Genomic DNA, 127,536 nt, shown 5'->3' on the forward strand with positions numbered 1-127,536 from the left:
CTGGAACTGGAATGATGATGTGGAAAGTGATTTTACAAATGTCTTCCCAGATGTCTTCAAGTTCTCACTACACTTAAAGAAACAAAAAGTAGATGACATTTTATGTGTGTGGCTTATGCAAGAAAGAGAGCTCAAAAAATGCCAACTAGTGGATCCATATGCAAAGAAAAGACCATGGCCTCACATCTGAGTTTGGGAAATTCTGTATTTCAAGGTAAAATACTTCAGGTATGTACCGTCTTTTATAATTCTCTGCTTTAACCAATTTATTCCACCCAAAATCCAGTCCCAATCTCTCAAATAAGAGGTCTTTTCTGAATTTCATTTCTTCACAATAATCTTGAGAACTGCTTTGAATTATGCCCATATTAGAGAATGGCATAGAGTAATGTATACAACTCGTGCAAAGTCAAATAGGTAGTAGAGGCAGAGCAGAGGTCCGGACTCCAAATCTGTACTTTCCATAGTCATGTTCTAAGCTTATATCCTGATCGCTGATCAGGTAAGGACACCATGTGGAGACACTTCATGTGGAAGTGTCTTCAATGTGGAAACCAAGCATCAGTGTCTTCCCGTCAGTCCTCTCCCATCCTAACGCTTTCTGATTACTCAATATACTGATCTACAGTCCATCTATTAGCCATAGATATTTACACAGATGGATTGGCATAGTTTGTGAAAAGAAAAACTCTTGGTTGCATGGTTAGCATTGCCTACTTCAGTTTTACGAAGAGAACGTCAACTCTCTCCGATACCAGTGACCAGGGTGACAGTCTGGAAAGGACTAGGAGCCCCAGTGGGCGGCGGCCTCTCCCCGCTGCCGACGCGCGGTGGTCTTACCTGGGCGTCACGGTCACGTGCGAGGGGCGGCGGGGCGGCGGTCGTGCGGGTCCCGGGCGCCTCCGAGGGCTGCTGTTCCGGCGTGGCAGCCGGACGGGATGAATTCCTAACATGAAGAAGGGAAATAAGAAGGTGAAGCAGGGTCCGTGCAGGATTACCGGTCAGCACAGAGTTTTGAAAACTGAGAATCATAAGAGGGAAAAAATTGGGATGGTATTGGGCTGGAGGAGGGAATCGCCCTCAAATACCGACAAGGTTGTTCCAGGTGAGCACGGCATCAATTGTGCCCTGCACTTCCCCAAACTGTGAAGTGTTTCCCCCCCCTTCCCCTTGCTGTTCCCCCCGTACTCTTCCCTCCTGCCGAGTCTCACCCACACTTCTTAAAGAAAGGACCGCAATTCTGAGGCTCTTCGCCTCACCAAATGCAGCGGCTCTGTGCCCCGCGCCGCCACTAGATGGCGGCATCACTCAATGGACGGGATCCAGGCTTGCCCTGCCGTAGAGGTAGAGCTTTCTGCCATTACGCTGTTGGAGCGGCATTTAATCTAAAGCTGGGACACTGTGTTCCAGGCCAGACTGCTTCATTGTGACCGACTGGTGCACCAATAGCTAGAGTCGCAACTGCTGACGCCCCTTTCTGCTCAACAAACACCGTAGGTCCTAAAAGGACAGACTTTAACTCTCAACAATTTAAATGATTTACTGGTAAAACAAAACAATTGTTTGGGGTATAGCAGTACTTGGAGAATTTGCAAGCCTCTCTCGTTCCATCATGCCTCCTTTCCTGGACTCTCCAACCACATGCATAGACCTATTTATCAATAATTATTTATTGTCTGGCCCTGTGTTGGGTAGCATGGAGGAAAATTATATTTTCAAAGCCCTAGGAGCAATTGTCATGTTAATAGATAACGTTTATTGACTATTTATATGTGCCAAACATTGGGGTAAGTATTACATAGACTATCTTGTTTGATTCTTACAACAAACCCGAGATAAGTGCTCTTATTATGATCCTCATTTTAAGGATGGGAAACTGAGCCACAGAGAGATGACTTTCCAAAGGTCACACAGATAATTGGTAACAAGGCAGCATTCAGCCACAGGCCGACTAACAACAGAGCTTAGACTCTTAGCCACATGCGCCAGCAGACAAGTTTGGGAAATCCAATTAGGAGAAAGGTGGACAATATAAACCAGAGAAGGACAATAGAGTGGAAGGCTGAAAGAAAAAAGTGGAGGGAAAGAAAACCAATGCTCTTGAGAAAAGAAGAAGAATGAGCCTGAGACCCACCTCCCTTTGGACTGGCCCACAAGGGCGCCACTGGTGACCCCTGGGAGTGCAGTTCCAGCAGGGACAGAAAGGAAGCAAGATGGCAAAGCTAAGGGGCTACGTGGAAAGAGGAAATTGGGCTGTCTTCCTGCAAAAGGAAGGCAATAAATAGACCAGAAGAGACAGCAAGGTCAAGCAAAGGCATTTTGGTCTCGTGTGTTTTTGAAATAGTATAAAGCCTGGGCATGTTCAAAAGCAGTTCCAAGGGAGCCGTGGGTGGTCGCAAGTAGTAAACGGTGGACTAGGAAGAGGAAAAAGTAAGGAAGAGATAAGGGCACAAGGGAAAGGGTCAGCTCTGGACAGGAGGAAGAGAGATGCCCCCCTTTTGTCTGAAACTGGAGACAGCCACAGAGATGGAGATGCAGCAACATGAGAGTGAGCAAGATGAGCAACTTCATGTCTTCCAAATTAGCCTTAATCTGCTCAGTAAAAGCAGAGTTGAGTCATTTGCCAAGAGGGGAATAAGACTGGGGAGGACATATTCTTATACTGAACTAATAATCCAAGTAGTGCTTCAAATGCCCAAAAAGCAGATAAAGTTAAACCTCAACAGAGGCACCGGAGAAGGGAAATGTGCACAGCAAAGTGTAAGGATTCTCTGCCACTCTCACTGGTGAACCAGGACTGAAACTTACCCTCACTGCGTGCACAGAAACACAACAGATACACTACGAGTGACCCCTAATGTCTGAAGTTTCTTTGTATTCAGATTTTAAGACATTTGACGGGAATCGTCTTCTTCATTTGCCAAATGGGAAAACTAAAATACAGACGGGTTTTCCTGTTTGGCTTTAAGCCTCAAAGAAAATTAGGGGCAGCACCAGAATGGGTACCCAGGAACTTTGCTGATCCAACTTCAGCACTATTAAATACTCCCCACAAAGGGCATGCACATAGCTAATGTCCCCAGAGGTTCCCAGACACAGGACAAACCAGGACATAATGCCCAGGAAATCTAAGATTCTCCCCATGCAGCCTTAGGACACCACACATTTCTAGAGGGGAAGTTTCTCTGGTAATTTGATTGCAACATATTGCTATACTGATGACACGATGTCCTTCACACACCATAATTGTTTAATTTTATAGTTTAACAACTCTTCATTCTCAATTGATATTTCCTTATAGTCAGATGTACACTGGGGTTGATGCAACTAGAAAAATCAAAGAGGGTAATTTTTAGTCTGCATTACTGATGAAAAGTCCAACAGACAGAACTAAATCAATCAACAATTCACTTTGGATTTAGACTTGGGAAAGAGGACAAATGATAGAGGATCAAAATGGTTTCTCTTCAGGGTCAGATTTTCAGAAAAACCCTCCCTCTGTGACTGCATTGTCTCCTCAAAGGGATGGGTTTAGTTTCTCCCCCCTCGACTTCTTTCAGGAAATAGCCCCAGGTCAGGGAATTTGATTTTCACTGCCCAAAAGAAACACAATCGGCTGCTTGCTCGGCCACACATGGCAAATACTAACTTCTCATTCATTCATTCTGCACCCTTCCAGTGTTCTTTGCGATCCTACTTTCAAAAAAGCAGAGCACTCACCGGGTGGCAGACACTCAGACCCCCCCCTCCAGGAAACGGACCAGGAGAGGAGGTGAGTGTGCATCCCTAGCTATGGACAAGTGGAACAGGGAGGAGTGGACAAAGAGTGTGGTGTCAAAGGGCAGTCCCTCAGGATATCCTCCACAGCGGAAGGGGCGTCTGCACCTGAGCTTAGCAGGCACGCACAGAGAAGAAGGGCTTTCAGCAAGGCAGGTACAGCACAGGCACGGGGTCCAGCTGGATGACCCCGGATGAGCCAATTAACCTTGTGCTCCCCAGATTCTCCCATGAGCTTCCAGTACCGACGGCAGAGCCCAGAGCTGTGGCAAGAGGACATCCTTTGGGAGACCCTTCTCAAACTTCAACCCCCGTGGCTTCCCACTCTACTACATATTGGGTTTGTTTTAATGTGAAAGCAATGGTCTTTTTGTCTCAAGTCTTTGATTAAAGTTGGTGCTACAAGGAGAAACAGTGGGTTTATCCCTTGGCTTCAAATACCCTCTTGCAAGAAAAAAACTCAAGTTTAAACATCCTTCCTGTCTGAGATATTAATTACTCCCACACCATCCCCCAAAACCCTATTTCCAAAAGAAATCCATAAACTTATATAAACATTTTCCTACCTAACTGGTTAAATTTATAGTAATCCATGAACTGTGTCAAGCTACAATGTTTAATAGACTCCATTGAATCCAGAGAATGTTCTGTGCTGTCTTACCTGAACTAGACAGTGAGGAGCCCATCAAGGCTGGCTTCTGTCTCCCAACTCAATCCGATGAAAGGCAAATGTAACTAATCCCAGGAACATCACTGTCCTTTAAATGAGCTTGGGGCCGCTGTAACTACATTTTGTCCTTGAAGATGAAACATAGAGCAGATTAGAATTTTACCATGAGAGGGAAATACATAATAAGGCCTTTTAAGGCTATCTACCCCTGATAGTTGCTAGAGATACATTTCAGGCCATTGAGTTTTGCAAACTTTGAGGATTCTCATGTCAGTTTCCTATTTCTGCAAGGGCCAGTGAGAAGGCTATGTATGCGTCATTGTTGAAGAGAATTGGATCAACAGACAGTACCAGGAGAGGCCAAGCGAACCCCACAGATGTGACCACCAGTCATTTTGTCCCTGTCTTTAATGGCCCAAAGCATTCTTAGGCTATTTGTCACTTTGTCCTAGGAGGGGGGTCATTTGCAGCATCTCTGGCAAGTAAGAAAACTGAGGGGTAGGCAGGGTCGGTGGCGGGGCCTTGCACAAAGTCTCAAAGGGAGTTGATGGGACGGTGGTCAATGTGTTTGGCTTCCCCTCCTGCTCTGACCAGCCAGAGCTGTTCCATAGATTCGGTTGATCACCTCTGCAGACCATTCTTATTCTCTATGGTCTTCCTTTCTCTTGCTCCTTTTACCTTTCCTCACCTGTTTTTTTCTTCATCCTCTCCTCCACTGTCCTTATCTCCAGTTTTCAAGGACATTGCGTAATATGTTCCATCCTCTTAAACTAACCATAGTCTCAGGATTGCATTTACTTTCCCTTCAATTTTACACTGAGAGTAGAGTCCCATGGAGTCACAAATGTGCAGGCATCGTATGTCAGTAAGAGTGATGTCAGGCACAGTTTGACCAACAGAACAATATACCCATGTCCAAAAGCACTTTACCATGTGTGCGGTTGTCATGAGAGATCCAGTCTGTTACTGGGATGGCTGATTCTTCATTGAGGGGCTGGAGAAGACTATAATAATGGGCATTCTTTTATACAGTCCACAACAGGATGCCGACAATCCCATCTTCCATTCAGTATTACCTCCCAACACAACCCCATCACAGCATCGCTGCACATTTCCAAGTATTCTCCAGAAAAGAACAAAAGAAGATAATTTTATTAGTATATATATATGCTCAGAAATCATCTCTACGGGCTTTAGGTGCTCTGGGCCTAGAGCAGCTTCTTCGTTCTCCTGCTGGTCTCTCTCTGTTCCTTCAAGAAACTATACATTAGGTCATCACCAGAAAGGAAGGGAAAGTAGGTAACAAGCAAACTGTCCTTACCCACTGGGAATTTCTGTTGTAGTTTGTAAGTATTCTGTTCTCACTTCCTCCTATAAGCTCAGGTAAATGAAAGTTGACCACAGCTTAACACAATACAGGAGGTTTTAGATTTAGAATCAAACACTCTATCTGTCAAAACTGATGCCTGTTGGAGGGAAAGTTGACAATGTCTATCAAAAGTCTATATACATAGGCCCCTTTGACTTAGTAGTTCTGTTGATAGTCATTTACCCAGGGCCATGAGACTTTTGTGCAAATTAGAAAAAAATGTTTTATGTCTGCCAGAAAATTACCATAATAAATATTTAAAGTTACAGTGTCTTCAAAGTGACTGGTGCTCAAAAGATGAGGCACTTTGTGCAGTGTACAACCTATGCAACTGTATGCCCTAGCCCCAGTTACCTTGTGATTTAAAGAATGATGTCAAGATATATGTAGAAAGGTATTCATGGATATATTACTTGTAATAGCAATAAATTGTTGCAAATGTCCAACAGCAAGGGACAGTTTAAAGAAATAAGCCCGAGTATCTTTACACAAAGGAACATTAGGAGCATTGAAAAAAATGGAGTAGATCTATATGTGCTGATACGAAGAGATGTTCAAGGTATATTATTAAGAGGAAAAAAAAACAAGGTGCAAAGGAGAATATATTACAATTCAATGTATGTAATTTTTTTTGAAGAAATACATGCTGATGTAACCAATTATTTTTCTGAAAAGACTGTCAAGAAATCAATAACAGGAGTCTCCTAGGAGGAGAGTAACTGAAAGAGAGAAGTAAGCTTTCAGTTCAATTTTTTTAAATCTAAAAAATATTTTTTAATTGCTGGGTACATCCCCCAAAAGAATATATTTTTAAAAACTGCAGGGTTTTTCTTTGTTTTTTATATACCAAAGGGGCCGAGGAGGGAAGGAGGAAGGCTGGTGGCAAAGCAGGGAAGCAGAACCCTCTCTGGACCTCTGCTCCGTTAGGGCATTTTCGCCTCTTGAGTTCTTGCTTCTGAAAACAAACACATCCTCAATTCATTTCTCTATTTGACAATCAGTATATTTAATCATGGAATGAGAGTTTCATTAATCTCACTTTCTTTTGCTAATTCAGTTCTAGTTGAGTTGCCCATCATGTAAAAACCCATGTCGGGACCTGTCGGAAAGCTACTAATCGTGTGCTTCCTTCATTTTCCAGTACTAAGTGGGTGTAGAAGAATGAGATTAGCTGTCTTTCTCTTTGATTTTGATCCCTAGAGAAAAGAGAATTGTAGTTTTCTATTTGTTCCAGAATTTAAACTTGTGTTAGAATAAAAGTAAAGCTGAAGTCATTATCACAAATTTTATGCTAAGAATTCTCTCCTCCAGATGCATATTGACTGAGGCTACACATAACACTAGAAAAGAAGATGAAAAGAAAGGTTTTTCTTTGATGAGCAGAAATGACATTTAATATAATTAAGAAACATAGCAACCCCAGATCTAACAATAGTGTGACATTTAGATCTTAAGAAAAGGAAAAGAACTGTTTGTAATTCTTATAAAGAAAAAAATCCCTTCAGGAACGGATGTAGGAGGAGAGCACTCTGAATGTTATAAATTTTACAGAACATTTTCTACTTTGGAGTTTTGTATTTTGAATCACACATTTGTTTCAGTGTCAAGGGTATCAGACCTTGATTTTGATTACAAGTTATACACATTTTGATTATATATTATACACATTCCATTCTTCTACACATTGGTAGAAGAAAATAGGTTTTAAATACTGAATTTATTCGAGGGTGAGGTCTTCTCTCAACATATTAACGTAACAAATACTCTTTTATACATTGCTAAATTTCCATTTAGAGACTGACTATTTAGAACCCCAGGATTTCTTTGCTTACACATTTGCCTTGGTTGTCCTGATTGTGTCATTAAGCAAATATTTATTCATTTAATAAACATTTATTGGGAGTGTCCTTGGTGCCAGGCCCTAGGGCACAGGGAATATAAAGATAAGCATACAGATAAGAATATATGATCTTTGTCCTCAGAGAGGTCACAAACTGGCAGGCCATGGGCTCTTCTGTCCAATGTGCATTATGATATTCATTCTGTACAGTCAGGGTCAGGACTAAAGTAAAGCAAGAGAGATACTTGGGACAAGATTTCAGGAGACACTCAGGGGTGTACACGAGCAGATAGGCACCTGCACCTGAGGGTCTCAGTAAAGTCTGAGCTCTAGGACTCCCAGCTCTTCTCATCCTCTGAACTGCTCTTTCCACGGCTGCCCTTCTCCCAGCTCACTGACACACCCACTCTCTCATCTCAGCCACTCCTTTCATGTCCCTGAAAACGTCCACACTCAGTGTCTTTTGTTCATGCCTAGGGGTATGCAAGCCTCCCTGTAACCAGCCCTCAGGGAACCACTTCTTCCAGGCCTTGTTCAAACCCCACACTGCAAGTCCTCCCACACCTAACAGCCTGATCCAGTCCTCCCAAGCACTTACACTCTACAAAGGCCTTCATCACGAGCCACTTTGTATTCAAACTTACATAGGAACCCATCTCTCCCACCTGGGTTGTAAGCCTGTGGAAAGCAGGACCTGTGCTCCAGGACGTCTCTCCGAACCGGTGGCACCCAGGATCATGCTCTACATGTGGCTGGGCTCTTAGTCCATTCAGGCTGCTGTCACAACTTACGTAGACCAGGTGGCTTAACAACAAATGTTTATTTCTCACAGTTCTGGAGGCTGCAAAGTCCAAGATCAAGGTGCCAGCAGATTCGGTGTCTGGTGAGGTATGGCTTTCTGGTGGTGGTCATCTCCTCACGCGGTGGGGAGCAGAGATAGGGAGGAAGCAAGCTCCCACGTCTCTCCTTAGCAAGGCCTTAATCCCATTCCTGAGGGCTCTGCCCTCATGACCCAATAGCCTCCCAAGGGCTCCACCTCCAAGCACCATCACACTGGGATTAGGGGGCAACATAGGAATTTTGGGGGATACATACATTCAGTCTATAGAGTGGGCTCTTAGCATGATTCCTCCATTTATCTGAATCTTTACAATCTTCACATTTTTAGTCTTTCCTTTCACTTTAACAAAAGCATACATTGGTCTGAGGCATTCACAACACTCAAATTTGATTCTACAGAAGCAAAATAGGAATTATAATGAGTTAGCTTGCTACAAAAATGCATTTTATCATTTCCCAGCAGCTAATTAAATGCAACTGTGGTTTAAGTAAATAGACATTTTGTTCAGAACTAATTTCAGGTTGTATGTGGAGGGAATGGTAAATTTTTTATGACAATAGGCTCTTTCTTCTTTGTATAAAAAAAGATGGGCACTGGATGAAGGTCTCCACAGCCTCTTCTCGGGATAACGCCACTATTGCATGGCTGGCTTCTAATACAGAATTACACTGATGACCCTCTTCAAATTGGCCAGCTCCTAACAAGAGCCAGATCCCGTCTTTACTGATGTTGATAATGTAGCGTGGGCTAGAATTGGACGCAGAGAATTTTATAAACAGCCTTCTTTCTGTATGACTAAGGCACACCACTTTATCAGTGTAGGAATTGCAACCCCTCCTCCCACACCACACCACAGGGGGTCGTCTAAGTGCCGTTGGGATGCTTCTAATATGTTGTTCAGTGCCTCTGTCTCCTTACTTATTTTCTGTCTGGTTGATCTGTCTTTTGGTGTGAGTGATGTGTTAAAGTCTCCTAAAGTGAATGCATTGCATTCTATTTCCCCCTTTAATTCTGTTAGTATTTGTTACACATATTTAGGTGCTCCTATATTGGGTGCATAGATATTTATAATGGTTATATCCTCTTGTTGGACTGACCTCTTTATCATTATATAATGTCCTTCCTTGTCTCTTGTTACTTTCTTTGTCTTGAAATCTATTTTATCTCACATAAGTACTGCTGCTCCTGCTTCTCTCCATATTATTTGCATGAAATATGTTTTTCCATCCCTTCACTTTTAGTCTGTGTATGTCTTTGGGTTTGAAGTGAGTCTCTTGTAGGCAGCATATAGATGTGTCTTTTTTTTTTATCCTTTATGCAACTCTGTGTCTTTTGATTGGTGCATTCAGCCCACTTACATTTAGGGTGATCATCGATAGTTATGTACTTATTGCCATTGCAGGCTTTAGATTTGTTGTTACCAAAAGTTCAAGGACCGTTTCCTTACTATCTAACAGCATATCTTAAATCACTTATTACTCTATTTTAAACACAATCTAAATGTTCTTTTCTTCTCCTTCCTTTTCTTCTTCTTCCTCCTCCACTCTTTAGATAGTAGGTGTCATATTCTGTACTCTTTGTGTATCCCTTGACTAACTTTGTGAGTAGTTGATTTAATTTTGTGTTTGCTTAATAATTAATTGGTCTACTACCTTTACTGTGGGTTCATTTTCTCTGTTGACAGTTATTTAGCCTTAGCATTTCCATCTAGAACAGTGTCTTTAAGAGATCTTGTAGAAATGGTTTGGTGATGATGAATTCCCTCAACTTTTGCTTATCTGGAAATTGCTTAATCCCTGCTTCAAATTTTAATGATAATCTTTATGGGTAGAGGGTTCTTGGTTGGAGGCCCTTCTGCTTCATTGCATTAAATATATCATGCCACTCCCTTATGGCCTGTAAGGTTTCTTCTGACAAGTCTGCTGATTGCCTGATGGGGTTTCCATTAAAAGTGATCTTTGTATTGCCTCTAGCTGCTTTCAGTACTCTTCTCTTGTCCTTGATCTTTGCAATTTTAATTATTATATGTCTTGGTATTGTCTTCCTAGGGTTCCCTTTTTTTGGGTGATATTTGTGCTTCCATGACCTGAGTGTCTATTTCCTTTCCCAAGTTGGGGAAGTTTTCAACAATTATTTCCTTAAAGAGACTTTCTATCCCTTTTCGTCTCTTCTTCTTCTGGTTCCCCTATAATATGAATGTTGTTCCATTTTGGATTGGTTACATAGCTCTCTTGTTATTCTTCCATTCCTAGAGATCCTTTTTTCTCTCTGTTCCTCAGCTTCTTTGTTTTCCTGTTCTTGAATTTCTATTTCATTTACCATCTCCTCTATCTCATCTAATCTACTTTTCAATCCTTCCATTGTATGTTGCATTTCAAATACTGTATTTTTCAGCTATGGGTGGGTTTTTTGAGGATTTCTATCTCTTTGTTGAAATCCTCCCTGAGATCTTGAATACTTTTCTGTAAATCTGTGAGCATGTTTATGACTTTTATTTTGACATTTTTATCAGGAAGATTGGTGATTTCAGTTTCACTAAGCCCTCTCTCTTCTGTTTTTCCTTGAATTTTTGTTTGGACCAAATTCTTCTGTCTCTTCATTTTTTTTAGTGTTTCTTATGGGATAATAGATTTGTGTAGGAGGCACCCTCTAGTGCCCAGAAGGGAGCCCCACCTGTTGGTGCGCAGTGGGTGTGGTACCTGTCTGCCTTGCTTGTAGTGTTCTGATTTCGGGTGGGCTGTGTGGGCTGTCAGCTGATCACGAGAGTGGAGAGAACACTCTCTGGAGCTGCTGGGGTGGAACTGCCCTCCCTCTGGCCTGCTGTAATGGCGAGGGCCACAGGCAAGTGAGACCAGCTCCTGCCAGGAGGAAGGAGCTCCTGAGGTTGGCTGTTCAACACAGCTCCCTGGCTGGCCCAAAATTGGGCTGAGCAAGCTAGGGGTTCTCCCCCTGCCTATCTGGGAGTAAAGTCTGATTTCACTGCTGGTTGGCAGGTTGTGCACCACTGTGAGCAGTCTCTGGGCTGTGTTGCCAGTGAGGGGAATGGAGCATTTGAAGTTCCTAAGGGCTCCCAACCTGTTGGGCTGAGGGCGGGCTGGGGAGGTATTGTCCACCTGACCTTTCTGCTAAACAGAGAGGACTGTGCAATCCTTGCCCCTCTGGTGCCCCTCTCACTGCTGGGAAGTCTTTCAAATGTCTGGTTGACTTTCTTTCTCATGGGGGCCAGTAGAGTATGCCTGTTCTCCACAGGTGGCTGGGATCTCAGCCTCCCCTAGTATTGGTGGGGCTGGACCCATCTCTGTTGTCCAGCCCCACCAATCACCAGGGCACCATGCAGTATGGATTTGTGTTCCCAGAGCAGATCTCCAGGGCCAGTCATTCACTACTACTCCCTCCCCACCCTTGGTCCCAGATCCAAACATCCCAGGAGTCCAGTGCCTGTCTCAGAGAAACCCAGAGTTCCCAGTCCTCAGTGTGGACAACTCATGAATGGAGCAACACAAAAATATTCTAGATGAAATACAGTCACTGAAACTCCCTTCCCTTAAGGAGTTCTTCAGGAACTGAAAGAGAAATTCTTGGTCATTCCTGTGTGATCTGGAAGATTGATTACATTCCAGACTTTTTTCTAATTAAAAAATCCAGCAACTGGCAAGAAGTTTTTAGGCTGTTAGTTGTCTGGTTTGGGGCACTGCAGCAAAATGGTTAAAAATTTGCCCTTGGAATCAGATCTGGGATCACATCCCAGCTTTGCCACTTAACATCACTTAACTCTTCAAGACTCAGTTTCTCTGTCTATAAAATAAGGGTAATACCACAGCTTACCTCATCAGGCTCTTATGAAGATTGATTAAGCGAACCTATATTAAGCACCGAGCATAGTATCTGGCACACAGGAAACAATAAATGTTAATCGTTGTTGTTACAATTATTAGCAATTGTAAGGAAAGTGTAGGATAAGGCAACTTAAGCTAAGACAAGTGATACCTAATTTATAAGGCTGAGTCCTTACTTCAAAGTAAAAATAAATTGATCATATTTCAATGTATTCTACTTTTTACCTGTCCACATAACAATGTGCTAGAGACACAGATCATAGTATAATGGAAAGAACATGGACTTCTGAGTCAGATTGTGCCCTTCTACTTCCTGAGAGATTTGGACAAATTATTTAACCTATCTGAGCCTCAGTTTATTCATCTGTAAAATAGAATAATAAAAATTAACTGGCAGGGTTGTGCTGAGAATTTAAAAAACTTCTCACCCTCATCCTTCCCAGGCTAGCAGCCCCTCCCATGTGCACAAACAATTTTCTTACTCTATCGGAGCCCTTATCACATTGTACCACTTGAGTGTAAATGTCTTGATAAAAGTGAACATGTTTTATTTGTTTTTCAGTCTCTGGTATTTAGTGCAGTCCTTGGTCACACTGGTGATTAGTAAAAGCTTGCTAGCCAATTGAATGAAAGAATAACCAAAAGTGGCAGAAAAATAGAGTTGGTAGGAAAAATGTAATTCCTTTATTACATATATTCCAGGACCAACTTTAGCTGCTATATCATAAGCTGACTGTATTGTATGTTGAGATTTTCTCACTGTAGTAGATGTAATTTTATTTGTGTCCCATCCAAATCTTCATGATAAGTGGCATTGCAATACATCCCACCATATCCCTATGTCCTCTGGGTTCTCTGTTACCTAACTTTGCTTCTAAACAGTCCTCTTAAATGGAACTCTCTTCTCAAATTATTGTTACACAATAAACACATGGTCATCAAGAAAAATCACAAGTTCAAATAAGCTAAACTAAAAATAAACCTAAAACACTCCAAATTCTACCACCAAATAATTATTGCTAACGTTTTGTATATAGGCTTTTACGTTTTTTTTTTTAACTGACTTATTGAGATAAAATTCACATATTGTATGACTTGGCTAAGGCAATGTTATTAGTCAAGTTTCTCCAGAGAAACAGAACCAAAAAGGTGTGTGTGTGTGTGTGTGAAGAGGGGGATTTATTGATCAATTGTAAGGAATTGACTTACACAGTTGTAGAGGTGCAAGTTCAAAATCTGCAGGGCAGGCAAGCGGGCCGGAGACCCAGGGAAGAGTTGCAGCCCAAAGGCAACCTTCAGACAGAATGCCTTCTTGCTCAGGGGAGGTCAGTCTCTGTTCTAGTAAGGCTTTCCGTTGATTGCATAAGACCCAACCACAATAGGAAGGGTAAACAGCTTTACTCAAAGACAACCAAATTAAATGTTACTCTCATCCAAATCACATCTTCACAGAAATATTTAAAATAATGTTTGACCAAATATCTGGCCATGTGGTCCAGCCAAGATGACACATAAAAGTTATCATTGGCCAGTTGGCCATAACAAACTACCACAGATTGGATGACTTAATAAAAATGTATTTTCTGCCAATTTTTCTGGGTGCAAGTCCAAGATCAAAGTGTTGGCAGGGTTGGTTTCTTCTGAGGCCTCTTTTCTTGGCTTGTGGATGGCCATCTTCTTCCTGTGGTTTCACGTGGTCTTCCCTCTGTGACCTGATCTTGTAAAAGACACCAGTCAGATTGGATTAGGGCCCACACTAATGACCTCATTTCTTTTTCTTTTTATTAAGGTACCATTGATATACAATCTTATGAAGGTTTCACATGAGCAACATTGTGCTTATTACATTCACCCATATTATCAAGTCCCATCCGCTCCTGACACCCCACTGCAGTCACTTTCCATCAGCATAGTAAGATGCTATAGAGTCACTACTTGTCTTCTCCCTGCTGTACTGCCTTTCCCATGCCCCTCCTACATTATACGTGCTAATCATAATGCCCTTAATCCCCTTCTCCATCTCTCCCCACCCACCCTCCCACCCCTTCCTTTTGATAACGGCTAGTCCCTTCTTGGAGTCTGTGAGTCTGCTGCTGTTTTGTTCCTTCAGTTTTGCTTCGTTGTTATACTCCACAAATGAGTGAAATCATTTGGTACTTGTCTTTCTCCACCTGGCTTATTTCACTGAGCATAATACCCTCTAGCTCCACCCATGTTGTTGCAAATGGTAAGATTTGTTTTCTTCTTATGGCTGAATTATATTCCATTGTGTATATGTACCACATCTTCTTTGTCTATTCATCTACTTATGGACACTTAGGTTGCTTCCATATCTTGGCTATTGTAAATAGTGCTGCGATAAACAAAGGGGTGCGTATGTCTTTTTGAATCTGGGATTTTGTCTTCTTTTAGTAAAATCCTAGGAGCGGAATTCCTGGGTCAAATGGTATTTCAATTTTTAGTATTAATGACCTCATTTTAAATAAACTGCCTCTTTAAAGACCCTATCTCCAAATACAGTCACACTCTGGAGTACTGGGGTTAGGATTTCAACATAAGCATTTTGAGGAGCCATATTTCAGCCCATAACATATTCCAAACAGTTCACTCAAAGTGTACAATTTGGTGTTTCTAACATAATTCACAGAGTTGTATAACCATCACCAAAGTCAGATTTAGAACATTCTCTTCACCAGCAAAAGAAATTCCATACCCATTAATAGTCACTCCCCATTCCCTGCTCTCAGCATAGGGAGAGGCTAAAGCTCTATTCATAATTGAGGAAACAGATACAGCAATTAATCCAGGATTAAAATCCAGCTGCAAAAACCACAGAGTTTCCTCCAGAGAGGAATTTGAGATACTGCTAGATAGTCATCTGCTCAGTTACACAAATTTTTTTAAGTGTTAAAATAGGAATTAATATCCTCGAGAATTTTTCCATCTGTCAATAAATCCCACGACTATACCAATGGTGTTTTAGTGCTTCTAGAGATCTGCTTCTCCTACTCAGCATGTTACGGCCTTATACTTGAGCATCCTGTTTATTATACCTCGGTAACAGGTACAAAGCACCCTTCTCAGGGAGTAAAGAGCTATCCAAATGAAAAGTATTAGCTTTTTACAGCTTGCAACATGAATGTCAGCAAAGAATCATGATATTAATTGTTAAGAAATGTTTCTGCAATATCCCCACTTGGCAGAGACAAAGCAATTCATTTTATTTACATTGTTTGAAATGAAAGGACAGTATGAAATGTCAAGGTAAATTATGACATGGGCTATGTGGTTCTTGGGTTGAGAAACAAAACAAAGTACAAGTTGGGGCGATTTCTGGTTACATGGGTCCCTAAGATGCTGATTCCTTTTGACTTTTGCTTACTTTTACTTATTAAAGTGACATCAAACACAGTTTCAAAGGTCTAGCCCCATAAATTTCCAGCATTATCACTGTGCAGTTTGAAGATGCCCATCCAGTATACACTGTTCTATAAAATAAAGAAATAAGCAAAATTATTCTGGGGTGGTGGGGTTTCCTGTAAAAGGGAGTGCTGTGGGAGACACAAGTTACAAGAGATTGAAAACCCTGTTCACAGCTTGGTGAGATGGGTTAGAGGCTGGTAGAATGAAAGCAAGCACCTTCTAAGTAGGGAAACTTATTTTTTGTAGAACCTAGTTTACTTGATTTAAGGGCCTTAAAAATTAGGAAAAATATATCCTGCCTTGTTGTAAGTATAGCTATGTGTTGTTTGTCTTCTATTTAACTATGTCAGAACATTTAAGACATATCAAAGTGTTATGGAATTACATAGTAAATCCAGAATTGCCTGTGGTTTAAAGGCTGAATATAGTCCAATTATTAGGGTCAAATGCCTACCAGTGAGATCATGGATAGAGCCACACTCTGGTTCAGCCTTGTGGTGTGAGGATATTCCAGGCCTAAAATCTGGGAACGAGTCCAACGTTTGGTAAATCAGAAGCCAGAGCATGGTCAAAGTTGTTATCATATTCCTGTTCCAATTTATGCCCCTTCTGGCTTGACAATCTAGTCCACACCCAAACTTCCAGCTCTTCAGGTCCAAGAATAGAACTGGAGACATGAGGCACCCTCATTCTAGAGAAAGAGATGTTAAAAAGGTACCCGCCTCTGCCTAGGTTGTATACCTCTCTGCCAGCCAAAACTAATGTAGACTCTGTCTATTGCTGATACAGGCAGTCAAGAAGGATAATCTAGAATTTATATAGAGAATTTTTTTCTTCTCTGTCTTGCAATTCTCTATTACTAATAAAATAATAAATCAAGAAACTACCATTAAAAGCATTAATTGACTTTCAGAAGAACTCAATGATATACAGAATCCTGGATGTATAGAGTCCTGTCATGGAGAAAGAAGACATACTGGGACCCAAACAGTTTTTTCCTTCAATTTAGGGTAAAGGATTCCTTCTCAACACTCCTCCCTTGTTTAGTGCCATCACCAAATTCTCAATCACTTAAAATTCCAGCACTTGGAGCATCATTGACTCTTCTTCTTTGTGTCCCTTGTCCCATTAGCTATTCCTTTTGAGGCATTATTTCCTTGAAAAGCCTCATATCCTCCTTTCTTGTGTCCTCAGCCAGGGCAGGCCTTAGTAACTACATGCTAATTATTACAACTCTTACTTTCAGGTCCTCTCCATCCCATCTGCTTGGAACATTCTTGACGGATATCCCTGAAATGCCGTCTTCACTGAGTCATTCCTCAGCACAAACACATAGGATGACAGCCCCCTGGCACCTCCAATATCATCTATGATCCGTACCAGGTTTTCAAGGTCCTTCATAACTGAGATTCCCCTACTAGCCTTTCACCTCCTGGAGGGCAAGGCTGGTCTTGCTGATCCTCTGTTGTAAGCTGGCACAGTGTGTCACCCAGAGTAGACAGGGAGTAAATTCCAACCAAGGGAACCAACAAACCTGGAAAGCCTATGGAGCAGGCCATTTGATTATCATCACTAGGGCCAAGTAGTTAGTGAGTGGTATGGAGGTTTTGCCCAGATAAGAAAATACAGAAAGGGCATTTTGACAGGACACTGCCTTGCCTGGTCTTGTAATCTCTTGAGATTCTTCTTGAGTGCAGGACAATGAAACACATGATTACATGAGTGACTATAACTAGCAGACTCAAAGGAATTGGCGTTAAGATTTTCTTAAAGCTTACTATACACAATTTGAAGTTATAATAAATACCCTGTCTGATAGGAGTTCACTGATTTCTTTTTTGATCATGTATGTTTACACACAAATCGGAAGCACTATACATAGGGTCACTTGAAAATATTCCAAATAAAAGGATGGAACCCTGGACAAGTTACTTGATGTTTCTCAGATTCTGTATCTGTAAAAGAAGGAGGTTGCACAAACCAGATAATATTGGTGTTCCCTTCAATGCTGACATTATCTTATTCTGTGTGCAAAAAATCCCACTCTGCTTCTTAAATCAGCAGGTTTATTAGTTTGAACATTTAGTTTTAAGATTTCATGGGTCAGTAAAATTCCCTTATCTCCAGTGTTTTACCTGTGGGATCTCCTTAGGGTTAGAAGCCTTTTATTTTAACAAGGAAAGGGAGTTTTTTTTAAATACCATCATCCTACCAACCATGACCGTCATCATTTTAACAAGCCATTGTAAAGCCAGAAATTTAATCTCTGAATAAAAGATAATCCTTGTTTTTAGTACATTTAGTTTATTTAAAGCTTCACTGCAGCCTCCTCATGTTTCTCATTCCACCACAGATTTGCAAAAACCTTGTCACAGATCAATGTCTGTTGTCATCCTGATATATCACTTATTTTTCTTCTGTGTGACCTAGGATGTAGTAAACCCAGCTTCCCCATCTGCATCATAGATATATGAATAAGTTCACCATTTTATCATTCATAAATATTATGAAATCTAAAATTTCAGTATTGGAAGGTATATTAAATGGAAGCAAGGTTAACTAGGTCCATCTATCCATCAGAAAGATGTTTCTGCTAACCACCACCAGATAGTTATCCAAACAACAGCTGACTACTGGGCAGTTCTGATTCTGAACAGGAACAGCTGGCTATGCTTTAAAATGCCTTTTTTAACCACCAGCTTCCCTTTTACAAATCCCATATTGATGAAATATGCACTCTGAAATGAGACTGAGAAGCAAGAATGTGGTTAAGTGTATACATTTGATGTAATACAGATAACATACCTCATTTCTGCATGTTTAAGTTGTCTCCATTTTTCAAAGCTCAATGCAAATGTCCCCTCCTCCAGGAAGTCTTCCCCTCTTCCCCAGACAGAAGCAATCTGCCCTCTTTTAAACTTCCGCAGTTTTGTTTGACCCTGTCTTATGGCACCCTCCAGTTTCTTCCACCTTTGTTATGGTCGAATAGCTAAAAATCTTAGGTTCCTCTACCAGATTGTAAAGTCCTTGGTGTCAGGAACTAGGAATTGTGTCTTTGAACATGTATAGCTAGACATTTAGCAGGATATCCTGCAAGAAACGCAGTCTCAGTAAAATGAGGAACGAATGAAGCAAAGGAAAAAAGGAAAAAGAATAAAGGCCTTCCTACATGGAAAAGTCCTCTAAGGAAGTATTCAAGAAAAAATGAGGAAGCAGAAGAGAAAAGTGAGCTGGGTTAAAGGTAACCGATTAATGAAAGGGATTATGTCTAAACAAATAAGGTGCAGACAGAGGAGGGAGAGGCCGGGCCTTGCCTTTATCTTTATGGGTGAAACTTCCCTTCATGGCCTGACATTCCTTCTCTCACCTGTTGCTGTTCAAGCCCACTTGCTGGAAGTGTTTACTTGCTGTTGGCAAAGAAGTCACAGCTAGGCATGTGCAATCCATCATAGGCAGGCTCTTAGAAGATAGGTTAATTCCTTCCCTATAATGTAAATGCTGTCTTTCTGAGAGCTATCAGCTGATTGAGTCAGAAACTTTTCTTTACTGCAAATGAGCAGATTGTTCCCTCAACTAAATCACTGGAACATCTTGTTCGGCCAAATTATTTGTTCTTCAAGGAATTCATGCCAGTGTTCACAATGCCCGGCTGTTCCTCCCTAACCTTGGATGCTGTCTCGCAAATCAACTTAGCTTGAGTCAGCTTTGGGCAAACCTTCTGGCTCTGACTGGATGAGAGGTCGTGTCACCCACATACTGCCTGCCAGACCGCCCTTCCCACCTTAGAGCCTAGTTCTATTTGATGCCTGGTTTCAACCATTGAGCCCCCACCAAGCCAGGTCTGGCTCTGCATGATGAGACCATCTTCATAGAGCCAGCACCTCAACACAAGTTGTCCAAAACGGAAAACTTCACCTTTCCACACACCAAGGCTGCTTTTCTTTCTGGTTTCTCAGTTCTTGCTGAACATACCTGTCCCCCAGGTCAGGAAGCTTCACAGAACTTTCTGTGACCCAGCCCCCAATGCTCGCTCATTCCTGGGACAACTAAGGTGCTGGAATCGCCTCCCAATTTGCTGCAAACTCCAAAGGTGAAGCCAGGGTTCCTCCTCCTCACCCTGGGGTTGCCATCAAGGCCAAAATAAATTTTTTTTTAAATCTTAATCATTTTTCCTAGGAAGGATTTTATAGCCACTCCCTTGGCACTGGAAACATTAGTTCACTATTAATAAACAACACACAGTTCATAGAATTCAAAAGATCACAGTCTGAGGGGGTTTCCAGCCTCTGTGTCCAAAGGTAAAACTCCCCAAACTTCACCATTCCCCTTCTTTCAGGCCTGGCCGGCAGCCCCGGCAGCCCCGGCATGTGCCATGGGGCCCTCTATCCAGCAGGGGGTCTGCATTTCTAAGACTGTCCTGTTTCTGGTACTCTGCCTGACCAGGAAGTGATCATTCTCCATTTTCTTACTTTTTTTTTTCTTTTAGTCTTAAAACTTTGGAATAATTCCTTCTTCCTCCTCTCAAAACTACAAGGCTCTACCCTCGATCCCTTCCCTTTCCTTCCCACTCCCACTGTCCTGATTCAGGCCCTCCCAATGGCTTAACTAGTCCAGGCTATGCTCTACTCTCCTAACGGCTCACCTGATTTCTGATATAATTCCAGAATGATACTTCTAAAGCTTAATTTGATCATTTCACTACTGTCACCCTCTTACTCCCCCTAAAAAACTTCCAGGAACTTTCCATTGCTTATAGAACAAAGACAAAAATTACTTAGCACAGTATTCAAGTAATTACTGACACCGTGTTTGATCCCCAGCCCACCAGTCTAGTCTTACATGCTCATACTTCAAACTCAAGCTAATGGAACAAGCTCTAAGATTTCAAACCCACCTCTCAGTCTGGAATGCATTACTACCTATCAAAATCCTAGTAATCATTCACACAAAACCTGCACACACATGTTTATAGTAGCTTTATTCATAATTGCCAGAACTTGGGAGCAACCAAGATGTTCTTCAGTAGGTGAATGGATAAATAAACAGGTACTTCCAGACAATGAAATATCATTCAGTGCTGGCAAAAAAAAAGACTTACTAAGCCATGAAAAGACATAGAAAAAACTTAAGTGCATATTGACTGAGAGAAGCCAATCTGAAAAGGCTACATATTATATGATTCTATGACATTCTGGAAAAGGCAAAACTAAAAAAGGCCTTAAAGAGATCAGTGGTTGCCAGGGGTTGGGGAGAGGAAGGGATGCATAGGCAGAGCACAGGGGATTTTTTAGGGCAGTGAAACTATCCCACACACTACTATAATGGTGAATACATGTCATACACTTGTTCAAACCCATAGAATGTACACACCAACTGTGAACCCTATGTAAACTATGAACTTCAGGTGATTATGATGTGTCAATGTAAGTTGTATAAATGTCTCACTCTGGGGGAGGACGTTGATAACGCATGGGGACAGGGAGTGTATGAGAACTCTCTTACCATCCTCTCAATTTTGCTATAAACCTAAAACTGTTCTAAAAAATAAAGCCTTATAGAGGTTCCTCAAAAACTAAAAATAGAAATACCATTTGACCCAGGAATTCCACTCATAGGAATTTACCCTAAGAATGCAGCAGCCCAGTTTCAAAAAGACATATGCACCCCTATGTTTATCGCAGCACTATTTACAATAGCCAAGAAATGGAAGCAACCTAAGTGTCCATCAGTAGATGAATGGATAAAGAAGATGTGGTACATATAAACAATGGAATATTATTCAGCCATGAGAAGAAAACAAATCCTACCATTTGCAACAACATGGATGGAGCTAGAGGGTATTATGCTCAGTGAAATAAACCAGGCAGAGAAAGACAAGTATCAAATAATTTCACTCATCTGTGGAGTATAAGAACAAAGAAAAACTGAAGGAATGAAACAGCAGCAGACTCACAGAACCAAAGAATGGACTAACAGTTACCACAGGGAAAGGGACTGGGGAGGATGGGTGGGAAGGGAGGGATAAGGGGGAAAGGGGATATTATGATTAGCACACATAATGTAGTGGGGGGTGTGTGCACGGGGAAGGCAGTACAGCACAGAGAAGACAAGTAGTGATTCTATAGCATCTTACTACACTGATGGACAATGACTGTAATGGGGTATGTGGTGGGGACTTGATAATTGGGGGAATCTAGTAACCACAGTGTTGCTCATGTAATTGTATATTAATGATACAAAAAAAAAAGTCTTTTTTTTTTAAATCCAAAACCCTAGTTAGCTTTCAAGGTTTAAATAAAATGGCACCTGCTATCCAAGCCGTCCTTGATTTTCTCCATCCAAAATGCTTCTCCCTACTGTGTGTGCTCACAGCACTCCCCCATACCCCCCTTGGAAGCCTCATCACCTTTTTTTTTGGTGTGGGGAGTTTTAGAGGTTTTTTTTATATCATTAATATACAATCACATGAGCAATATTGTGGTTACTAGATTCCCCCCATTATCAAGTCCCCCCCACATACCCCATTATGGTCACTGTGCATCAGCATAGTAAGATGCTATAGAGTCACTACTTGTCTTCTCTGTGCTGTACTGCCTACCCCATGCCCATCCCCCACATTATGTGTGCTAATCCTAATGACCCTTATTCCCCTTCTCCCTCCCTTCCCACACCCCCTACCCCAGTCCCTTTCCCTTTGGTAAATGTTAGTCCATTCTTGGGTTCTGTGATTCTGCTGCTGTTTCGTTCCTTCCATTTTTGCTTTGTTCTTATGCTCCACATATGAGTGATATCATTTGGTACTTGTCTTTCTCCACCTGGCTTATTTCACTGAGCATAATACTCTCTAGCTCCATCCATGTTGTTGCAAAAGGTAGAATTTGTTTTCTTCTCATGGCTGAATAATATTCCATTGTTTATATGTACCACATCTTCTTTATCCATTCATCTACTGATGGACACTTAGGTTGCTTCCATTTCTTAGCTATTGTAAATAGTGCTGCGATAAACATAGGGGTTCATACGTCTTTTTGAAACTGGGCTGCTGCATTCTTAGGGTAAATTCCTAGGAGTGGGGTACCCAGGTCAAATGGTATTTCTATTTTTAGTTTTTTAAGGAACCTCCATACTGCTTTCCATAGTGGTTGAACTATTTTACATTCCCACCCACAGTGTAGGAGGGTTCTCCTTTCTCTGCATCCTCACCAGCATTTGTTGTTTCTAGTCTTTTCTATGTTGGCCATCCTAACTGCCTCATCACCTTCTAATTCCTATTACAGTAACTTGTGTACACATCCTATTTCCTCTTTTGAACCGCAAGCTCCAAAGGTCAGGGAAAGCATGATTGATTTTTATATCCCTTTCACTGCCTAGCACATTCCCTTACATGACCTTAATAAAAGATTTGTTAAATCCATTAATATGCTTGTGGGGTTAGTCAACAACTTTTGTTTATGCATAACTTCAACTTATAAATTTTTTGGATGGTATACATTTTGCCAGGAAATTATGTTACTTATTTCTCAGGTAATCATACTCAGTCCAGAGGTTAATTTATAAGGGCATGAGCTTCAGTTATACTCCAAGTGAGTTCTATTCCAGGTAACTGTGCACTGCCTGCCTAGCACTTTGCAGAAGAGCCAACTCTTCTGTATTCCCTGTGAGTCAGGGGAGGAAAGGACACCAGAGGGCTAAGGGACATATTCAAGGTTCCCAGCAGATGAGGGCAGAGATTAGATTTTGAACGTTGTGAGGCTGAGGGAAGGGTTGGTGAGTCATCCAGGAAGATGCTGATTAATAAACAGCGAGGCGGGCCAGCCTCTCACCTCTCACAATGAGAATATCGGACTTCAGACTTTTACAGTCTCCCTTATCTTATCTGATCCTTATGGTCCCCTAAGAGTGGTGTGAATATTGGAACAGTCAGCAGGCTCATCCACAGGTGATTAAAACATTTCAGAACCCCCAACAGTAATGTCCTGACTACAGGTTTTGGTGGAGATAGATTCCAGGCTCCCTTCCAGACCACTGGCTCCTGTATGGCTTCTCACTAGTGCTGGCCTCATACTGCACACCCTCAGATTCCAGAAGGATGAAGAATCTAAAATGAGAGAAATAAAATGTTTGCTAGACTTCTTTTTTTTTTCTTTTCTTTTCTTTTTTATTTTGGTATCACTAATATACAATTACATGAGCAACATTGTGGTTACTAGATTCCCCCCATTATCAAGTCCCCACCATATACCCCATTACAGTCACTGTCCATCAGCATAGTAAGATGCTATAGAATCACTACTTGTCTTCTCTGTGCTATACAGCCTTCCCCGTGCACACGCCTCCACTACATTATGTGTGCTAATCATAATGCCCCCTTTTCCCCTTATCCCTCTCTTCCCACTCATCCTCCCCAGTCCCTTTCCCTTTGGTAACTGTTAGTCCATTCTTGGGTTCTATGAGTGTGTTGCTGTTTTTTTCCTTCATTTTTTTTTTTGTTCTTATACTCCACAGATGAGTGAAATCATTTGGTACTTGTCTCTGTCCACCTGGCTTATTTCACTGAGCATAATACCCTCTAGCTCCATCCATGTTGTTGCAAATGGTAGGATTTGTTTTCTTCTCATGGCTGAATAATATTCCACTGTGTATAAGTACCACATCTTCTTTATTCATTCATCTACTGATGGACACTTAGGTTGCTTCCATTTCTTGGCTATTGTAAATAGTGATGTGATAAACATAGGGGTGCATATGTCTTTTTGAAACTGGGCTGCTGCATTCTTAGGGTAAATTCCTATGAGTGGAATTCCTGGGTCAAATGGTATTACTATTTTTTTTTTTCAGGAACCTCCATACTGCTTTCCATGGTCGTTGCACCAATTTGCATTCCCACCAGCAGTGTAGAAGGGTTCCCCTTTATCCACATCGACACCAACATTTGTTGTTGTTTGTCTTTTGGATGGTGGCCATCCTAACTGGTGTGAGGTGATATTTCAGTGTGGTTTTAATTTGCATTTCTCTGATGATTAGCGATGTGGAGCATCTTTTCAAGTGCCTGTTGGCCATCTGAATTTCTTCTTTGGAGAAGTGTCTGTTCAAATCCTCTGCCCATTTTTTAATTGGATTATTGGCTTTTTGTTTGCTGAGGTGCGTAAGTTCTTTGTATATTTTGAAGTTTACAGCTTCTTTCCACTCTGACATGGGGCTTGATAGGACAAAAGTGTTGTTTTTGAAAGATAACATTAAGCAGCCATATATAAGGTGGATGAGCACTGGAAGAGGAGTGAGACAGAAATGTGACCAGTGATGAGGTGTGGCAATTCATGAGGGCTGGGAAGGCCATGTAAGGAGCAGGAATCAGGTCTTGGTGATAAATTCATTATAGGGAATGAAGGAAAAATCATATTCATATCCCATTGTTATCTGTATTTATTATATATATATATATATATATATATATATATATATGTATCCAAATAATCCCTAGTTATACATTTGGGTGCTTTCACATGCCCATGTAATTTAGAACAACCCTGCGGAGACAAGTTTTATAGGATATGTTGAGAGAACTGCCTATGATCCCAGTCCCATTATGGATCTAGAGAAGTAGCATTTACAGAAATGGCACAGTTGGAAAGAATGGCTCATGGAGCAGAAATATGCTGGGTTTGATTTTGGACCCAGGAAACTGAGCTGTGGTGGCTCATCCAGTTGGAGATGTTCTGTACTGACCCGGATCACAGTCTTGCTGCCCATCCTCACTCACACCAAACTCCCAGGGCATTCTCCCCCTGGATCACATTGGATCCTACCATTGCAGGTGGGGGCTCAACCCAGTACCCCACTTTCTGCCTACCACTTCCTAGGCTCCCAGGTTTCCAATTCCCTCATTCCCATTACAAATGCCTTTGACTTTTTGGAAACATGAGCTCCTTGATCTTTTAATTTTCTTCCAGTTTTTTATTACTTCTTCCAGGTTTCTCTACCCCCCCCAAATGGCCTTAGACTCCTTGGTGATGATCAAAATCCTGTTCTTACCATCACCTTTGTTTCCCTTGACCCCGTCCCTTCACAGGCCTCTCACACAAACCCCCAAGCCTTGCTCCATGTTACAATCCACCTTCATACTTACTTAGTTGCCAGAGAAAAATTTCTCAGTCTTGAAGAGAAGACTAGCAAATCCATGATCTCCAGCCTCGGCTGGGCCCTCAGCACCCGCCTCAAACCTTTCCCTGCCCGGGGTTCCTCTCTATTGCCTTCTGCATCATGGAGAAAACCTTGAGATTGTCATGCATCCTCTCTGTCACCCTCCCGTCTATAAATGTATCAACATCCAGCCTCTTCCTTACGCTCTTCCTCCCTCAGCAGAGAATCAGCCATCCCTTCTGCCCAAGGCCAGTCCTTGTCCTGCTCTGCTACCTCGGACTCCGCCCCTTCAGTACTATATGTCATCTCTCTGCTTATGCTGGCTCCTTTCTCTTCCGCTTCTAAACAGGCTCCAGCCTCTCCTCTTTGATCTCTCTTGACCTCACAGTCCTCTTAGCCCTTGACCACCTTCCTTTCCTGCTTATCCAAACTTCTCAAAATAGAATCAGTCTACTTCCTCACCTCACACCTGCTCAACACTGCCTGCTGACTCACTTCCATCTAGCCAAGAAAACTACCTTTCTAAGATCTTAAATGTCCTCCTAATTGATACATGTAACTTTTATCTTCCTGGACCTCTCTGCCCTATTTTTTTAAATTGTGGTAAAATACACATAACATAGAATTTATTGTCTTAACCATTTCTAAATGGAGAGTTCAGTAGGTTAACTATATTCACGTAGTTGTGCAATCATCTTACAAAACTGAAACTCTGTCCCCATTAAACAACTCCCCACTCCCTCAGCCCCCTGCAACCACCACCATTCCACTTCCTGTTTCTGTGAGTTTGATTACTCTAGATGCTTTACTTTATCTAGATTACTCTAGATACTTTATATAAGTGGAATCATACAGTATTTGTCTTTTTATTTAGCCTAATGTCTTCAAGGTTTATCCATGCTGTAGCATGTGTCAGAATTTCCTTCCTTTTTAAGGCTGAATAATATTCCATTGTACGGACAGACCACATTTTGTTTATCCCTTCATCTGCTGATGAACACTTGGATTGCTTCCACCTTTGACTATTTTGTGCTAAGAACATAGGTAGACCAATCTCTCTTTGGGGCGCTGCCTTCAGTTCTTTTGGATATATACCCAGAAGTAGCATTGCTGGACACTGTCTGCTTCATTTTATAAAGACTATCATTTCTTCCTTCCTGAAGTGTCCTGCTGCACTGTTCCCATGAGACACTGTCCTCATTCTCACTTCCAGTGATTTGTTCCCTTCCTTCTTTGTCTCCTTTGAGGCTCATCCTCTGCATGCCCTAGGGGGTCTGCGTCCATCAGTGTCAGTCAGAAAAACAGAAACTGCCTTTCAAAGAGAGGGTGTTGGATGCAGAGAACTGGTTTCATGGACACCAGAAAGCTGAAGGAGTACAAAGGCGATGCCGAGGTAGCCCACCCAGATCAGTAACTGTGGGAAGTTACTCTCACTCTGAGGGCGAGGGAACCAAGAGTCCCCAAGGGGTGACTAGAAGTTTTCAAATAGCTCCTTGCCCACTGCACAACTGTACTTGGACCCTCACGCATGGTGCTCAGCTGGCCAGTGCTGGGAGTGAGTGAAGAAGCTCAAGACTGGTGCTGTGGCCTTCTTCTGTGGCTTGAGTAACAACTATAATGATTAGAAGCAGGAAGAAGTCCATTTGGCTTCTTCATGCCTTTCTGTTTTCCTTTAGTGGCTCTGGTTGGCAGCAGCCAGAAGAAGTCCATCTGGCAAGGGAGACTGGGGTAAACAGTCTGCAAACCCTGGCCAGAGCTTCAAAGAGCAGAGTCTAGAAGGGTGGCCTTGGAGCTGACAGACAACGCACAGATGGCCAGCCTAGGGCTCCATCTTAGGTCCACTATTCTCACTAAACACACTTTCTAGAAGTGGTCTCAGCCCCCTAGGAGTATACTCTTACGGTTCCACCCACTGCCTTGGTGCGGTGGCACCCAAATCCACCCATCTAGTGCAGATCTCTCCACTCAACTTCAGATGCAGCTTTCCCTTCAGTTGCCTGCTAGAAATCTCCAGCCTGGTGGCCCTTGAATTAAACAGGGTGCACACTAGACTTGTCATCTTTCACCCTCAGCCTGCTTCTACTCCTCTGGTCTCTGTCTCTGCTGATGGCCTCACATATGCCAATTGGCTAATCCCTGGCTCCTTTGTTTCCCAAATCTTTCTCCAGACCCGCTCTCCCCTCTGCTCCATAACTATACCACTGTCCCAGTTCAGGCCTTCATTCAGGACCTCTGTACATGCCACAAACTCCTCAATTGGGCTTCCTTCTTGCCCCCCTTAAATTCACACAGCTGCCCAAGAAGTCACTTCAAAATCCAAAAATGACCATGTCGTCCCCTTGTTTAAACAAAATCCTTCAATAGCTATTGTCCTTCATCCTTGCTCTGCCTTCCCTCCAGCATCACCTCCTACCCCTCCTTACCCTGTCCCCTGCTCCAGCAATTCTGAATTGCTTGAGCTATGCTATTTTCCATGTTCTGTTCCCTCTGCCTGGAAAACCTTCCCTCCTCCACACTCCCTCTGAGCTAACCCTACTCATCCTTTGAAACTTAGGTCAGATGCCTCCTGCCAAAATCTTCTCCGACATTCAGGTAACTAAGATATTCAAGTCACAAGGTTGTGACATGTACGAAGTGTGGAGAGCAGTATCTTGTATAGTCTTAGTGCCTGGCTTGATAACTGGCACTAAGTCCTTGTATAACTGGTGCATAGTAGGTTCTTGCTACTGTTTGTAGAATGAATTTCAATTAATGTTTGTTAGAATTAAAATTAAATGGGTTAGCCAAGAATGGACTAACAGTTACCAAAGGGAAAGGGACTGGGGAGGATGGGTGGGAAGGGAGGGATTAGGGTGGGGAAAAAGAAAGGGGACATTACGATTAGCATGTATAGTGTGGGGGGCAGGCACGGGGAGGGCTGTGCAACAGAGAAGACAAGTAGTGATTTTACAGCATCTTACTACTCTGATGGACAGTGACTGTGAAGGGGTATGTGGGGGGTACTTGGTGAAAGGGGGACCCTAGTAAACATAATGTTCTTCATGTAATTGTAGACTAATGATACCAAAATAAAAATAAATAAATAAATAAATAAATAAAACATCTTAGACTACTGCCTAGCAGGTACAACATACAAAAAAAAAAATTTTAATGGGTTAGGTGTCTCTTCTCTATGTCCCTGTTATACATTGTAATATTCGTTTTCATTACTGCACTGACCTTGTTATCTGTAAGTGCATCTGGTCACACCTCTCTTCACTCTTTAGTACTTCACCTGCCCCCTCCATGGCCTGAACACTCCTTAAGGGCAGGGACGGTCACATGTTTGTTTGAAACCAAGTAGGCCCTCAAAAAATGTTTCTTTAATGAATGACGCCTTGGCAGGAAAAAGACAGAATCAAAGGGGAAACTCACAGTGGAAGACCCCAATTTGTGAGTCATCTCAATGGATTGAATCTTGGGAAATCACCCTTAATTTGGGGGCAGGAGGAAGAGGAGATGGCACAGGCAAGGCCAGAGATCCGGAGGAGTATTTTGCCAGAGAAGCCAAAGGAAGTGTGTCAAGAAGGAAGGGGAGGCATGTTGGGTCAAATATTGTTGAAAGAATAAGGAAGTTGGGCACTGAAAAAAAGAAAAGGTTTGAATTCCACCAAAAAAGAGGAAGTTTTGCACAGTCTTAGTAGAATTGTGGAGATGGAAGCCAAATTGCATGAGCTGAAGAAGGGACTGGTTTCATGAGAGAGAGCAGAGCTGCAGGCTGTTTGCTGAAGGGACTTGGCGACATGGAAATGAGTCTAGCTCCCCCATTTGGACAGCGTAAATGAGATCCAGAGTGTCCCTTCTCACATTTTCTTCTCACAACTCCTTTCTGCCCTAATGAGGACACAGTGGGCTGAATTCATGACAGAAAAGTTCAATTTCCCTTTTCTTACTATTGGCATAATGCTTTTTGAATGTTATTCTCACAGCTGGCATGAAATAAAATTCTATTCCTTCCCCAGACTTACACCAGGATTGCTGTTACTTTTCATGCTTATTGAGAGAATGTGAATGAAACATAAAATTACAAAGAAGTCATTTTTCTTCACAAAAGGAGCTAAAGTACATTTTACTACCAAAGAAAAGTTGTATAATGCTTAAAAAATATCTTCATGGTAGGCTTTCATGAACATACTCTAGAGCCATTACTCCAAGAGTCAGAATGTCAGTAATAAGTTAGTTTCTTAACATATCTAACAATATGTGCCTCTGGCACAAGGAGAGACATGAACAAATTTCTCCTAAGAAGGAACAGAAGATGACTAAGAAGTTTCCTAGATATGAACCTTAAAGGCTGGGAAATCTGGCCAATTTTCTACTTGAAAACAACTTCTGCAAAGTTTAATCAGGTAAACCTGTGTTTGTGTCATAACATTGAGTCACAGGGATACAGGATAGCCCTGGTAACAATGTCCCAAGCAAAACCTAGTAAGTTGAAATGGAGTACAATTTACTGAAAGTCACAAAAGACCTGTTGACAGAGAATGTCTCTACATAACCTTGAAATGGAGATCTGACAAAAGAAATTGCTAGAGGAAATTATTTTCCAGGACCTTGTTTGAATTCATAAACTGCTGACAGGTAGAATGAGTTTCTTAAAAGAACTTAGATAAAAACAGATAGCCTACTATAGGGGGTTCTTAATGACAAGCAGACCTTGGGCTGAGAAAAATATATTTATTTTCACTAATCTCTAAGTGGAATTTAGCATTTTCTTCAGTTACCAATGTAGACAACAAACCGCTACGATTAACAGAAACCATGGATATTTCTTGTCTCTGTAGAGTTCCCTTGAACAACATGGGTTTGACCTGCAGGGTCCACTTATTTATAGATTTTTTCAATAAATATATTAGAAAAATTATTGGAAATTTATGACAATTTGAAAAAACAAATTTTTCTCTAGTTTATTGTAAGAATACAGTATATAATACCTATACAAAATTTGTATTAATCAACTGTATATGTTGCTGGTAATGCTTCCAATCAATAATAGGCTATTAGTGGTTAAGTTTTGGGGAGTCGAAAGTTATATGCATCTTTTCACCTGAATGGATATCAGCAGCCTTAAAACCCTTGAGTTGTTCAAGGGCCAACTGTACTTTGAAATATCATTTATACTCATTATTACTAGTTTTTAGACCCACCATTAGATTTTTATTTAATGTATTGTAAAGTAGCTCATATGCTATTTAACAGAAATTTAGGGCTTAAAAATATTTTGATAACTTGGTTTCATTATAATTGGATTCTTTGATGATTCTGTACATTTTGTTTTATGCATAAAAAAAAAAAACTTTCTGAGGAATCTGTAGGCTTCACCAGACTGACAGTGGTGTCCATAGCACAAAAGAGATTAAGAAGCCCTAGTCTGGTATTTTATGAATAAACTTAGGACTCATCATTACTAGTTGCAGGCACAAAATATGAACAACAGATTCTGTTTGTATCATTTGGTGCCCTTAATAAGTTGGAATCGAGATATTTTTGCAAGGTTGTGTTGTTTAGGACTAATCATTTATTCCATATTTTTATGTGCAATATAATTTTGGTTCAAGTATAGGGAAGAAAAGATATTCTACTTCCCTTTGGATGCCTGTTAAAATAGACTATTTCCAATGAATCGCTGGAGTTGGTGAAGACACCAAGATACAGCCAAGTCCATGGAAACCAGTGGAACTGAGTCAAACCTCAGAGGTCCTCATGTTCCCAGACATTCCTGAGGTAACTAATTGCCAGGGAAAGAACATCGGGAAGAATTCCCAGCCCTAGGAGTTAAGCTTGGTGTGAGAGGTGTTTCACCTTGTGACACACTTCAGAATACTAGCAAGTCTAAAATCAAACAGTACAGGGAGGAAAGGCACACTTAGACAATTTCTTCTGTGTTTAGACCCCATCTGGTTGATGAAAGATATGTAATAGTCTACTTAACAATGTCAAAGCTGTTTTTAGGATTCTGATATCCCATGTACCAAAGAACCCACCTTTCATTGCTCATTAAGAAAATATATTAGATAATCAAGCCCAATTATCGATTTAGTTTCCCTTAAATTACTATATGTATTGTAGCTACTCACTTGACCAGAGAAATCTTGAACACTTTACAGAAGAATGTCCCTGTACTGCCCCCAAGAGAGAGAATCTCAGAGGTAGCTTTTCACCCCATGTAGTCTGAGAACAACGCAGCCTGCAGGGCCTACTGAGGACCCATACATAGCGTTATGCTCAAAGTACTAGGAACACCATTTGGACGATCAAGGCAAACATTTCCGGCATTTTTTTTCCCAGACATCAGCCAGAGACTTTGATTCCATCCTATTTGGTACAAACATTCTAACCTGGAACCTAGTCTGTTGAATGAATACACTTTTACTGCTCATGGTTTAAGCATAATAAAATATTCTCAGTGTGGGAAGGAAAGAACTGTGTTTAACTTGGCACAGGAACTTTTTGAAGGTAAAGAAAGTACCATGGGCTTCTTCTTATCCCACATGCAGAAATAAAAATCCATTCACAGCAACACAAGTTCACAGAACTCATATGAGCACATCAGGGTCCTCTGTGCTTCTCAAATGTTGATGTGAATGAAACCATGTGGACATGTTGGATTCTGATGCAGTAAATCTTGGATGGGAATCCAGATTTTGTTTTTCTAACAAGCTCCCCAGTGATGCCAACATTGTTAATCCTTGGGTCCTTTCTTACAGTCTCATAGATACTGATGGAGCCAAGAATGAGATTTAGAATGAGCAACCTATGGCTTAGGAGTTTTTAGGAGTGGCCTTCGCATAACTGAATTACTTTCATAAAAAACAAAGGTTATTCCCACAATGACATGGTGCTAGTAAATTTTTGCCTTATTCTTTCCAGTTACCTAATAAGTCTTAGAGAAAAATCAAGTGTGGTGCCCATTAACACCAAAGTGCTGTTTTTCCTTAAGGAGCAAAAGTTCTTCTATTGTTAATCATCCTATGATATTAATTTCTTTGTTCTTCACAAAAAATTCTAGATCATTCCTTAAAATATCTTGGTAATGAAGACACTGCTTATTATGGTATTAGTTTACACTTTTAGACAGCATGAAAAGTTATGTTTATTCTAATTTTGTAAAGAATTGCTAGCACTTTTTTTGGAGGTAATTACCATCATTAGTACTTCATTATATTTTGGGAATAACAAAAACATTATTGTTTCTTAATGATGGTACTTACCTACACAAAATGCCTTTATGTCTCAGTTCCAGACTAGGTTGATGGGTATTTTGTTCATGCAGCATCTAGCACAAATGCCTTCAGATATACTGTTTACTTTCTCTTGTATTTTTATAGAGTTTACATTTTTAATGATCCTAATTTATTGGAGGATAATTCCCTGTGGCACAGTCAGCATTCATTATTAATGTTTTCTATTCTAAGGCAGATGGAGTTGTGTAAATCTAAACATGTGATTAGTACAATCTGTCTGCTTTTGCTGTAGATAATGTGTCAACCTAAAACCAACAACCCTACTCACATATACCCTCATTACACAGAGAATGACCATCCATAACTCTATGAAACCTCAATAACATGGATTTTCCTAAAGGAAACACACTGAGGTGTTTAGATGAAATAAAGCTGCTCTATTTTCATGGTAATTGATATGAAAGTTTTTCCAGGAATCTTCCTTGGTTTTTGAGAAAGGTTGGTGAATGTGTGCCCATCTTGAGATAATTGCCATACATACCACTTTAACTCTGCCTATTGAAGAGTTTTACAGGGAAGTCACATGGCCAGCAATGCCTGGCATGCCTGGCAGCCTGCCCCCTTAGGCTCCTCCCATTTCACAAGTGAATGAGCCAATAGAGTCAGAGATAGCACCTCGAATCCCAAGAGTGCAGGACTCAAACAAAGCCCCACCCACATCTTCCTCTATTCAGTGACCAAGCCTGATACCTATTCCTCTCAGTTTTGTTGATCTGGGCCTTAGTACCTTGTTTTACTTGATCCCCTGCCCTGTATTCCACCCTTCCAGGAAGGACTTCTGTCTTCCTTCCAGGCTTGGCACTGTTTGTATGCAAACACTGTGCATATGGCCATTTTCAGATCTGCAAGGCCTGGTAAGCTACATTCTGGGCAGCCAAGAATGGTCACTTCTTTTCCTGAGAGAGTCCAGTGGAGGACGCTGGGGAAGAAGCCTGTAAGGAAGGCACTGGATCCACAAGAGTTCATGGGGCATTTATCCCAAAAGAAACAGCAGCGCACAATACAAATGGTCTATTTTATATACTGATTGGGGTGGATATAAAATTCATGCTGGAGGTGTGTAAATTACCTCACTCAAGCTTGCTGGTTTTATATATGTTCACACCTGTATAGGCATCATCCAGACTGAGTTATAGAATGTTCTCTTGTGTCTTTTCAGCCAACCCCTCACCAAAGCTAACCACTTTACTGACTTCTGCCAGCAAATATTTCTCCTTAAAACTTAAGTTCTTATAACTCATCCAGTCATTTCCACGCACCAAATAAAATGTCATAACACTTCTTTTTCATTTACAATAAAATTGGCTAACATTATATTAAGCAGTATTTAATCATCTGCTTATTCTCAGCATAATTGAAATTAAGAACTATACATAGTCTTTCCCTAAGTTCTTGTATCATAAAGATTGTACTTTTGGATCATACAAATGGATGAAGCTCTTGGAGCCAGTTGGACTTCAGAACTTAGAAACTTCTGGATTTGGGAAAACAGTCCAAGGAGTATATCATGTATGCTATACACTACCGTCAGAGGAATCTGGGGCAGTGCCCCAAAAGAACATTCACAATTACTGAAGAACGTGTAATATAATAGTATGCAAAGTAAATACAAATATTTACATTGTGCTGGAGAAATAAAGGCTACAGGTAACTGTGACAAATTCTTATTTGTGACCAATTAAATTCTGGCACCACCAAATTACAAACAAACAAACAAATAAACAAAAAAGCTTTTGGATTTGGAATTATGGATAAGAGTTTGTGGACTTGTAGATAATACATTACTTAAGGAACTTTTCTTCTTAGGTTAAAGCTTGCTGTCATGTCATACCCTCCACAAAGCTTTCTAAATAATGTGAGTTTAAGGAGTGTTTGCTTCTTTTGAACTACTACAATGCTTTGAGCTTATTCTTCACATAGTGCCTTTAAAAATTGTTTATAATGAGATGTTCAATTATACCCAGAAGTAGAGAATATAGTACAATAAACTCCCTTGAAGACATCACCCAGCTTTAACAAATAGTAACGTTTTACCAGTCTTATTTTGGCTATCTGTTTTTTCTAGAGTAATTTAAAGCAAACCCCAAATATCATGATCATGTCACTTCACCTGAAATAAACTGAGTAAAACACAGTTTTTAAATGATATGATTAAATGCTTAGTCTCCATATTATAATGTAGACTCCTTGAAGGCAACTATTATGTCTTTTTCATTCTTGTTCCCCAATTAGCTTTTCTCAGCAGGAAATTTGACACACAAAAATAAATTACATTCTGAAGATTGCTTGATCAATGTGTGGCATCAGACAGTGGTTCTTAAACTTGAGTGTGTATCCAAATCACCTAGAGGGTTTGTCAAAACACAGATTACTAGGCCTCAATTTGACCTAATGGGAGTTATGAGCTATGCCACATAAAGAAGTAGATATTAAGATATTATGACAGGCAACAAGATTTATGTGCATTTAATAGTAACTGTTAGAAATTCTTTTTAGCCCCAAACAACAGAAAACTCTATTTGAGTTGATTTATACCAACAAAGGCTTACTTCACAAAACAAGAAATATGGGGGTAGGAACCAAGGCTGAACATGGCTCAATAATACTATGAGGGACCCAGTTTCTTCTATCTTGCCAGTACCCTTAAATGTAGGATTTTATCTCCTCTTGCTTATAATCTTATAGTCCAATGATGGGTGCCATGCCTCCAAACATTACTGGCAAAAAGTGTGAAGCAGCAAAATAACCAAAGGCACATGTCCTTCCAGAAGCTCTATCCAGCAGTTTTCACATACGTGACTCTAACAGAGTCCTCCTAGACCAGCACTGTCCAAGTGATTTATAAAGCAAGCCATAAATGGGAGCTATATATTATCACTTAAAATTTCCTAGCAGCAAGTTTAAAAAAGTAAAAAGAGAGGAAATTAATTCTAATAATATATTATTAAATATTTAACCTAATATATAATTTAAAATTAATGTAAATAATTATTAAACGATTAACCAAAAAATATCCAAAACATTTTTTCCACATGATCACTATTTTTAAAGTGAATATATTTTACATTCTTTTTATGCAATCCACTTCCCATTAACCAAAATAGTCCCATCCTTGATAGCTCTCTACAACCGTTCAACCTCGGATTACTCTAATGTAGGACAAATTGAGGTAATTTTACCTCTATTAATAAAGCACTTATAATGACACTTGTTAGTTTTTGAAGTTTCCCTCATTCAACTTGCTGCATTTGGACAATTTCTGGCAAGCAGGGTTATTTTAGGTTATGCGTATTTATAGGCCCTCTTTTACTGCGGTGGTTACTGTTGCAGCCATACCCTATCATTTATCATCAAACTAAACAGTGTTTCCAAACATGCCCCACACTTCCATGCTCAGAGTGGCATGGTAGGTCCAGATTTCACATGATTGTCCAAGAGTTTAGAAGGGGACAATTCACTTTTCTCTCCTTCCCCTCAATTTTCTCTCTTACATTTCCATCACTATCAATTTTCGTATTCCTTCAGCCTTGCTTCTTTATCCTTTACATCTTTATTTAAAAATACTCATTACCATACTTTACACAAACTCGATTACAGTAAACAATTTTGGTGATAACATTTTCTGACAAAAGGGTGAAGACATATCCCCCAATATCATAACTGTGGGTGGGTTTAGATGTTTTAAATTATGGTCCCTGATGCTTCCAAGATAACAATTTAACATTCCACTGCCTTTCTGAGAGAGAACGCTTAAGATCTATTTATGGTGACTGTGACCGTAGGGATCATTATTAAATTCCCTGCGGGCCATTAACTGTGCCAACAGCCATGGAGAGTGGCAGAGATTCAGAAGAGTGAGTCCTAGAGATCCAAAAATAGCTCAGAAAACACAAAACGTTCCTCAAGTTCCCCGCCTTTCCTGGGTCCTCCTTCTTCTGCTTCTCCATTCTCCTAATCCAGCTCTAAATTTCTCCTCCATCCTCTCCCAGCCACACTGGATGCACCCAAACTCCCACCCTTCCTCTCGCCTCCTCCGGCTCAGTCGCTGGTACCCGCCGACCTTCCCCGGAGCCGCCCGCGCCTGCGCAGAGGCGCCTCTCGCGCGAACGCACTACCGTCACGGGCTACTACCACGGACTACCACCACGCCAGCGCACGGTATGCGAGGTCGGTGATAAGCCAGCCAGGCTCCTTTCGTGGGACAACGGGCATCTCCCGTGTCCGCGGACTCCTGCTACAGGCCGTCTCACATCCCTCGGCCTCAAAAATCACAACCTCGCGGAACTGGAGAGTGGCGGGCTCTGCTGGTTAGGAACGGGAAAACGGGCGGCAACGCCTCGAGGTGGGCCCCGCCCCCAGCCGACTTCGTGCCTGCGCATTGGCCGATGAGCCCGTCAGTCTCCTCCCGGGCCGCGCCCGCGCCCGCGCCCCTCCGGCTTCCTCTCCCCTCCCCTCCCCTCCCTGCAGCTTTACTGGCGGCCTCCGCCGGGGTTCGCCCGCCCGCGCCTGTCCGAGCCTGAGCTGGCGCCGGCCCCGGGGAGCTCGCGGAAGGGGAGGACTGGACTGTCCCGAGCCGAGCATCGCTCCGGTGGGCGACAGGGCCGCAGCCTCTCCGCCAGCAGCACCACCTGTCGCGGGTGCGACGTCGGGTAAGGCAAGGCTCCGTGCGGCTGCGGCGGCCTGGAGGGGTTGCTCCCGCGGGGGAGCGGGCTCCAGCCCCCTCCCGCCCGCCTGGGGAGCCGGGCGCGGACCCGCCGCGTCCCCTTCTGGCGGATGGCGGGGCGGCGGGCTGAAGGGAAGCGGCTCGCGGAGTTAGCGGGGCCAGCGGTCAGGTCACGGCGACCCCATCCTGACTGCCCGCGGTTCTTACCGCGCCGAAGGTTTGGGGGCGCGACTTTCCGGTTTCTCGACTAGCTGCTTCCAGGGCTCCCTACTTCCGCCCCAGAGTGAGGTCTTGTGGCCTCTAGAAGAACAGCATCTCTCCTCTCTCTTCCGAGATCGATTTTGTGGCTCGAAATCCCTTCATCATCCTTCGGCAGGATGAACTTGTGTGTGTGTGTGATTTTCGGCAGGATGAACGTGTGTGTGTGTATGATCGATCATCGGCAGGATGAACTTGTGTGTGTGTGTGATCTTCGGCAGGATGAACGTGTGTGTGTGTGTGATCGATCTTCGGCAGGATGAACGTGTGTGTGTGTGTGTGTGTGATCTTCGGCAGGATGAACTTGTGTGTGTGTGTGTGTGATCCCCTTCGGCTGGGATGAACGTGTGTGTGTGTGTGATCGATCTTCGGCAGGATGAACGTGTGTGTGTGTGTGATCGATCTTCGGCAGGATGAACGTGTGTGTGTGTGTGTGTGTGTGTGTGTGTGTGTGTGTGTGATCTCCTTCGGCAGGATGAACTTGTGTGTGTGTGTGTGTGAGATCCCCTTCGGCTGGGATGAACTGCGTGTGTGTGTGTGTGTGTGTGAGTGAGTGAAATCTCCTTCGGCAGGGATGAACTTGTGTGTGTGTGTGTGTGTGAGTGTGTGTGTGTGATCTCCTTCGGCAGGGATGAACTGTGTGTGTGTGTGTGAGAGTGTAATCTCCTTCGGCAGGAATGAACTAGTGTGTGTGTGTGTGTGTGTGTGTGTGTGTGTTCGTTTTTCGCTTCGAAGGAAGTTTGTTGGAACTAGAAAGTTGTAAGATTGGAACGGTTCTGTCCTTGAGTGAAATGGCATCTTTGGAAAGTGACTGGCAGGTGTTTGTTTGACGCTGATGATAACCATCTCTGCATTTGACTTCCTTGGTTCCAGAGATACTCCTAAAAAACTTAGGTTGCCTTTTTGAGAAGCCAAGTAAAAACAAAAAATCTCAACATAAGCGCTTCCTCACAAACCGTGTTATATGTTTCCTTTACCTTCCTAATGCTTGTGACAGTTACATATAAACAAAGCAATTAATAGCATTATTTTAGTGTTGCAATTGATTAAAACAGTAGAAGCATGTATTAATTGTTAATTGTGGGTTGAGCACTGTTCTTTACATGAATTATCAAAATAATGCTTTGAGGTTGGTAGTGTTATTAAATCCAGTTTACAAAATGAAGGAACTAAGGCTTAGAAAGATTAAGTAACTTGCCCAAGATCACAGGTTTTAAGCGGCAAAGCCCAGATTCAAATTCAGGCAATTTAATTCATAGCTTCCAGTCCCCTCTTAACGGTGTATGCTCCTTCAGCATTGCTCATGCTGTTAGGCTGATGGCAGTGTTGAACTCATAAGTTTTGATGTTTAGTTACCAAGAATTCTGGAAGAGAAGAAACATTCACACACACCACCCCCATATATATAGTCATATGTGTGTGTATATACACACACATGTGCACATATATATACACACACATGTGCACACACACACTAGTTATAGTAATTATACAAAGGGTATACTATTCTCTATATAATCTAAATGTGAATAATCTATTGTGTAAATACTATAGTTGTGTTACATGTTGCTGTGTTACATGGTTTGCAAAAGTACAGAAGAAACAGTTTAATTCTTCTAGTATTGGTCCTTTAAATAATCAACTTTGAGCACTGATTTGTAATCTCTTTTTAACTCTTTTATGGCAGTTATAAAGATTTAATTACAGGTCATGCATAGAGGCCAGAAATGCTGGTAAAATCTTTATCATACACTAATAGGAAATGTTGGGCTATGCTTTTGTAGAATTTCTTCATTTTCTTGAAAATTAAAACCTACTCTTTCTCAGTAGTTATCCCTGGTAAAGAACTGCTTACAGGCTTCACCCTTAGAATGTATTTATGTATAATGTTTTTGTCTTTTAATGTATTTGTTATGAAATCACATTTAAAAATTCATGAAGGAAAAACTCATTTATCATTTGAGAATTTCTTTGGCATATTAACTCCTATAATGCTGTTCATGCATAACTTGTATTTGATTTCATATAAAAGAAAACTGTTCTGAACTACATTTTATATTAAGTTAAACTAAAATAAATTGTAATTTTTGTTGGTGAATTTCAGACAAACAACAGCCACATTTCAAAACAGAAATAACACTAAAACCTATAGTTGTTTACTAAGGATCAATGTTAGAGGACAAAATTCATATTAAATATAAAAATTACTCTACATTTGATTTTATAGGAAGGTAACTTATTAAAAGTTAACTATTTTATTTAAAAGTCATTTTGATTATATGGCTGAATATTATACCTCTGATCAATATATATAACTTTCAAAAGTAATGAAAAACACATTGATTCTTTAGATATTGTTTAGGATGGCATTTGATGTTGCTTGGATCTGTATGCACCCAAATTCTCATTCTTGTCCTAGACGTTTAATTTGAAATAGTTTAAAGAAGTGCTGCCATGATTATCCTCATAATAGGTCCTGTTTATCATCCCCATTTGAGTGATGAGAGAAGACTGCAGCTCTCACTCAGGATATTGTGACTTACTCTGACTTATTCAAGATCACAGCCCTAGTAATGGCAAACCCAGGGTTTAAATCCAGTGGGTGATTTTAGAGCTTGCCTTTGACCATTCTGCTAGACTGCTTGGATATGTATTTTATTGAATAAACCTTCAGGTCAAGTAGTCAAGTTCTCTACTATGATGAAAGGGGTTAATACTTTATATATATGTGTCACTTTTACCACACACAACTCTGCAAAATAAAGTTTCTGCTCCATATTGAAGGGAGAAGTGACACTTCTAAGTCAGTTGTTCCCAGACTTTTGAACTTGATGAGCAAGTGTAAAAAAAAGTGTGTGGGTTGGAGGGTAGTTGGGACCAGACAAAAGACCACGATCTGTCAAGTTTAAGGACCTCTTTAAAAACTACAGCAATCTCCCATCCCTATCCTTTCATAGAAGAAAGGACATTTTACCACCAAAAAGTTAGGAAGATCATAATGACAACATGAAAACAAAGACAATAAATTTAGTATTATGAAAAACTATATTACATTGTCCTAGTTTTTCTCATTTGGTCACAGATCAGTGTAAAATGTGTCGCAGACTCTCAGAGACCATTTGGGAATGCCTGGGTGACACAACTGATTCCAAACAGGTAATTAGCTGAGTCGAGATTCAAACTCAAGTCTGTCTGACCGCAGGGCTTGTGCTCATTGCCACCAAGTCATGACCTCTCTCTAACTCAGTCTCCAGTGCATTGACCTCCTTTCTGCTCCCAAGAAGAGTGCCAGGGAAAGTAGTCTCTAGCAGCCAGTGGCCTAGCAGTTTCAGTCCCAGTCCAGAGAGTAAGTTCCACTGCCTCCCAGGGCAAGGCATATGAATGATGCACCAGGCGAGAAACCATCACGTCTCAGTATCTAAGAAACCCTCAAGTAAGCAGCTTGATTTTACAGATTTATTAAAAATTAGAAGCCCCACTTTTTATTTCCTGTTTTTCACTTATTTTTATAGTTCTTTTTCTATAATATCTTATAATATAAAGAGTTAGGTGTGGGTTTTTACCATTTTACTTTGTTGCCTCTTGCCTGCATAAAACTTACCTGTCAGTTTGTCTGTCTCTTGGTCCTTGGTTCTCATTTTGACATTGTTTTTTTCCCTTGAGTTATTTTTGTTACTTATACCTATTTGTTTTAAAGACGCTATAAAAACTATTCTTACATTTTCTTTTATTCCTTATCACTTAATAGACTAATAATTTGATATACCTATGTTTTAAAGACACTAAAAATTACTCTTATATTTTATTTTATTCTTTATCACATAGTAGAATAATAATTTGATGTAACATTTACTCTTTAAGTTTAATTATAATGCTTTTTTGCATCTATTCTCATTTGATCATCACAATTATCTGTAAGGAAGATTTGACAGGTAGTGTTATCCATATTATACAGACTAAATTCAGTATTTCATAGAAGCAGAATTTTAACCAGGAGCTGAAATAGAGGATTTCGCATATTTGAATGGTTATCTTAGTAAGTTAACTACTGAAAGGAAAAACTCTTTCATCCTACTTACAGACTCGATTCTCATGGACACCACATGTAGGGTATTTTTCCCCAACACCCGGCAATTCTCCAGTTCTCAGCAGACACCAGCTGGATGTGCTACAATTAAATTGATTCTGAAATCTATGTGGAGATAGTTTTAAGATCCCACAGGTTAAGGGCTCCGTCCCAAAAGACTGCCCCCATATCAGATGCCAATCACAAGTCCCAGGTGGTGACCTGTACTTCTGACCAACACTGTAAGTTGAGGCTTCCTATACCCACTTCCTCAGGTTCAGTAATTCACTATAATGGCTCAAAGAACTCTGGGAAACACTTACATGGGTTGCTCATTCATTGTAAAAGGATGCAATTCAGGAACAGACGGTCGAAGAAATGGAGAAATGCACCTAACTAGGTATGGGTTGGAGGAGGGCATGGAGCTTCCTTGCCATCTCAGAGCACGCTACCCCTCAGCACCTAGATGTGTTCACCAACCTGAAAGTTCATCAGATCTCTTTGTTCAAGAGTTTTTACAGACCTTGATCTCCAGCCTGCTGTCTCCCTGTCTGCACCCCTTCCCAGAGGTCCTGGAGTGAGGCTGAAAATTCCTACTCTTTAATCACTGGGTGTTCTGGTAACCAGCACCATCCCAAGGCTAAGTAGTGGCCCTAGCCTAAGTCACCTCCTTAGCACAAACTCAGGAATACTCGAAAGGGGCTCCTTATGAATGACAGAAGATAACTCCTATTGTTCAGGAAATACCCAGGATTTTTAGGAGCTCTGTGCCATGAACTGGGGACAAAAACCATATATATTTATTATAACACAAGTACTATCAGATTGTCCTTGATTTTAAATGAAATAAATGGTATTCCATACTATTTTAGATTTGCCTACCTCACCAGTATACTGCAATACCAATCTTATACAAAAGTTGTAATTGTGATAAATAAAGGTGTCACTCCTGAAAGACCACACAAACATATGATCAGTGTAACTTTCATCTTCTGTCTCTTTAAATTTTATTTTGAAACAATTTGAAAGGCTTAGTTATATATATCATACCTCTTGGCCCCTTAATACTTCACTGTGTATTTTCAGAACAAGAATATTTCTTACATATAATTATCAAATTTAGAAAATTTTTAATGATATAATACTTTTATGTAAGCTACATTGTATCTTCCAGTTTGGCCAGTTGTCCCAGTAATACCCTTCATAGCATTTTGGGGGATCAGATTGTGCATTTAGTTGTCATACATATTTAGTTTTCTTTAACTGGCAGTAGTCGCTTAGTGTTTGTCTTTTGTGACATTAACTTTTTTTTTTTGAGAGGGCATCTCTCATATTTATTGATCAAATGGTTGTTAACAACAATAAAATTCTGTATAGGGGACTCAATGCACAATCATTAATCAACCCCAAGCCTAACTCTCAGCAGTCTCCAATCTTCTGAAGCATAACGAACAAGTTCTTACATGGTGAACAAGTTCTTACATGGTGAATAAGTTCTTACATGGTGAACAGTGCAAGGGCAGTCATATCACAGAAACTTTCGGTTTTGATCACGTATCATGCACTATAAACAATCAAGTCAAATATGATTATTCATTTGATTTTTATACTTGATTTATATGTGAATCCCACATTTATCCCTTTTTTTTTTAATAAAATGCTGAAGTGGTAGGTAGATGCAAGATAAAGGTAGAAAAGATAATTTAGTGCAATAAGAGGGCAAATGTAGATTATCAGATCTGTGCCTATAGACTAAGTATTAATCCAAGCTAGACAAGGGCAACAAAACATCCACGGATGCAGAAGATTTCTCTCAAAACGGGGGGTGACGTTCTAAGCCTCACCTCTGTTGATCCCCAATTTCTCACCTGATGGCCCCCCTGCGACTGTGCCTGTCTTGGGTCGTTCCTCCCTTGAGGAATCTTACCCATCTCTGGCTAACCAGCCGTCTTCCAGGGCCATACAGGGAAATGTAAAGTTGGTAAGTGAGAGCAATATTCTTTGAAAAGGTTAGCTTTTTACTTCTTTGCAGATTTATGCCCTGTGGCTTCTATGCCCAGCATTTGTGTGACATTAACATTTTTGAAGAAGAAAATGATCAGTTATTTTGTGGTATTCTCTCACGATTTTACCACTTTCTACTCCCCACCCGCCTACCATAACCCTCCTCCATAGTAACTACCAGTCACTACTCAGTGTCTCTGAATCTACTGCTTTTTGTTTATTTTGTTTTGTTTTTAGATACCACAAGTAAATGAAATCATATAGTATTTGTCTTAATCCACCAGGCTTTTTTCACTTAGCATACTACCCTCTAAGTCCATCCATATTGTCTCAAAGGGAAAGATTTTTCTTTTTTATGACTGAATAATATTCCACTCTGTATAAGTACCACATCTTTATCTACCCATCTACTGGTGGATACTTTGGTTACTTCCATATCTTGGCCGTTGTAAATAATGTGGCAATAAACAGGGTGCATATATCTTTTCAAATCAGTGACTTTGTTTTCTTCTGGTAAATTCCTAGAAATGGAGTTACTGGGTCATATGATATTTCTATTTTTCGTGTTTTGAGGAACCTGCCTACAGCTTTTCAGAATGGCCACGCCAATTTACATTCCCACCAATAGTTAGGAGGGCTCCCTTTTCTCCACATCCTTGCGAACACTTGTTATTTTTTGTCTTTTGGATGTTGGCCATTCTAACTGATGTAAGGTGATATCTCATTGAGGTTTTAATTTGCGTCTTCCTGATGACTAGTGATGTGGAGCATCTTTTCTTCTACCTGTTGGCCATCTGAATTTCTTCTTTGGAAAAATATCTGTTCAGTTCCTCCACCCATTTTTTGATAGGATTGTTTGTTTTTTGGGTGTTGAGGCATATGAGTTCTTTATATATTTTGGATGTTAACCCCTTACTGGATAAGTCATTCACAAATATATTCTCCCATACTGTGTGGGATCTTGATGGTAGTTTTGTTGTTGATGAGGATGTTTTTTGCTGTACAGAAGCTTTTAATTTGATGTAGTTCCATTTGCTCATTTTTTATTTCATTTCCCTTGCCCTGGGATATGTGTCCAGGAAAAAACTTCTCACACTTCTGTTCAAGAAATTTTTGCCTGCTTTCCTCTAAGAGTTTTATGGTTTCATGTCTTATATTTAGGTCTTTAATCCATTTGAGTTTACTTTTGTGTTTGGGGTTAGATGGTAATCCAGTCTCACTCTCTTACATGTAGTTGTCCAGTTTTCCCAACACTGTTTATTAAAGAGACTGTCTTTTCTCCATTGTATATTCAGGATTCCTTTATCATATATTAATTGACCGTACATGTGTGGGTTTATATGTGGGCTTTTTATTATGTTCCATTGATCTATGGGTCTGTTCTTGTACCAGTACCATACTGTTTTGATTACTGTAGTTTTGTGGTAGAGCTTGAAGTCACTGAGCATAATACCCCCAGCTTTGTTCTTCTTTCTCAAGTTTGCTTTGGCTATTTGGGGTCTTTTGTGGTTCCATATGAATTTTAAAACTATTTATTCCAGTTTGTTGAGAAATGTTGTTGGTATTTTGATAGGGATTGCATTGAATCTATAAATTGCTTTGGGTAGGATGGCCAGTTTGACAATGTTCTTCCTATCCATGAGCATGGGATGGATTTCCATGTATTTCTGTCTTCTGTCATTTCTTTTGTTAGTGTCTTATAGTTTTCACAGTACAGGTTTTTCACCTCCTTGGTGAGGTTTATTCTTGGGTATTTATTCATTTTGATGCAATTGTAAATGGAATATTTAAAAATTTTTCTCTTACAGTTTCTTGTTAGTATATAGGAATGCAACAGATTTCTGTGTATTAATTTTGTATCCTGCAACTTTGCTGAATCCAGTTATTCTAATAGTTTTTTGGTGGGGTCTTTAGGGTTTTCTATATATAACATAGTATCATGTTATCTGCAAATAGTGACAGTATTACTTCTTTCTTACCAATTTGGATGCCTTTTATCTCTTTGTAGTTTTATGATTGCCATGGCTAGGACCTCCAGTACTATGTTGAATAAAAGTGGTGAGAGTGGACATCCTTGCCCTTGTTGCTGATTTTAGAGGAAAAGCTCTCAGCTTTTTGCTACTGAGTATGATACTAACTGTAGGTTTGTAATATATGGCCTTTGTTACATTGAGGTATGTTCCTCTGTACCCATTTTGCTGAGAGTTTTAATCATGAATGCATGTTGAATTTTTTCAAATGCTTTTTCAGCATCTATTGAGATCATACAGTTTTTATCCATTTTTTTGTTAATGTGGTCACGCTGATTGATTTATAGATATTGTACCATCCTCGCATCCCTTGAATAAATCCCACTTGGTCGTGATGGATGATCCTTTCTATGAATTTTTTAATTTGGTTTGCTAATATTTTGTTGAGGATTCTTGTATATATGTTCATCAGGCATCTTGGTTTGTAATTTTCTTTTTTTGTAGTGTCTTTGGTTTTGGTATTATTGTGATTCTGGCCTCATAGAATGAGTTTGAAAGTATTCCCTCATCTTCTACATTTTGGAATATGTTAAAAATAATTGGCATTAATTCTTTTTTAAATGTTTGGTAGAATTGAGCTGTGAAGTCATCTGGTTCTGGTATTTTGTTTGTTGGGAGTTTTTGATTGCCAGTTCAATTTTATTACTGGTAATTGGACTACTCAGATTTTCTGTTCCTCCTGGTTCTTGGAATGTTGTACTTTTTTAGGAATTTGTCCATTTCTTCTATGTTATAGTTTTTTGGCATATAATTTTTCATAGAATTCTCTAACAACTCTTTGTATTTTTGTTGTATTCATTGTGATTATTCTTTTTTCATTTCTGACTGTCCTCTCTCTTTTTCTTGATAAGTCTGGCTAGGGGTTTGTGTATTTTGTTTGTCTTCTCAAAGAACCAGCTTTTGTTCTCATTGATTTTTTTTCTATTTTATTCTCTATTTTATTGATTTCTTCTCTGATCTTTCTTATGTCCCTCCTTACACTAACTGGGTTTCATTTGTTCTTCTTTTTCTTGTTTCTTTAGTTGTGAGTTTAGACTCTTTATGTGGGCTTGTTCTTTTTTCTTGAGGTAAGCCTGTATTGCTATGTACTTCCCTCTTAGAACCGCTTTTGCAGCGTCCCACATATTTTGAACTGTTGTATTTTTTTTCTTTTCATTTTTCTTCATGTATTGCTTGATTTCTTCTTTGATCCATTGATTATTTAGAAGCATGTTGTTTAGTCTCCGTGTATTTGTGGATTTTTTGTGTAGTTTTAGTTTCATACCATTGTGAACTGAGAAGATGCCTGATAAAATTTTAATCTTTTTAAATTTATTAAGGCTCTTTTTGTGTCCTAATATGTGATCTCTTCTGGAGAATGTTCCATGTGTACTTGAGGAAAATAGGTATCGTGTTGCTTTTGGATGGAATGTTCCAAATACAACTGTTAAGTACATCTGCTCTAGTGTGTTGTTCAGTGCCTCTGTTTCCTTATTTTCTGTCAGGTTGATCTGTCCATTGATGTAAGTAGGGTGTTAAAGTCCCTTAATATGATTGAATTGCAATCTGTTTCTCCCTTTAGTTCTGTTAGTGTTTGTTTTACATATTTAGGTGCTCCTATGTTGGGTGCATGGATATTTATAATTGTTGTATTCTCTTGTTGGACTGATCCCTTTATCATTATGTAATGTCCTTCTTTGTCTTTTGTTACTTTCTTTCTTTTGAAGTCTGTTTTGTCTGATTTAAGTACTGCTATTCCTGCTTTTCTCTCCCTATTATTTGTATGAAATATCTTTTTCCGTCCCTCCATTTTCAGTCTGTGTATGGCCCAGGTCTAAAATGAGTTTCTTGTAGGCAGCATATACATTGATCTTGTGCCTTTATTTTTGCTACCCTATGTGTTTTGATTGGTGCATTCAGTCTACTTACATTTAAGGTAGTCATTGATAGGTATGTACTTATTGCCATTTTGTTCATTGTTTTCTGGTTGTTTTTATAGTTCCTCTTGTTCCTTTTTTCCTCTCATATTCTTCACTTGTTATCTGATAGTTTTCTTTAGTGTTTTTATTGGGTATCTTTTTTAAAATTTTTTGTATCTCTATTATAGCTTCAGGTTTGTGGTTACCATAAGGTTCTTAGTTTCCTAAGTGTGATAGTCTATATCAAGTTGATGATCACTGTATTTTGAACACACTCTAAAAGTACCTCTTTTAAATTTATCTTCCTCCTCCACACTTATTAGATGTCATAATCTGCATTTTTTGTGTATCCCTTGACTGATTTTGTGAATAGTTGATTTTACTTCTTTGGGTTTTTTTTTTTTCTTTTTTAAAATCTATACTTAGTAATTGGTCTCCTGCCATTTCTGTGAGTTTATTTTCACTGATAAAAAATATTTAGGCTTAAGAACATTTCTCTCTTCAAAAGTCCCTTCAGCATACCCTGTGGAATTAGTCTAATGGTAGTGAATTCTTTTAACTTTATCTGGGAAACGGTTAATCTCTCCTTCAATTCTGAGTGATAACCTTGCTGGGTAGAGAATTCTTGGTTGAAGGTTCTTCTGTTTCAATACATTAAATATTTCATGCCACTCCCTTCTGGCCTCTAAGTTTCTGCTAATAAATCTGCTGATAGCCTTATGTGGTTTCCTTTATAGGTAACTGTCTGCCTCATTCTTTCTGCTTTCAGTATTCTCTCTCTACCTTTCATATTTGCTATTTTAATTACTATATGTCTTGGCATTATCTTCCTGGGGTTCCTTTTGTTAGGGACTGTCTGTGCTTCCAGCAAGTGGGTGTCTATTTCCTTACCCAAACTAGGGAAGTTTTCAGCAATTATTTCTTCAAAGAGACTTTTTCTACTTATTTTTCTCTCTCTCTTCTCCTTCTGGTACACCTATTATGTGAATATTGTTTCAATTGGAATTGTCACACAGCTCTTTTAGCACCCCATCATTTTTAGAGATTATTTTTTCTCTTGATTCCTTAACTTCATTGTTGTCCTCTTCTCTAATTTCATCTCATTGATTGTGTCCTCTATTTGCAGCAATCTATTATTCATTCTCTTGCATTTTTCATTTGAGTTAATATATTCTTCAGCTCTGAGTAGCTCGTTTTCAAATTTTCTGTTTCTTTGTTGAAGTTCTCACTGAGATCATCAATTCTTTTCTGCATATCTGAGGATATGTTTGTTATGTTGGAATCTTTTTCAAGAAGATTGGTGATCTCTGTTTCATTTAGCCCTCTTTCTGATGTCTTATCCTGTTCTTCTGTTTGGAACATATTTCTCTGCCTCCTCATTTTGTTGTGTTTCTGTGTTTCTTCCTTTGTGTTAGATCCACAATGCTTCCTGGTCTAGAATGTAATGGCTTCATGAAGTGGGTGTCCTGTGTTGCCCAGAAGCTAAAGACCTTGCTCACCAGTGTCTGGTTCTCCTTTGCAGTGGAGCTGCAGTTTCTCTTGGTGGGCAGTGGCTGGTCTCAGTCAACAGTGGCTGACAGCTCCCTCTGTGCCCCTTGTGAGCGCTGTGGAGGTTCTGCAGTGAATGTTGTGGGCAGGGCTTCCGTCTGCCTGCAGGGCAGCAATGGCAGCAGGGCTGGGCCCCCAGTGAGGAAGAAGGAGCTTTTGGAACTGGCCCCTGCCAGCACCTTTGCAGTTGGGCTGAGAGAAGGCCAGGAAAACTGGGAAGGCCTCCCTCTTCCTGCCAGGCAGCAAAGTCTTACCACTACTGGGCAAAGTGGGCCAGGTGGGCAACCTGTGCAGGGAAACATCTTGGGGCTGAGCCATCAGCAAGGGGGATGGAATATTTGGGCCTGACTCCTGCAAGCACCTGACCAGTTGGTCTGAGGGAGGGCTGAGGAAGCATCATCCACCTACCCTTTTTCCTCCCTCCAACCACTCCTCTAACACTCTTCCCATTGCTGGTAAATTGTTCAAACTGCCGCCTCTGTGTTGAGTCTCAGCAGGACCAACAAGTGCCTGTCCTCCACAAGTGACAGGAGTCTGAGCCTCTCCAAGTGCTCCAGCTCTCTGGTGTCCAGCCCTGTTAATCAACAAAGCCCAGTGCAATGTGGATTCATGTTCCCAGAGCAGATCTAGGGCCAGGTGTGCAGGATTTCTGAGTGCTTATCCCCTCACCACTCCATTCCTCTTCTTTCTGTTTATGGACTGGGGAAGGGCTTGGGTCCTGCTCAGTCACGGTTCTGCCACTTTACCCTTCTCTGTGTGGGCTGCTCATCTTCACCAGGTGTAGATCGTCTGTTCTGCAGCCTTGAGGTTTTCAGGGTTAGTTGTATTTCCTGTAGTTGGTACCTTGGTTTGTGTGTAGGAGGAGGTTTCCACCTTGCCTTCCTACTCCATCTTTTCCTAAGCTCCTCCCCTAAGAAGCCTAGATGTCACCTTGTTTCTTAACCTTTCAATTTCTTTCATAAGTAGGAGATACATACCTTGGCACACTTGTGTGAATAGAGAAAAGGTAAATGTTTAGCACACTAGAGTTAGTAATACATAAAGAGTAGCAATGATTATTATCCAAGGACTCAGGAGTGTTGTCAGGAAAAGTCTTGGCCTCCATCTTATTGCTACTCTTACAACCTTCCTTATTTGCTCATTACAGCCTGTAGAAGCATAAATGTATTTTGAAAAAGCCTTTTTGTGTTTGGAAAGGTGAGCTTTCTAAATCTGCTTTAGAAAACTGATACCTGATGTACATACAGTACTGTAATATGTGTCTCATCAGTGCTTTTGTTTATCCCAGGTGAAAGAAAAGATGTTGTCCCGGTTAAGAATAGCTGCCACTCCCTGTACACTGGTATGTCGTTATCTGCACACAAAAGAGAAGGGCAAGCCACTTATGTTGAACCCAAGAACAAATAAGGTTAGTAAAATTAAAACTAACACATTTTTTTTCTTTCTGGTAAGTATTTGATACATATTTGGACTGTTAAAAGTATTAAATTTTTGTATTTTGTAGCTTTACACGAAAACTATTCAGAAATGTTTGCTTTTTCTGCATGAGCTTTTCACTTTTCTGTACAGGGCAAGAATCATGGCTTCTTTATATCTGCCAAATTTCGCCCCTCACAGCTTCTGCCACCAGAAAAGGATTGACTTTATTTCCTACTTCTAGCTCAAAAAAAAATTCTCAGAATAGCAGGCTGGGTAGAACTTTTGGCCAGATGTGGAATATTTAGATTTACCTAGCTCACATCAGGTACTCATCCTCCAATCAGATGAGCCCTTGGAAGATGGGATCAAAATTGTGAAATAAAATTTTGTCTAACCTCCACCCCATCTTCACCCAGCTTTTGGACACACATCATTGCACACAAATGATTTTTCCCATTAAGCATACTATTGCTTCAAAGGAGAGAGATCTCTGGCCCTTTTTACACTGTTATGTGCAGAAGTGATGGGCAAAATTGAAAACTAGTCTTGCCTTTATTCTTTATGCACACTTTATTACTTATGCACAGTGGGCAGATCCCTGACTCTTTTTTTAGTGGCAATATTAAATAGTAAGTAAGCATAATTCTGGAAAGATTTCTTACAAGAAGCTTGTGAGATGATACATTGGGTTTATTATAATATGTGCAATTTATCTTTTGAGAAAGGTGCATTCAGATTAAGGTATGATACATTTTAAAACAACAGTCATCACAAATTTATCATTCCCATTTGTTTCCCATTATGAGTGGGAAATAATTGTATAGTATGATATGTTTTGAGGAGTTTCAGGACTATGAAGGGAAATTTGACCAAGGATCACAAAGAAAGCCTCATCTTGTTGATTTGTGGTACCTATCATCTAAAGAGAATTCAGCAGGCAGTTAGTGAATTAAATGTAGCTTAATGAAGGATATTCGAATCCTCTCTTGTTTTTTGCCTCACCTCCCTAAATCTTGCTTGCTCTTTAAGATGCAGCCCATTCAGAATCCAGTTCTTGGGTACAGCCTTTTCATACCACCATAGACTGGGATAATTGCTCTCTTCTCTGAAACCCTGTAGCAGTTTAATCTTCCTGTTCCTATGGCAAATAATATGTGTGGCTCTGTACTCCTTTTCATGTCTTAAGCTGTCATTGAAATAACTGATAGTATTTACATTTCATGAATTATATGATTTAATTCATGATAATATGAATTAATGATTTTATGGTATTTCTATTTTTAGTTCCTTTTGGGCAGGGATCATTCAAATTTCTTTGTTTCTTATACAGTGCCACAGGTTTAGTAAACATTTGTTAAATGTTAGTTTTATATTTATCCTCATAGAAACTGCTTAAAATCTATCTTGGAGGGGGTCTCAAGAAATTTGTAAAATACATTGTGGCAAATTAATATTAAGGAGAAGGATAAGCTAAAATGCATTACAGTATTTCCATAAAGAAAATAAATTCTAATGCTCTGGTCTTCTGAAATCTCTAAGGTTGGATAGTATCTGTATGATTACCTCATTGAAGGACCACTTCTGGAAATCCCTTAAGCATCAGGAAGAGTTTTTTTGTCGTGTTTGTTTAAGGAGGAATATAGAGTAGTGATTCCCAACTTGAGAGTCGTGAACTCCTTGGGGACTTACCATGTAAAGAAATCAGGTTGTGCTTTAGACATTATAGACTAACAATTTTTTGCATATTTGTAAATACTGTTTTAAATGTATGTTGCTGCTGTAATTCGTAAAAGTGATTAAAAGTAGTACTGAAATATTAATCTTTAATTGTATGTCTGTAATCACTAACTATTGAAGTTGTATACCTGTTGTTATGTCTGTAAAACTTTTATATTGCAGTAAACATAATGCACACTTTATTCTAACCATTTATTTATTTTTGCAATAAAAGAACATAATCTTGGAACATAAAGACCATCCTAAACATGCATCAAATATAGGAACCCGTAAAGAAAAAGATTATTAAAAATGCCTTGGTAACAATTCAATGCCTCTGTACAGGGTAAATGATCACAAAATTAAAAGATAACAAAGAAAGGAGAAAAAAAATTTGTAAAATATAAAACAAAGGGCTTAGATGTAAAATATTAAAAGTTTCTACAAATCCATTTTTATTGAAGTATAGTTGATCTACAATTTTATATTGGTTTCAAGTATACAGCACAGTGGTTTCAACAGTTACCCATATTATTAAATCCTCACCCCCACTAGTGCATTTACTATCTATTAACATCTGAAAGATGTTACAGAACCATTGACTATATTCTCTATGCTGAATTTCCATCCACCTGACCAATTTATATTATGATTGAGATTTTTATGCCCCTTACCCCCTTACCCACCCACCTCAACCCCTCCCCCATGGTAACTACCAGTCACTTCTCAGTGTCTCTGACTCTACTGCTGTTTTGTTCATTTTATTTTGTTTTGTTTTTAGATTCCACAAGTAAGTGAAATCCTATGGTATTTGTCTTTCTCCACCTGGCTTATTTCACTTAGCATACTACCTTCTAGGTCCATCCATGTTGTCTCAAATGAAAGAATTTCTTTTTCTTTTATGGCTTAATAATCCATAATGTATATGTACCATATCTTCTTTATCCATTCATCTATTGATGAACACTTTGGTTGCTTCCATATCTTGGCTGTTGTAAATAATGTTGCGATAAACATAGGAGTGCATATGTCTTTTTGAATCCGGGAATTTGTTTTCTTCTGGTAAATTCCTAGAAGTGGAGTTACTGGAACAAATGGTATTTCTATTTTTAGTGTTTTGAGGAACCTGCCTACAGCTTTCCAGAGTGGCCATGCCAATTTAAATTCCCACCAGCAGTGTAAGAGGGCTCCCTTTTCTCCACATCCTTAACCAACACTTGTTATTTCCTGTCTTTTGGATGTTGGCCATCCTAACTTAATGTGAGGTGATAATGTCATTGTGGTTTTGATTTGTATTTCCCCAATGAGTGATGTGGAGCATCTTTTCATGTGCCTGTTGGCCATCCGTATTTCTTCTTTGGAAAAATGTTCAGGTCCTCTGCCCATTTTTTGTTAGGATTGTTTGTTGGGATATTGAGGCATATGAGTTCTTTATATATTTTGGATGTTAACCCCTTATCAGATAAGTCATTCACAAATATATTCTCCCATACTGTGTGGGATGGTGATGGTAGTTTTGTTGTTGTTGATGGTGTTCTTTGCCGTACAGAAGCTTTTAGTTTTATATAGTCCCACTTGTTCATTTTTTATTTCATTTTCCTTGCCCTGGGATATGTGTTCAGAAAAAAAATTGCTCATGTTTCTGTTCAAGAAATTTTTGCTTACTTTCCTCTTAAGAGTTTTATGGTTTCATGTCTTAAATTTAGGTCTTTAATCCATTTTGAGTTTAGTTTTGTATTTGGGGTTAGATGGTAATCCAGTCTCATTCTCTTGCATGTAGTTGTCCAGTTTTCCCAACACCACTTATTGAAGAGACTGTCTTTGCCCAATTGTATATTCAGGGCTCCTTTATAATATATTAATTGACCATATCTGTGTGGGCTTATATCTGGACTTGCTATTCTGTTGATTTGTGGGTCTGTTCTTGAGTTTTGATTACTATAGTTTGTAGTAGCACTTGAAGTCAGTAAACATAATAAATACCCCCAACTTTGTTCTTCTTTCTCAAGATTGCTTTGACTATTTGGGGTCTTTTGTGGTTCCATATGAGCTGTAGGATTATTTGCTCTAGTTCATTTAAAAATGCTATTGGTATTTTGATAGGGATTACATTGAATCTGTAAATTGCTTTGGGCAGGATGACCATTTTGACAATATTAATTCTTCTTATCCATGAGCATGGGGTAGATTTCCATTTATTTGTGTCTTTAATTTCTCTCATGAGTGTGTTGTAGCTTTCAGAGTATAAGTCTTTCACCTCCTTGGTTAGGTTTATTCCTAGGTATTTTATTCTTTTTGATGCAGTTGTAAATGGAATTGTTTTCCTGATTTCTCTTTCTGCTAGTTCATTGTTAGTATATAGGAATGCAACAGATTTCTGTATATTAATTTTGTATCCTGCAACTTTGCTGAATTCAGATTATTAGTTCTAGTAGTTTCGGAGTGGATTCCTCAGCTTTTTTTATGTCCAAGATCATGTCATCTGTAAACAGTGACAGTTTAACTTGTTTCTTGTTGATCTGGATGCCTTTTATTTCTTTGTGTTGTCTGATTGCCATGGCTAGGACCTCCAGTACTATGATGAATTAAAGTGGTGAGAGTGGACATCCTTGTCTTGTTCCCAATCTTAAAGGAAAAACTTTCAGCATTTCACCAACTCAGTATGATGTTAGCTGTGGCTTTGTCACATATGGCCTTTATTATGTTGAGGTATGTTCCCTCTATACCCATTTTGTTGAGAGTCTTTATCATGAATGCATGTTAAATTTTGTCAAATACTTTTTCAGCACAACTTTAACCATTTGAAAGTGTATAATTCATTGATACTCAGCATATTCAGTGTTGTGCATCTACCACCATTGTGTACTTCTAGAACCTCTCATTGCCCAGAATGGAGACCCAGTACCCAGTAAGCAGTCACTTCCCTATCCTCTTCCCTTTCTCAGCACCTGGCAACCACTAAACTATTTTCTGTTCCTATGGATTTACCTGTTCTGGTATAAATATGAAATTCTTTTTTTTTCCCCCTTTTTTTTTTTTTTTATTGAAGGGTAGTTGACACACAGTATTACATTACATTAGTTTCAGGTGTACAACACAGTGATTCAACATTTATATACATGATAATTCTAGGTACCAGCTATCACCATACCAAGTTGTTACAATATTTTGACTATATTCCTTATGCTATACATTACATCCCGGTTACTTATTTATTTTACAATTGGAAGTCTGTTTATATATATATATATATTTTTGTGTGTGTGTGTGTGTGTGAGGGCATCTCTCATATTTATTGATCAAATAGTTGTTAACAACAGTAAATTTCTGTATAGGGGGGTCAATACTCAATGCACAATCATTAATCCACCCCAAGCCTAATTTTCGTCAGTCTCCAATCTTCTGATGCATAACGAACAAGTTCTTACATGGAGAACAAATTCTTACATAGTGAATAAGTTACATGGTGAACAGTGCAAGGGCAGTCATCACAGAAGCTTTCGGTTTTGTTCATGCATTATGAACTATACACAGTCAGTTCAAATATGAATATTCATTTGATTTTTAAACCTGATTTATATGTGGATACCACATTTCTCTATTATTATTATTTTTAATAAAATGCTGAAGTGGTAGGTAGATACGAGATAAAGGTAGAAAACAGAGTTTAGTGTTGTAAGAGAGCAAATGTAGATGATCAGGTGTGTGCCTGTAGACTATGTGTTAATCCGCGCTAGACGAGGGCAATAAACATCCATGTATGCAGAAGATTTCTCTCAGAACATGAGGGGGGAGGTTCTAAGCCTCACCTCTGCTGCTCCTCATTTTCTCACCAGATGGCCCCCTGCGACTGTGCCTGTCTTAGGTTGTTCCTCCCTTGAGGAATCTTACCCGTCTCTGGCTAACCAGTCATCTTCCGGGGCCATACAGGGAAATGTTAAGTTGGTAAGTGAGAGAGAAGCCTTATTGTTTGAAATGGTTAGCTTTTTACTTCTTTGCATATTAATGCCCTGTGGCTTCTATGCCCAGCATTTGTCTTGAGGTGTCTTTACGACTTGGAAGAATTATGATACTCGGTAAATTCGACATGTGGCACGAGTTCTATTTAAAGGTTGTGATTAGGTAGGAAGAAGAAAAGCTATAGAAGTAGCAGGCAGAAGAAAACCTGGGAAGATTGATTATTTCTTTGACATATCTTCTTGTAGAGTAACTTCAGCATGGATAGGTTTTAAACTACTAATTAAATTGTGCACACACATTAACATAATAGAAGTATAGTTACATAACCAAAGCATATCTGTAATTACCAGCCATCTCCAGTGAAACCAAGAAAACCAGTTAGGCACCTTAGGCATTTGTGAAAACTTATCTATGATATGGTGGATATTGTCCAACTGAACTTGAACAGTCTGAGAGAATTCAGATAAATTAGAACAACCCATTCCTGGGGACTGTTCACATCCCATATGTTCTTTTAACAGTATATAGTCTGTGGTTGTAAGATTTTGGAGCGCTACAATTTGCACTTCTCCTAATTCCTGGTTGAGTTCCAACAGTATAGATCCAGTCAAATTTGTTGTTTTACTGTATGCACAGGCCAGCTTAGAGATCTCCTTCATCCTTCCCATGGCAAATCCAGGAACTGGTGGGATGAGTGCATCTACACCTGTGGCAGTGCGTGGATCTTTGTTGGGGTTTTTTTTTTTTTTTTTTTTTTGCTGATCATCTTCTGTCATGAGTCTTCCCGAGAGTGCTGATGTTGGAAGTTCTTTTTCATATCGTATCTTAGTTCATTTTCGGGGTAGCCAAATTAGGCTTTGATCCTCTGTATAAACACAAACACTTTGCCTACACTTTTATTAAATATGAAATTCTTAATGAAAAGTTTTTAACATTCTTATTCTTGAAAGAATTGAACATCATTATGCTAGATCATGAGCATTAGATACTAATTTGCACTCTGCCATTTACCAGCCATGAAACTTCCATACATAATTTAACTAGACCTCAGTTTTCTCACTTAAATAATTTAGGTAATATGCCATATTGAAACATTCAAAGGGCTGTACAAGTTTAAGGTTGGATCTCCTTTTCTCCTCACATTCATTTGACTAACTTTTAAAATAACTTTTTGAAGCTCAACTCTACATACTTTCCTCTAAGAAGTTTTCACTTCCTAATTTGTATCTGTAGCTCTGGTTTTTTAGTTCTCAGTTCTACAGTGGTTTTATTTTTATTTTAAATTTCCCTGACTAGTTCTGTAATTAGTTAACTAATTCAAACGTTTTTGTCATCCTTATTATTTATACAAATAATACTATGACGAGTAAAAGTAAAAATATCACATTCCTACCTCCCCAATATGTCTATTTTAATTTTACCGTGATCCCCTTAGCAGTGTATCTACTTTTAAGGTTGTAATACACAATTTTCATATGCCATTTTACCATTGAGAAAAGTATATTCTAAATAATCTTTATGATGCTTCATAAGCCTTATGATATATGGCTGCATAGTAATTTAGTAGGTAGATTTGAAATCACAGAGACTGAGAGTCCCAGCTTGACCCCTTAATGACTGTGTAATCTTCAAAATACAATTTTCCTTATAATTTCTTCTTTGACCAGTTGGTTCTTTAGGGTTGTGTTGTTTAATATCCAAATATTTGTGAATTCCCCAAATTTCCTTTTATTATTGATTCCTCGTCTCATTGTATTATGGTTGGAGATCATACTTGAGATGATTTAAGTCCTTTTAATTGTATTGAGACTTGTTTTATGGCCTAACGTGCTCTGTACTGGAGAATATTCCATGTGTATTTGAGAAGCATGATATCCTGCTGCTGTTGAGTGTTGTGCTCTGTAGGTGTCTGTTAGGTTTAGTTGCTAAATGATGTTGTTCAAGTCTTAATTTCCATGTTGACTTTTTAGTCTGGTTGTTTTCTCCATTATTCAACATGTGATATTGAAGTATCTAACTTGATGAGTTGTCTTTTTCCCTTGAGTTTGGTCAGTTTTTGCTTCATGTGTTCTGGGTCTCTTTTGTTAGATGTATACAGGTATCTATGTTTATACTTAATACAATGTCTTCTTAACCTATTACCCTTTCATTATTATAAAATGTCCTTTCTAGTAACAGTGTTTGTTTTAAAGTCTGTTTTTATTTTTTGTTAACTAATACAGCCACTCCAGTTCTTTTTTGATTACTTTTACATGGCGTATCTTTTTCCATCCTTTTACTTTCCACCTTTTTGTGTCTTTGAATCAAAGAATCTTTTATAGACAGCATATAATTGTATCATGTCATTTTTTTTCATCCTATCAATCCCTGCCTTTTAACTGTAGAGTTTAATCCATTTTATGATAAGATACAATTTGTGTCTGCAATTTTGCTGTTTTCTAGACATCTTGTGCCTTTTTTGTGCCTCTACTCTTCCATTGTTCACTTCCTTTGTATTAAGTATTTTCTAGTACACCATTTTAATTGCCTTGTTATTTCTTTTACTGCCTGTTTCTGAGTTATGTGCTTAGTGGCTTGCCCTGGGAATTACAAATGCCATCTTTATAACAATGTAGTTCAGATTGATAGCAACTTAATTTCAATAGTACCCAGAAGCTTTTCTCCTGTATGTCTCTATCCCTGCTTTTGTCCTGCTTTATCACACAAATTACATGTTTATACATTATGTGACCATTAGCAGATTTATAATTATTGTTTTATGTATTTCTCTTTTAAGTCAAGTAGGAAAAAAACTACAAACAAAAAGTACATTTATATTGCCTTATGTCTTCCTATGTAGTTATTTTACCCATGTTTTTTATTTCTTCGTGTAGATTTGAGTTACTGTGTAGTGTCTTTCCATTTCAGCCTAAAGGACTCCCCTTTGGTATTTCTGTGGGACAGGTTTACTAGCAATGAATTCTCTGTTTTTGTTTATCTGGAAATGTTTTAATTTCTCCTTCATTTTTGAAGGATAGTTTTTCAAGATTTAGAAATTCTTGATTGACAGGGTTTTTTTCCTTTTAGCGCTTGGAATATGTCATCCCACTGCCTTATGCGCTCCATGGTTTCTGATAAGAAATTAGCTGTTAATCTTTTTGAGAGTTCCCCTGTACATGAACTCTGCTTTTGAATTTCTCCTTTAGTCTATGGCTTCCCACAGTTTGAATGTGATATATCTTGGTGTAGCTCTCTTTGAGTTTTTCCTGATTGGAGCTGTTGAGCTTCTAGAATATGTGAGTAAATGTTTGAGAAGTTTTTTGGCAATTATTTCTTCAGATATTCTTTTGTCCTTTCTGTCTTGTCCTTGCTTTCTGGAACTGCTGTTACGCCTATCTTGGGACTCCTGGTGGTGTCCCACAGGTCTCTGGGGCTCTCATTATATTCATTGTTTTTCTTTCTCTTTCTCAGACTGTATCATCTCTGTTGATCTATCTTTAGGTTTGCTGATCCTTTCTTCCACCTGCTGAAATCTGCTGTTGAGCCCCTCTAGTGAATTATTTCAGTTATTGTACTTTCGACCTCAGAATTTATCTTTGGTTCTTTTTCACAGTTTCTATCTCCTTATTAATATTCTGTAATTAGTAGGATATCTCATACTTTATGTTAGTTCTTTATATATGGTGTCCTTTAGTTCTTTGAATATATTTAAAGTAACTAATTTGAAATCTTTGTTTAGTAAGTATGGTGTTTGAGCTTCCTCAGGGACAGTTTCCATTAACTGCTGTTTTTCCTGTTTTTGAGCCATAGTTAATCTTTCTACTTGCCTCATAAATGTTGTTGCCAACTGAACATTTTAAATGATACAGATGCTCTGCAAATCAGATGCTCCCCCCAGGGATTATTGCTGTTGTTTATTTAGGATATTTATGAACTAATTTTTTTTAAATGAGGTGTAATTGAACTAATTATTTAGTCTTTATTCTTGTATATGCTCAGCAAAGTCTGTGCTTTGTTAGCTTAGTGTTCTGCTAATGATCAGACAGGGACTTAAATACTTAGAACCAGTAATTCCCCCACTCTCTGCCAAGGGGTTCTCTCTATGTACTGGGGCATGCTTTCATACTCAGCAAAGCAGTTTACAACTACACATCAGCCTTCATTTCCTGCTTACACAGAGCCTCATGTTAGCCAAAGGTGAGAGTTTAGGGCCTTCTCAAGTCTTTCCTGGACTTGCTTACATCTTCTAGATTCTCAGGAATATTCTTTTTCAATGCATAGCTCCCACCCCCATAGGCATCAGGTTCCTCAATTTTTCCTTTTCAGCTTTTTGGTTTGCCTGTTGTTTGCTTCGGCTGTTACACACTGCCTTAGGCAGCTGCCATGTTAAATAATCGCCTCATTATTTTCAACAGGCTTTTCTGGGAGAAAGGCTGGTCTTTCACATTGGTAAGCTCCATGTCAGGTCAAATAAAGACAGCCTTGCAAGTGGGGACTTCCAGGGAGCCAGCAGACAGATCAAGTAATGACAGTTCCCTGGGTATGGGGCTTTAGAAGAATCTCCAGCCCTTTTTGCCCTCTCCAGTGGCTGCCCAGCTCTGATTTCCAAAGTGATTGTTTCACTGATTGCTGTTTTCAGGGTTGCTGTGGAGCTGATAAGGGGAGAATAGGAATAAGCCAAGTTAAAATGCCATGAAGCTTGCTGTTCTTACCAAAATTCAGCTTTTTGTCTTGAATAAATGCCCCCTGATTACTGAAGCCTTTGGTTAATTTTCAGAATTCTGAAATAGTTGGTTCTGATCATTTGGCCAGTGTTCTTGTTGTGTTTATGGAGGAAAATATTTTTGGAAGTTCTAAACTCATATTTTCACTGATATCATTTGATTCAAATAATTTAACCCACAACTGAATACCAAATTGGAAAAAATTTTCTTACGATATAGGTTAATTTTTTCTTTAATGTCATTTCTTGCTACCCCTTCCTCTGCTCAGCCTTACTGCCTTCTAGCAGAGGTAGTCACTTTTAAAAGTTTAGTTTGTGTTCTTTCAAACTGTATTCTGTTGTTTACATTTCTAGTGTATGTATGCATGCATCTGTGTGTAATATGTACTTTATGGGGATTTTCTAAACAAAATTAACAAGTGAGTGTGTTTTGATTTGCAACTTGCTTTTTTTTTCTTAACTTTGTGTCTGGGAGAACTTTCCATTTTACATACTTAGAGATATATGTTTAACTGTGTGATGTTTCATGTTACCGGAAATACCATGGTTCCCTAACTGTTCCATAATTGTTGGACTTTTAGTTAGTTTGTAATAGGCAAGAAACTAGAAACAGTGTCACAACCAACCTCTTTGTAAGTGCCTCTTTATTCTGTGTATGAATATTTCTCTAGGATGGCTATGTAGAAGTAGAATTGCTTTATTTTAGAATATGCACCTTAAAATACTGAAGAATACTTTAAAATTGTCTTCTAAGAAGCCTAAACCTGTTTACATTTCCAGCAATGGTATGTGAGAGTAACACTTTTATGACATCTTCACATTACTAGATAAGATCAATTTTATGAATTTTTGACAGTCTGGGCAAAAATGATATCTTACGGATTTTTTAAAACATTTACATTTAAATCACATTTTCTAGGATAATACTATTGCTACCCCAGTAATAATACTATTTAATCCTTTTCTCCTTTTAGGGAATGGCATTTACATTGCAGGAGCGTCAAATGCTTGGTCTTCAAGGACTTCTACCTCCTAAAATAGAGACACAAGATATTCAAGCCTTACGATTCCACAGAAACATAAAAAAAATGAATGGCCCTTTGGAAAAGTAAGTGTTTACTGATGTTCTGATCAGAAAAATTGGGAGTGTTATGGTTATTATGGAATATGAAATAGATAATCTCACAGGAAGTTTGTATTTTACTCATTTAACTGTTATTTTTATGATTATGTTTTCTTCACTTCAGTGAGTGCTTCATGTGTGGTCACTGTTTAGAATTTAGCAGAAGTAAATTTTTTATGCTTAAAATCAGAGCATTTCGGGTTTGAATGAATGGAATAGCAGAAGTAAAGACTGTCATCTAACTTACACCGTTCTGTTCAACAGCCTGTATTAATCATCTGCTTTACGTGTAATACTATATTAGCCACTGAAATATATCATCCAATCCAAGAAACTTTGGGGAATAAAAAAGGAGTAACTGCAGCTGTCCCAGGCACACTAGAATGTATAGCCACCCCAGTAAAGCACCCCCCTGCCTCCTAGGGGCTCATCAATAGATTCTCACACTGTGACTGTCTCTGGACTCCATACTATAGTGTGTGGGACAGTGAGAACAAGGTACATGCAGAGTGTACTCTGAAAGCACCAAGAGTGGCTCCTTGCCCAACTTAAGGAATCAGTTAAAGTTTGCTGGAACCAAATTTTAAACGATGTGTTATGGGCAGCAGGCAAAATGAGAAAGAAGGGCAAGGTATTCTTGGTACAGGGATCAGTCTGAATACAGGATTAAAAATATCTGTTGGGTTGGTTAAGTATAGGAGATAATGGGTTATTGGTGACTGGAGAGAATGGTTTCTTTGATTTGATGGAGCCAGAAGAACACTGCAATTGATTGAGAAATGAATGGGAGAGGAGGAAAAGCAGGCTCTTTCAAGAAGTTTAGGGAGGAGGAGGAAGAAAGATACTGAACAGTAAGTAAAGCAGGACTTGGCTTTAAGGGGGCACATTTCAGGCAATAAGGAAATTTAATGTCTGCAGCTGTGAGGAATGAGCCCAGGAGAAAGGATACTGAGAGAACAGAATCACAGAGAAAGGAAAAGGGCATGGATCAAGTGCAGAGGTAGACACTGGACTCAAACAAGAAAAAAGAACAGCTCATTCTTTGAGGCAAGAGCAAAGGTAAGTACAGGTATTAGTAAAGATAAACTTTGCTGGTGATGGAAGATCTCCTCATAGTTGATGACCTTGATTTTCCATGTGATGTAGAATATGAAGGTCTTAGCTAACATTTAGAAGGGCCAAGGTTGAATAGAATTGGTGAAGAATGATAAGTGTTTGGAAGAGCCGTTTAGCCATAAGGTGAAGCTGAACAAGGACAAGCTAAAGGGGTAAGTGTGGGCCCTGAAGGCTTAGTGGCATCATCTTGTTCCTATTAATGCCGTTCTGCTCAGCAATGTTATTTTTCTACAGAAAAGGTGAATTGTAACATTAATTCAGGTTTGGGGTTTGCTGGACAGGCAAAGATGCTGCAAAAATTCATTCAGCTAATATTCATTCAGGGCTGTTACATGCCAGACATGTTCAAAGCTCTGGAACTACAAAAATGAAGAGTTCCGGCCCTTGCCTTCAGGGAGTTCACTGGTGGAAAAGGTAGGCCCTAGAAGGAGGCGGCAGTGATGTAGTGTTCTTAAAGGGTGAGGTTGGTTCACAGTGAGAGACCTGAGCATGGGATCCACAGTGGGGAAGGCGAGGAGCCAGAAGGGAGCTAATTGGATGGGAGGAAGTGAACTGATCGATCCCCTGAAGCACCATGAAGCAACGCATGTGTAGCCAAAGGGTAGAGGGTTCAGACTGGGGAGTGAAACACTGGCTTCAGGATTCCAGAGCTGGAACAACCCTAGGTGAGAACAGCAAGGCACTGCGAGGTACTCGGAAGAGTGACCCGAGTGGAGCAAAGGTGAGCATGATGACAGCGAGGAGGCTCAGGAATCACATGGCTTCCCTCTTTCATGCCTGATAGGTCATCTGCTCTTTCCTTAGCCTTTCTGCTATCTACCTCCCAAAGCTGTTCCATCTCAGGAGCCCAGTTGTTAGTTTTCTTCTTATAACTAAGGAGAAATCTCCTTCTCTTTTATTTCTATCTATTGGTACTAGTTCTGCATGTGGTAGCTGTATAGAAAATTTTATTCCTCTTCTAAATGGAATCACTTGTCCTCATTTGTTCATTCATCAAATATTTGCACACACATTATATTCCATGTACTTTGCTAGTTCCTAGAAATACAGAAGTATGTAAGGCGAGAATCCCTAACCTATGATATCATCTACACTGGAGGGAAGGCAGAAAGTCAAGAGGTGAAGTGAGAATTACAGAAGAGGGAACAGGGTGTTATGGGACCTGAAAACAGGGAACTCTAACGTGTGTGTCTGTGTGGTGGGGGAGGGGAGCAGGCAGAAGAGGTCCCGGGGAGCGTGCCACCTGAGCTGCATTGAGAGAGCATGGAAATTGACTGTGCCTGGATAGAGGGGGTTCCAGACAGAGGGTACGTCATGTACCAACACCAGGTTAGAGTTGCGGTGCATTAAGGAGCTGAAGTAAGTTCAGTATGTAGGTAAAGCTGGAGTGTAGGCAGAGGTCTAGCTTAAGTCTGTTTATCTGGTGTTAGGAAGCCATTTGGGATAGTAGAAATGATCAGTTATATTTTTAAGGGAAGAAGAGATTGGAGCAGGGGAGCAACATAGTGTGTATAAGGCTTTGTCAGGAAGTTCATGAGGTGGCCCAGGTGAGCAATGAGGGTGGCCTGGATGGGGGTGGGGGAAGGAAATAGATGGATTTGAAAGATACTTAGCAGGTAGACTCTGTAGGACTTGTCAAGTCATTAGACTGGGGTAGGGTTGGGTGGGAGAGAGGAAATCAAGAATGGGATCTGCAGTTTGTCAGGTGATAATAGGAGAAGCAAGTTTGGATGAAAATTACTGAGTCTGTCTTAGACATATTTAATTCAAGGTGTTTACTGGTTTTTTAAGCTAACATTTCTCTGTTTTCTCAACTTTATTCTTTAAAAGCCATTACTTGTGTATATGAATTGACCATTGCCTTTGTGCGACATCTGTGCTCTTTTATTTTGCCTCCATTTTTATGTCGGTCTCCTTGAAGATAACAGTTGACTCGAACAGCATGGATTTGAACTACACAGGTCATTTATATTCAATAAATATATTGGAAAACTTTTTGGACATTTGCAATAATTTGAAAAAAATTTCTTTTCTCTAGCTTACTTTATTGTAAAAATACTGTATATAATACATATAAAATATAGAAAGTATGAGTTAATCAAATGTTTATGTTATAAGGCTTCTTGTCAACAGTAGGCTATTAGTAGTTAAGTGTTTGGGAAGTCAAAAGTTATTCGTGGATTTTCAGCTGCACATGGGCTGATGCCTCTAACCTCCTGCCCCCTCAGTTTGTTCAAGAGCCAGCTGTAGTTCCTTCAGGGTGGGGTGGGGAGCTTCCTGGTAATGCTTCCAGTGCCTGGCACAGAGCCTGACTTACAGTAAGGGCTCAATGAATGTTAGCTGTTTTTTATGTTTTATTTGCTTCATCATTATCATCTACCATTTAAGTACATTTTTATTTCTGTTAAGTTTTAGTCTTGGGTGTTAAATAATAATACAGGGTTTTTGTTTTCTGGCAGGGTTGGGGGGAAGGTGGGTGTGCCCTAAATATTAGATGTTTAGATTTAACTTTCAAAGGCCAAAACTTTGAACATAATGCTGGCTGATTTAGACATTATTCACTGTGCTTAATTTCAGATACATCTATATAATGGGAATACAAGAAAGAAATGAGAAATTGTTTTATAGAATCCTGCAAGATGACATCGAAAGTCTGATGCCAATTGTATATACACCAACAGTTGGTCTTGCCTGCTCCCAGTATGGACATATCTTTAGACGACCTAAGTAAGGCTTATTTTTAAAAATGTATTTGTAAAAGAGTATTGTGTAGGAAAAACAGCACTGTGTAACACCTGTTACATTTCTGTTTTATGTGTTGCAGTCTTACCTTAACCACATTTGCCACCTCACAAAAGCTTAATTTGGATAAAAAGGGATTAGTAAAAATCCAACATGTTAATATCTCATTTTTTTTATAGAAATAATATTATTCATTCCTAACCTTATTAGAGGAATTGTGCATTTGTGTACCCAAGAAAAGGCACTCTTAATTCTCGTGGCAGATTCTCCAGAATTACTGTTAAAGTTTTTGACAATCTGGCCAAACTAATAGATTGATTCTCATTTTCTGTCCATTTCAATTTCTCTTCTTTTTTCTTTTTTATGAACTTCCACGAATTTTAATTTCAAATATTTCTAGCACTGCCATATTTTAAGTGGAAAGAGTAACGAAATGGGCACTGACTTAAGTCCTTGAGTGAGTGACTTTATCCCTCTGAATCTGTTTTCTCATAAGATAAGGCTACCTGGACCAATCAAAGAGCACTGAGAAGGTCAGATGAGGAAACTAATGTGACAGACTTTGTAAATGTATAAACATTATGTAAATGCTATTTTTACTTTGAGTTTTCTTGTCTTGTTCTTGTAACCTATTATCATTTTTGTCAATTCTTATATGTCTTTTCCATGTACTGCTTACATGTTGAAACGGATATAGAAATTCAAACAATGTGTAATAGCATTATCTTCAACTTCCCCTCATCTGTGTAGCAGCTTTCAAACTTTAGTGTGCATACTAAACACCTGTGGGATTTACTTAAAATATTGATCCCTGCCAACTTTGCTGTCCTTCCCATTCCCATGATTCTGATGAAACAGATAAAGGTCTGGAGGTCTGGATTGTAATGAGCACCATCAGTGATGGGGTTGTGGGTGTTCCCTGGAGAAGACACTTTGACAACACTGTTCTGTCCTGTGTGCTGCTATCAATTGGTGTGTCTTAAACATTTCTTATGTTTAGCCCAGCTGTTGCTCTCATATACTCTTTCACTTGGAATAGTGGTTCTCAATCCCGATTAAAGGACAAAGAGAAACTTCAGAGTATACTGATGCCTGGGCTCCACCCCCAGAGATTCTGATTCAGTTAGTCTAGAGTTGAGCCCAAGAGCTGGTGTTTCATTAAAGCTCCTGATATGATTCTGATGTGTACCCAGAGTTCAGAACTGACATGAAATGAAAAAGAACATGGCTTTTTGTTGAAGACAGATACTGTGTATCATTTATTCAGGGTCCCAGAGATGGTCAGTAGCTTCTGGTTGGTGAATTGATCTGAACTCTAGCAAGACAGTTACATTCGAATCTCTAGGGGTGGGACCCCGGCATTTTGAAAGATAATTCTACAATGCTGCTGTGGTTGAGAAACTATTAAACTGATTTGATCTAGGATAGTAAGGCCGAAGTAAGAATCAGTTTGAAGGCACTGGGGACCTGTTAGCCCTCACCTCTGCCTCACCTATTTTCTAGAACCTGTGTTCCTTTCCCCACCCCTCCTTCCCTTCCTCTTTCTTTTTAAAAAATCTGTATTAACTCTCTCAATTGGATAACAATATACTGTATGTTTAAAATAACTTTTCACTTTTTCCTAGTGCTTCAAGGATATCCTCTCATATGAAATTACTGCAGTTTACTTGTCTCCCTTCCTGTTCCTTCAGATTTCAAATTTTTAGTTTAAGTGAATGTTAACAGTTTACTTAGCCTTCTGCTCTCCTGCATCAGGGGTTGATTTGTATATTCCTTTCACTGGGGGTGTATTGAGTTATTTGAATGTGAGATGTGGATACATCTGTGCTTGGGTAAAATGATCACATCATTTAATAATCTTTGTTGCAGCCTATGTGAGCAATCAGTTAGAATTTGAAGTAGTTGAAAATGTTTGAAAATAAACCGGTAGGCTTGGAATCTGCTTGGAAATTATACCATGTCTTGATGTTTTATTAAAATACCTAAATATTCCAATTATGAACAAAAACTTAGAAAAAACAAAAACTGTTATGAAATGCAAAGGTGTTTTTGTTCTATTGCAGGGGATTATTTATTTCAATCTCAGACAGAGGTCATGTTAGATCAATTGTGGATAACTGGCCAGAAAATCATGTTAAGGTACTAATTAGCACAACCTTCCTTTTCGCATTTTTTTTCATTGTAAGTTATCTAAATTTCCAAGAACAGTTTTTCATTGTTGCTCTGATTTATTTTGCACTTATGTACATGTAGATTTACTGTTCTGAGGAAATCATGGTAGTAATACTTACAAATGGGTTAGTGGTATAGAGTTTGACTCTGGGAAAGAAATGGGAGCTGGCACAGTGAGCCTCCTCACTATCAATACTGGTGTCTCCTGCCCCCTCTGTATTCCTTTTGTATTTCAGTTAATAATCTTGGTAGAGAAAATACATTAAAATGCCATAAAAACTTTTATTCTGGTGAGTGGTAAGAGGATTTATTATGTGTGTTTTCTTTTAAATCTATGATAGATTTAGATCCTTAAGCAAATATAAAACTCTTTATTACACATGTCTTCTAACCAAAATAGTATTTGATAATGATTAATTCTAATAATCTACAAGAAATTGGGTCAGATAGTTAAATTCTCTTTATCACCTTAAAAACCTTATAGGTAGGTATATTTTTAAAATTTTAGGTCTTTTTTTCTTTTCACTATTGCTAAGGTTTTTCTTGTTTGGCCTAAGTTATTATATTGGGTAGCATGTTATTTTTTTCTAAACTCTTATTTTTCTTTTATAGTTAGTCTCTATCAGAAGTTTGCTTGCTTCTCCCCTGTTTAGTCATTGTGAAGATATTTAAGTTGATCCCCCAGTCAGAAGCAGTCCATCTAAACCAAAGATAAAGGGAAATCAAATCTAGTTAACTGACTTTTATACATCCAGATTCTAGAATTCCTATAATTCTAAGTGTGCTTCATTGGTTTACTTTGAAAGTTAATCCCCCAAAAAATCTATTTTTAAAAGTGAGAGTGAAAATATATGAAGAAAATCCTTTTTAAAATTGCTTTTCTGTTTGACAACTTTTAATTTCTTTTATTTTTGTAATTAAGGCTGTTGTGGTGACTGATGGAGAGAGAATTCTGGGTCTTGGCGATCTGGGTGTCTATGGAATGGGAATTCCAGTAGGAAAGCTTTGTTTGTACACAGCTTGTGCAGGAATCCGGCCTGATCGATGCCTGCCTGTGTGTATTGATGTAGGAACTGATAATACAGTGAGTAAAATCACTTTCCCCCTTTGATCCTCTTCCTGTATTTTAAAAGATATATTTTATTACATTCTCTTTTGAATATAATACAAAAAGGAACATTTTGTGTTTAGATGTTAGTCTTTGTCTTAAACTCCACTTTCAGTATTTATGTAAATAATAAATAGTAAAATAAGCCTATTGAAAGTTTCTTAAGGAAGGGCAATAAGGCTTAAAAGGCTATATTAGTGTTTTTTTTATTCTGCAATTTTTGTTTTATAGAATGTATTGAAACTGTTTTGTTTAATTGGGTTTTACATTTGGTCTATTTTATAGGCACTCTTAAAAGATCCATTTTACATGGGCTTATATCAGAAAAGAGATCGATCACAGCGTTATGATGATCTGATTGATGAGTTTATGAAAGCCATTACTGACAGGTATTTTTTAGAAGTATGAGTGTATAAAAGCATCTTTTAAAAAAAAAGAAACCGCAGTCTCATTTTGTTTGCTTTTCTCTCTTGTGAAGATAGGTAAGAGATTAGATTTTTGCCTGATTAGAGGTGCTGGGACGTGGTGATACCCTTTATATACTCTGCCTTGCTTTGCTGAGTTGTCTGACACCTTGAGGGAAGTCTGCATGAGTCAATCCTCAGATCCTGTCGGACTACCATTTAAATGCCTCAGAAATGTATCTCCTCTATTGCCACAGCCTTTCTGCAGAGGCTCATCTCCCTTCTGGATTCTTCTAAACCTTCCTCCAGTTTCTCTCCTCTGCATTTCACCTCCACCTTACCACCAGATTAGTCTTTTAAAGCATGTACTTATTATGTCATTCTTTTGATTGAAATCAGTTGTTTCCTATTGTCATAGGATAAGGTCCAAACTCTTTACGATCTAGCCCTGCACTACCTTATGAATTACTGGGACTTAGAATACATGGAAAACTAATTCCTTTTCAAAGTTGACGTATCCAGAACTAAACTTTCCATCCTCCCAGAGATTGCCATCCTTCCTCTGCCCCTCACTTCCCTCCTTTGGACAATCAGCTAGTGTCTTCTTAGTCATCCTGGTTGCCTTGGCATTTTGACATCTCTCCCCTTACTTCCCAGTTGGTCCTTGTCTCGGTTCTTTTTGTTCATTCTAGTGTCTCATGATTATCCCTTTCACTTCTGGCAGCTTCTGCTTCAGATCTTCTTGTTCACGTCATAGTCACCTCGTAGCTGCTTCTCCTGTCTTTCTCATCTCTCCCCACACCAGTATGTGCTACACATCATGCATAGGTTTATCCTTCCTAATGGAGTCTTACATAAATTCTTCCCTTTCTCTGAAGTGACTCTACATCAGAACAGAATAAAGTCCCCATTCCCTAATTTTGCATTCAAGGTTCTCCCTTATCTGATCCCAGTATACTTTACCAATTTCTTCCTTATATAAACTCTAAACTATATAGCCGAACTGTTGAAAATCCGGGGTCACAAAAGTACACCTTTTCTTCCTACCTCTTTACTTTGTGTTCTTTCAGGGCCCAGATAAAGTCCCGTTTCCTTTTCAAGCTTTCCCTTCCCCCGACTCACCAGGATCGTTGATGTCTTTTTCTGAATGCCAGTGAACTTACATAGCAATTACTTTTTAACCTCTTATTTAATATATGACTCTTCTGTGTTGCTGTTTCACTGCTAATGTAAGAGAATATGCATATCAAATATGTACTTTTTGAGACTTGGAGACAAAATCTTTCTAGGAAGCCATTTCATGCTTAAATATGCTGGGCACCCTCCTAGCCACTTGGAAAGATTTTATACAGATGATATCCCATATCTAACATTCCCATTGTCAGAAATACAGGCCTTTGCCATGGTATACATTCATTTTAAGCACCCCATATAAACTTTTCTGAATGAGTAATACATTTCTACATTTTCACTGTAGTCTTTCATAGTCTCTAATTGCCAGATGTCCTTAAGTGAAATAACAATACATTATTTTAAAATGAAAAATGTGATTATAAGAAATATTGGGAAAGCTGTTTAATGATATTTTCCACACAATCATGGGTTTTGCTATTTTAGATATGGACAGAACACACTTATTCAGTTTGAAGACTTTGGAAATCATAATGCATTCAGATTCTTGAGAAAATACCGAGAAAAATATTGTACCTTCAATGATGATATTCAAGGTAAAGAAAAAAGCAAATCTTAGGGTTTTGATTCCTACTTTTAAAAATCTACTTTAATGTGCCCATATTTTATTTTTTTTTAATCTTTATTTTCTTGTAGGAACAGCTGCAGTAGCTCTGGCTGGTCTTCTCGCAGCACAGAAAGTTATGGGTAAACTGATCTCAGAACACAAAATTTTATTTCTTGGAGCAGGAGAGGTAAGTTTTTGTAAACTTTTAGAACCTAAAACCAACACTGTCCTTTAGAATTGGAAAATGGGGTATAATGAGCTTGGTATTTTTGTTGAGATACAGAATATGAATTCAACCTCTCCATTATAATAATTTAAAATATGTTTAGAGAGAATATCACAAAGAATCAAACTTTTGTGTGATTTGTAAGGGAAGAATAAGCCAAATACTCTTCATAACATATAATCTTCATATGTAATGAAGTAATTCAAGCATTGTAACCTACTCTAATCTTTTCTTTTTAATTTTTGTTATGTTGTACAGGCTGCTCTTGGAATTGCAAATCTTATAGTAATGGCTATGGTAGAAAATGGCCTCTCAGAAGAAGAGGCACAAAAGAAAATTTGGTTGGTTGACAAGTTTGGTTTATTATTTAAGGTAAGGTACTTAAAACTTAGAGAAGCAAAAGAATGTTGCTATAATATTTTAGGTTTGAATTTTTAAATATTATAAAATCTTATATTTCACTAGACTACCCAAATTGTATGAGTTGGGGACCTTCCAGTATATTCTTAACAGAAATTCTCCCATCTCAAACTTTTGTCTTTTATAAAAACACTTTCTTCATATTCAAGTCACAATCTCTTATGTTGGTACCAGACTTGTTCTTTCTTGATTTGTGTCTTCTCATTCTTAAGGTACAATAGCATTGTACTTGACACTTCCAAAGTTAGGTTTTAATGGGAACTCAAAAGTTTCTAATTAAATTGTTAGCAAGACATCTGATATTTGAGCAGAAATTCTTTAACCCTTTAGAAATCATAATCCCCTGTAGCAATCTAATAGAAATCTATAGACCCGTTCCCTAGGAAAGATACATATTCCTGACGCCAATTCATGGGTAATAAAGAGCTGCTGACCCAGATTAATTTATATCTTTTGGACTTGCCTTCCTTCTTAGCATTGATTGCCATTTTTAGTAGTTTAAGAAATGCCTTCTAAATGTCCATCAGTAGATGACTGGATAAAGAAGATGTGGTACATATACACAATGGAATATTACTCAGCCATAAGAAAAAAACAGATCCTACCATTCGCAACAACATGGATGGAGCTAGAGGGTATTATGCTCAGTGAAATAAGCCAGGCGGAGAAAGACAAGTACCAAATGATTTCACTCATGTGTGGAGTATAAGAACAAAAGAAAACTGAAGGAACAAAACAGCAGCAGAAGCACAGAACCCAAGACTGGACTAACAGTTACCAAAGGGAAAGGAACTGGGGAGAACAGGTGGGAAGGGAGGGATAAGGGCAGGAAAAAAAGAAAGGGGGCATTAGGATTAGCATGTATAGTGGGGGGGGCACAGGGAGGGCTGTGCAACACAGAGAAGACAAGTAGTGATTTTACAGCATCTTACTACCCTGATGTACAGTGACTGTGAACAGGGATGTGGGGGGGACTTGGTGAAGGGGGGAGCCTAGTAAACATAATGTCCTTCATGTAATTGTAGATTAATGATACCAAAGTAAAATTAAAAAAAAAAAAAAAAAGAAATGCCTTGTATCTTGTACTGTGTAATACACTGAAGTATAAGTAAATTGTTTTTTAGTTGAACTTCTCCAGTACACAATGCTGTTGTATTTTTGCAATATATGACACAGCAGTTACTTGTTACTGATTTCTTTGGAGCAAGCTTATCTTAGTTTGTTCCAGTTCTGAAATCTTCTTAATTAATTAGTGTCAGTGTTCTATTAGTATGAGAAATTAGTGTGTGAATGAAGACTGAGTAAATTACACAGAAGTATAAATTATGATTAAAATGTAGTTTAAAATGTACCAGACATTGTGATAAAATTTTACATGTATTATTTAATCTTCTCAAAAATCTGTAAAATTATACAAATGACAAAAATTGAGGTTTGAAAAGGTCAAGTGACTTTTCCAAGGTCATCCATCATTAGCTTATGAGTGATGGAGGTAAGATTCCCATCCAAGTAGCCTAACTGAAGTCTGTTCTGTTAACCATTTATCTGCACTGCCTCCCCAGTGAGCTGTAACTGCTGTATTTGCTTTTATATAACATTCAAGGATTATAGGACATTGTACTTTTAGAAAGCTATTGGGGGAATATGTTTTTACTGATACAAAATTAGTTTGGCACTTCTTTTTTTGTGATACTGGTTTTTACAAATGTTCTGTGATATTTTATCTTATTTGTAACAAGTCAGATCTAGAATGAGTAAGGTATTGGTTAACACAGTTGAGAATCCCTGTTCATTGGCAAGTTCAGAGTAAACTTTTCTTTGAGGATGTGTAAATAGCTTGACCTATAGGTTTCAGGCTTCCAGTCTCTCCTGGTGACCCACATTGCTGCCCTCCCATTTGAGATGTGGGATTTCCTTTTGAACCTGTTTGGAGAGCTGTGGTCCTCCTGGGGCAAGAGTAAGAAGGCGCTGTTCCGCAGGAAACTCACAGACTCCAAGAAGGGACTAGCGGTTACCAAAGGGGAGGGATGTGGGAAGGTGGGTGGGGAGGGAGGGAGAAAGGGATTGAGGGGTATTATGTTTAGTACACATGGTGTGGGGGGGTCATGGGGAAGACAGTGTAGCACAGAGAAGGCACATAGTGGATCTGTGGCATCTCACTACACTGATGGACAGTGACTGCAATGGGATATGGGGGGGACTCGATAATATGGGTGAATGTAGTAACATTGTTTTTTTCATGTGAAACCTTCATAAAAGTGTATATCAATAATACGTTAATAAAAAAAAAGAAAAGAAAAGGGAGAACTTGCTTCCTCTCTCTGGTCTCCACCATGTGCAAGTATAACGGGAAGACACCAGATCTGGGGGCCTCCAGAACTGTGAGAAATAAATGTTTGTTGTTTAAGCCAAAAAAAATAAGACACTGTTCCAAAAACCTGGATCTATTGAGGCTCTGTTACAGTCCTTCAGTTATTTTCGCAACCAACCGGTGATGGTTCGCTGCTTCCCAGCCCCTGCTGACTCTTTTCCAGGGTTATCCTGAAGTTCTGATGAAAAAATTCACCTTCTCTTTTGTCAAAATCAGAAGATTGGTCTCTACATCTGGTTGGCTTTTGCAGTCAGTCTGTTCTTGCCTGCTTTAGCTTGTTGAGAAATTCTAAACTGATCTAGTTTATCCATGATACCTCTCCTGGCTCTGCCACACTACTGAAGATTTAATTTGTATAGTTTTTGACGTGATATTTAGTGAGGGAAACATCTTTTCTCTTTCAGCCATATTATACCAGAATTCCCTATTTCTCATATTTCTGAACTCTTGGTAGTGTAAGTCCATGATGTCAGTCTGTAATTCTGAAATCCTAAAAGCTCTGAAATCCTGTTTTTATGAAATTTATTTGGTAACAAATTTGACTGACCTGAACTTATCTGGGAACAAAACCAGAGAGGATGTTTGTAATTTTAACCTTTTGCTCTTGCTGTGACTATTCATAAGTTTTGTTCAGATATGGGATACCATTGGGGGAGGGTATTTATAATATTTGATACATCATCATAATACATTTCTAAAGAAAAATTTTTAATTCCAAAATCATCTAGCCCAAATAAAAAATTGTATGCCTTTGTACCATGTTGGATATAGGAGGAGTTCACAGTGTAAATGAATTTTTGAAAGGGATTAGAGAGTTTCTGGTTATAATGGGATTCTGTTTATGTTTTATATTTGGGCTTATGGACACATGAATTTAGAATTGGAAAACACAGGTTGAAGAGAAAAGTAAGTGAAAATGAGAAGACATTCCTGTTGTAGAAACACATGACTCCTAATGATGAGATCTTATCAGTTAGTCCTCAGTAAGTAAGCATTTACAAAAAAATACTTTATTTTTTCTAAAAATTCAGGGGCGGAAAGCTAAAATAGAGAGTCATCAGGAACCGTTTGCTCACTCAGCCCCAGAGAGCATACCTGATACTTTTGAAGATGCAGTAAATATACTTAAGCCTTCAGCTATAATTGGTAAGTAAAGTTGTTGGCATATCATTCTGTAACTTACCTATACGTTGCCAGTCAAAACTACCACGCGGGATTACTAAAAAAACGAATTGACAGATTTTACCTAGCTTTCAGAATGTATGTTCCCTGTGATAGCCTTTTGGTTACAATGTGTAAAGTTCAGTTAAAGCAGATGCTGCTTGTATTTTTAAGTGCTAGAAGCAGTACCATAGATCATGCTTTGCTTTTACAGTTGGTATGACTGTTGGGCTCAAAACCTGAAAAAGACCACAGTCATTTGACAGACTGTAACCAAGAAAATGCTATGCAGAGTCAAAGATTTTCATTGGCAACAAAGCAGAAAGCTCTTGGTGCGTTTTGAGGGTCAGGCATTGCATAGCTGACATCAGAGTGTGCCAACATGGCATTACGTTCACAGCAGAAAATGTAAGTCTTTCAAATATGGAGCTGTTTCATTTCCTCTGTAGCTATAAGATTTGAATCCATAATTTTTCCTATAATTTTATCAATTTCACATAGGGACCCTATTGAATGTTAAAGAGTAAAATAGTAATAAACAGTTAAGTTTCTGTGGTCAGGAAAACTATGTCTGTATTAGCTTTTTTACTGATTAAAACTCATAATTTTTTTAGAACAAGAAATCTTAAAGGTCATTTAGTCCATTTCTTTCAAAATTCAATAAGGAAAACCTAAGCATCTCTCCATTAATTCCATCTTTGGAGGGTCAAGGAAACAAAAAGATAATTCTTTAGAACTCATGTACTCATAAGAATATGTGAGAAACACTGAGTATAAATTGCTTTTTTATATAAGAAAACAACCAAAGAGATGTTAAGCAACTTGCCCAAAATACGTGACTATTTCTTATAGCCCAGAGTGACAGCAAGCACTACAGCTACAATCTCCAGATCAGTATTTTCCTTTATTACATATTGGAATTAAAAATTAATTACTTCAACTTTGAATATAAGCCTTCTTACTGAATGAGGTGGATAAGTACTCAGCGGAGGTATCACTTGTTCATCCCCAAATTCCCCGCACGGGCTGTGTTCTTCATGCTGTGCTTCTGTAACTGCATCCTTAGCACTTGTTACAGGTTTGCTCATTTTCTGTTTACTTTGCTGTTTTTCTCTCAACTATAAGCTGTCTGCATTATACTCATTTTTATATCCTAAAGGCCTAATACAGTGAGACATTGTAGGGGCTTAATAAAAGGTCATTAAACGGAACTGTAACAAGAAAATGGATGGCTTTAGTCAAGGTGGTCTTTTATCCCTTCTGAATTCCTATTATTTTGTAATGAGTGCCACAGAGATTAGCAATTTACATTTGAGATGCAAATGTCTGTCTTTTTAAAATGTTTAATGGTGGTGAAATATATATAACAAAATTTGCCACCATAACCATTTTTAAGTACAGTTAGGTAGTGTTAAGTTACATACACATGGTGGTGCAACCAATGTCCAGAACTCTTTCACCTTGCAAAACTGAAATTCTATACCCCATTAAAGAACAGCTGCATTCCCCCTGCAGCTGGCAACCACCGTTCTCCTTTCTGTGTCTCAGAGATTGACTACTGTAGGTATCTCAAATAAATAGAATCATACAGTACTTGTCACTCATGACTAGCTGTTTTACTTAGCATAATGTCCTCAAACTTCACTCTGGTCATAGCAAGTTTTATCTTCTTAATTAGAGTGATGGAGATAGTCTTAAATTTTTTTTTTTCCCCACAGTTTACTAAGGCTTGGGTAGACAATATTTAAGTGAAAACTTCTGGCTTTTTATTGTTTTTCTTTTCAGATTGAGATTGGCATTATCTCAGCAATGCAGAATATATCTTTATAATGGGAGTTTGCATGTGCTTTTGTTATATTAAACTTATGTAGAAATGCTGTCGATAAGAATTGCTTTATTTTACTTATAATGAAATTGCTTTTTGTCCCCTGATTTATTACAGGAGTTGCAGGAGCGGGCCGACTTTTCACCTCTGATGTAATCAAAGCCATGGCTGATATCAATGAAAGGCCTATAATATTTGCATTAAGTAACCCTACAGCAAAGGCTGAGTGCACAGCTGAAGAAGCATATACACTTACAGAGGTAGTGATAATAACTATGAATTGGTTATGTCTACTGTACTCCCTCTGTTAGCCTGTTAAACATTCTGGCATAATTGTTTTCATGGTTACTCTGCAGATTGTGATGTGCACTTGTGGACCATCGTGGATCATCAAATTCTGATAGAAATTATTGCTTATATCAGTTTGGACTACAGTTACCTTATATCTGCATTTTAATACCCTTACACCTTTTGTGCATTTTAATTCTCTACATTTTAAAGCCCAAAAGACATTACTGTTTTTTTAAATAAAAATACTCATTTAGATTTATGTACATTTTAATTGTAATATTTTTTTTGCCATTCCACCCTTCCTGCATGTCTGTGTTTCTGTCTAGGATCATTTTCCTTCTACCAGAAGAGCTTCCCTTAAGTGTAGGTCTGATGAATTCTCTTGATAATTCCTTTATTTTGCCATCATTTTGAAGGGTATTTCAATGGTACATAGAAGTAAAAATTGGTAGATACTTTGTTTCAGAAATTTGAAGATGTCCTGTTGTTATCTAACTTCTGTTTTCCTTTTGATACATCATTTTATCTGCGGTTTTAGGTCCACTAGAGAGGACCTACATGTGGTTTTCTTTGTACTTATTCTACCTGGGGATTGTAGAACTCCTGAATCTGTAGCTTGATGTCCTCTTTGTATGTGTGTCTGTGGCCTATTTTGTAAATATCTCTGATATGGCCACATTCTCTCTCTCCTCTTCTGGGACTCCAATTATGTGAATATCAGACTTTTTCACCACATTTCATGTATCTCTTATGCTGTTTTCTGTTTATACCATGCTGTTTGTTATCTGTTTCAACCTGGTGATTTTCTTTGGGTTTATCTTCCAGTATGCATTCTTCTTTTAGCTGTGTTTGTCTGTTGTTAAGTTCTTAATTTTATTTTCATTTGCAGAATTTCTTTGATTCTTTTTATAATTCACTAATTTAGTGACACAGACTTAAAGTCACATATTATAGAAATACTCAGTTTATAAACAAATGCTGTTTTTTGCCCTCACATTTCATGAAATGATTCTTTTTACCCTCTTCAAATGTCTCTTCACCATCAGTGTTTCTGTCTTCATCACCTTTATGAGGGCCATTGTTTGAGTCACATGGCAGCTGTTAGGAACAAATTTTTACTTTCATCCAAAGTGTTTAATATTTAATTCTTTTGAATTATTTGAACTCCACTGCTTTATATCCTAATTACAGGTATCTGCTTACGTATTATTAAGAAAGTTGTTTTTTTCCTACTGTTCTATAGGAATATATTTGTAATCTCTACAATGTAATCACTTTCTGTATTGTTCTCATAAGTGATCCTTAAACAGCACTAGGAAGTATTTTTAAAGACTTGTTTGCAATAATATCCAGCAGTAATAGTTATTAGACCATGTGCTTGAGAGTAATAAACCTGTGGTAAATATTTTTGTCTCCACTTAGTTAAAAAAGTTTTTTGTTATGGTAAATTTCAAACATACAGAAGTAGAATAGTATAATTAACTCCCCCCTAGCTTCAAAAATGATCCACTCATCACCAACCTTGTTTCTTCCACATCTTACCCATACTAGATTATTTTGCAGCAGGTCTCAGACATTATCTCATTATAAATATTATAGTATATCTCTCAAAAGCTAAAGATTCTTTTAAAAATACAACCACAGTATCGTTATCACACCTCACAGTTTAGCAATTTTTTTTTTTTTTTTTTTTTTTTTTTTTTTTTATTGAAGGGTAGTATTGCATTACATTAGTTTCAGGTGTACAACACAGTGATTCAACATTTATATACATGATAATTCTAGGTACCAGGTATCACCATACCAAGTTGTTACAATATTTTGACTATAATCCTTATGCTATACATTACATCCCGGTTACTTATTTATTTTACAATTGGAAGTGTGTTTATATATATATATATATATATATATATATATATATATATATATATATATTTTGTGAGGGCATCTCTCATATTTATTGATCAAATAGTTCTTAACCACAATAAATTTCTGTATAGGGGGGTCAATACTCAATGCACATTCATTAATCCACCCCAAGCCTAATTTTCGTCAGTCTCCAATCTTCTGATGCATAACGAACAAATTCTTACATGGAGTACAAATTCTTACATAGTGAATAAGTTACATGGTGAACAGTGCAAGGGCAGTCATCACAGAAGCTTTCGGTTTTGTTCATGCATTATGAACTATACACAGTCAGTTCAAATATGAATATTCATTTGATTTTTAAACTTGATTTATATGTGGATACCACATTTCTCTATTATTATTATTTTTAATAAAATGCTGAAGTGGTAGGTAGATATGAGATAAAGGTAGAAAACAGAGTTTAGTGTTGTAAGAGAGCAAATGTAGATGATCAGGTGTATGCCTGTAGACTATGTGTTAATCCGAGTTAGACGAGGGCAATAAACATCCATGTATGCAGAAGATTTCTCTCAGAACATGAGGGGGGAGGTTCTAAGCCTCACCTCTGCTGCTCCCCATTTTCTCACCAGATGGCCCCCTGTGACTGTGCCTGTCTTAGGTTGTTCCTCCCTTGAGGAATCTTACCCGTCTCTGGCTAACCAGTCATCTTCCGGGGCCATACAGGGAAATGTTAAGTTGGTAAGTGAGAGAGAAGCCTTATTGTTTGAAAAGGTTAGCTTTTTACTTCTTTGCATATTTATGTCCTGTGGCTTCTATGCCCAGCATTTGTCTTGAGGTGTCTTTACCACTTGGAAGAATTATGATACTCGGTAAATTCGACATGTGGCACGAGTTCTATTTAAAGGTTGTGATTAGGTAGGAAGAAGAAAAGCTATAGAAGTAGCAGGCAGAAGAAAACCTGGGAAGATTGATTATTTCTATCACATATCTTCTTGTAGAGTAACTTCAGCATGGATAGGTTTTAAACTACTAATTAAATTGGGCAAACACATTAACATAATAGGAATATAGTTACCTAACCAAAGCATACCTGTAATTACCAGCCATCTCCAGTGAAACCAAGAAAACCACTTAGGCACCTTAGGCATTTGTGAAAACTTATCTATGATATGGTGGATATTGTCCAACTGAACTTAAACAGTCTGAGAGAATTCAGATAAATTAGAACAACCCATTCCTGGGGACTGTTCATATCCCATATGTTCTTTTAACAATAAATAGTCTGTGGTTGTAAGATTTTGGAGCGCTACAATTTGCACTTCTCCTAATTCTTGGTTGAGTTGCAACAGTATAGATCCAGTCCAATTTTTGTTTTACTGCATGCACAGGCCAGCTTAGATATCTCCTTCATCTTTCCCATGGCAAGTCCAGGAACTGGTGGGATGAGTGCATCTACAGCTGTGACAGTGTGTGGATTTTTGTTGAAGTTTTTTTTTTTTTTTTTTTTTTTTCTGATCATCTTCTGTCATGAGTCTTCCCGAGAGTGCTGATGTTGGAAGTTCTTTTTCATATCGTATCTTAGTTCATTTTCGGGGTAGCCAAATTAGGCTTTGATCCTCTGTATAAACACAATCAGACCCTTTGCCTACACTTTTATATGCCCTTTATATCATTGTGTAGAACTCATTAGAGGTCACCACATAGGAACTGCTTTTTTTTTTTTTAATCATTAATCTACACTTACATGACGAATACTTTGTTTACTAGGCTCTCCCCTATACCAGGTCCCCCCTATATACTCCTTTACAGTCACTGTCCATCAGCGTAGCAAACTGTTGTAGAATCACTACTTGTCTTCTCTGTGTTGTACAGCCCTCCCCTTTCTCCCACCCCGCTATGGATGCTAATCTTAATACCCCCCTACTTCTCCCCCCCTTATCCCTCCCTACCCACCCATCCTCCCCAGTCCCTTTCCCTTTGGTACCTGTTAGTCCCTTCTTGAGTTCTGTGATTCTGTTGCTGTTTTGTTCCTTCAGTTTTTCCTTTGTTCTTATATTCCACAGATAAGTGAAATCATTTGGTATTTCTCTTTCTCTGCTTGGCTTGTTTCACTGAGCATAATACCCTCCAGCTCCATCCATGTTGCTGCAAATGGTTGGATTTGCCCTTTTCTTATGGCTGAGTAGTATTCCATTGTGTATATATGTACCACATCTTCTTTATCCATTCATCTATCGATGGACATTTAGGTTGCTTCCAATTCTTGGCTATTGTAAATAGTGCTGCGATAAACATAGGGGTACATTGGTCTTTCTCATACTTGATTGCTGCATTCTTAGGGTAAATTCCTAGGAGTGCAATTCCTGGGTCAAATGGTATGTCTGTTTTGAGCATTTTGATGTACCTCCATACTGCTTTCCACAATGGTTGAACTAACTTACATTCCCACCAGCAGTGTAGGAGGGTTCCCGTTTCTCCACAGCTTCGCCAACATTTGTTGTTGTTTATCTTTTGGATGGCAGCCATCCTTACTGGTGTGAGGTGATACCTCATTGTAGTTTTAATTTGCATTTCTCTGATAATTAGCGATGTGGAGCATCTTTTCATGTGTCTGTTGGCCATCTGTATTTCTTTTTTGGAGAACCGTCTGTTCAGTTCCTTTGCCCATTTCTTAATTGGGTTATTTGTTTTTTGTTTGTTGAGGCGTGTGAGCTCTTTATATATTCTGGACGCCAAGCCTTTATCGGATGTGTCATTTTCAAAGATATTCTCCCATACTGTAGGGTTCCTTTTTGTTCTATTGATGGTGTCTTTTGCTGTACAGAAGCTTTTCAGCTTAATATAGTCCCACTTGTTCATTTTTGCTGTTGTTTTCCTTGCCCGGGGAGATATGTTCAAGAAGAGGTCACTCATGTTTATGTCTAAGAGGTTTGTGCGTATGTTTTCTTCCAAGAGTTTAATGGTTTCGTGACTTACATTCAGGTCTTTGATCCATTTTGAGTTTACTTTTGTATACGGGGTTAGACAATGGTCCAGTTTCATTCTCCTACATGTAGCTGTCCAGTTTTGCCAGCACCATCTGTTGAAGAGACTGTCATTTTGCCATTGTATGTCCATGGCTCCTTTATCAAATATTAATTGACCATATATGTCTGGGTTAATGTCTGGATTGTCTAATCTGTTCCATTGGTCTGTGGCTCTGTTCTTGTGCCAGTACCAAATTGTCTTGATTACTATGGCTTTATAATAGAGCTTGAAGTTGGGGAGTGAGATCCCCCCTACTTTATTCTTCTTTCTCAGGATTGCTTTGGCTATTCGGGGTCTTTGGTGGTTCCATATGAATTTTTGAATTATTTGTTCCAGTTCATTGAAGAATGTTTGCTGGTAGTTTCATAGGGATTGCATCAAATCTGTATATTGCTTTGGGCAGGATGGCCATTTTGACGATATTAATTCTTCCTAGCCATGAGCATGGGATGCGTTTCCATCTGTTAGTGTCCCCTTTAATTTCTTTTAAGAGTGACTTGTAGTTTTCAGAATATAAGTCTTTCACTTCTTTGGTTAGGTCTATTCCTAGGTATTTTATTTTTTTTGATGCAATTGTGAATGGAGTTGTTTTCCTGATTTCTCTTTCTGTTGGTTCATTGTTGGTATATAGGAAAGCCACAGATTTCTGTGTGTTGATTTTGTATCCTGCAACTTTGCTGTATTCTGATATCAGTTCTAATAGTTCTGGGGTGGAGTCTTTAGGGTTTTTTATGTACAGTATCATGTCATCTGCAAATAGTGACAGTTTAACTTCTTCTTTGCCAATCTGGATTCCTTGTATTTTTTTGTTTTGTCTGATTGCCGTGGCTAGGACCTCCAGTACTATGTTAAATAACAGTGGGGAGAGTGGGCATCCCTGTCTAGTTCCCGATTTCAGAGGAAATGCTTTCAGCTTCTCGATATTCAATATAACGTTGGCTGTGGGTTTTTCATAGATGGCCTTTATTATGTTGAGGTACTTGCCCTCTATTCCCATTTTGATGAGAGTTTTTATCATGAATGGATGTTGAACTTTGTCAAATGCTTTTTCAGCATCTATGGAGATGATCATGTGGTTTTTGTCTTTCTTTTTGTTGATGTGGTGGATGATATTGATGGACTTTCGAATGTTGTGCCATCCTTGCATCCCTGGGATGAATCCCACTTGGTCATGGTGTACGATGGTTTTGATGTATTTTTGAATTCGGTTTGCTAAAATTTTGTTGAGTATTTTTGCCTCTACGTTCATCAGGGATATTGGTCTGTAGTTTTCTTTTTTGGTGTCTTTGCCTGGTTTTGGTATTAGGGTGATGTTAGCTTCACAGAATAAGTTTGGGAGTATCCCCTCCTCTTCTATTTCTTGGAAAACTTTAAGGAGAATGGGTATTATGTCTTCCCTGTATGTGTGATAAAATTCCGAGGTAAATCCATCTGGCCCGGGGGTTTTGTTCTTTGGTAGTTTTTTGATTACCGCTTCAATTTCGTTGCTGGTAATTGGTCTGTTTAGATTTTCTGTTTCTTTTTGGGTCAGTCTTGGAAGGTTGTATTTTTCTAGGAAGTTGTCCATTTCTCCTAGGTTTCCCAGCTTGTTAGCATATAGGTTTTCATAGTAGTCTCTAATAATTCTTTGTATTTCTGCGGGGTCCGTCGTGATTTTTCCTTTCTCATTTCTGATACTGTTGATTTGTGTTGACTCTCTTTTCCTCTTAACAAGTCTGGCTAGAGGCTTATCTATTTTGTTTATTTTCTGAAAGAACCAGCTCTTGGTTTCATTTATTTTTGCTATTGTTTTATTCTTCTCAATTTTATTTATTTCTTCTCTGATCTTTATTATGTCCCTCCTTCTGCTGACCTTAGGCCTCATTTGTTCTTCTTTTTCCAATTTCGATAGTTGTGACATTAGACCATTCATTTGGGATTGCTCTTCCTTTTTTAAATATGCTTGGATTGCTATATACTTTCCTCTTAAGACTGCTTTTGCTGTGTCCCACAGAAGTTGGGGCTTAGTGTTGTTGTTGTCATTTGTTTCCATATATTGCTGGATCTCCATTTTGATTTGGTCATTGATCCATTGATTATTTAAGAGCGTGTTGTTTAGCCTCCATGTGTTTGTGAGCCTTTTTGCTTTCTTTGAACAGTTTATTTCTAGTTTAATGCCTTTGTGGTCTGAAAAGTTGGCTGGTAGGGTTTCAATCTTTTGGAATTTACTGAGGCTCTTTTTGTGTCCTAGTATGTGGTCTATTCTGGAGAATGTTCCATGTGCACTTGAGAAGAATGTGTATCCTGTTGCTTTTGGATGTAGAGTTCTGTAGATGTCTATTAGGTCCATCTGTTCTAGTGTGTTGTTCAGTGCCTCTGTGTCCTTACTTATTTTCTGTCTGGTGGATCTGTCCTTTGGAGTGAGTGGTGTGTTGAAGTCTCCTAGAATGAATGCGTTGCATTCTATTTCCTCCTTTAGTTCTATTAATATTTGTTTCCGGTATGTTGGTGCTCCTGTATTGGGTGCATATATATTTATAATGGTTATATCCTCTTGATGGACTGAGCCCTTTATCATTATGTAATGTCCTTCTTTTTCTTTTGTTACTTTCTTTATTTTGAAGTCTGTTTTGTCTGATACCAGAATTGCAACACCTGCTTTCTTCTCTCTGTTGTTTGCTTGAAATATCTTTTTCCATCCCTTGACTTTAAGTCTGTGCGCGTCTTTGGGTTTGAGGTGAGTCTCTTGTAAGCAGCATATGGATGGATCTTGCTTTTTTATCCATTCTATTACTCCGTGTCTTTTGATTGGTGCATTCAGTCCATTTACATTTAGGGTGATTATTGAAAGGTATGAATTTATTGCCATTGCAGGCTTTAAGTTTGTGGTTACCAAAGGTTTAGGGTTAGCTTCTTTACTATCTTACTGTCTAACTTAACTCGCTTGTTGAGCTATTATAAACACAGTCTGATGATTCTTTATTTCTCTCCCTTCTTATTCCTCCTCCTCCCTTCTTCATATGTTGGGTGTTTTGTTCTGTGCTCTTTTTAGGAATGCTCCCATCTAGAGCAGTCCCTGTAGGATGCCCTGTAGAGGTGGTTTGTGGGAGGCAAATTCCCTCAACTTTTGCTTGTCTGGGAATTGTTTAATCCCTCCTTCATATTTAAATGATATTCGTGCTGGATACAGTAGTCTTGGTTCGAGGCCCTTCTGTTTCATTGCATTAAGTATATCATGCCATTCTCTTCTGGCCTGTAGGGTTTCTGTTGAGAAGTCTGATGATAGCCTGATGGGTTTTCCTTTGTAGGTAACCTTTTTTTTCTCTCTGGCTGCCTGTAATACTTTGTCCTTGTCTTTGATCTTTGCCATTTTAATTATTATGTGTCTTGGTGTTGCCCTCCTTGGATCCCTTGTCATGGGAGTTCTGTGTACCTCTGTGGTTTGAGAGGCCATTTCTTCCCCTAGATTGGGGAAATTTTCAGCAATTATTTCTTCAAAGACATTTTCTATCCCCTTTTCTCTCTCTACTTCTTCTGGAATACCTATGATTCTTATATTGTTCCTTTTCGATTGGTCACTCAGCTCTCTTAAAATTTTTTCATTCCTGGAGATCCTTTTATCTCTCTCTGCATCAGCTTCTCTGCGTTCCTGTTCTCTGTTTTCTAGTCCATTAATGGTCTCTTGCATCTCGTCCATTCTGTTTCGAAGTCCTTCCAGAGCTTGTTTTATTTCTGAATTCTCCGTCCTTAGTTCTTGCATATTTCTCTGCAAGTCCATCAGCATGGTTATGACTTTTGTTTTGAATTCTTTTTCAGGTAGACTGGCTAAATCTATCTCCCCAGATTCCTTCTCAGGGGAAGATGTAGCAGATGCCGAAGCTGTCTGGGTTAGTCTTGTCTGGATCATATTTTTTTGCCTTTTCATGTTGACAGGTGCTATTGACTGTCAGCTGGGAGGGCCAAAATTTTCACTTGCTACTGGCCTTTCTTTACTGGGACAACTGCGACCCCTAGTGGCTTGTGTTGGGTAATTGCGTGTAGAGTGGGTCTTTGTGTCTTGCCTGGCGGGAAGGGAGAAATTTCCCTTTCTGTGGGCGGAGTTTGTCTCAGGCTGCTTCTCTGCTTTCGCAGCGCCCGGTGGGGTAATGGATGGGGGTGCTGCTTGACTGTTTGCCTCCGTGAGGGGTCTCAGAGCTGTTGCCCAGGGGGTTAGTGCACCCGGTTTTCCCTGTAATTTCCAGCTGCTGTACTGTGACCTGGGTTGTTTCCGTCAAGCTGTTAAGTCCCTGTCCCTTTAAGACTTTCAAAAAGCCCCCCGCTTTTCTTTGTCACAGGGGCATCAGCTTCGGCACCCGCTCAGAGGTCTTACTCCCTGTTCCCCCAGTATCCAGGGCCCCCTGGGCACGTACTGTGTCTGCTCTCTGGCCCGGATGGCTGGGGCTGGGTGTTCAGCAGTTCTGGGCTCCGTCTCCCTCCCGCTCTGCCTATTCTTCTCCCGCCGGGAGCTGGGGGGAGGGGCGCTCGGGTCCCGCGGGGCCGGGGCTTGTATCTTACCCCTTTCACCAGTCGCTGGGTTCTCGCTGGTGTAGCTGCAGTCTGGCCACTGTCCTGCGTCTTCTCGTCTCTCTTTTAGGGCTAGTTGTGTTTGTTGTATTTTCAAAAGTATATATGTTTTTGGGAGGAGGTTCCCACTGTCCTACTCACGCCGCCATGTTGGCTCCGCCTCAGTTTTAGCAATTTTTAAATACTTATTTGATCTTTTTGTATAGCTTGCAGTTCTCTGCTAAAATTTTCTATCTTATCATTAAATTTCTCGGATATATGACTCTTAATGTCTAATAGTAACAAATACCTCACTCTGTGAGTCCCTTTCTATCATCTGTCTTTCCTCTTGGTTTTCCAGTTGTTACTTTTTGTAAGCCTAGTTTGATTTTTGCTTTTGTTTCCTTAGAAAAGGTGCTAGAAGTTGTGGATGAAGAATTCTATAGCGGTAATTTGAGGTTCTTCGTGAAGTCATCTTCCTCCAGAGGGTCTCTGACTTCTCTTCTGGTGGCTGTAGACTGGGGTAGCTCACCACAGCCTAGTCAGGATGCAGTCCACGTGATGCATAGTCTGTTTCCACAGTCAACCCTTTCTCCTGGTGTGCCCCCTTTTAGGTATGGATCAAAAGCCCTGGGGGATTCATCAGTGCCCCTCATCCCTAGTAGTCCCTGAATTTTTCTCTCTGTTTCATCATGAGACTCCTGCTGCTCAGGCTCTCGACCAAAGATTTGCTTTTGAAATCAGCAGTCATCTTATGGGGGATGCAGTCATCTTTTTTTTCTCATTGTTAAACATTTTATTTTGACAAATACTGAGCTGTCATATCTTGCTTTCCTCTTCTTTTGGATCTTGAATGTCTCCCACCTTCAAGCTCTCACTATCTTGGTACCATTCCTGCTTCCTTAAAAAATATTTTTAATGTATTCAGTTTTTCTCATTTTTCCCAGAGGGTGAATTGGTATGAAACAACCTAGAAGACCATTGCCAAGAGCTCTCTCAGAACTTTCTGAACTTACTAGTCATGCTCTTAATATACTTAGCATTCTTTTTTTCTCATTGTTAAACATTTTAGTTTGACACCTGTATTCTCCCAAAATTCCTTTTGCATCTATATTACCACTTTTTGTTAGTCAGAAATCTTTTTAAAAAATTATCCACGAAATCAGAATATAGATTTTTAAAAATTCATTCTCTTGAATATACTGTCTCTATCCTTGTATCAAAATGTGGTTACTTTTAACTTGATTGCTCATCCTATTCACCAATCTACCTGATGGTTATTATCGCCCAAATTAAATCTTAGTGTTATATAATGACTATTTGATAAATATACTCAGTGTATCATAGGCTTTGGCATTTCCAAAATAAAAAAATGTTTTGGAAAGTGTAGTTTATCTCTAGAAGACTGCTCAAAATACAAGAATTCATTTTGTGAATAAATATTATTGTAATACATGTACATTATTGGAATGACTCCCCAGGGAGACTAGTTTGATATACTTATCTTTAAATCTGTTCACAATTTTTATAACTTTGAAATGGTATTATCTCTTTAAAGTGATTTTTTAAAGTCACAGTTTAATTTTACATAAAGCCTTTCTTACTATTATGTAAAATAATGACATAAATTTATGTATTTGCAGTCACCCCTTAAATTTTTACTCTCCTTTTGCTTCCAGTGGAGCAAAGTCTAGGTGTTACTCTAACACCCTCTGCTGCTTAGTGAGAAAAATACTTTTTTTTTTAACCTTTTCATATTTTAATGGCCCATTGGTCATAGAACAAGAATAGACCAACCTGGACTTCAGGAGAATACTGTCATTTTTAAGGTCTGGCCATACTTAAGCTATACGTTGATTATGAAAGAAAAAAATAATAATGGCCTAGAGAAGATGAACGGCTATAGAATCTTGCCTTTGAAGAGTGGATGCCCAAGGTCTTTCTAAATCTCCAGATTTACTCATATCATAAAGACATATTTTTACCATAAAAAGCTATATTGTATAATCCAGTATATAAAGCTACTGAAGTTAATGGTACCAGAAAAATAATCTATATTATCATGTACATTGTTATTATGGTAACCTGTATGACAGTAACCATGAATTGACCTTAACCTTCAAAGAAACACATTTTCTTTTTGTCAGAAGTAGAGCTGCACGGGTAGAGCATGATTAAGAGCTATCTGTAGAAAATGATAAAGCTGTCTGGGGTCATAGGTCCAAGACAGCCATCTGGGCCCACCACTAGCATAGTTGACTTGTTTCTGCACTGTAAAGCTTGTATCACTTTGAAATGAAAAGTTTGTCTTGTAATAATTGCTATATGTTGTAGTCCTTCATATTGTTCTAAAGGGTCAAATTCTTGAGTATTAAATCTACTAATGCCAAAGGTCTACTATACTTGGAAGAAGAATTACTCATATGCTATAATACACATTTGTAGGTCTAGGGAAGAGAACACCAAAAGCATTGTTTAAACACTTACAGGAACTCTCAGTGTGCACATGTCATGTCAGTTTCTCTAGCCTATAGTTTAGAGGTAGTTCAGTTTTCTATAAATCACCATTTCACTTAATCTAAGGAGCGTTTATATGTGACTGACTTTAGTTACACCTCAAGTACAGCAGAACTAGTTTTACTGCTTGAGAACTATGGTTTTCTTGCTCTGTCTTTTCAGCTTGGGATGGGTGAAATGGATGGGATTTGTTGAGGGAAAATGATGCATAAAGGATCTGTACATTAACTTTCAGGTACTTTTCAATTTCATGGGCATCTGATTCTCTTAGAAGTACTGAATGTGCTAATAACAGAATACATATGCCATTATAGAGCTCAGTACTAAAATTGATGGCTACAACAAATTTAGAGACTTATTTTTCTTTTTTTTCTTTTGGTATCATTAATCTAAATTACATGAAGAGTATTATGTTTACTAGGCTTCCCCCTTCACCAAGTCCCCCCCAACATACCCCTTCACAGTCACTGTACATCAGGGTAGTAAGATGCTGTAAAATCCCTACTTGTCTTCTCTGTGTTGCACAGCCCTCCCCATGCCCCCCCCACACACTATACATGCTAATCGTAAGGCCCCCTTTCTTTTTCCCCACCCTTGTCCCTCCCTTCCCACCCATCGTGCCCAGTCCCTTTCCCTTTGGTAACTGTTAGTCCATTCTTGGGTTCTGTGAGTCTGCTGCTGTTTTGTTCCTTCAGTTTTCCTTTGCTCTTATACTCCACATATGAGTGAAATCATTTGATACTTGTCTTTCTCCGCCTGGCTTATTTCACTGAGCATAATACCCTCTATCTCCATCCATGTTGTTGCAAATGGTAGGATTTGTTTTCTTCTTATGGCTGAATAATATTCCATTGTGTATATGTACCACATCTTCTTTATCCATTCATCTATTGATGGACATTTAGGTTGCTTCCATATCTTGGCTATTGTAAATAGTGCAGCGATAAACATAGGGGTGCATGTCTTTTTCAAACGGGAGTGCTGCATTCTTAGGGTAAATTCTTAAAAGTGGAATTCCTGGGTCAAATGGTATTTCTATTTTGAGCATTTTGAGGAACCTCCATACTGCTTTCCACAATGGTTGAACTCGTTTACATTCCCACCAGCAGTGTAGGAGGGTTCCCCTTTCTCCACAACCTCACCAACATTTGTTATTGTTTGTCTTTTCGATGATGGCAATCCTTACTGGTGTGAGGTGATATCTCATTGTGGTTTTAATTTGCATTTCTCTGATGACAAGCGATGTGGAGCATCTTTTCATGTGTCTGTTGGCCATCTGAATCTCTTCTTTAGAGAGCTGTCTGTTCAGCTCCTCTGCCCATTTTTTAATTGGATTATTTGCTTTTTGTTTGTTGAGTTGCGTGAGCTCTTTATTTATTTTGGATGTCAACCCTTTATCGGATCTGTGGTTTATGAATATATTCTACCATACTGTAGGATACCTTTTTGTTCTATTGGTGGTGTCCTTTGCTGTACAGAAGCTTTTCAGCTTGATATAGTCCCACTTGTTAATTTTTGCTATTGTTTCCCTTGCCCAGGGAGATATGTTCATGAAGAAGGCACTCATGTTTATGTCCATGAGATTTTTGTGTATGTTTTTTTCTAAGAGTTTTATGGTTTCATGACTTCAATTCAGGTCTTTGAGCCATTTCAAATTTACTTTTGTGTATGGGGTTAGACAGTGATCCAGTTTCATTCTCTTACATGTAGATGTCCAGTTTTGCCAGCACCATCTGTTGAAGAGACTGTCATTTCCCCATTGTATGTCCATGGCTCCTTTATCATATATTAATTGACCATCTATGTTTAGGATAATATCTGGACCCTCTATTTTGTTCCACTGATCTGTGGCTCTGTTCTTGTGCCAGTACCAAATTGTCTTGATTACTGTGGCTTTGTAGTAGAGCTTGAAGTTGGGGAGCGAGATGCCCCCCCACTTTATTCTTCCTTCTCAGGATTGCTTTGGCTATTCGGGGTCTTTAGTGGTTCCATATGAATTTTTGAACTATTTGTTCCAGTTCATTGAAGAATGCTGTTGGTAATTTGATAAGGATTGCATCGAATCTGTATATTGCTTTGGGCAGGATGGCCATTTTGATGATATTAATTCTTCCTAGCCAGGAGCATGGGATGAGTTTCCATTTGTTAGTGTCCTCTTTAATTTCTCTTAAGAGTGTCTTGTAGTTTTCAAGGTATAAGTCTTTCACTTCCTTGGTTAGGTTTATTCCTAGGTATTTTATTCTTTTTGATGCTGTTGTGAATGGAATTGTTTTCCTGATTTCTCTTTCTGTTAGTTCATTGTTACTGTATAGGAAAACCATAGATTTCTGTGTGTTAATTTTGTATCCTGCAACTTTGCTGAATTCCAATATTAGTTTTAGTAGTTTTGGAATGGAGTCTTTAGGGTTTTTTATGTACAATATCATGTCATCTGCAAATAGTGATAGTTTGACTTCTTCTTTACCAATCTGGATTCCTTGTATTTCTTTCTTTTGTCTAATTGCCATGGCTAGGACCTCCAGTACTATGTTGAATAACAGTGGGGAGAGTGGGCATCCCTGTCTTGTTCCCAATCTCAGAGGAAAAGCTTTCAGCCTCTCACTGTTCAGTATGATGTGAGCTGGGGGTTTATCATATATGGCCTTTATTATGTTGAGCTACTTGCCCTCTATGCCCATTTTGTTGAGAGTTTTTATCATGAATGGATGTTGAATTTTGTCAAATGCTTTTTCAGCATCTATGGAGATGATCATGTGGTTTTTGTCCTTCTTTTTGTTGATGTGGTGGATAATGTTGATGGATTTTTTAATGTTGTACCATCCTTGCATCTCTGAGATGAATCCCACTTGGTCATGGTGTATGACCCTTTTGATGTATTTTTGAATTCGGTTTGCTAATATTTCATTGAGTATTTTTGCATCTATGTTCATCAGGGATATTGGTCTCTAGTTTTCTTTTTTGGTGGGGTCTTTGCCTGGTTTTGGTATTAGGGTGATGTTGGCTTCATAGAATAAGTTTGGGAGTATTTCCTCCTCTTCTATTTTTTGGAAAACTTTAAGGAGAATGGATATTATGTCTTCTCTGTATGTCTGATAAAATTCCGAGGTGAATCCATCTGGCCCGGGGGTTTTGTTCTTGGGTAGTTTTTTGATTACCACTTCATTTTCGTTGCTGGTAATTGGTCTGTTTAGATTTTCTGTTTCTTTCTGGGCCAGTCTTGAAGGTTGTGTTTTTCTAGGAAGTTGTCCATTTTTCCTAGGTTTTCCAGCTTGTTAGCATATAGGTTTTCATAGTATTCTCTAATAATTATTTGTATTTCTGTGGGGTCTGTCGTGTTTTTTTCCTTTCTCATTTCTGATTCTGTTGATGTGTTTTGACTCTCTTTTTCTCTTAATAAGTCTGGCGAGAGGCTTATCTATTTTGTTTATTTTCTCGAAGAACCAGCTCTTGGTTTCATTGCTTTTTTTCCACTGTTTTATTCTTCTCAATTTTATTTATTTCTTCTCTGATCTTTATTATGTCCCTCCGCCTGCTGACCCTAGGCCTCATTTGTTCTTCTTTTTCCAATTTCAATAATTGTGACATTAGACTATTCATTTGGGATTGTTCTTCCTTCTTTAAATATCCTGGATTGCTGTATACTTTCCTCTTAAGACTGCTTTTGGAGGGAGGGGGCGGAAGATGGCGGCGTGAGTAGAGCAGCGGAAATCTCCTCCCAAAACAACATATATATATGAAAATATAACAAAGACAACCCTTCCTAGAATAAAGACCAGAGGACACAGGACAATATCCAGACCACATCCGCACCTGAGAGAACCCAGCGCCTCGCGAAGGGGGTAAGATACAAGCCCCGGCACCGCGGGAGCCGAGCGCCCCTCCCCCCAGCTCCCGGCGGGAGAAGAGCAGGCAGAGCGGGAGGGAGACGGAGCCCAGGGCTGCCGAACACCCAGCCCCAGCCATCCGGGCCAGAGTGCAGGGCCCTCGATACTGGGAAAACAGGGCAGCAAGAACAGTGAGCGGGCACTGGAGGCTGGGCGACAGAGGACATAAGAAAAGCGCGCGACCATTTTTTTTTTTTTTTGCTTTTTTGCTGCTTTGTTTTGGCGAGCGCTTTTTGGGAAGTCTTAAAGGGACAGGGACCCCAATATTAGGGAAACAGGGCAGAAAGACCGGTGAGCAGAGGCCTGAGGCTGGCACCGGAGAATAAAGAAAAACTAACGACCACCTTTTTTTTTTTTTTTTAATTAAAAAAATTTTTTTTTTTTAATTAAAAAAATTTTTTTTCTTGTTTTTTTTTGTGGTCGTTTTGTTTTGGCGGGTGCTTTTTGGAAGTCTTAAAGGGGCAGGGCGGGTCACTTAATCCAGAGGTAGGGAATCCGGGATCTCTGGGCACCCTAACCCCTGGGCTGCAGGGAGCAGGGAGGCCCCTTACGGAGATAAATAGCCTCCCAGCAGCTCCTGCTCCAACGCGACTCCACCATTTTGGAGTAGCTGCCCGAGCCAGGCCACGCCCACAGCAACAGCGGAGATTAACTCCATAGCAGCCGGGCAGGAAGCAGAAGCCCTGTCTGCGCGCAGCTGCGCAGCACAAGCCACTAGAGGCCGCTGTTCTCCCAGGAGAGGAGGGCCACAAACCAACAAGAAAGGAAGTCCTTCCAGCCGTCACTCGTCCCAGTTCTGCAGACTATTCCTATCACCATGAAAAGGCAAAGCTACAGGCAGACAAAGATCACAGAGACAACACCAGAGAAGGAGACAGACCTAACCACTCTTCCTGACAAAGAATTCAAAATAAGAATCATAAACATGCTGACAGAGATGCAGAGAAATACGCAAGAAAAATGGGATGAAGTCCGGAAAGAGATCACAGATGCCAGAAAGGAGATCGCAGAAATGAAACAAACTCTGGAAGGGTTTATAAGCAGAATGGATAGAATGCAAGAGGCCATTGATGGAATTGAAATCAGAGAACAGGAACGCATAGAAGCTGACATAGAGAGAGACAAAAGGATCTCCAGGAATGAAACAATATTAAGAGAACTGTGTGACCAATCTAAAAGGAGCAATATCCGTATTATAGGGGTCCCAGAAGAAGAAGAGAGAGGAAAAGAGATGGAAAGTATCTTAGAAGAAATAATTGCTGAAAACTTCCCCACACTGGGGGAGGAAGTAATCAAACAGACCACGGAAATACACAGAACCCCCAACAGAAAGGATCCAAGAAGGGCAACACCAAGACACATAATAATTAAAATGGCAAAGATCAAGGACAAGGAAAGAGTGTTAAAGGCAGCTAGAGAGAAAAAGGTCACCTATAAAGGGAAACCCATCAGGGTAACGTCAGATTTCTCAACAGAAACCCTACAGGCCAGAAGAGAATGGCATGATATATTTAATACAATGAAACAGAAGGGCCTTGAACCAAGGATACTGTATCCAGCACGACTATCATTCAAATATGACGGTGGGATTAAACAATTCCCAGACAAACAAAAGCTGAGGGAATTTGCTTTCCACAAACCACCTCTACAGAACATCTTACAGGGACTGCTCTAGATGGGAGCACTCCTAGAAAGAGCACAGCACAAAACACCCAACATATGAAGAATCGAGGAGGAGGAACAAGAAGGGAGAGAAGAAAAGAATCTCCAGACAGTGTATATAACAGCTCAATAAGCGAGCTAAGTTAGGCAGTAAGATACTAAAGAGGCTAACCTTGAACCTTTGGTAACCACGAATTTAAAGCCTGCAATGGCAATAAGTACATATCTTTCAATAGTCACCCTAAATGTTAATGGGTTGAATGCACCAATCAAAAGACACAGAGTAACAGAATGGATAAAAAAGCAAGACCCATCTATATGCTGCTTACAAGAAACTCACCTCAAACCCAAAGACATGTACAGACTAAAAGTCAAGGGATGGAAAAACATATTTCAAGCAAACAACAGTGAGAAGAAAGCAGGGGTTGCAGTACTAATATCAGACAAAATAGACTTCAAAACAAAGAAAGTAACAAGAGATAAAGAAGGACACTACATAATGATAAAGGGCTCAGTCAAACAAGAGGATATAACCATTCTAAATATATATGCACCCAACACAGGAGCACCAGCATATGTGAAACAAATACTAACAGAACTAAAGGGGGATATAGACTGCAATGCATTCATTCTAGGAGACTTCAACACACCACTCACCCCAAAGGATAGATCCACTGGGCAGAAAATAAGTAAGGACACGGAAGCACTGAACAACACAGTAGAGCAGATGGACCTAATAGACATCTATAGAACTCTACATCCAAAAGCAGCGGGATATACATTCTTCTCAAGTGCACATGGAACATTCTCCAGAATAGACCACATACTAGGCCACAAAAAGAGCCTCAGAAAATTCCAAAAGATTGAAATCCTACCAACCAACTTTTCAGACCACAAAGGCATAAAACTAGAAATAAACTGTACAAAGAAAGCAAAGAGGCTCACAAACACATGGAGGCTTAACAACACGCTCCTAAATAATCAATGGATCAATGACCAAATCAAAATGGAGATCCAGCAATATATGGAAACAAATGACAACAACAACACTAAGCCCCAACTTCTGTGGGACACAGCAAAAGCAGTCTTAAGAGGAAAGTATATAGCAATCCAAGCATATTTAAAAAAGGAAGAGCAATCCCAAATGAATGGTCTAATGTCACAATTATCGAAATTGGAAAAAGAAGAACAGATGAGGCCTAAGGTCAGCAGAAGGAGGGACATAATAAAGATCAGAGAAGAAATAAATAAAATTGAGAAGAATAAAACAATAGCAAAAATCAATGAAACCAAGAGCTGGTTCTTCGAGAAAATAAACAAAATAGATAAGCCTCTAGCCAGACTTATTAAGAAGAAAAGAGAATCAACACAAATCAACAGTATCAGAAACGAGAAAGGAAAAATCACGACGGACCCCACGGAAATGCAAAGAATTATTGGAGAATACTATGAAAACCTATATGCTAACAAGCTGGGAAACCTAGGAGAAATGGACAACTTCCTAGAAAAATATAACCTTCCAAGATTGACCCAGGAAGAAACAGAAAATCTAAACAGACCAATTACCAGCAACGAAATTGAAGAGGTAATCAAAAAACTACCAAAGAACAAAACCCCCGGGCCAGATGGATTTACCTCGGAATTTTATCAGACATACAGGGAAGACATAATACCCATTCTCCTTAAAGTTTTCCAAAAAATAGAGGAGGAGGGGATACTCCCAAACTCATTCTATGAAGCTAACATCACCCTAATACCAAAACCAGGCAAAGACCCCACCAAAAAAGAAAACTACAGACCAATATCCCTGATGAACGTAGATGCAAAAATACTCAACAAAATATTAGCAAACCGAATTCAAAAATACATCAAAAGGATCATACACCATGACCAAGTGGGATTCATTCCAGGGATGCAAGGATGGTACAACATTCGAAAGTCCATCAACATCATCCACCACATCAACAAAAAGAAAGACAAAAACCACATGATCATCTCCATAGATGCTGAAAAAGCATTTGACAAAGTTCAACATCCATTCATGTTAAAAACTCTCAGCAAAATGGGAATAGAGGGCAAGTACCTCAACATAATAAAGGCCATCTATGATAAACCCACAGCCAACATTATATTGAACAGCGAGAAGCTGAAAGCATTTCCTCTGAGATCGGGAACTAGACAGGGATGCCCACTCTCTCCACTGTTATTTAACATAGTACTGGAGGTCCTAGCCACGGCAATCAGACAAAATAAAGAAATACAAGGAATCCAGATTGGTAAAGAAGAAGTTAAACTGTCACTATTTGCAGATGACATGATACTGTACATAAAAAACCCTAAAGACTCCACCCCAAAACTACTAGAACTGATATCGGAATACAGCAAAGTTGCAGGATACAAAATCAACACACAGAAATCTGTGGCTTTCCTATATACTAACAATGAACCAACAGAAAGAGAAATCAGGAAAACAACTCCATTCACAATTGCATCAAAAAAAATAAAATACCTAGGAATAAACCTAACCAAAGAAGTGAAAGACTTATACTCTGAAAACTACAAGTCACTCTTAAGAGAAATTAAAGGGGACACTAACAGATGGAAACTCATCCCATGCTCGTGGCTAGGAAGAATTAATATCGTTAAAATGGCCATCCTGCCCAAAGCAATATACAGATTTGATGCAATCCCTATGAAACTACCAGCAACATTCTTCAATGAACTGGAACAAATAATTCAAAAATTCATATGGAAACACCAAAGACCCCGAATAGCCAAAGCAATCCTGAGAAAGAAGAATAAAGTAGGGGGGATCTCACTCCCCAACTTCAAGCTCTACTATAAAGCCATAGTAATCAAGACAATTTGGTACTGGCACAAGAGCAGAGCCACAGACCAATGGAACAGACTAGAGAATCCAGACATTAACCCAGACATATATGGTCAATTAATATTTGATAAAGGAGCCATGGACATACAATGGGGAAATGACAGTCTCTTCAACAGGTGGTGCTGGCAAAACTGGACAGCTACATGTAGGAGAATGAAACTGGACCATTGTCTAACCCCATATACAAAAGTAAACTCAAAATGGATCAAAGACCTGAATGTAAGCCATGAAACCATTAAACTCTTGGAAGAAAACATAGGCGAAAACCTCTTAGACATAAACATGAGTGACCTCTTCTTGAACATATCTCCCCGGGCAAGGAAAACAACAGCAAAAATGAGTAAGTGGGACTATATTAAGCTGAAAAGCTTCTGTACAGCAAAAGACACCATCAATAGAACAAGAAGGATCCCTACAGTATGGGAGAATATATTTGAAAATGACACATCCGATAAAGGCTTGACGTCCAGAATATATAAGGAACTCTCACGCCTCAACAAACAAAAAACAAATAACCCAATTAAAAAATGGGCAGAGGAACTGAACAGACAGTTCTCCAAAAAAGAAATACAGATGGCCAACAGACACATGAAAAGATGCTCCACATCGCTAATTATCAGAGAAATGCAAATTAAAACTACAATGAGGTATCACCTCACACCAGTAAGGATGGCTGCCATCCAAAAGACAAACAACAACAAATGTTGGCGAGGCTGTGGAGAAAGGGGAACCCTCCTACACTGCTGGTGGGAATGTAAGTTAGTTCAACCATTGTGGAAAGCAGTATGGAGGTACATCAAAATGCTCAAAACAGACTTACCATTTGACCCAGGAATTCCACTCCTAGGAATTTACCCTAAGAATGCAGCAATCAAGTTTGAGAAAGACAGATGCACCCCTATGTTTATTGCAGCACTATTTACAATAGCCAAGAATTGGAAGCAACCTAAATGTCCATCAATAGATGAATGGATAAAGAAGATGTGGTACATATACACAATGGAATACTACTCAGCTATAAGAAAAGGGCAAATCCAATCATTTGCAGCAACATGGATGGAGCTGGAGGGTATTATGCTCAGTGAAACAAGCCAAGCGGAGAAAGAGAAATACCAAATGATTTCACTTATCTGTGGAATATAAGAACAAAGGAAAAACTGAAGGAACAAAACAGCAGCAGAATCACAGAACTCAAGAATGGACTAACAGGTACCAAAGGGAAAGGGACTGGGGAGGATGGGTGGGTAGGGAGGGATAAGGGGGGGAGAAGTAGGGGGGTATTAAGATTAACATGCATGGGGGGGTAGGAGAAAAGGGAGGGCTGTACAACACAGAGAAGGCAAGTAGTGATTCTACAACATTTTGCTATGCTGATGGACAGTGACTGTAAAGGGGTTTATAGGGGAGACCTGGTACAGGGGAGAGCCTAGTAAACATAATATTCATCATGTAAGTGTAGATTAGTGATAGAAAAAAAAAAAAAAAAAAAAAAGGGCAGTTCCTGTGTGGTAATCTCCAACGAGTTCTACACAAGGGTATAAAGGGCATATAAAAGTGTAGGCAAAGGGTCTGTTTGTGTTTATACAGAGGATCAAAGCCTAATTTGGCTACCCCGAAAATGAACTAAGATACGATATGAAAAAGAACTTCCAACATCTGCACTCTCTGGAAGACTCATGCCAGAAGATGATCATCAAAAAACCCCAACAAAGATCCACGCACTGCTACAGCTGTAGATGCACTCATCCCACCAGTTCCTGGACTTGCCATGGGAATGAGGAAGGAGATATCTAAGCTGGCCTGTGCATACAGTAAAACAACAAAATTGGACTGGATCTATACTGTTGGAACTCAACCAAGAATTTGGAGAAGTGCAAATTGTAGCGCTCCAAAGTCTTACAACTACAAACTATTTATTGTTAAAAGAACATATGGCATGTGAACAGTCCCCAGGAATGGGTTGTTTTAATTTGTCTGATTTCTCTCAGACTGTTCAAGTTCATTTGGACAATATCCACCATATCATAGATAAGTTTTCACAAATGCCTAAGGTGCCTAACTGGTTTTCTTGGTTTCACTGCAGATGGCTAGTAATTACAGATATGCTTTGGTTATGTAACTATACTCCTATTATGTTAATGTGTGTGTGCAATTTAAGTAGTAGCTTAAAACCTATACATGCTGAAGTTACTCTACAAGAAGATATATCAAAGAAATAATCAATCTTCCCATGTTTTCTTCCGCCTGCTACTTCTATAGCTTTTCTTCTTCCTTCCTAATTACAACCCTTAAATAGAATTCGTGCCTCATATCAAATTGACCGAGTATCATAATTCTTCCAAGTGGTAAAGATACCTCAAGACAAATGCTGGGCATAGAAGCCACAGGGCATAAATATGCAAAGAAGTAAAAAGCTAACTTTTTCAAACAATAAGGCTTCTCTCTCACTTACCAACTTCACATTTCCCTGTATGGCCCCGGAAGATGACTGGTTAGCCAGAGACGGGTAAGATTCCTCAAGGGAGGAACAACCTAAGACAGGCACAGTCGCAGGGGGGCCATCAGGTGAGAAATTGGGGATCAACAGAGGTGAGGCTTAGAACCTCACCCCCCCGTTCTGAGAGAAATCTTCTGCATACGTGGATGTTTTATTGCCCTGGTCTAGCTTGGATTAACACATAGTCTACAGGCACACACCTGATCATCTACATGTGCTCTCTTACAACACTAAACTATGTTTTCTACCTTTATCTTGTATCTACCTACCACTTCAGCATTTTATTAAAAATAATAATAATAAAGAGAGAAATGTGGTATCCACATATAAATCAAGTATAAAAATCAAATGAGTATTCATATTTGAACTGACTGTTTAGAGTTCATAATGCATGAGCAAAACTGAAAGTTTCTGTGATGACTGCCCTTGTACTGTTCACTATGGACCTTATTCATTATGTAAGAATTTGTTCTACATGTAAAAACTTGTTTGTTATGCCTCAGAAGTTTGGAGACTGACAAAAATTAGGCTTGGGGTGGAATAATGATTGTGCATTGAGCATTGACTCCCCTATACAGAATTTTATTGTCGTTAACAACCATTTGATCAATAAATATGAGAGATGCCCTCACAAAAAAAAAAAAAAAAAAAAAAGGGACAGACTTCCAATGGTAAAATAAATTAGTAACCGGGATGTAAGGTATAGCATAAGGAATATAGTCAAGATATTGTAACAGCTTGGTAGGGTGATAGCTGGAACCTAGAATTATGTATATAAATGTTCTACCACTGTGTTGTACACTTGAAACTCATGTAATGTAATACTGTATGTCAACTACCCTTCAATAAAAAATAATTATTAAAAAAAAAAAAAAAAAAAAGACTGCTTTTGCTGCGTCCCACAGAAGTTGGGGCTTTGTGTTGTTGTTGTCGTTTGTTTCCATATATTGCTGGATCTCCATTTTAATTTGGTCATTAATCCATTGATTATTTAGGAGTGTGTTGTTAAGCCTCCATGTGTTTGTGAGCCTCTTTGCTTTCTTTGTACAGTTTATTTTTAGTTTTATGCCTTTGTGGTCTGAAAAGTTGGTTGGTAGGATTTCAACCTTTTGGAATTTTCTGAGGCTCTTTTTGTGGCCTAGTATGTGGTCTATTCTGGAGAATGTTCCATGTGCACTTGAGAAGAATGTATATCCTGTTGCTTTTGGATGTAGAGTTCTATAGATGTCTATTAGGTCCATCTGCTCTACTGTGTTGTTCAGTGCTTCCGTGTCCTTACTTATTTTCTGCCCGGTGGATCTATCCTTTGGGGTGAGTGGTGTGTTGAAGTCTCCTAGAATGAACGCATTGCAGTCTATATCCCCCTTTAGTTCTGTTAGTATTTGTTTCACATATGCTGGTGCTCCTGTGTTGGGTGCATATATATTTAGAATGGTTATATCCTCTTGTTGGACTGAGCCCTTTATCATTATGTAGTGTCCTTCTTTATCTCTTGTTACTTTCTTTGTTTTGAAGTCTATTTTGTCTGATACTAGTATTGCAACACCTGCGTTTTTCTCCCTGTTGTTTGCATGAAATATCTTTTCCATCCCTTGACTTTTAATCTGTGCATGTCTTTGGGTTTGAGGTGAGTCTCTTGTAAGCAGCATATAGATGGGTCTTGCTTTTTTATCCATTCTATTACTCTGTGTCTTTTGATTGGTGCATTCAATCCATTTAAATTTAGGGTGATTATTGAAAGATATGTACTTATTGCCATTGCAGGCTTTAGATTCGTGGTTACCAAAGGTTCAGGTTAGCTTCTTTACTACCTTACTGTCTAACTTAACTCGCTTATTGAGCTATAATAAACACAGTCTGATGATTATTTCTCTCCCTTCTTATTCCTCCTCCTCCATTCTTCATATGTTGGGTGTTTTGCTCTGTGCTCTTTTTAGGAGTGCTCCCATCTAGAGCAGTCCCTCTAAAATACCCTGTAGAGGTGGTTTCTGGGAGGCAAATTCCCTCAACTTTTGCTTATCTGGGAATTGTTTAATCCCTCCTTCATATTTAAATGATAATCGTGCTGGATACAGTATTCTTGGTTCAAGGCCCTTCTGTTTCATTGCATTAAGTATATCATGCCATTCTCTTCTGGCCTGTAAGGTTTCTGTTGAGAAGTCTGATGATAGCCTGATGGGTTTTCCTTTGTAGGTGACCTTTTTTTCTCTGTCTGGCTTCCTTTAATACTCTGTCCTTGTCCTTGATCTTTGCCATTTTAATTGTTATGTGTCTTGGTGTTGTCCTCTTTGGGTCCCTTCTGTTGGGATTTCTGTGTGCTTCCGTAGTCTGAGCAACTATTTCCTCCCCCAGTTTGGGGAAGTTCTCAGCAATTATTTCTTCAAAGACACTTTCTATCCCTTTTTCTCTCTTCTTCTTCTTCTGGTACCCCTATAATGCGGATATTGTTCCTTTTGGATTGGTCACACAGTTCTCTTAATATTGTTTCATTACTGGAGATCCTTTTATCTCTCTCTGCATCAGCTTCTATGCGTTCCTGTTCTCTGGTTTCTTTTCCATCAATGGCCTCTTGCATCTTATCCATTCTGCTTATAAACCCTTCAAGAGATTGTTTCACTTCTGTAATCTCCCTCCGGACATCATCCTTTAGCTCTTGTATATTTCTCTGCAGCGCCGTCAGCATGTTTATGATTTTTATTTTGAATTCTTTTTCAGGAAGACTGATTAGGTCTATCTCCTTCTCAGGGGTTGTGATTTTGGTCTGTATCAAATTCTTTTGCCTTTTCATGGTGATAGAGATAGTTTGCGGAGCTGGCGCAAGTGATGGCTAGGAGAACATCCCTTCTTGTTGGTTTGTGGCCTTCCTCTCCTGGGAGAACAGCGACCTCTAGCGGCTTGTGCTGGGCAGCTGCGCACAGACAGGGTTTCTGCTTCCTGCCCGGCTGCTATGGAGTTTAGCTCCGTGGTTGCTGTGGGCGTGGCCTGCCTCGTGCTGCTGCTCCAATATGGCTGAGCCGCGTCGGAGGGGAAATGGCCGGGAGGCTGTTTATCTCCGTGAGGGGCCTCTGAGCTGCCCTGCTGTCCAGGTGGTTAGGGTGCCCAGAGTTCCCCGGGATTCTCAGCTGCTGGGCTAAGTGTCCCAGGACGCTTCCATCCAGCTGTGGGATCCCTGTCCCTTTAAGACTTTCAAAAAGCACTCGCTTTTCTTTGTCCCCGGGGTGCCGGCTGCGGGGACCCGCTCACAGGTCTTATTGTCCTGTTTCCCTAGTTTCCAGCACCCCATGCACGCACTGTGTCTGCACTCTGGTGTGGATGGCTAGGGCTGGCTATTTAGCAGTCATGGGCTCCCTCTCCCTCCCCTCTCTGACTCCTCTCCTCCCATCAGGAGCTGGGGTGAGGGGTGCCTCGGTCCCTCCGGGCCGCAGCTTGTATCTTACCCCCTTCGCGAGGCACTGTGTTCTTGCAGGTGTGGATGTAGTCTGGCTGTTGTCCTGTGTCTTCTGGTCTCTCTTTTAGGAAGAGTTGTATTTGTTGTATTTTCAAAATATATGTGATTTTGGGAGGAGATTTCTACTGCTCTCCTCACGCCGCCATCTTGGCTCCCCTCCTCGAGACTTATTTTTCTTTAACAAGACAACATGCCATATTTTTCTGGGGTGACAGTGTGGTTATACCATATACCTGTTTTATAAGTGCCTGAGGGACATTATATTATAACAGAGTTATAGAAAACCTTTGGAGTTACTTAAAAAAATGGTTCAATGATAAAATTGTATATGTGACTTTTTACAAAGTACTTGGAAATATAAAGCTTTAGCTTTCTGAGGTGGTTTTCTCTTTTTTTTTTTTTTTGTATCAGTGAAATGGAGATGATGGTACTCTCATAAGGCTTTTATTTGAGCTAAATTAACTGCATTAAAAATATAAAGCCCCTGATACACAGCCAGAAACAACAGATGCACAGTCAATTGTAGCAGTTCCATTTTTGATGTTTTCCCTTTGTTTGAAGATGTTTACAGCACTCTTTGTTATTTGGGATGATATTTGTAGGCCATCTATATTTTTATGTTTTTAAAGGAAACAGAAGTGTCAGGTTTTTTTAAGTTTATTAAAGGACATTTTTCAACTTCATTTGAATTTGCACTTGTATAAAACCTCATTCTATGGACTAACAGTTACCAAAGGGAAAGGGACTGGGAATGATGGGTGGAAGGGAGAGATAAGGGCGGGGAAAAAGAAAGGGGGCATTACAATTAGCATGTATAGTGTTGTGGGGGGCACAGGGAGGGCTGTACAACACAGAGAAGACAGGTGGTGATTATCCAGCATCTCGCTATGCTGATGGACAGTGACTGTAGTGGTGGTGGTGGGACTTGGTGAGGGGGGGAGCCTGGTAAACAGTGTTTTTCATGTAATTGTAGATTAATGATAGAAAAAAAAACACCTCATTCTAATGATTTTAGTGAAAGGATTATGTTATATAGTATATTGTGCCTGTTTGCAAGTATTATATTGGTCTACTTCACTACAGAGTTTAATTTTCTAGTCCACATAAAGTGACAAAATTGAAGTTATTTTCATTTCTTAATAGGGAAGGTGTCTGTTTGCCAGTGGCAGTCCATTTGGGCCAGTGACACTCAGTGATGGGCGACTCTTTACACCAGGTCAAGGCAACAATGTGTATATTTTTCCAGGTAAATGCCACCAGTATTTATGTCATAGAGCAATAACTAATTACAGTAAAATGTTTCATGAAATTAGAATTTAAGATGAAAATGAATAGCAATATTTACAGGATTTTGGTATGCATGTTCAGGGACAGTCAAGAAATTTTGCAAATCCAATTTGCTCTATTTTCTCTGAAAACTTATTTATTCTAATTGTTCATTAAACTTGTTTTTATTATAGGAATAATATACATGGTTCATAAAAATGCAGGAGGAACAGAATGTTATGATTATTAAACCCTCTTTGCGTCCTTGGAACCTCACTGCCACGCTTAGCTATAACCACTCTTCAGGGTTCACTTTGAGATTTTTCTGATGGTTACCATCATGACTAGTAGACTTACCTCCTCTTATCTTAATTCTTACAACTCTAGACTGTGTGTGTGAACTTCCCACTGTGAAATATAGGTAATAGTACTAATACCTTACTTCTTCTATCTCTCAATGTGTGTCACTACTTTTCGTTTTCCTAGTAGTATCTTGAGACAGTTTTTATTCACCTGCCACAGTGAAAAATGAAAAAAAATTGGTACTTAAGTTCCTTATCTCTTATTATCCATCTCTAAATTTTGGTCAGACAGTATTTCTACATTATAGGGAGGGTTGTTTTTTTTACATCTACATTGTGTTCTGTTGTTTTCCATGTTTGCATATAGATAGATGCTAAAATTATAGATAATGTTATACACATCCAAATAAGGAAGTGATTTGATAGATACAACAGTAGAAAATGTGCTTCTATGTCACAAAATTTTTGACCCTCAGAGTAAAGTGTTTCAAGGGTCAAGTAATGAATCCTCCTCTAATGTGCTGCCAGCTTTCTTCATTCCTCCAGCCCTACTCCCCAGAAAGCTGCTCCTTGTGTCTCATGTAGCTCACTCTTTTCACACACATGTGCACTATTCCTCTCTGGTCTCATTATTCTGGAATACGTCTTTGAATATGTTTTTTTGTAAAGCATGGGTGAAAACTTCCTGAGTTTTTACATATCTGAAAATGTCTTTATTTTGTCCTCTGTCTTGATAGTTTGGTTGGGTAGAGATTTGTAGATTCAAAGTCATTTTTTTCAGACCTTTGAAAACATTTCCCTGTTCACGTTTAGTGGCTGAAGAGAAATTTGGTGTCAGTGAAAGTCTCATTTCCTTATACATATTAGCTTTTTCTTCCAAAATGTTAAAATTTTTCTCTTTATCATTAGATATCTGAAAGGTTACTGAGATGCATCCAGTTTTGGGCTTATTTCCATTATTTATCATGTGTTTCTCTGTGGATGGACCAGCTCACTATATCTTCCTTCCCAAAGAGTTTTTAAAAACTTCTTCCCCGTCATTTCTTTCCTCCTATTATTTCTGTTTTTCCTCATGGAACTTGTGTTAGATTGTGGTCAAATCCCTACATTGTCCTTGATTTGTACGTTATATTTCACATTTTCACCTCTGCCTTTTTTATTCCGTAATATCGGGGGATTTCTATCATGTTCATTCATTCATCTGTATCTGTTCTGTTTTTTTTAGTACTTATAGTGTATGTTTTATTTTAAAAGTCTTATTTATTATGGAAAATTTCAAACGTACAAAAGTAGAAGGAAGAATGAAGTCCCTTGTTCCAATCTCCTACCTTTCAGCAGTTATCAACATGCGGTCATTCTTATTTAATCTCTCTTTCCACCCACTCCTACTTCATTGGGTTATTTTAACATAAATCAGAAACATCGTATCATTTCATTATAACTACTTCAGTATGTATTTCTAAAATAATTTTTAAATTAAATATAATCATAATACTGGTATTATATCAAAGGAAATCAACAATTGTTTAATATCATATATCATCAATTCAGTAGATTCAAACTTTTTTTATTCCCAATACATTTTTCTAGTCCTAGAATCACTCTTCTTTAATAGCTGCTTTTATTTTTTTTAAGGGTTGCAGTATCATCCCTTCAGATGTTGCCTGAGAGTTACTAAGATCCTTTTAAATATTTATTTCTTTGTTCTGTTTATTTTCCATTAATTTATGGTGATCTTTAGTTCACTCATGAAAGATTATGTTGAGTAAAATAGGGATTTAGCACAAACCTTTGTTGTATACCCATTGTGTCTTTCTCCATGTGGCCCTCTCCCTGAATAGTTGACAGCAAGTTCTAACTAAGATATCCTACCATAAAGAGGGAGTAACAAAACTAGGAAGAAGTGGGATTTAGGATATGGACTCAACTTAGAAAAATGCAAAGGGAATCCTCATGAACATAGAGGGGTTTTCTAGAATGACAACTCCATTTCTGGAATGGAGAGCAACCAGACTAAGATGGAGCTTCTGCAGAGACTTACTCTGAAGGATTAAATTAGAGAACATGTGAGGTGACTGAAATACTAGAAGATGATTTAGACAATTGAATGATCATCTCAGCATGAAATAATTTGAAGTGTTAACACATTGCTCAGCTGTGAACAGCACTTTAAGAAGTCGTAATAATATAAACATTGAATATTGATTCAACCAAGATTATATTATAACTATACAGGGAAGAAGAGTGGAAATGTGAAAGAAAGCTAAATGCTTATTTTTCACAGGAAGGAGACAATGATTTCTAAAACTCAGAAGTCAGAAAAAATATACTCAAGCTGTTTAAAAGTGAAAGAGATAAATACTAAAATAGTCAGCTAAAAGAATTAAAAATAGTTGCCTCTGTAGAGCAAAAAATGGAGGGTTAAAGGTGGGCTCAGAATTGATGTTTTCATAGCAAGTGTTGATGAGTTATATTCATTTGTATTTTTAGTAAGTATAAAAAACTAAATTGGGAAAAGCCATTTGATATTTGTAAAATTATTTCTTCTAGTAAATAAGAATTGTAATAGTCATTTGGTTTCAACACTCAGTTTCTATGTTTTCTTAGAGGCTATTTGGGGTGGGGTAAGTTACAATTAATTTGCTTTAAATGAGGAATTTATTTGGCTTCTTTCATAATTTGAAAAGTGACTTTACTGAATAAACAATTTTAAATGTTTTCTAGGCGTGGCTTTAGCCGTTATTCTCTGTAACACCCGGCATATTAGTGACCACGTTTTCCTAGAAGCTGCAAAGGTAAATATTTTAAGTATTATTAGGCTATTTTATAAAGGATGAATTATAAAAATGAATGGATCTCAAAAGTAGAGAAAGAGGGAATGGGTTAAATCTGCCTTATGAATAGAGAGGAAGTTACTCGCCCATTGCTTTTTTGATTTGCCTGTCTACTTCTCCATAAAATGAATTTTTTTATCATGATTTCAGTGTTTTTTAGCATGTCAAAATGTCTTTAAATATGGTTATTTCTATATTGTTTAGTTGTGAACAGTGTTAATTTTTGTAGTAGCTTTAAGTGAATTCCTTCTAAAAATAAAGAGAATTATGTTACCTGTATTATTCTGTACTTGTTCAACCCTTTTTCCATTTTATTAAGTCCTTATTATTCTGTTATTTAAATAAAGTAAAATGCTGTTTTTCTCTTCAGGCATTGACAAGTCAATTGACAGATAAAGAGCTAGCCCAAGGGAGACTTTACCCACCACTAGCTAATATTCAAGAAGTTTCTATTAACATTGCTATTAAAGTAAGTAAGAATTTCTACCTCTTTGCATAAATTTTAATGGCGTTTTCTTATGCAAGTGGCACAAGTTTATTAGAGGGAAATCTGAAACATTTAGAGGGTTTAAAGAAGAAATTTTAGGCCACTTATATTCTTACTACCAGAATATAACCCTCATTATTATTTTGGATTTGTTGCCTTTTAGTCATTTTTTCTTCCCAAACACACACAGATACAAATGCACATACATGCACTGTCTTCTGTGCCTATTTGTCATTGTTTTCTCACTGCACTTTTTTCCACTGAGTATATTACAAGCTTTTCCCTAGGTAAATCAATAATAATTTTCATATGTGTTCATTAGTATAGCATGGTATTATTCTCTTTGTTATTATATCATAATTTGCTAACCAGTTCTGTTTTTGGACTTTTAAGTGTATTCATTTTGTTAGAAATAATATGGTAGTGAACTTAGATAAGTCTTTATGTACATTTGTGATTGTTTTTCCTTAAGATAATCATAAGACCAAAAGGCAGTAACATGCTAAGGCTTCTGATAACATATTGCCAAATATCTCTTCAAGAGGAAAGTATTGATTACACTGTACCTGTTAGATGTGAGAGTATCTGTTTTCCCACACTTTTGCTAATACTTGGAATTTTTTTTTTTAGGATTGCCTATTTAATAGGTAAAACTGTAACTCACTTTTATTTAAAGAATTTTATTACTGGGATTGAAGAATATTTTTTGCTTATTGACACTTATTTCTTCTTTGAACTGCCAGCATGACCTTTGCTTATTTTTATATTATGATACAGTCTCCTTTCTAATATGATTCATAAGGACTCTTCATATATTTAGGGTAGTGATCCATCTATTTGCTGTGGTGCAGGTATTTGTCATTTATTTTCACTATTGTTTGATATGCCATTTTTCAAAAGTTTTTTTATGGAATGACCTGTTTATTTTTTGGATTGTTTCTTCACCTTTTGTGAATGTTAATGCCTTCTCCCACTCTAAAATCATATTAATATCTACCTGTATTTTCTAACAGCAAAGTTTTTAAATTCATCTGAGATTTATGTTAGTGTGTGATGTGAGAAAGAGAAACATTTTTTTCTAAGTAGTCATCCAGTTGCCCCAGCTTTAATTGATGAAAATGCTACTTCTAGTAATGTAAAATTCTTGAATCTGTTCCTGGGAGTCTGTTCTTGACTGTCTTTGACTGTTAGGTACTGTTTATATGTATTATTTGATACTATGTATTTCCCATCATTATGATTTTTTTTCAGTATTTTTTTGTGTGCTCTACACTGTTTATTCTTTCGGATGATCTATCAGTTTTTTGAATTCAGAGAAAACCCTGAAACTATAAAATTATGCCATATTTATATATTAAATTGGTGAAATAAAGTCTTCCAGTATTGACTCCTCCACATTCATTATCTGTAAGCTTACCAAGGTCTTTTTTTTTAAGTCTTTCAATATAATTGTGTTATTTTCTTCACCTAAGTGTGGTATCTCTTATTATTTTCCTAGATATTTAAAATTTTTCTTTCCATATCCATTTCCTCACTGGTCATTTTTAATCTGTGGGAAAGTATTAATTTTTATAAGTTTACTTTATAACTAGTTTATTTCAACATTGTTAACTCTTTTCATAGTTTCTCAGTACTTTTATAATTGTCAAATTTTGAATAGTCTTTAAATGATTTTTCTTTTTAAAATATGGATAGGTGTCTTTTTTCCCCATCTTACTAAATTCACTGGTATTTAAGAACCATTTTAAGCAATTAGGTTAATAAGGACATCCGTGTATTTTAATGTTAAATGTGATGCTAGCTTTTGATTGAAATAAGTATTTTATCTTCTAAAGAAGTAGGCTTCTATTCCTAGTTTACTAAGGTTTTCTTAAACATCAGGATTGGATGTGGAATTTATCAACCACATGTTCAACTTGTATACTAACAATCATAAGATTTTACCCCTTTGACTATTAATGTTACTGTTGCATTATTTTAATGCATAAACTAAGCAAAGATTGGGAATTGGTAAAGGATATATTTAGGAAATAGTAACCAATCCAGTTGAGCTGGAGTGTAAGGTATAGGTAGGAAAATGAGGTAAGACAAAATTTGAAAGTTACCTTAAGGCCAGTTTGTACAGATACACAAATGCCAGACTGGAGTCTGAATACCTCATTATTGCAAAACAACAGGATTTTAGAGCCCAGAATTAGACTGAACAGAGTTTAACTTTAGAATTTACAGAATGATATTACAGATTTGGAAGATACCAGTTAAGAGATCACTGTTGTTTCCAAATGAAAGGTAACACAGGAGGAACAGAAGGTCTGTGCTTGGTGTTGGTGTAGGAGCACAGCCCCAGGGTCATGTCTCTTCCCCTTGCCCTTCTCAGGGCAGACTTTACTCCTTCTCCATTTGCTTAAGGCTCTCCTTTTTAGGAGCAAGGTGTCAGAAAGGTACTGTGTCTGCCCTCCATCCCAACCCAAGGCCACTGAGCCTCTCCTGAGAGCCATCAGTGCCCGCCTGCATGCCTGCCTCACCACGGAGAACTCACTGCAATCTCATGCCTTGCTCCCAGACTTTTCTGTATGTACAAATATTTTTTCTACAGCAGACTAGAAAATAAAAACACATTTTCCATCACAAAATATAGTGATATTAAGCTCCTGGGACCAAGTATTATTTTTAATAACTACCATTTTTTTGTTACATTTTCCTTTAATAAAACGGAAATAAACTTTAATAATGGTCACTATTTGGAATGGGAATTGGAGGAGAGGAAGAATGACAGTTGTTTGAATGTGTTTTTTTTTTTACCATTTGTTACTATATTTTTTTTAAGTTTAAGTGGAACCGTACTGTATGACAGGTACTGTGCCACCCTGTGAGGAAGCTTTGCGTACTTCCTTATTATACATCAAAACTGAGGCTCACAGGGTTTGTCCTCACCACCTGTCATGGTGTGCAGCTTGGCTGCAAATACCATAAATCCATAGGCCAGTGTAGGTGGGAATAATCTAGCTTAACTATTTAGGGTCTAGAATCTAGAATAAGAATGCTTTGGGTTTGAAACACAGCTCAACTACCTTGGGCAAGTTACTTAAACTCCTCAGACTTTGGTGCCCTTATACGGAAAATGAGAATACCAATAATAGTCCTTACCTCATAGGGTTCTTATGAGTATTAAATGAGATACCTGTGTCAAGTACAGAGAACATGCCTGGCACTCGATGATGTGCTGAGTTGCCGTTTATAGATTCTAGCCCTGACTTTACTTGACTAAGAGTTTTAGTGTCCAACACTTGTTTTTAGTAATTTCTGTGTTTTTTAATTCAAGTTCTAGAGCAAAAACATCTGGCTCACTTTGAGTTAGGTTTTCACCCTAGTCCAATCAGTATGGCTGGAAAGTAGAGTGTTCTACACACCATTTCAGCAGGAGTGTAGGGGAAGGACACCGGCTGACTGACGCAGAGTAAAACTCACAACTGCTTGCTGGATTCAGGTATTAAGGAAATGCCAGTGATTTCTTGAGGTGAGGTGGGGGGTAACTTTAAAATATATCAGATTTTTGGTGAGATTGCAGGTGAATTTTATTTCATCTTTTAAACTTCTGATAGTTTCCAAATGTTTGTTATGTTTTATTTTGAAGAAAGAAAAATGCCATTCTTCTAAATTAATTTCTTTGTTTTTTAATAGTACTTTTTCTCTCAAACAGGTTAATATTCATACAGTAATCTCATTTATTTTTCAGGTTACAGAATATCTTTATGCAAATAAAATGGCTTTCCGATACCCAGAACCTGAGGACAAGGCCAAATATATCAGAGAAAAAATATGGCGAAGTGAATATGATTCTCTGCTGCCAGACGTATATGAGTGGCCAGAATCTGCGTCAGGCCCTCCCCAGATAATGGAGTAGAAGTATGACCACCGATACATACTTCCCATGCTTCAGAAGCTCCCTTTTTTCAGACAAAAAGAGATAATGTTCTCAAATTAGCAGTTTTTCGTGTGTTTTATTCTCCCTGACCACTTTGCTTGGCTCATTTTTGTCCCATGAATCTACATCCAGGAGGTAAATGTGTTGGCTACATTAATAATGCCCCACCAGCACCTTGCAGTCAGATAACCATAATGCTTTCATTCTGATTTGTAACTCATACCACATCAAAGAGATGTTAAAATGTATTTGTGAATGTCTTTATTTGTGCTTCTGTTCACACTTGCCAAAGTATTTGCTATTTACTATCATAGTAATAATCTCTCACCCACCTCTTTTAGAGCTACTAAAATAGAAATTTACTTCTGTGGGTAGAATACAGAATTTTGAGAAGCAGCCATGTTTAACCAAATTTTAAGGACAGATTGTCAGTATTTAAAGTGTTCTTTGATTTCTGCTTCATTTTATTATCTTCATGCTCTGAAATTCCTTTCCAGTAGATAAGTCTAGAGAAATATGAAAAATCTACCCTATTACTTATTTTCTGGAACTAAATTAAAGCTTAACTAAAACATTGTGAGTGAAAAATGGGAACTACTGCAGCATTTACACAAAATAGTCGTTTTTTTTAACACTATATAAAATCATAGTGTAATTTTTTTATTTAATAAAGATAATATCTTAAATTTAATTGCTTCAATTATGCTATTTTACTGCCAGAGAAGCAATACCCCTATTCCAATATTAATACTCTTTATTACTTGAGATAATTTTGGAATGCTCCTATGATACATTCTTTCAAATATCATTAGTGACAACTCTTTCTCTATTGAAGATGGACTAAATTTTTTGAAACTACCCAAATTAATTTAGAGCTAAGTGAAGATGAATAAAGTTCTGTTCACACTAGGAAATGCTACTTTTAATCCCAGATTTTTTAAATGGGTAATAATTGACTATTGAAACCAGTCTTCTTCTGTGGCTTACATATTAGAGAGTTATAAAGGAAAATCCAGAAGTATTTTGAGAAGTAGTATTTCTTTGTAGAAGCCTAACAGTTGCTTTGTGGGAACAAAACTCAAATGCTCATTAGAATATTAACTACAAAATACTCATAGCTGTGTGTCACATGCACATGATTCGGTATTTCCCTTGGGGTTCCATGACACGCTGTCAGCTGTGAGATTCTGCAGGGAGAAAAGGGCTTCCTCGTTAAGTTCATCTTTCCTTCTACCTACGGGCAGAGATTGAGTCATAATAATTCTGAATATAACTCAGTGTTTTAGGAATGCTCAAAATGGCATTGCCATTTGGGGTATGAGAAAATGCAATTGGTTAATCCAGTTAACAAATGAGTGAAGTCAGAAGTCTATTCTGTAAATCTGTTTTGTAAAATAAGTAATGAGGTCACAATTTCTTTTAATCAAAGATGAAAGTTTATGTTTTTCATGTTGTCTTTGTCAAAACAAAATTGCCCTCAAAAATATTCTTTGTGACATCTTGATTTTAGTTGAACATTCCAAGTATAAAAATTACAAACCTGTTTTTGCTTCGTGGTTTTTGAAGGCAGGAACATATGGCAAATTAAAGTAATTTTACTAAGATGTTTGCTCATTAAATATGTCTAATACAGTCCTCATGGAAATTATAAATATTTTAGGGAAAACAAAGCCACATGGCCTATAGCCTTATTTAAATAAGACAAACCTTACACATTTTTAAAAAGATACCTATTCTCATCATGTATTATTTACCAACCAGTATTTTAAAGAGTAACAATTATTGGATGTAAATAAAAGAAAAATATTAAATGTTTACACTAAGAATACAGGCAGGAACTCATCAGCATGGCGTGAGGGGAGTGGCATAATGGCATCAAAGTGGAAAAGAAACTAAAACATTTGGACCTTCTTTGGAAACTTTTACCTAGTGGGAAGGTAATTATTTTGAAAAACAGTAATGGAGAGTCATTTTCATTCTTATGAGTAGAAAAGAAATTCTGTAGATTAGCCTGTCAAGTTACTTGGTGGTGAAAAGTGAGAATACATGTTTTTCTAATTCAGCATCACCACCTGCAGTATGAAACAAATTGGATAATTAGGGTAAAGTTTATTGACTAAAATGGGACAAGTTTGGTTAAAGTCTTTTAAGGGATGAATTTTTAACCAGGAAGTTGCCTCAAAATGACTTCTTTAAAATGCAGATACCTCTGCCCTCCCCTTCCAGGCCCACTGGACCATCAGAAGCAGGGCAGGTGTATTCCCCAGTGATTCTGATGCACCTGCTTCCCCTGCCCCTCCAATCTCTGACAGCAGACGTCTGAATCTTGCGCAGAGCTCGCCAATTGTCCCTGCTGATGCAGTGGGTCAGGAGTGGGGCCTGAGATTCTGAGTTTCTTACAAGCTCAGGTGCTGCCCGTGCTGGGGCAGAGAAAGCTCTGGGTGGTGTAGCTGCAGAGTGCTGACTGGTGTGCAGCTGAAGTTTACTGCTCTTGTAAGTGTCTATAGGAAAATGGCAAACTACGTTCTTATATGGAATTTATTTCATTGATTTTTGTTATATAGTTTTTATAGGATGTTTATATGAAAAATTAACACAGAACTCTTAAGCAGATTTTACGGAAAATACCTAACTAGAACATTGTTCAATTCTAAATTACAGATTTTGGATATATTTACTAAGTAAAACCTAGCAACCCGTTTTCATTTATAGAAGGTTATCCATCAAAATGGTGTTTCTTCTTTTTGTCTTATGACTTGACTTACCCCATCCTTTCTTTTCTTCCTCTAAGTTGAGTAAGATTCTATATTCTCTTTTGCAAAGGAATTGCTGATGAATTAAGACCAAAGACGATAATTCTGAAGGGGTGTGGTGCATTATTTATTGCTCTCAGATAACTGAGGAAACCCAGAGGGTATGGTAAGAGAGTGGGAAAACTGTTGCCTTAGTTTAAATACTTCATTCCAAATGCTCCTGTAGCTTGCTTCCAAGCCCATCCAGTATTCCTGAGAGATAAATGCATACTCGAACAGCTCCAGGGTTCTGCTGAATTCACCAAAACAGAATCAGCTCTGTTGAGCATACATAATACTTGAGAACATTAATACAAATCTTAAAGCTCTCTACTGGGATTCCATTTAAAGGGACTGTCCTAAAAATGAAATAGCACTGATATATTTCAAGCCAAGACAAAGCCACACAGTGAGGCACGAGCTCATTGTTGACTTAATAGAAAATGGCACAGATTCATTGTCTACTTTGGCTCTCAACTATTTTGTGACTTGTACTCTGATATGCATCTTAATGTTAAGTCTTCAGACAAGCTGAATGAAGTAAGGTACTTAACATTTAAATTTTCAAGATACTAACTTCAGAAAATGTGTCCCTCATCAGAAATCGGGTTAAGATGATTTAATGTGAGCAGAGAAAAAGCTTAATGCTTTGTTTCAAACTTTAATAAATTAAACTGGGCCTCATTAGGACAGGATTCTTTTTGCATAATTCCCTTAATCCTTGCCAGAAGTTACTCAGATAAACTAGTGATTAGATTTTAAGACAACAGTTATTTTCCTTTCCTAGATAAGGAAAATGATGCCCCTCAAAGAGAAAAGTAGGTCAGGGAAATGTGTTCAGAGTTCAGTTGCATAAAATATACAAATTAAGTGAAACGGTTGGGATGCTTTGTATCTTTCTGTAACAGGCTTTTGCCAATAAACTATTTAATTTTGTTTTTTCCAAATAAAAATTATTTGCCACTTTGGGAAGCTATCTCTACATTGAGCACACTTTTTAAAGTTTTCAGACTAGGGAAATTTGTGGGTTTATATTCTCCAGTTCTCAGTATGTCCTTTTATGTTCTAGAAAAATTACTTTCTTAATTTTAAGTGTATATTCTAGCAAATCACTGATTCCTACATAGTCATAAATTATCACCAACACATTAGGCAAGTACAGTTACTGGACAACGATAAACTAAATTTTATGAAGAGCACCTAGTCTGTGTTGGGCATTGTTCTAAGCAGCTTACATGCATCACATTTAATCCTCACAATCACCTTACGTCACTGTACCTGTTTTACAGAGGGGCTAAATACTTTTCCTTGCCCAAGGTCTCAGGTGGTGAGTGGCAGAGCCACTCTCAAGAAAGGAGGGCCCTTATGATGGGTGATTTTTTTCTGGATCTTAAATATCTTCAAGAATTGCTATTTCAGACACTGAGAAGTGACTGGTGGTTACCATGAGGAAATGAAGGGGGTGAGTGGGTGGAGAGGGTAAGGGGGACAAAAGAATTCTCAATCATAATGTAATGATGGTAGGACAGCATGGAGAATACAGCCAATGATTCTGTAACATCCTCCTATGATGACAGATAGTAACCACTAGTAGGTGTGAGGATTTAATAATGTGGGTAATATTGAACCACTGTTGTATACTTAAAGTAATATAAGATTATACATCAATGATACTTCAAGTTTTTAAAAAAATTTTTAAAGAATTGCAATTTCAGATGAAAAAGTCTTCACCTATTCTTGAGTTTTAGGTGCTTTTTAATGTGTTTTACCAGTTCACTTGATTTATATCTTGTTCCTATTTATAATTCAAGTTCAAAGTAAACCTATTTTATTCGTTAGTCTTCAGCACTTTAAATACTGGATATAAACATAAAAGACTCGGTTTTGAATTTGATAAATTAATACCAAAGATTCTCAGTAGCCAGTTCACTAATACCTTTGGATTTGGTAATCTTCACAGAATCCACAACTGCTATGACTTCAGTGAACATCAATAGGGCTTATAAATCTTGTGACTCTGCAGACATTGGTGTGAATCTGAATTATATATTTTAAATGATATCTATTGTATATGTGCATATATATAACTTCTTCCATAAAAAGGTGAGAACAGAAAGTAGTAATACAAAATACATGTGTAGAATAAGGAATTTCTGAGAAGACCTATTTTAGCTAAATATTTGGTAAAGTAAAATGTCTGCATATTATTCTATTATACTTTGTCTAATGACCTTTAAAATTAACAAATTAAAACCATATTTTTGAAACTGATACTGTGTTCTTCTTGGTAACATCCCAAGCCATTACTCATTGACTTCACAGAAGCCCCGAGTTGGAAAGCATTGCTTAGCCTTTCTTACCTTTGTATTTAAGATAAACAGGAAATAAGTAATCTTGTGGTAATCGTGTGCGGGAATACTAGTTTAAGGGGAATGCCTTGTGCAGAGTCTATCATACCGGATCAACTTACTACAATCATTCCAGGAATCAGTCTAAAAACTTCATAATGTGAGTTTTTTATGATCTATAAATTATAATGAGATGTGTATTTTCTTAGTAAAATTTTCCTACGTGTAAAAAATGTGTTATGACCTCCTTTTTAAAGGCTGCTGTACTTAGGGCACTTAGGAAACTTGTCATTGTCTTAAACCCTAAAACACACTGCAGAATACTCGACCCCTTAGGAATATAGTGTTAAGACAAATTCACACAGAAAGCCCTAGTCAAGCTAATCTTTCCAATTCTTGTCTTTCAGCTTCCTACTCTTTCTTTTCTTATGTAGTTTAATCATAGCAGTAAAGGAATTATATCTCACCTCTTCTCCCTCACCACACCCACATCCCAAGGTCCTACTGTTAGAATACTAAATCAGGAAAGATATGTTGATTCTGTGACAAAAGGATGAGAAAAGGTGTAACAGCTAATACCCTGAGTACTTACCCTCAAGCCATGTAACTGTTCTAACTACTGATATCTATGTACTCGTTTAAACTTCACAACCTTATGAGGTGTAAGTACTAATATTTTGCCTGTTTTATGAATGTCGAATCTGAGGCACAGAGCCTTTAAGGTCACATATCTACTAAAGTGGCAAAGCCAAGATTCAGACTTCTTGCATTGTGGTTCACCAAAACTCCAGTCCTGTTTAAACCCTCCACCTCCCCTGAGCACAGCCCAAGCAGCAGAACATGGCTGCGGAAAATCACAGCCATGCTGTCTACCTCACTAAGTCATAATCACTAACCAAGAAACCTTGAATACTCCTGGCCTTTCCGACCCAGTGACTCTGATCCCCTCCCTGCTGCCAGACTCTGACATCCTCCCTCATCCTTACTCTAGCAGACAGCCTTGCTTCCTGTTTCACAGAGAAATGGGACAATCAAGAGAATGACCCCAAGCTCCCCTTCCCTCCTCATCTATCCAGGTACCTTGAGAAAGTGAAAAGCAGCAGCTCCTGACACCCAGGAGCTGGCCTGATACAACAGGCAGGCCTCGCTCAGGGCAGGAGCTCAGACGAGGCCTTGGTGTTCTCCTGTTGAAACAAACCATCTCATGAACAACAGACAAGGCCTCACTGACCATAATGGATCAAGACAAAAGCAAGGCCACTCCATCATCATAACTACACACGTATAAAACATGGGTATTGTCCAAACCACAGAAATGACCACCCCTGACTCCCATCCTGGCTAGAAGCTGGCGTTACTAATACGTTACCAATTATAGTTTTGGCCTCACTCTAGTCTGTACTCCCTATAGATAAGATTTATTGAGATAACTAATAGAACTGTTCCACTTCTTGACAGCACCCAATCCAGAGTGAACCCTGACTTTTGAGGACCCTGTGCAAAACCACCCACCCAAAACTCAAATCCTGTAAGGAGCCTTCTAATACCCTCTTAATGAGACATCCCACAGCTCCCCATGGTGTGTGTTCTCCCTTACTGCAAAAAGTAGTAAAAATCCAACCTGGTCACAATCAGTGGTATGTTCCTGGTGGTCTTTGGCTGGAGGGCAGTGACCCTGCATCTGCACCCATGTGCCTGAGAGCAAACTACACTCCTGTCAGCCAGCACCAGCCCCTCTGCTTGGGCACTAGCCGCCACTGCCTCTCACCCATCCATTCTCCCTTCTCTACATCATCAATTTCCCCACTACTGGACCTCCAGCATGCTGGCTGGGGCTAGGAGGACTCGACTCCTCTTCACCTTCCACTGTTGCCCCAGTCCCTAATACAGTCTCACTGAAGCCTTTAATCTGTTCATCCAAGGATGGAGAGGGTCTCTGAATTGTTTTAGCCAACCCACCTACATCAAATACCTTGCATTTTAACGATGAAAGCCCATTTCCAACATTCTTCATGCTGATTAACAAGTCACTAGAGTCACCAATGAAATCTATTTTTTTTTACATTCTATATGCTACTATGCAAAGCATTGATATTTGATCAACATGATAATAGCAGAAAGTCTTGTGGTAGCTACCTTTGCAGTGTAGCCCTTTCTGATATAAGATGCTCTCTCTAGAACTCTTGATAATGCACTGAATGACCACCCCTAAAATTAAAACAAATTCATGAACATAAACTTAATATCACAAGAATATACTCAAATATTTTTAAAGTTTTTTAATTTAAAAAAATGTAAATTACAGCCATTGTAGGAGTTCATCTGTACCAATTTGATTTGAAAAATGGTAACTACAGGCAGATTTGAGAGAATGGTGTTTAAAAACACTATCAAGAAGGTAAAGAACTAGCTCATTTGACTGCAATCCAAGTGCTACTATTTGAATATCTTTCAAATGAGGAAAATAAAGTCATGGAGTTTTCCATGTTAGCACTTTGTTGACCGTGAAACTTGTTCACTGCTTTTTACTAATTGCAAAGAGAAACACAGTGTATTTGAGAAATGAATTGGGAAACAAGCAGGTTTGGTTGAAGAAAGCAAAAGTTCTGTGTTTGTCAGTTAATTTTGAGGTGCATATTGGACAGACTTACGGTGACAGCATCCAGCGCTATCATTTTGGAGTGATTCCCCACTACGTAGAGCATTGCAGAAAATAGAAGGTGCTGCATTCCTCTATGGAAGCCAAAGCTAGTAGGGAGAAAATCCTGATTCCCTACCTCATGGCCGCCTAGAACAGGGGTGACTATCTAGTGTTGGTGTGTCAATGGCAGAGCCCTAAGAAGGCACTGAGGCAAGGCCTGGGCTCTGGTTCCTGCTGCCTTCACTAGATCGGGTTTACCCTCAATTCTGTGTGCTCTCCAATTTCCTTTCAATCTGCTTAAATTAGCCAAAATTTATTTCTATGCTTGTACCCAATAATTCTGATTGACATCCTATTAAGACATCAACTATTTCTTTTTTTTTAGAGTATAAGACATCACATGTTTATAAATATGTATATTATTGCCCATGCAACTAGATATTAAGCAAATTAAGGGCTGAGATCTGCTTTTCTGTTTATTTTGTATACTTTCAAAATCCTCTAGTTCAAGGCTCTCTATATTAATTCAAGCGATACTTGATTTCACATAAGCAAATGATCAACAAAAAAGTTTCTGAATATCTTTCAAATGAGGAAAATAAAGTCATGGAGTTTTCCATGTTAGCACTTTGTTGACTGTGAAACTTGTTCACTGCTTTTTACTAATTTGTAATGTTCTAATTTTTTATTATCCTTCCCCTTAATCCCAGGTCATTTATACCTGTATATTAGGTAATAGGTAGGTTCATTTACTGTTTCAAGAAGACCATTATTATATTACGTGCAGGTTACCTCTAAGCAGAGAATGGGAGAAAAAAGAAATGGAAGCTTTCTCCTATCTGTATAAATTACATTATTAGATGTGCTAGGTATCACTTAGGAATGTCTCCCATATGAGTAACAATTTACAAGCATTTTCAACAAACACCATTTAGCTTTTATAACAAAAGGTTGAGGCAAGAAGAGCAATTATTATCCTCCTTTTACCAATGGAAAAATAGAGACTCGGCAAAGTTCAATAACCTGGCCAATGTCATCCAAATAAGACTCAAAGTGTTTTTTGACTCAAAAGTTCATGTTATTAAGCAATGCAAAAAGACAAATGACAAACTGGGGAGATATTTGCAACTCACATTATAGTTAAAGAATTATTATCCCTTATATATTGAAAACACCAAAATTGAGAAGAAAAAACTACCACTATAATAAAAAACTGAGCAAAAGATATGCATAGAAAGTTCACAGAAAAAGAAATGCAAATGGTCCTTAAATTTATGAAAAGATATTCAACGCAGCTCATTTATGTAAAGGAAATGCAAATTTAAACTACAGTAAGATGTTAGATTGGCAAAAATCCAAAAGTGTAACAACTTGAATGATGGTGAGGCTCAGATAAAAGGGACTCTGATAAATTGCTAATGGAAGGCAAAATGGTACAATCCCCATGGAGAGAATTTTAGCAATCTCTAGCAAAATTATACATGCATTTACCTGTTAAACCATTAAACCCATTTGTAGGAATCTATGCAAAATATATACTTGCAAAAATAAAGAAAAATAACTTATGCCCAATGCTACTTGTTACCGCACTGTGATAGCAAAGACTGGAAACAACCCCAAGGACTGACTGGTTAAACTATGCTATAACCATTTGGTATTAAATAGCTGTGAAAGGAGTGAGGATGATATTTGTATGCTGATACAGGGGCATGGCAGTGGAGAATGTGTGCTGCTTGGAACTTCCTTCCCCAAATAATTTTCTGTTGGGCTGCAAGGATTGCATCTTTACTAGTGCTTTTTGTTTTTTCATGTGGATTTCAATTACCATGTGGGGGTCACTTGCTTTCAGCCTAAAGAAATTCCATTAGTATTTCTTGTTAAAAAAAAGTCTACTAGCAATAGATTCTTTGTTTTGTTCACTTGGGAATGTCCTTATTTCACCTTCATTATGAAAGATAGCTTTGCCAGACTTAGGACTTGGTTGACAGGTTTGTAATTTGTGCACTTTGAGTATATTATCCCACAGATTTCTGGCTTCCATTGTTTCTGATAAGAAGTCCACTGTTAATCTTATTGAGGTTTCCCTTATAAATGATGAGTCTTTTTGTTGTTGAAAGCAGCCTTTTCCTGCTTTCAAACATTTCCCCTTTTCTTTCCTTTCAGCATTTTTACTATGATGCGCCTGTTTGTGGATTTATTTGTGTTTATCCTGTCTAGAATTTGTTGAGCTTCCTAGATGAAGAGATTATTGCTTTTTCAATAACTCTGGGAAGTTTCTGACCATTATTTCTTCGAGTATTTTTCTGCTTCTTTTCCCATCTTAGTGGTACTCTTATTACATGCATGGTAGTGTGGTAATGGTGTTGCACATTTGTTTGAGGTTCTACTCATTTTTCTTTCTTTTTTTTTGTTGTTGTTGTTCTTTGGATTGCATAATTTCTGTCAGTCTAGCTTCAAGTTTGTTAATTCTGTCTTCTCTGTAAATCCAAATCTACTGTTGAACCCCTCCACTGAATTTTTTCATTTCAGTTACTATACATTTTTTTAATTGAGGTATCCTTGATATACACTCTCATGAAGGTTTCACATGAAAAACAATGTGGTTACTACATTCACCCATATTATCAAGTCTGCCCCGTACCCCATTGAAGTCACTGTCCATCAGTGTAATAAGATGCCACAGAGTCACTACTTGTCTTCTCCGTGTTACACTGTCTTTCCAGTGACCCCACATACACCATGTAAACTAATCATAATACCTCTCAAGCCCCTTCTCCTTCCCTCCCAACCTACCCTCCCCCACCCCTCCCCTTTGGTGACTGCTAGTCCCCTCCTGAAGTCTGTGAGTCTGCTGTTATTTTGTTCCTTCAGTTTTGCTTCATTGTTATACTCCACAAATGAGGGAAATCATTTGGTATTTGTCTTTCTCTGCCTTACTCATTTCACTGAGCATAATATCCTCTAGCAACATCCATGTTGTTGCAAAAGCTAGGATTTGTTTCTTTCTTATGGCTGAATAGTATTCCATTGTGTATATGTACCGCTCTTCTTTATTCATCTACTGATGGACACTTAGGTTGCTTCCATATCTTGGCTATTGTAAATAGTGCTGCAATAAACATAAGGGTACATATGTCTTTTTGAATCTGAGAACTTGCATTCTTTGGGTAAATTCCTAAGAGTGGAATTCCCAGGTCAAATGGTATTTCTATTTTTAGTTTTTTGAGGAAACTCCATATTGCTTTTCACAATGGGTGAACTGATTTATATTTCCACCAGCAGTGTAGGAGGGTTCCACTTTCTCCGCATCCTCACCAGCATTTGTCATTCCTAGTCTTTTCAATGTTCACCATCCTAACTGGTGTGAGGTGATATCTCATTGTGGTTTTAACTTGCATTTCCCTGATAATTAGTGATGTGGAGCATCTTTTCATGTGCCTGTTGGCCATCTGAATTTCTTCTTTGGAGAACTGTTCATATCTTGTACCCATTTTTTATTTGGGTTATTTGCTTTTTGGATGTTGAAGTGTGTGAGTTCTTTATATATTTTGGATGTTAATCCCTCCCTTGTCAGATATGTCATTCACAAATATATTCTCCCATACTGTAGGATGCCTTTTTGTTCTACTGATGGTGTCCTTTGCTGTACAAAAGGTTTTTTTTTTTTTTTTTTTTTTTTTAACATTGTGAACTTATTTTTCTTTTTTTTTTTTTTTTTTTTTTTTTTTTATTGAAGGGTAGTTGACACACAGTATTACATTACATGAGTTTCAAGTGTACAACACAGTGGTAGAACATTTATATACATAATTCTAGGTTCCAGCTATCACCCTACCAGGCTGTTACAATATCTTGACTATATTCCTTATGCTATACATTACATCCCGGTTACTAATTTATTTTACCATTGGAAGTCTGTCCTTTTTTTTTTTTTTTTTTTTTTTTTTTTTGTGAGGGCATCTCTCATATTTATTGATCAAATGGTTGTTAACGACAATAAAATTCTGTATAGGGGAGTCAATTCTCAATGCACAATCATTATTCCACCCCAAGCCTAATTTTTGTCAGTCTCCAATCTTCTGAGGCATAACAAACAAGTTCTTACATGTAGAACAAATTCTTACATAATGAATAAGTTACATAGTGAACAGTACAAGGGCAGTCATCACAGAAACTTTCGGTTTTGCTCATGCATTATGAACTATAAACAGTCAGTTCAAATATGAATACTCATTTGGTTTTTATACTTGATTTATATGTGGATACCACATTTCTCTCTTTATTATTATTATTTTTAATAAAATGCTGAAGTGGTAGGTAGATACAAGATAAAGGTAGAAAACATAGTTTAGTGTTGTAAGAGAGCACATGTAGATGATCAGGTGTGTGCCTGTAGACTATGTGTTAATCCAAGCTAGACAAGGGCAATAAAACATCCACGTATGCAAAGATTTCTCTCAGAACGGGGGGGTGAGGTTCTAAGCCTCACCTCTGTTGATCCCCAATTTCTCACCTGATGGCCCCCCTGCGACTGTGCCTGTCTTAGGTTGTTCCTCCCTTGAGGAATCTTACCCGTCTCTGGCTAACCAGTCATCTTCCGGGGCCATACAGGGAAATGTGAAGTTGGTAAGTGAGAGAGAAGCCTTATTGTTTGAAAAAGTTAGCTTTTTACTTCTTTGCATATTTATGCCCTGTGGCTTCTATGCCCAGCATTTGTCTTGAGGTATCTTTACCACTTGGAAGAATTATGATACTCGGTAAATTTGATATGAGGCACGAATTCTATTTAAGGGTTGTAATTAGGAAGGAAGAAGAAAAGCTATAGAAGTAGCAGGCGGAAGAAAACATGGGAAGATTGATTATTTCTTTGATATATCTTCTTGTAGAGTAACTTCAGCATGTATAGGTTTTAAGCTACTACTTAAATTGCACACACACATTAACATAATAGGAGTATAGTTACATAACCAAAGCATATCTGTAATTACCAGCCATCTGCAGTGAAACCAAGAAAACCAGTTAGGCACCTTAGGCATTTGTGAAAACTTATCTATGATATGGTGGATATTGTCCAACTGAACTAGAACAGTCTGAGAGAAATCAGACAAATTAAAACAACCCATTCCTGGGGACTGTTCACATGCCATATGTTCTTTTAACAGTAAATAGTTTTTAGTTGTAAGACTTTGGAGCGCTACAATTTGTACTTCTCCAAATTCTTGGTTGAGTTCCAACAGTATAGATCCAGTCCAATTTTGTTGTTTTACTGTATGCACAGGCCAGCTTAGATATCTCCTTCCTCATTCCCATGGCAAGTCCAGGAACTGGTGGGATGAGTGCATCTACAGCTGTAGCAGTGCGTGGATCTTTGTTGGGGTTTTTTGATGATCATCTTCTGGCATGAGTCTTCCAGAGAGTGCAGATGTTGGAAGTTCTTTTTCATATCGTATCTTAGTTCATTTTCGGGGTAGCCCAATTAGGCTTTGATCCTCTGTATAAACACAAACAGACCCTTTGCCTACACTTTTATATGCCCTTTATACCCTTGTGTAGAACTCGTTGGAGGTTACCACACAGGAACTGCCCTTTTTTTTTTTTTTTTTGCTATCACTAATCTACACTTACATGACGAATATTATGTTTACTAGGCTCTCCCCTATACCAGGTCTCCCCTATAAACCCCTTTACAGTCACTGTCCATCAGCATAGCAAAATGTTGTAGAATCACTACTTGCCTTCTCTGTGTTGTACAGCCCTCCCTTTTCTCCTACCCCCCCATGCATGTTAATCTTAATACCCCCCTACTTCTCCCCCCCTTATCCCTCCCTACCCACCCATCCTCCCCAGTCCCTTTCCCTTTGGTACCTGTTAGTCCATTCTTGAGTTCTGTGATTCTGCTGCTGTTTTGTTCCTTCAGTTTTTCCTTTGTTCTTATATTCCACAGATAAGTGAAATCATTTGGTATTTCTCTTTCTCCGCTTGGCTTGTTTCACTGAGCATAATACCCTCCAGCTCCATCCATGTTGCTGCAAATGATTGGATTTGCCCTTTTCTTATAGCTGAGTAGTATTCCATTGTGTATATGTACCACATCTTCTTTATCCATTCATCTATTGATGGACATTTAGGTTGCTTCCAATTCTTGGCTATTGTAAATAGTGCTGCGATAAACATAGGGGTGCATCTGTCTTTCTCAAACTTGATTGCTGCATTCTTAGGGTAAATTCCTAGGAGTGCAATTCCTGGGTCAAATGGTAAGTCTGTTTTGAGCATTTTGATGTACCTCCATACTGCTTTCCACAATGGTTGAACTAACTTACATTCCCACCAGCAGTGTAGGAGGGTTCCCCTTTCTCCACAGCCTCGCCAACATTTGTTGTTGTTTGTCTTTTGGATGGCAGCCATCCTTACTGGTGTGAGGTGATACCTCATTGTAGTTTTAATTTGCATTTCTCTGATAATCAGCGATGCGGAGCATCC

At 38.5% G+C, this 127,536-nt stretch overlaps 2 protein-coding genes across 6 annotated transcripts in view; one reads left to right on the forward strand and one right to left on the reverse strand.

The window, feature by feature from the left end:
- MRO (maestro) overlaps nucleotides 1-4,558 on the reverse strand; it is a 19,171-nt gene extending 14,613 nt beyond the window's left edge. The window contains exons 1-2 of one of the 4 annotated variants that reach the window (XM_036918588.2): nucleotides 4,439-4,558; nucleotides 841-946 (exon numbers count right to left, since the gene is read on the reverse strand). In XM_036918588.2, coding sequence (XP_036774483.2) covers nucleotides 841-946; nucleotides 4,439-4,463 — 131 coding nt within the window. In that variant the 5' untranslated portion in view covers nucleotides 4,464-4,558. Of the gene's footprint in view, nucleotides 1-840; nucleotides 947-1,088; nucleotides 1,156-1,211; nucleotides 1,379-4,438 lie in introns of those variants that run through there. The other 3 variants (XM_036918586.2, XM_036918587.2, XM_036918589.2) reach the window with 3 other exon arrangements.
- Nucleotides 4,559-37,602: 33,044 nt separating this feature from the next.
- On the forward strand, nucleotides 37,603-114,818 carry ME2 (malic enzyme 2). Of its 2 annotated transcripts, none has more exons than XM_057504185.1 (16): nucleotides 37,603-37,828; nucleotides 50,935-51,054; nucleotides 62,418-62,551; nucleotides 66,260-66,409; nucleotides 68,488-68,563; nucleotides 69,519-69,680; nucleotides 69,990-70,093; nucleotides 71,726-71,835; nucleotides 71,936-72,033; nucleotides 72,331-72,444; nucleotides 75,895-76,009; nucleotides 77,967-78,109; nucleotides 105,605-105,707; nucleotides 108,754-108,824; nucleotides 109,234-109,332; nucleotides 113,087-114,818. In XM_057504185.1, the coding sequence occupies exons 2-16, from the start codon at nucleotides 50,947-50,949 to the stop codon at nucleotides 113,252-113,254; spliced, it is 1,755 nt and encodes a 584-aa protein (XP_057360168.1). In that variant the 5' UTR covers nucleotides 37,603-37,828; nucleotides 50,935-50,946; the 3' UTR covers nucleotides 113,255-114,818. The 2 variants fall into 2 exon arrangements, with proteins under 2 accessions (XP_057360168.1, XP_036774480.2); XM_036918585.2 differs by having other exon boundaries at nucleotides 37,603-37,816.
- The last annotated feature ends 12,718 nt before the right edge of the window (nucleotides 114,819-127,536 follow it).

This window comes from Manis pentadactyla, chromosome 6 (genome assembly GCF_030020395.1).
Source record: "Manis pentadactyla isolate mManPen7 chromosome 6, mManPen7.hap1, whole genome shotgun sequence".
In the NCBI taxonomy this organism is placed as follows: domain Eukaryota; kingdom Metazoa; phylum Chordata; class Mammalia; order Pholidota; family Manidae; genus Manis; species Manis pentadactyla.

Bases quoted from the DNA above. Each gene is read 5' to 3' on its own strand.
- ME2 (XM_057504185.1), top strand. From the start codon at position 50,947: ATGTTGTCCCGGTTAAGAATAGCTGCCACTCCCTGTACACTGGTATGT. The intron at 71,836-71,935 runs GTAAAGAAAAAA...ATTTTCTTGTAG, and splicing joins CTTCAATGATGATATTCAAG to GAACAGCTGCAGTAGCTCTG. The intron at 108,825-109,233 runs GTAAATATTTTA...TTTTCTCTTCAG, and splicing joins TTTTCCTAGAAGCTGCAAAG to GCATTGACAAGTCAATTGAC.